Source organism: Juglans regia, chromosome 16 (genome assembly GCF_001411555.2).
Source record: "Juglans regia cultivar Chandler chromosome 16, Walnut 2.0, whole genome shotgun sequence".
NCBI classification, from domain to species: domain Eukaryota; kingdom Viridiplantae; phylum Streptophyta; class Magnoliopsida; order Fagales; family Juglandaceae; genus Juglans; species Juglans regia.
The window spans coordinates 4,501,208-4,643,230 of record NC_049916.1 but is presented as its reverse complement, the minus strand read 5'-3'; the positions used below and the strand labels follow the sequence as shown (position 1 = coordinate 4,643,230).

At 36.2% G+C, this 142,023-nt stretch overlaps 13 protein-coding genes across 21 annotated transcripts; 8 read left to right on the top strand and 5 right to left on the bottom strand.

Moving 5' to 3' along the window:
• Positions 1–14,480: 14,480 nt before the first annotated feature.
• Positions 14,481–21,790, top strand: LOC108989566 (TOM1-like protein 1). Of its 4 annotated transcripts, none has more exons than XM_018963213.2 (4): positions 14,481–14,617; positions 15,519–16,092; positions 16,602–16,847; positions 21,041–21,790. In XM_018963213.2, exons 2-4 carry the CDS (start codon positions 15,574–15,576, stop codon positions 21,449–21,451), a joined length of 1,176 nt encoding a protein of 391 aa, XP_018818758.1. In that variant the 5' UTR covers positions 14,481–14,617; positions 15,519–15,573; the 3' UTR covers positions 21,452–21,790. The 4 variants fall into 4 exon arrangements, with proteins under 4 accessions (XP_018818758.1, XP_018818760.1, XP_018818759.1 ...); XM_018963215.2 differs by having other exon boundaries at positions 14,486–14,617; positions 15,564–16,092; XM_018963214.2 differs by having other exon boundaries at positions 14,486–14,617; positions 15,555–16,092.
• Positions 21,791–31,663: 9,873 nt separating this feature from the next.
• On the top strand, positions 31,664–37,179 carry LOC108989564 (probable arabinosyltransferase ARAD1). Its single transcript, XM_018963209.2, has 9 exons — positions 31,664–32,158; positions 32,320–32,493; positions 33,502–33,659; positions 33,755–33,902; positions 34,912–35,027; positions 35,115–35,253; positions 35,658–35,768; positions 36,103–36,171; positions 36,779–37,179. Exons 1-9 carry the CDS (start codon positions 31,700–31,702, stop codon positions 36,905–36,907), a joined length of 1,503 nt encoding a protein of 500 aa, XP_018818754.2. The 5' UTR covers positions 31,664–31,699; the 3' UTR covers positions 36,908–37,179.
• Positions 37,180–38,727: 1,548 nt separating this feature from the next.
• LOC108989565 (protein SMG9-like) lies at positions 38,728–46,775 on the bottom strand. Of its 2 annotated transcripts, none has more exons than XM_018963211.2 (8): positions 46,401–46,775; positions 45,833–45,941; positions 44,430–44,560; positions 42,048–42,167; positions 41,759–41,845; positions 40,361–40,509; positions 39,786–40,053; positions 38,728–39,024 (listed from the first exon to the last, which is right to left on the bottom strand). In XM_018963211.2, the coding sequence occupies exons 1-8, from the start codon at positions 46,632–46,634 to the stop codon at positions 38,872–38,874; spliced, it is 1,251 nt and encodes a 416-aa protein (XP_018818756.1). In that variant the 5' UTR covers positions 46,635–46,775; the 3' UTR covers positions 38,728–38,871. The 2 variants fall into 2 exon arrangements, with proteins under 2 accessions (XP_018818756.1, XP_018818757.1); XM_018963212.2 differs by having other exon boundaries at positions 44,430–44,545.
• Positions 46,776–48,013: 1,238 nt separating this feature from the next.
• Positions 48,014–49,150, top strand: LOC108989563 (FAS1 domain-containing protein SELMODRAFT_448915-like). Its single transcript, XM_018963208.2, has one exon. The coding sequence runs from the start codon at positions 48,116–48,118 to the stop codon at positions 48,872–48,874; it is 759 nt and encodes a 252-aa protein (XP_018818753.2). The 5' UTR covers positions 48,014–48,115; the 3' UTR covers positions 48,875–49,150.
• Positions 49,151–50,590: 1,440 nt separating this feature from the next.
• LOC108989568 (trafficking protein particle complex subunit 11) lies at positions 50,591–56,057 on the top strand. 2 transcript variants are annotated; one of them, XM_018963217.2, is made up of 7 exons: positions 50,591–51,091; positions 51,183–51,427; positions 51,514–51,594; positions 51,691–52,032; positions 52,364–52,530; positions 52,622–53,457; positions 53,977–56,057. In XM_018963217.2, the coding sequence occupies exons 1-7, from the start codon at positions 50,593–50,595 to the stop codon at positions 55,440–55,442; spliced, it is 3,636 nt and encodes a 1,211-aa protein (XP_018818762.2). In that variant the 5' UTR covers positions 50,591–50,592; the 3' UTR covers positions 55,443–56,057. The 2 variants fall into 2 exon arrangements, with proteins under 2 accessions (XP_018818762.2, XP_018818761.2); XM_018963216.2 differs by having other exon boundaries at positions 53,956–56,057.
• Positions 56,058–56,697: 640 nt separating this feature from the next.
• On the top strand, positions 56,698–65,665 carry LOC108989569 (ATPase family AAA domain-containing protein 3-like). Its single transcript, XM_018963218.2, has 8 exons — positions 56,698–57,255; positions 57,556–57,651; positions 60,632–60,742; positions 60,818–61,127; positions 61,734–61,824; positions 62,488–62,821; positions 63,750–63,898; positions 64,815–65,665. The coding sequence occupies exons 1-8, from the start codon at positions 56,935–56,937 to the stop codon at positions 65,323–65,325; spliced, it is 1,923 nt and encodes a 640-aa protein (XP_018818763.1). The 5' UTR covers positions 56,698–56,934; the 3' UTR covers positions 65,326–65,665.
• Positions 65,666–66,668: 1,003 nt separating this feature from the next.
• LOC108989562 (NADH dehydrogenase [ubiquinone] iron-sulfur protein 6, mitochondrial) lies at positions 66,669–68,477 on the bottom strand. The gene is made up of 3 exons (XM_018963207.2): positions 68,270–68,477; positions 67,231–67,315; positions 66,669–67,062 (listed from the first exon to the last, which is right to left on the bottom strand). Exons 1-3 carry the CDS (start codon positions 68,387–68,389, stop codon positions 66,953–66,955), a joined length of 315 nt encoding a protein of 104 aa, XP_018818752.1. The 5' UTR covers positions 68,390–68,477; the 3' UTR covers positions 66,669–66,952.
• Positions 68,478–81,493: 13,016 nt separating this feature from the next.
• LOC109007304 (transcription factor-like protein DPB) lies at positions 81,494–94,840 on the top strand. 4 transcript variants are annotated; one of them, XM_035686749.1, is made up of 10 exons: positions 81,494–81,761; positions 81,934–82,164; positions 82,992–83,068; positions 83,804–83,847; positions 90,827–90,889; positions 91,031–91,177; positions 91,281–91,349; positions 91,561–91,659; positions 93,912–93,982; positions 94,151–94,840. In XM_035686749.1, exons 2-10 carry the CDS (start codon positions 81,941–81,943, stop codon positions 94,389–94,391), a joined length of 1,035 nt encoding a protein of 344 aa, XP_035542642.1. In that variant the 5' UTR covers positions 81,494–81,761; positions 81,934–81,940; the 3' UTR covers positions 94,392–94,840. The 4 variants fall into 4 exon arrangements, with proteins under 4 accessions (XP_035542642.1, XP_035542640.1, XP_035542641.1 ...); XM_035686747.1 differs by having other exon boundaries at positions 82,989–83,068; XM_035686748.1 differs by having other exon boundaries at positions 81,494–81,776; positions 82,989–83,068.
• A 10,510-nt stretch (positions 94,841–105,350) lies between these two features.
• Positions 105,351–116,447, bottom strand: LOC109007303 (nuclear pore complex protein NUP62). Its single transcript, XM_018986916.2, has 9 exons — positions 114,791–116,447; positions 114,025–114,118; positions 109,185–109,263; positions 108,198–108,320; positions 107,775–107,852; positions 106,979–107,082; positions 106,651–106,738; positions 106,472–106,570; positions 105,351–105,739 (listed from the first exon to the last, which is right to left on the bottom strand). The coding sequence occupies exons 1-9, from the start codon at positions 116,286–116,288 to the stop codon at positions 105,644–105,646; spliced, it is 2,259 nt and encodes a 752-aa protein (XP_018842461.2). The 5' UTR covers positions 116,289–116,447; the 3' UTR covers positions 105,351–105,643.
• LOC118344845 lies at positions 109,407–113,920 on the top strand. Its single transcript, XM_035686348.1, has 2 exons — positions 109,407–111,356; positions 113,065–113,920. Exons 1-2 carry the CDS (start codon positions 110,498–110,500, stop codon positions 113,079–113,081), a joined length of 876 nt encoding a protein of 291 aa, XP_035542241.1. The 5' UTR covers positions 109,407–110,497; the 3' UTR covers positions 113,082–113,920.
• A 1,933-nt stretch (positions 116,448–118,380) lies between the features above and the next one.
• On the bottom strand, positions 118,381–120,324 carry LOC108984648 (acetyltransferase At1g77540-like). Its single transcript, XM_035686692.1, has 2 exons — positions 119,990–120,324; positions 118,381–118,713 (listed from the first exon to the last, which is right to left on the bottom strand). Exons 1-2 carry the CDS (start codon positions 120,260–120,262, stop codon positions 118,624–118,626), a joined length of 363 nt encoding a protein of 120 aa, XP_035542585.1. The 5' UTR covers positions 120,263–120,324; the 3' UTR covers positions 118,381–118,623.
• Positions 120,325–123,224: 2,900 nt separating this feature from the next.
• LOC108981141 (BTB/POZ domain-containing protein At1g21780-like) lies at positions 123,225–126,197 on the top strand. Its single transcript, XM_035686691.1, has 4 exons — positions 123,225–123,423; positions 123,523–123,668; positions 124,813–124,928; positions 125,337–126,197. The coding sequence occupies exons 1-4, from the start codon at positions 123,311–123,313 to the stop codon at positions 125,940–125,942; spliced, it is 981 nt and encodes a 326-aa protein (XP_035542584.1). The 5' UTR covers positions 123,225–123,310; the 3' UTR covers positions 125,943–126,197.
• A 1,419-nt stretch (positions 126,198–127,616) lies between these two features.
• LOC108981140 (chlorophyllide a oxygenase, chloroplastic-like) lies at positions 127,617–132,233 on the bottom strand. Its single transcript, XM_018952223.2, has 9 exons — positions 132,103–132,233; positions 131,454–131,687; positions 131,186–131,290; positions 130,347–130,622; positions 129,805–129,952; positions 129,492–129,676; positions 129,228–129,340; positions 128,446–128,740; positions 127,617–128,210 (listed from the first exon to the last, which is right to left on the bottom strand). Exons 1-9 carry the CDS (start codon positions 132,178–132,180, stop codon positions 128,040–128,042), a joined length of 1,605 nt encoding a protein of 534 aa, XP_018807768.2. The 5' UTR covers positions 132,181–132,233; the 3' UTR covers positions 127,617–128,039.
• Between the last annotated feature and the right edge of the window lie 9,790 nt (positions 132,234–142,023).

The following is a 142,023-nucleotide window of genomic DNA, read 5'->3' as shown; positions in this document are numbered from 1 at the left end:
ATATTTGACAGATTGTATAGGGATAGAATTAGCATATACGTAGTTCTTTCCATGTATAGAATTCTTTGTACAGTTTATATAATAGAGAGAAATCACAAGGCCAACGATTAGGCCATTCAAACAGAATTCTAACCTATTTTGACACCTTAAACTATTCAATATTATATATTATATTGACAAGTAATTAGAATTTCATTAAAAACGCAAAGGCGTAATCAAAGTACTTAGAATTCAAACGAGAGAGATACCTATCTAGAAAGAGAAAAAGACAAGAAAATCATGGAAATTAGGCACATTAAAGTCTATAGCAGCAGTTCAAATGAGGAAAACATTGAGAAAGGAAGTATTGAGCTCCTCAATTATTCGACCATGGTCCCTCAAAACTTCTATTATTCCTTTTCCTCCAAATATACATAAAACCATGATCTTCCCATTTTTAAAAATGACCCAGTATACTGCGAATATTGTCTAAGAAATATAAAGTTGATTGATTTATATAATGCATCTTCTATTTTTTATGTGCAAACATCGAGAGAACATTTGTATATCCCCAGCCATATGATCTAGTATCTCGTTACATAGGTAATGCATTTTTTCCACCAAGAACATGAGAAGGTTTTCTCAGTTTGGAAACAATTATCTTTATAACAGTTAAAATATACATATGACATGAGCTCCATTCTTTAGTTCAGCCAGTTAATTTATTTATTTTCATCTGAGGTAGTTAGTTCACATGATCATGCTCTGGTTTCTTATTTGAGATGTCTATCTATGATAAAGCTAAATCTGTATAATTAATGCAGAAGGCAATTTTCCACCAAATAAAGGCATTACCCTACATGCGTACTAATTATGAAGAAGCCTAGAGATCTGTCTAAAGAAAGATTATGTCCAGGAAACTAAAAAAGAATAACATTGATTACCTTGTTGTGGCTTACATTTATGGGAAGGAAACTTCTTTAGCCACAAAGGGATTACACAAAATTAAACTCACAAATTGATGTGGCTTGATGTAGTACGTCAGATTTTAAAGTTACTTTTATTATAAAGTAGATCTAACGGATTCTATGAAGTCACATCAGTTTGTAGGTTTACTTTGTATAATCTCTTTGTATCTGTAGCAGTTCTCGGAAAGGAAACCCTCCACACCATCATGCTTTTCTTTCCATCTACCAGCACATGCACAACATTACAAAACGCATGATGAAACACGCAATCTATCAGATCTCAACAGATTGTCAGATGTCTTGTGTCAAGTGATTTCATATCTTCCCCTTGCATATTGCTTAAAATATAGAAATCCTTTTACATAAACCTCTGGGAAGGTGGTTGATCTTCTAGCTAGTTAGAGAACTCTTAAGGGCATCCTCCCCTCATATTGCAGTTATGTGGAAGATGGTACTTATTTGCCTACAGTGATGCATTTTGTGGGGAATTAATGAATTATCGAAACTTTGAGGATCAGGAGTTCTCTTTGGGTGAGTTTAAAAGTTTCTTCATTAAGACCTTATATATGTGGGTCATAGCTATAGATTTTAATGGTCAATTTTCATTATTTCCTTGTATTTATTTCTAGATCCTTAGTAGGTGCATTCTCTTGTATACTTGGGCTATGCTTATTTTTGTGTCAATAAAATTTTTTTTACTTATAAATATATGCATATACTATGGATTTTATAAGTACTGTTGCTGGGAAGATTGGTTGTCCAAGTGGTTAATGTATGTTACCCAAATATTCTGAGGGAGAAAAAAAAAAGTGAAAAAAAATTGAGTTAGAAATGGGATTTTAGTGCAAAGAAAAGCAAGAGCTACCTTGTTACATTTGCAATTCAGGTATAATATCCTATCAAGTTAAAGAAAATTCACCAAAAAACCTTCGCATACAAGAAATAACATTATCTACAAACATATACAAAAAAACTTTATGAACAAATTTAGAACCATTTCTGAAATGTGGACAGTGGATTCATTCTAAATTCACACAAAGCCAATTGTGGAAGATAAGTCAATGGGAAATAAGTCTCATAAACGCCGGCAACTCCTTGTTTGGCCAAACAACTAGAAACAAAAGTGATACACATGCCTGACTTGAATATGCCTCACTGATTCTTCCTGGAGTCTAAATTCCGAGGTGGTGAAGATAAGTTGCTAAAACAATTCATCACTAAAATATTTCAACAGTAACTACAAGTAAATCCACAAGAAGATAGTAAAGAAGATACTAAAATAAAACAAATCTTTCAATATAAGTATTGTAGTAATTTCCAAATGAAGTGAGAGCGAGTGACCTCAATAAGACATCACAACCATCTTGACTTGATCAATTTAGAAGAGAAAAGTACTTATCTGTGTAAAACTTTACACAACGCAGCAGAGCAAGCTACCTTAACCAAAAAGTTCCTAAAAGTTCATTGGGACTATTAATATTGGAGATTTTAAAAGTTCTAAACAACAATAGAAGCACACTGGAGATTTCATCTTTTTCTTAAGAAGCTGTTTCTTTTGCGTACATTATGCACGCTTGGTTGCACCTTTGGTGCTTTTTAATAAAATCAATTGCTTTTAAAAATAAACCAATTTAATAAAATCATATGCCACCATAGAACTCATCAGTCTTGAAAAGATGACAGTGGTACCGGGGAGTTCATCGACAGCGGTGGAGGACCAGAGAGAAGGAAATGAAGGAGCCTAGAATCGTAGTGTAACAACCCGGCCTAATAATTCTAAGGTCAGAATACTGATAATTTTTATTAGGCTTAAATTATATTTAACGAGTCATATTGGATAAGCTCATGAGCAATAATTTTTTTAGGTTGATTAGGAATTTTAATTAGATTCAATAACTAGGTTAAATTTCATTTATTATTTATTGAACAAGTTAGACTCATTTTAGAATTTAAATATCAACTATTAGAAATTTATTTCAATTTAAAATCATCATTGATTGAAGTTTCCTATACAGTCTCAGTCATTCCTAATCCTACATTAAATGAACTACTAGAGTATTTTTTATTATTATTTCAAACACATTAGGATTACAATTGTAGAATTCTCTTCACCTTAAAATTCCTAAACCCAACTCATATCATCACTCGCACACTATAACATCTTATAAATAGAATCTCATGCATTGTACGTGCACCTACCTCTTCAAGCCTAGATTTTTTTTTTGTTTTTAGCTATATTTTACCTTCAACATGCCAGAAACAACATCGGTTCTCTCTCTATCTTTCGGTTTTTTTCTCTCACTAGAATTACCATAAGGCTCTCTCTTTTTCTCTCCTATACTTTTGTAACTATACCTCATATCTAAGCCTCCTTTGCGATTTATCTTTCTTTCATTTTTCTCTCACTGAATACCACTAGGTTTCAATTATGAGAATAACTTCCCGTAGGAATACCTGGTCTATCCATAAAAACGCCCTTCAATCGAAGTCTGCCACATAGACACTCCATATGTAGGAACAAATTTTGAGAAGACTCTCTCTCTCTCTCTCTCTCCCCCGTTCAGCCCCACCCACTCCCTCCTTCCCGTCGACCCCGAGCCCCACCCACTCACTCCATCCCTTCCTCCCTTCGACCCTGAGCCCCACCCACCCACTCCCTCCCTCCTTCCCTCTCTTGCATTTTGGGTTCTTGATCTTGATCTATGGTTTTATGGTCTTATCCTCTGTTGTCCTCCTTTCTTTTTAGATGTTTTCTCTTTTGTGTCCTTTAGTAAATCTCTACGATTGGATTCGATTTCAGTTTCAATGCTACTTCATTTTCTTAGCAGATGGGTTTGACTGAATATATTGGCTACATGTGTAAGGATTTTATCAAAAACATAAGGTTGATTGAATCAGCGACATAAATTTAAATTTCTTTAACTAAAAATTTTTTTGATAGTGAGTTGGGTTTGGTATCTAACAGCAGTGCAAAGTGATTGTTAATATTGAATTTCAATTCTTAAATACCAACAGGGTTGAACACCTAGGATTCTCTAGGTGATTAGAAAATAAGAATTTCTAAAAGTTTCTTTTTAGATTTAAATACACACTCACGAGTAAGCTTGTGAATCAATAAAGTTTGTGCAAGAAGCATGATCATCATATTGATGGCTAGGATTTCAAAGAAACACAGTTTAATAAAATGGGCAGTTATACCTATAGTAACAATCTCCAGTTAGTCATGCAAGTTTTTTTACGATAACGTCGATAAGCCACCAATGGAACTACGATCATCAGTACTCTAGCCATTTCTAGTCCTTCACCAATATTTTCTGTTGAATTTCCAGAACCCAAGTATTCAAACTCAAAAGTACAAGCTAGGGAAAAGTTTTATTTTCCTACAAATAGCATTTAAAAAAATGTATATGGAAGTGCTGGGAATGGTTATGTGAGAAATCAGTCTGTGAATGAATTAGGTTGATCAACTGAAATGTAATGATTTTAGTCTGAGAGGGTAGCAGTGCACGGGCTGAAAAGGGGCTGCAACAGGCTGAACCTAGGTGATGTGCGACGGGCTGTGCGACAGGCTGAACCCAGGTGATGTGCAATGGGCCGTGCGACGGGCTGAAGGGGGTAATGGGCTGGAGAGGTGCGGTAGTGCGCAGTGGGTGCTTTTCAGAAGAAAATTCCTTACAAGGGTTATGTGTATTTGATTTTACTATCATGTATTGTGGCTCATGGAATTTGTATGTAGATTGCTGATGTGTCTGCATCTTATTCGTTATTGTTGAGTGAGTGAAAACGGCATAACTGTCCAGAAGAGGTCCTGTTCAATTATTCCCTCTGAAAAAGAAAACAAACGGTAGCCTTCCATAATTTGAACCATTTGATAAATGCTTTTGAGACTAAATTACATTATTGCCCTTTCCACTTCTCAAGTGTGTGTGGGGATCTCTGTTCCTTTTGTCGGAAATATTGGTTAGTACTATAAGGTAAGTAGTTTGATCATAAAATTAGGATAAACACATGTTAGTGAGTTATATATATTATTATTAAAGCCAGTTCTTTGGAAGTCAATATTTATGTATCACGCATGTCATGATTTCCAAACACGTCATTCATCATGTTTCATTATGCATATTATAGTTATATATGTTTTATACATCTCATGCATCTCTAAGACACAAAAGCGTTCATAAGATCAAGTATAAGATAAGTTCAGAACAGTTAATCAGACGGTCATTCATACGCATGGTACCAATACGATTTATGGGTGGATGTGCAAGCCACGGATCTAAGCGTGGTCCACCATAGTATGCTAGAATACTATTAGCAGCTCTCCTTGCGGCCACGAGATGTGGGACCTGTGCACAACCTTGCACTCAGGGTTAAATGTATGAGCCAGTATGATAAGTAAGATAAGTCAAATAAGCTATGATAAGTCGTGCATGTCTTAAGCATACGTATGAATGATCATGATTTTAAGTTCTCAACTGAAATATTTTATGAAAAACCTTATATTAAGTATGTTTACGTTATGATGGGTTTCTTACTAAATCATCGACTCATTTTAGTTTGTTTTTATGCTTTTAAACCACCCTAAGTCAGAATATTTATAAAGGTAGAGTTAAAGGACGAGATTTAGTCCAGGAAAACATGACAATGGCCTAGATCATGTACAAAGATTTTAAGTTATGATTTTTATGTCACGAATTTTGAGAAATTTTAATAAATGCTTCCACGCAATCTCATTTATGATTTTACTATTTTAGTATAAAATAACTCTATTTATTATAAGAAATCTTTGTACTTTGCGCTTCCTTTAAAAAACTAAATAAATATATTTTTAAGTCAGGTTCAGTAGTAGCACTTTGGCTCCCATGATTTTCTAAAAAAAATATCTTTCTTTACTATGGAGAGTCGAGTGTTACACGTATTTCATGCGTCAATCAACCCATCGGGATCGTGAGTGGCTGAGGAATAATTGCCAGTGGCCCAAGAGGTGAACTTGGAGTTGTTGATAAACGATCCAAAAATGGATCTCTACATTTTCTCACCAACAGAAGTGGAATATCAGTTATAGCATCCACAGACAGGGATGATGGGTAGGGGAAGAGGCTCAAGCAATTTTCTTGCTAGCGGACGTGGGTTCTCAGTCATAGAACCCACATACAGGACCGATGGGTTGTGGGGAAGAGGTTCAGGTGTTTTTCCCTCCAGCAAAGGTCTCTAGGCAGCTTCAATCAGTCTAAGGGAAGGTAGTGGGGGCAGAGAATGGCATGGGGGTCGATGAGATGAGATGATGTCAATGCCTCTTGATTTCTCATCTAAGCCAAAGGATGTGGATTACACTCTTCAATTGGTGTATAAGGAGGCTGAGGTGGACCCGGAACTGTTATGCACCATGTCTCCCTTGCTTACAATAGGAGACTCACCATTGGATTGGGTGACGTAGAAAGTGAAGGATATTCAAGAGTGTGGGAATTTCTTGTGACGGGTTTGGTGTGCAATTTAGGGCATTACTTATCATTATTGAAGAGAGTTGATTTTAATCTTCTAGATCCGCTTCTAGAAAAAAGAGGGAAATGAAGCGTCTCACTTGTTCAATCAATTATGATGGACATGAGGGGAGTACTAGCAAAGGTTGATCCAAGGGAAGGTCATTTCTACCCATGAAGCCTAGAATTCTTTCTTGGAACATTTGGGTTCTTAATGATCCCAATAAGCGATTGCAGGTGAACAATCTTTTACACCATTGAAAGTTGGATATTGTGTGTTTGCAGGAAACCAAGATGAAATTCATAGATCATAGAATCATCACTAGCATTTGGGGCTGCCCATTTGTGAGATGGGTGTACCTTTCTTCTAAGGGAGCATCCGGGGTGGGATTCGAGGGTGATTGAGTCTATCAAGGAGTGTGCTGGAAATTATATGGTGGTTTGTTCATTCAAAAATGTCGAGGGCAGTTTTTGTTGGGCCTTTGCTAGTGTGTATGGGCCAAATGTGGACACACTTAGGAAGGTTTTATGGGAGGAGCTTGCAGGTTTAGGCAACTGGTGTAATTTACCATGGTGTATCGGTGGTGACTTTAACATCACTCAGTTCCATAGTGAAAGATCGGAAAAAGTCCAGTATAGTCAAGCAATGAATGTGTTTTCTGAATTTATCTTCGATAAGGATTTGGTGGATTTGCCACTTTTAGGTGGCGGGCACACTTGTTCTAATAACAGGGCTTGGTCCCGTTTGAACAGATTTTTGGTGTCTCTTTCATGGAATGCACATTACCCTACCTTGCTACATAAGAGATCAGATAGAGTTTGCTCAAACCACTTTCTCATTGTACTAGATTGTAGAGGCATTCATGAGGGTAAACGATACTCTAAAGTTCGAAAATATGTGGATGAAAGTTGATGGTTTTGTGGAGAAAGTGAAGTTATGGTCGTCCTCGTATTCTTTAAAGGGTTCACCAAGCTTTATATTGGCTAGGAAATTGAAAACATTGATGAGGGATTTGAAGAGGTGGAATGTTGAAGTCTTCGGACACATTAATGGTAAAAAAAGGCCCTTTACAAAGAAACTAAAAGATTTGGAGGAAAGGGAGGTGAGCGCTCCTCTTTCTAAAGAGGACTCTTGCAGGAAATTAGCCATCATTTCGGAGCTGGAGAAGGTGCTTCTTATGAAGGAAATTTCGTAAAGACAAAAGTCATGAGCCCTTGGCTAAAGGAAGGGGACAGATGTACTAAATTGGCTAATTCTTATCGTTGGAATAATACGATCGAGGTGCTTAAGGTTGAGGGGCAGGTTTGCTCTGATTATGATGCTATTAAGAACCACATTCTCAATTTTTACAAAGACCTTATTGCTGAAAAATTTCCAAACTTGATGGTATGATTTCAAGACTATTGATTAGTTAAGCTCTATGTGGTTTGCGAGACCTTTTGAAGTGGAGGAGGTTCTTTAGGTGATTCGTGGGATGGCCAAGGATAAAGTTTCGGGCCTAGATGGGTTTTCGATGGCATTTTATCATGATTGTTGGGATGTGGTGGGGATGAGGTATTATGCAGGTTTTTCAAGAGCTATACACCTTTGGTAAATCTGAAAAAAGCATAATGTGTCTTTTATTGCTCTTGTCTCGAAGAAAGTTGGGGCTGTGGAGGTGAAAGACTTTTGGCCTATTATTCTCATAAATAAGGTGTATAAGATTATCTTAAAGGTGTTTGTCAATCGCATGAGTACTGCTATAAGTAATATTATTTCAAAATCTCAAAATGTGTTTGTGAAGGGGAGACAAATTTTGGATTCGATGTTGATAGCCAATGATGCCTAGATTGTAGAATCACACCTAGGCTCTTATCCAAGCTAACATGGAAAAAGCTTATGACCATGTTAATTAGGATTTTTTGTGTTATTTACTTGGGAGGTGTGGTTTTGGAGATATATGGATTTCATGGATTGGGCATTGCTTAACTACAGTTTGTTATTCAATTTTGGTAAATAGAGCACCAAAAGGATCCCTTCTCTCCTTTGCTGTTTGTCGGTATTATGGAAGCATTGAGTCGCATCTTGAGAGCGGCGGTTAACGAAGGCTTCCTTGCTAGATCTTGAATGGGAAGTGTTACTATATCTCACCTTCTCTTTGCTAATGGCATACTACTATTTTTTGAGCCAGACTATGATCATATGCAGTACTTGAAGTTTGTATTACTTTACTTTGAAGCGGTTTCGGGCCTGAAGGTAAACCTCTCAAAGTTTGAAATGGTTCCCATGGGTGGTGTGAACAATATTCAGGCTTGGCGAATATCTTGGGCTGTAAGGTTGCTTCGCTGCCTTTGAAATACCTCGGTCTTTCGTTGGGGGCTGCTTTCAAGACAAAGTTTATTTGGGATGGGGTGTTAGAAAAGATTGAAAGAAGATTGGCTGGGTGGAAACAAATATACTTGTCTAAGGGTGGTAAATTAACTCTCATCAAGAGCACATTATCTAACCTCCCTACCTATTTTCTCTCCCTTTTTTAGCTACATGCAAGTGTGGCCTCTTATATTGAGAAAATTTTTCACAACTTTCTTTAGGGAGGCATTGGGGAGGAAACTAAGTTCCATCTTGTTGGTTGGGATAAAGTTTTCTTACTGATTCCATGCGGTGGGTTGGGGGTGCATAATGTGAGAGTCTTCAATAAAGCACTTTTGAAAAAATGGTTGTGGAGATATTATAGGGAATGAAATGGCTTATGGAGAGAAGTCATAGATTCTAAGTATGGGAGTATGCGGGGGGCCTGGTGTTCTAAGGAAGTTTGGGGGGACACATGGTGTGGGATTGTGGAAAAACATTTAGAGCTGAATGGAGAAGATTATCCAAGTTTTTCAGATTCACAATTGGAAGAGGTAATAATGTTTATTTTTTGCATGATGTGAGTTGTGGTGAAAAGGCTCTAAAGTAGGTATTTTCCATGCTCTACCAGATTTCTTGTAACAAAGAGGTTGTTATGGTTGATTTAGTGGTATTATCTAATGGTGCTATCTATTGGAATGTAAGTTTCTTGAGAGCAGCTCAAAATTAGGAGTTGGATAATGTTGATTTCTTTGACTCGTTATATGCAAATTCAATGGGCAATGAGATGGAGGATAGGATGATTTGGTACCTGAGTGGAAATAAAAAAATTCTCGGTGCGCTCCTTCTATACGGCTCTCTTAGGTTTTTCTAATGATCACAGTTTTTCTTGGAAGGCTATTTGGAAGTGCAAGGTACCTTCTAAGATTTCTTTCTTTGTATGGACTGCATCTCTTGGGTGGATTCTCACTTTGGATAATTTGAGAAAAAGAGATCTCATCATCTTAGATTGTTGCTTTATGTGCAAGAGAGACAAGGAGTTAGTGGATCATCTTTTGTTACATTGCGAGGTGGCTAAATGTTTATGAAATGAGATTTTTAATAGGACGGGGTTGGCTTGGGTTATGCTTGGAAGAGTTAGGGATATTCTGAGGTGCTATACAGGAATTAGGGGAATGTCCACATAGTTGCTGTGTGGAGAATGATCCCTCATTGCATTATGTGATGCTTGTGGCTGGAAAGAAACAATAGGTGCTCTGAAGACATGGAGCATTCTTTGGATGAGCTAAAAGTGATTTTTTTACAATACTTTACTTTCTTGGGCTTCGACCATTATTTGTAATACAAACAATCTTCATGACTTGCTTGTATCTCTCACTAGTACTTAGATCTAATTAGGCATGTACGTTGTATACTACCATGTACTTAGGCGATGCCTTTTATATCCATATTAAAAAGAGGCATATTATGTGGAGATTTGTAATACAAATGCATCCATATACAACACATGAAGCATCGTTTTTATCCCTCAACACAATAATAAATATTTTGCACGTATTTCTATTGACAATATGAAAATAGCAGTTACAATTTTTCTCCTCCTTGAATGCTCTAAAAAGTTTGCTCTACTTATGCTTACACTTGAGATGGGTTCCATTTTGTCTTCCAAGATTAATATTCTAGGTGCAGAAGCAACAACGAGTCAATTCATATGGCTGCTTAGTTCGTAGGTCATGAAATCCATCCTTTTTTTCCTATGGGCTAGATCCATAGCTACCTTATAGAGGAGGGCAGACTGGCATTGCACCTGATTGGAAAGTCCTAAACTTTAAATGTTCCTTATGGCAAGACTTTGGTTAAGAAAGATAAGGAGCTTGACCTTCTTAGACTAGGTAATTCGACTTGGCTTGCTAAAAAGCTTGTCAAAGCTCTAGCCCTTCTGTGAGCTGGAGGAATTTCAAGCTTATATTGTGGGTCTGGTTGAGAAAAGATTGCAAAATCATTTAGAGACCTAGCTAAAATATATGTATATAATGCAAACTACTTAGATAATGGAAACACTATTATGAAATTGAAATAATTTTATATCATGATGTTCCAGTTATTACAAATGCTGTAGAGAATTTTCAAAATCAAACCGGTGCAACTTCATATATAGCTTAGAGAGTAAGATGAGGGCGGAGGCGGGCTACTTGCTTTCTTCGATCAGGCACAACATTACATTCTGGTTACTCACTAACTCGATGTGATATTGATATGCAAAAGATTTGAACCAAATATTTTGGAACTCTTGTTTATTTTCCTCCATCTGTGTACAATTACATTCTTCTATAAAATATAGGTAAAGAAAACCCTCAATGAGAATAAAGAAGACGAGAAAGTACTAAAGAAGAAAGTAATTCACAGAATTCCAGACAACCTCTAAAGAGAAGCTAGGGTTTCTTTTCTGTGCATACTTAATTGCTCTGAAAGGCGTACATATAGAGTTTGTAGGTGAGTGTAACCTCCCATGGTTTCTCAGCACTCAGCAGGCTATATTTCCATAATTTTCATATTTAATTTTGTATTGAATGTGAAGAAAGAGACACATAACAAATAATTGGTACAATAATTAATGCAACATTTAATATAACGTTTAAGTGGTCCAATAATTAAACTCAATTTCCATTTCCATAACAAGGACATTCAATTGATGCAATAATTAAATATCTTGTGAACCTATCATGGCATACAAAATTGTTTATTTCTTATTCCATTTTGAATTTGTTGTACAAAAAATTATAAATCTCATACCAATCTTAATAAGGTTTCATACCAAATGTGTACATCTTATCCAAAATAAATAAATATTAAATTCGCTTTCATTAATCATTACCATTATTTCTACTTGCCTTTTATAACCAAACGATATAAATGAATATATATTCTTCGTAGATTTTTTATTTAGTTATTTTAATTTCTCCTAGAAATTACAAACCTAGTGAGAATTTTGTTTTTCATATTGCATAAACTAGACTGAATATTTTCATTTGAGCTAGCCAATCATATATCATTTGGGTTTCTATCAAGACACCCTCTAGAGAGAGAAGCTAAGAATTCTTTTCATTTATAGAGTTTAAGGCGAGTGTAACTTCCTTGTTTCATTCCTACTTATTTTCTTGAAAGGGTCCTTAATCTCCTTTTCTTTTCTTTTTTTCCCTTATTACTGCATTCTATTATGTTTCTGTTTTTTTTTTTTTTACCTTCATAATTAATATCCTTCATAATTAATATATCTTATTGTAATCTTCCATGATTACAGCATTGATGGCCGTTATAAAATTTGTGTGATTTTCTATAATATTATAAAAACATGTGATCTTCTATAACATTATAAAAATAAGATCTCAGGAGCCTTTCAAGAAATTAATTAAGAATGAAACATCACTAACTTTTACTATAACAATTTCATCTATTTCCATTGGGAATACATTTATCAATAGTATTTCTTTAAAATGTCTTATAAATAAAATAAGATCTTAAAAATTTTGTCTGAACAAGTTTGTTTTCACAACACATATCATCTAATTATTATAATTTTTTCAAATTTTTACATAAAATAAAATAAACAATTCAACTTTTTCAAATCTTAAAACAATAATAATATTAAAAAAATATATTCTAGTAATATTTTATTTAATTTTTAATTTTTACCTTAACTCATCTCATTTGTAAAAACAAATGAAATTTTGTCTTCACTCGCACTTAGACGAAGAGATTTCTCATCACTGGCATCAATACAAAATAAATTAAGGGAAAGTAAGACTAATGTGCTTAATCGGAATTTTAAAGATCAAAATGTTAATAATTAATATTGACACTCTTGAAAGTTATTTTTATTGACATTATTGTATATAATGAGTCAAAGTAAAATAAGTTAGTTAAAATAATATTTTTTAAAGAAAATTAATAATATTACATACAATCGTGAAGTGCACAAACGCCGTGCAGTCGCTTTGAAAAAGAGTGGAGTTCACTGTTAAAAAATTAATTTATTTTTATGTAAGTCCTGTATTTATTCACTTTTTTCAAAACGACTGCACGATATTTAGACACTTACGACTACTGCAACTATCATTTCTCTTTTTTTAATAAGTGCGGCTCTTAAATTTGTATTTTGATAATATAATTAACAACAATTTACAAAATAATAGTATTAGGCATTATTCGTGTAATAGATATTCTTAAGTATTTTCATATATTCTGAAGTCCTTTTAGACTTAAATTTCAAATAAGAAAATTTGGTATAAACCTCTTGTACTTTTGGCAATTGAGATTCATCCCACGTTGTTTTAAGAATTAATCCTTTATGCTTTTAAATTTTTAAACGCTTTTAATTTTTTAAACCAGAACTTCCCTCAGTTCCCAGCCCGCCAGACTGCGTTGGTGGCTGAATCTAGCCATTTTGTGGTGGTCAGCCAACTCTGGCGTGGTAGAATGAGACCACACCATGGTGACCAGACTTGGCCGGCCATTAAGCGGTGGTGCTGGTGGGAGCCCTCCCCTCCCACCCACCATTCGTTATTTATTTATTTTTCTGATTTTTTTTCAATAAAATAATTATTAAAATTTTATTTTAAAAAATAATTCATACAAATATCAAATAAACGAAATGATTTGTACAAATCTCAAATAGATAAACTTCATATAAGCTATTGTAAAAAAGTGAACTTCATCTTAATAAAGTGTAAAAAAATTATTTTTTATTAGTAAAATCTATTTTTTAAACAATGGGATTGTATTAGAGTTGTCTATTTGAGACTTATTCCTAACATTACTTCAAATTTTATATATATATATATTTGTAAAAGAGCGAACTTCACATTAAAAAGGTATAAAAAAAATTATTTTTTAATTGAGTGGACTACTCTGTCCGCTCAATTTGACCGCTAGGCCAAATGTGTGTTTTTTATTTTTTTCTCATTTTTCTTTTCTTATTTTTTTAACATATTTAAATATTTTTAAAAAATAAAAAATATATAAATATACTAAAAATTACTTTATTAATTATTAAATAAAAAAATAAAAAATAAAAAATACATAAACAGTTAAAGTGAGGTGGCAAAGTGAGGGACAAACTAATATTTTTCTTTTTAATTAGATTCACTTTTTTACAAAGGACTTACAAAATTTATCTATTTATAATTTATAAGAGTTTTGCTACACAACCTCCACTACACTCCACACTCCACACTTTTTTAAATTTTTTAAATTTTTAATATTTTTTTTTAATTTTTTTTTTTGTTTATTCTTTTTAAATTATTTTAAATTTTTTATTCATTATTTATATAATAAATATTTAATAAAAGAAAAAAATAATAAAAATTAAAAATAATGTAGAGTGTGGAGGTTGTATGAATAGTAGGAGGTTGAGTAGATTTTTTGAAAAAATAATAATGGCACGAGGGCTCAATATTTTTTAAAAAAAAAAATCTGATCATCATTCTTACTTCTATATATCATACATAAATTTTTTATTTTTTTATTTTTATTTTTTATCAAATATCTGATCTATAGATGATGAATATATGAAATTAATTAGTTTGTGAAGAATAAAATTAAAAAAAAATTAAAAAACTTAGAAATAAATTAAAAATAAAATAAAAATAAGTGGATACGTGAAGAATATAAGTAAAAAAGCTAAAAAAAAAAAAAAAAAAAAAACAACAATCAGGAGGCCAGTCAAAAATAGAATATTGGAACTAAATATTCGTAGCTTCCAGGAAACGTACGAGAGAGACTGAAATCCCAAGAAAGATCAAACTTTACTGATGGTCGTTGCGCGTCTTCGTCTCAACCAAAACCACCTCTCGATCTCAAAGGTATTCTCTCTATTTTTCAGTTTCAATTTTAAAATTAAAGCCTCCGTTTGGTATCCGAGAAAAAAGAGGAAAAAGGAAAGTCGAATTGAACAAAATGTGCAATTATGATGTTTTGTGCTGTTAGTTTAAATTACTCAACCACGACTGGGAGTTGGATGCTTAATTTTCTGTTTGGCCGTTAGAAATTGATGTTATAATTTCTTTATAAACTCATTTATGAAATTCTCTTCTCCGAATCTGTTTGTTATACTGTGAAAGTTGAAAGAGGAAAAAATACTAGTCATTGATGTTCGTGGTTTAGGTGTTACTATTTTAGTATTGGTTACTATTTTAGTATTGGTTTCTGATAGCCGTAAAAATTATATGTGGTCAATGGCAGTTTGTACATGTTCAGCTGTGTTAATTGCTTCTTCCTTGCCCTTGGTCTTAACTCTCCCAATTTGTGGTAAAGGTCAGGGCTCCTAATAACAGCTGGGTTAGATGTTCAGTGTATTTTAGTTTTCATTTTCCAGAAAATCATTTCTAGAAGGAGTTGAATGTATGGAATTTTGTACTTTTTATTATTCATTTTAAATTCATGATTGTGAGTTGGGTTGCTTAAAATAAATGGTAAAGCAAATAAATTATGATTTATACGTGGCTGTTGAACTCTGTTGTTAGGAAAAAGGAGAAAAATTAAAAAAACGAAAACAAAGGGATAACTTTTATGCTGTTTTTTTGTAGTTTCAGAAATGAAAAATTTTTATTAGATTAAAAATCTCCTCTAATGGAATTATCTTACTTTCCTCCCGGTTCTCTTCTATTGGTAAAATTTTATTTTTCCTTTTCCGTCCTTTCTTTTTGTTAGCAACCAAATATAGAATTGGAGCTTTCTTTCTTCTAATATTTTTAGGGGTAGTAGATTTTCAGGAAGGCTTTTTGAACATTTTGTTATAAGATTTTGAAGGAATCCAAATATGAGTGACAACTTGATGGAGAAAGTAAGTGCTTTCGGTGAACGCCTCAAGATTGGAGGTGCCGAAGTGAGCCGAAAGATGAGTGAAGGCATGAGCTCAATGAGCTTCAAGGTGAAGGAGCTTTTCCAAGGCTCAACCCAGGCAGATAAGCTTGTTGAAGATGCCACCTCAGAGGACCTTGATGAGCCTGATTGGGCTATGAATCTTGATCTTTGTGACATGATCAATCATGAAAAAATCAACACTGTTGAATTGATCCGTGGAATCAAAAAGAGGATCATGTTGAAGAGTCCTAGGGTTCAGTACTTGGCTTTGGTGTTGCTTGAAACATGTGTTAAGAATTGTGAGAAGGCTTTCTCAGAGGTGGCAGCTGAGAGAGTTCTTGATGAGATGGTGAAGCTGATTGATGATCCTCAGACCGTAGTTAATAATCGTAACAAGGCTTTGATATTAATTGAAGCATGGGGAGAATCAGCCAGTGAGCTCCGCTATTTGCCTGTTTATGAAGAAACATATAAGGTATTGTTGAGTTTTGTTGCCAACATTTTGCTTCTGCAACTCTTCCATTCAAAATTCTCCGTGCTCTTTTTCTCTAGAACATGAAAAATTATGTAAGTTATGCTGTACACATTTCTTTTTGGCACAATCTACTGGAATTTCTTACCAGCATGTGCGATATAATAGAAACTTAGTTTCGATGGCTGATTCTCTCTGGTCAGTGTTCTCATCTCATGAGTAAAAACTTATGTAAACTCTGAAATGGAAAAGCTTAAATAAATTTTTGTATAATTATAAGTAAATGAAGTAAAAAAAAAAAGATTTAAAAGGGATCATATAAAGTATTCCAGAACAGATAAAAAAAAAAAAAGTTGTTTCCTAGCCATTTCCCCAATTAAGGAATTGTTTGCTGTGAACCAACAATTTTGGTTCTCAACTCTATAGTTTTACCATGAAAAATCAAGTTTGTACATATCTCAGTGCAAGATTCTTTTCTTTAAACATTTTCTGCTGGTGTCTTTCTACTTCAGAGTTTAAAATCAAGGGGGATTCGATTCCCTGGCCGAGACAATGAGAGTTTGGCACCTATCTTTACTCCTCCTCGTTCAGTATCAGATTCCGATTACGATGCTAGTCTTCCCCAACAGATTCAGCGTGATTTTCCTGTGCAAAGCTTTACAGCTGAACAAACAAAGGAAGCATTTGATGTTGCAAGAAACATTATTGAGCTTCTTACAACAGTCTTATCCTCTTCACCCCAACAAGATGCTTTGCAGGTGACTTTTTTTTTCTCTTTATTTTTATTTATTTTCATTAAGTGGACAAGATCCCATAAATTTTATTCAAAACCCTCACTTATGTTACATATCCAAACATGCTTATTACATGACCAAGATGCACACCTATACCATTTCCTATGTATTCCTGTATGGAGATCAAAACTCACCATTCATTTACCACGTATAATTGGCAGCCCTACCTTGTCTAGTCTCATAATAAGGTGACCTTTTTTGTCTCCTTGTTCTGGCTGTCACTTCTACATCCACTAATTTGGTTACCTCTAAGAGTGAATTTTTGATCAATATAAATTGAGCAATCATCACAATTGTTTAACTACCTTGATATCTGTTTGACTACCTTGATTGATTAGCCACATATGCCCTATAGACCAGTAGGAGTTTTAAATTCCTATATGACAATCCAATGTTGGGTTGTTACATTGGGTTGGTATTGGTTCTGATCCCATATGTAACAACCCGAGGAAGGCCCAAGCCATATCAGGGGCTATGCTCCAAAAGCACTAGTCAATGTTACAATTGGAACCCTTTGGAATCACTATACATGGTTTGAACTTCTCCCCTTCAAGCATTGCAGGATCCTGTTAACCACCTTCCTATACACAATCCAAAGTATTAAATTCGTTCTAATGTAATCTCTAACTGATTGGAGTTATGAATGAAAGCAAAGGTTATTCTTCTCATTATAATGTCTTTTAATATTAATTTTAAAATCCATAATATTGAAAATGCGCTTTTAAATTCCTACGAGATATGGTTATGGCTTTTGTACCGTATTAACCTAGCTTATTTACAAGTTTTAACTATTGTTGCTCACCCAGTTCACATATGACTTGTTAAATGATCGCAGAGGTGGGTGCATTCTAGTTATTTATTCACTGTTTATTCCTTCAACTTTATGATCCTAGTTACTGTAATAATTTTTTTTTTTTTATCGGTAAACAAATTTTTATTGATCAAAAGAGAGACAGAGAGTGTCCAAGTATACAGGACATATACATGAGCACGTTCTCAATGTCTAGCTTAGAGATACAAGGAAATCATGAAAAGACCTGCCATGAAAATCAATCACAATCGACCAATGGAGTAAAGTTTTGAAAAACAAAATTCTAAGCTCTTCCATTGATCTCTCTTGATCTTCAAAGCATCTTGTGTTCCGCTCCCTCCAAATGCACCACCATAGACAAATAGGTAGCATCTTCCATATGGATGCAATTTGAGAATTGCCCCTAATACCTCTCCAAGAGGTTAAAAAATCACATACCCTTTCCGGCATCACCCACGCTAACCCCAACCGTGCTAAGACTTCGGTCCATAAGGTCATGGCAACCTCACAATGTAGTAATAGATGGTCAGTAGACTCACTGCTCTTCTTACACATGTAACACCAATTTATAGCGATAATGCCACGTTTCCTTAGGTTCTCTACAGTAAGAATCTTCCCCAAAGAGGCTATCCATACAAAAACAACTCCCTTTAGAGGTGCCTTTGTCTTCCAAATACTCTTCCATGGGAACGGGACTGAATTGTGCAAGTTTAAGGAATGATAGAAAGAGCAGGCCGTGAACACTCCCTTTTTAGAGGGACGCCAATATATCTTGTCTTCACCTTCCCCCGACACACGAGTGGAGTACACAAAGTCAAAAAAGGCCGAAAGGTCATCCATCTCCCAATCTTGTGCATCTCTATGGAAAGTGAGGTTCCATTGGGAAGAGCCATTGGAATAGATAATCAAATCTGCGATAGATGCTTCTTTCCTTCTTGCTAAGCTATAAACTTGTGGATATACATCCTTGAGTGCCCCTTCACCACACCATAAGTCATGTCAAAATTTTACCTTAACTCTGTTGCCAACTTTGAAGCAAGTATGTGCTGCATAGATGTCCTTCCCTCTTCTAATATGTTTCCAAAGCCCAACTCCATGAGGTCCACTCACCACATTAGAACACCACCCTCCCCATGATTCCCCGTGCTTCAAAGCAATAACGGTTCACCACAAGGCCTCCCGTTCTTGGTGATATCTCCATAACCATTTGCCAAGCAAGGCTTGGTTGAAAGATCTCAAGTTCCGTATACCCGAGCCTCCTTCTTTGATGGGGGAGCAAATTGTGGCCCATTTTACCAAATGAAATTTAAACTCATCCTTGATCCCTCCCCAAAGGAAATCACATTGAATTTTCTCCATACGATAAGCCACCTTAGCGGGGAGCGAAAATAATGAGAGGAAATATGTTGGTAAGTTAGACAGAGTACTTTTTATGAGAGTCACCCGGCCCCCTTTGGATAAGTACATCCTCTTCCAACTAGCTAGTTTCCTCTCCATTTTTTCTATTACATCATCCCATATAGATTTCGATTTGAACGCCGCACCTAGTGGAAGGCCGAGATATTTCAAGGGCAACTGAGTTATCTTACCCTCCAAGATGGACGCCAGACTCTCCACATTAGGTACATGTCCCACTGGCACTACCTCTGATTTAGCCAAATTCAACTTCAAGCCTGACACAGCTTCAAAGCATAATAAAAGAGCTCTCAAAGCTCGGATTTGTTCATATCTAGCCTCACAAAAGATTAGTGTATCGTCAGCAAACAATAGGTGAGTAATGTTAAACGAACCTGAACTTGCCTCTCACACTGAGAATCTTGATAGGAACCCTCCCTCTACCGCCCCTGAAATCATCTTGCTGAAAGCTTCATCACAAAAACAAAGATAATAGGAGAAAGAGGGTCTCCTTGTCGCAATCCTCTGGAGCTCTTGAAAAAACCTTTGGATGTACCATTCACCAATACAGAGAAGCAGGCAATAGAAATACAATGAAGGATCCAGGAACACCATTTAGAGCCAAAACCGCATCTCTCCAGCATATAAATTAAGAAACTCCAATTGACGTGATCATAAGTTTTTTTCATGTCTAACTTACAAAGGAGTCCCAACTCTTCCGATTTAATACGACTCTCCAAACATTCGTTGGCTATAAGTACCGAGTCAAGGATTTGTCTACCTTGAACAAATGCATTTTGAGGCTTCGAAATCAAGCCTTCCATCACCTTACTCAATCTGTTCGCCAATACTTTGGATAAAATTTTGTATAGCCCACCCACCAAACTAATGGGACGAAAATGGTCCTTTGGATAATCATATATTTTAGAATGGTCCTTAATATATTTACCTTCCATATAATGTTCCTTAAAATCTTAGTTTGCCTCCTATCCATATTCCCTTTGTTTATGTTTTTTGACAGTGGGTTAGAAACATTGGTTTAAGGGGGAGAATGGGTGAAAATATTTGTAAACTAATGGCCTGATGGTGATAGGGACGGATTAAAAAAATGTTGAGGTGGAGCCATGCTTGATGTAACTCCAAGTATCCTAGGACTAGAAGATCGATACATAACACAAGCATTCAGACATCCAAATGCATTCAACCCGACTATTGCATGGGTTCACATGAGAATTTCATGGTTTTTTTATAAATACAACAAGGGAAGTTTCTAGACCACTTAGAATGTTTAGTTCTTTGGGTAGGATTTCAATAGATCACATCAGAAAGGAAAATCCCTTATATTGTCCCAATTGTGGTTCATAGTTTCTAGACCACTCAGATTGTTTCTGTTGTTTTTGCATTCTTCAGTAGCAAAAAAGGCTAAATCTTCTGGTTTGATTGAAAGGAGTCCATCTATATTGTAATGTTAGTTAAGGTTGAACATTTTGCCAGATGCCCACCTAGAGTTTGGGTTTCTGTGGAATTGGGATTGTATGAACTTACTTTTGTACCTAGATTTTACCGAGTAATGGAAAATTTGTCACTTTTATTTTGTATTGTATTCAACACACACAATGGGATGGATTCCTGTAAAATCAAATGTCTGTAGTATTGGACATTTTAGTTATTGGCAACTGAAGAACCTAGTACATCAAGCCATGGGGACAGCTCAGGTTACTGTTTTACTAAACCCTTGTACAATTTGTGTCTGAAAAAACAAGGAAGCTTAGCGCAATAACAACCTACTGCAATGAAGATATGTGTTATGCTTTATAAGGAACTATTTTGTCAATACTAGTTATGTTTCATATTTTCCTGACTTGAGCATTCAGTATAATTGTTTCATAGTCGGTATTGATTGCTGGTAAGAACACGTAACATGAATGGAATGTTTTCTTCCTGTTGTCAGGATGACTTGACAACTACCCTGGTACATCAGTGTCGTCACTCGCAATCTACCATCCAGAGAATCATTGAGGTGGCTGGAGATAACGAGCCCCTGCTTTTTGAAGCTTTGAATGTAAATGATGAGATCCAGAAAGTCCTCTCCAAGTATGAAGAGCTTAATGAGCCGTCAGTTGTTCGCATTGAGCAAGAGCCTGCTATGATACCCGTTGCTGTTGAGCCTGATGAGTCCCCCCGTCATGCAAAAGAAGACGCCCTGATTAGAAAACCAGCTGGTTCACGCCAGGGCGGAGGTAACGATGACATGATGGATGATCTTGATGAAATGATATTTGGTAAGAAAGGAGGTGCTACTTCTGATGGTGGGCACAATACCAAGAAGCAACCACCAAAGGACGATCTCATAACCCTTTGAGCTGCTTCGCTTGCTCAATTATTCCGATGATTTTAGGACAGAGCACACCAGGATGGTGCTGATACTGGGGTTTTTAGTTGGTGAAGAACATTTACGCTAGATGTTTAAAAGCTTATCGGCTTCATAAACATGGTTGTGGACTCTCTCTTGTGAATTTAAATTGTTTCTGCACATCATGTAAGTAATAGACGTTTATATATGGATGGGTAATTATATGGGAGACCTTGTGAACAATTACAGTTATCTGGTTGTCGTACGAGATTTTGCTAGAGAGTGCGATCGTGTGTTTGGGTAAGAAAATTATAGGAAAATTCTGGTCTTATGTTTTTATGATCAACACCTCCTCCTTCAAACTTGGAATTTACCCTCAATCAATCCATCTACGCTCGCCCAAAGATTCGATGTTCTTAGGGTTTGTTGGTTTGTTTGGAAACCAAATGTTCTGACATATTCTTATAATATTTTATTATTTACAAATTATTTGGTATCGACTCTAATTTTTAAAAAGTAAATAAATAGATACAGAAATCTATTTATATATATTTATTTGAAAGTCTTGTTTTTCAGGTTATGTTTGTATCGTATCAAATCATGTACATTCGATTATTAACATCAACTCGAATCTAACTCATTAAATTAAACGTGTCAAACTTTCAAATCTTAACTCAATCAATTTAGATAACGTGTCGTATCACCCGTTTTGACCCGTTAAATAATTAATTAGAAATATGTTAACATGACATGAGTAATTCAAACTCATTTGTTTCATGTAAATGGATTAAACTAAAACACATAATTTATTTGACTTGGTTTATATAATTTTACATAAAAGTTAAAATCTATATTTATTAATAACCACTGAAATTATACAAGTACTCCTGTGTATTTATGCAACAGAAATATCTACTAATTCACTCAATAAATTTGTTAGATCTCAATCTTGCAATTATTTAATCAAATGGTCATATAGAGCAAATAAATAAATTACATGACACAACGATTAGTATCGAAGGGAAACCCTATAAAGAACTCTTTAAATGTAAAACTCTACGGGACAACCAAATCCAAAAAAATCAATTTTATATATTTGAAAATCAATTACAAGTAAAACTCAATTACAAAACCTTTGTCAATTGATACTCTTACTTGACCAGACAAATGATACATTTGTCTTTTACCGTAATAGTAGCCAGAACCTCTAACAATTTTCAAATATTGGCTTTTCTTATGGAACTCCAGTGGCTAAAACTCGACCAATCAATTCTTCAACATGGAGCACGATTACACTATTTGAGAGAAATAATATGAAAATTCTCTAAGAAATTTTCTCACTAGAATATGCATTCGAAAGTGCTCTAGAAAATATTTGGATCTGAATTTCTATCTATCCTAACCAATGGGATCCCTTAAATAAACAATCTGAAAATCAATTCTAATTGCAGTAGGATTCTGCTGACGAAACAAATCTGATAGAAGTTTGATATGTAGTAGGGCTCTACTGACGGAATGAGTCTAGTAGGAATTTGATCTGCAGTGGGACTTTGCTGACGGGGCGAGTCTGTCGTGAAGACGTCTCTTGACGGAATGCTGACACTCGCAATAACTCTTCACTGCAGTAACAGATTTCATATCAGCCTCTTCCCTGGATAAGTTCAAATTTCTTGGGACTCGATTTTTCCACTTATAACTTATCTAAACAACCTCTAATATCTCTTAGATAAACTTAATATTATTATAGATAAAGTTAATAAATAATTTATATTCATCCAAAATTACCAACTTAATGATATGATAAACTATATCATTTTAGTCACTTAATCATATACAAACTTATCAACTTAGTCACATTGTCCTAACCAAACTTTTACATCTGCAACTCCCCTTTTGGCAGATTGGTGACAAAGTCAACTTGAGGAATGTCTTGCATCTACAATCTCTTCCTTTGGCAGATTGGTGACAAACCAACTTGATGAATGTAGAGTGCACTTGAGACAAACACAATCAGCATACCAAGATCTCGTGAAGAAAATCTTAATATAGTAATGAGAAAAAATGACATAGAACACTCTTTAAAATTAGTCTCAACAAAATCAAAAGTTAGACGTAATATAAACCTACTAAAATAGTGCTCTAGTCATCATCAATAACCATGTTCAGTACTTAGTTCTCTTCCTCAATATTTTGTTGCTCCCCCTCAAGTATATAGTTCTCTCCCTCAATATTTTGTTGCCCCCCCCCCCCCTCAAGTATATATTTCTCCCCCTTAATATTCTGTTGCTCCCCCTCAATCTCTCCCTTTTTTTTTTCAGCAATACACTTACTTCACTTACTCATTTTACTTCACTCAATTCGTTCAACTCCCCATCAACAACATATTTAAATCTCTCAATTTTTGTCACTAATCTGACAAGACTCATAAGGTAATAAATATCACTTATATGAGCCGAGATGAAGACACTAAGAAAGACATGATGAACAACTCACATCTAAATGGAGAGTATCGTGTATCTAGGTGAGTTCCCGCAAATGAAAATGAAATAATATCAAGGGTAAGTCCTGGGCATGTACTCGTGTGGGGCTAAAACACTTAAGTCACTTAAGTAACTATTGTCGTGCATGGATTACTCTATAGAGTCCCCATGGGACTTAGAAGCAAAATAGAGACCCACAACTTAGACTTATGCAGTAAATGCAAAAAGAGCTCCCAACACTGACTCATACCTCAATATATTTTATATTTTATACTTTCATATTTATTTTATTAAACCAAAATAAATAAATAATAAACAAAATTTTTATTTTTATATATATAAGCAATGAGGCAAGTGACATGCCTAGATACATCTTAATTCAAATATAGTGTCACTCACAAAAATTCAATAGAGTACACCCTCTTATTTGCAACAATCACCATGGATGTTCACACCTCATAGGATCATCAATATCAAAGTTCATGTGAGTGTGTGAGTGAGCAAACTTATATTAAAAAATAACTTTTTATTTCTTTTTCTCTTCAATATTTTTGTTAATATTATTCGTGAATATTTACTTCTTATAAATGCTCCCAAGAGTTTGTCACTTACCTCAAAAGTCAAATTTTATGCTATGGCCTAAATACATAAGTATCTCCTCCAAACACTAGTTTGCATAACCCCTTTTATGTCTATTTTTGTTGCTCATCTTTTTCCACAATTATTTGAGCCACGATTCTTTCTAAAATGACTTAAGAGATAGATTTGTGTATGGTGTTTGTCTTTTTTTGCAATGATATAACACTGATTTTTTCTATATGGATCAACTATTTGTGTTTGGCAAAGGAAGATCTATTTATTATTGTACTAGGTTCAACTAGTATTAGTCAATTCAAGACATGAACTCCCTCTATGATGAGCATCTCAATAATAAATATGGAACTTAATTATAATATGCATACACATAAGTTTCTCACAATACTTTGTAAATGAACTTTGTTAAGATGACCCAAAGGGTTAGTATGCACAAAGTGAACTGCATAAAGTAGAGAGATGCATAAGTTCAAAAATTTATTTTGTGAAAATACATGTGCTCAAAACTTTGATATATCAAGCATGCACTTCCCAAAAAATTAAAAACAAACTAGAAAAATTTTTCTATTATTTTTCTTATTTAAAAACTGAAAACAGAAACATAAATTAAAAATAAAAAAATAAAATGCATGTCTTAGACTAATAAAATGAAATGTAAGGAATGCAAGAATATGCAAGTGGTCCTATCAATTAATGTGATACAACATCTTCTTTGACCACCCACTTTGCTTTAAATTTTGGCCTATTATTCTCATCAACACTATTTTGTATAATCTTTTCTTTATTGTGAAGGTAAAATTCTACTAGTTCACCAAACTTTAGAGTTATGAATGTGATTTATTGACTCATCTCATCAACTTGATTTTCTAAAGTCTTTCCCTTCTTTTTTAACTTTCTTTCACCTCCATATTTCTCCACTTTATTCAAGTTAAAACAATATGGTCTTATATAGCCAAGAATACCACAATGATGATAAGTAGGAATAAACTTACCTTTGGACTTACCTCGGTTGGGCTTCTTTGTCATTGATCTATCGTGTGAGGCTCTTAGAACATGAGTTTTAGACACGGCTTTCAATGAAACTTCCTCATCTTGACTTCCTTTGATAAAAATGATACATTTTGATGAAGTGGTAGCGGATAATGAGGCTTTAAGTTCCATACCTTGGGAAGTCATGTACTCCAAATCCGTGCGATCAAAACTAGATTTTTGACAACTCAACATCTCATCTAATTTCTGAGTAGCAGTTTTTTGTTCTTACTCTTGAGAACTCTTCAATTCTTTGTCTAGTGCATCCTTTTGAACCTTCAATTTTGATATCTCAACTTTAGAATTTTTCAGTACCTCGGAGAGGTTATTCTTTTCATTCTCCACAGATGTGAGTTTATTGTACAGCTTCTTGTTGAGTTTTTTCAGCTCAACCACTTCTTCACATAAATCATTATAAGCTTCATGTATACTCAACCCATGCTTAGCAACAACAATAGTTATATCTGAGTCACTATCATCAAATTCACTTTCAAATTTTGTTTGTACAATATCAGAAAAATCATTAACATCAGTAGAAAAGGCCACAAAATAATTTTCATTATCAGATGATGAACTTGAAGCTTTAGATTCTGAACTATCACTAAGTGTGACATTCAGTGCTTTTCCTTTGTTTTTTCTTAAAGTTTGGACATTCAATTCCTATATGATCTGAGCATTCATAGCACTTCACATCTTTTTGCTCAAATTTTTCTTTATTTCATTTTTTAGAATATTTTTTCTTTGCAGGAAATTCCTTACCTTGTTTTTGCCTTCCCACTAGCTTTCTTGTTTGACAAGAATTTTTTGAATTTCTTTACAATGAGATCTATATCATCATCATTCAAACTTTCTTTATGAGAAAAATCATCTTGATCGTCTTTTACTGTTTTTAAAGTAATGGACTTATCTTTTCTTGCTTGAGGAATATATAACTCATATGTTTGTGGAACCTACTAGTTCTTCAACCTTGATTGCATCCAAATCCTTGTTTTCTTCTATGGATGTAACCTTTGGGCGAAATCTTTCAAGCAAGGATCTTAAAATCTTTCTCACGACCCTTGAATCCTCCATCTTTTCGCATAAATCAAACCTAGAATTAACAATATCGTTAAGTTTAGCATAAAAATCATTAAAATTCTCATCTTCTAGCATTTTAATCTCCTCAAATTTAGAGCTTAGCATTTGTAATTTTGAATTTTTACAATTCTTGTGCCTTCATGTGCAACCTCCAAAAGCTTCTTTGACAATTTCACACATTGAGATTCTTTTAAATTCATCGGGAGATATAACCATGAAAATAGCGTTAAGTCCTTTGCTATTCCAATTGCAATTGATGATCTCACCTCTTGTCCAAACATCAATAGTTGTCTCGTATTTAGTCCACTCTCGCTCAACTGTACACCACAAACGTTCATCCAAAGACTTGAGAAAAGCCATCATACGAACTTTCCAATATGCATAGTTTTCTCCATCAAAATGTGTAGGGACATATAGTGACATGGTCAATAAGGGAACGGATCACACTTGAATGAGTGAACCACGCTCTAATGCCAATTGAAATTACCCAAGTAACCCTATGTATTTACGCAGCGAAAATATCTATCAATTCACTCAACAAATTTATTAAATCTAAATCTTGCAATTATTTAATCAAATGATCATATAAAATAAATAAATAAATAAATTACATGACACAACGATTGGTATCGAATGGAAACTCTTTAAAGGTAAAACCCTACGGAGCAGCCAAATCCAGAAAAATCAATCTTATTATTTAAAAATCAATTACAAGTAAAGCTCAATTACAAAACATTTGTCAATTGATACTCTTACTTGACCAGACAAATGACCCATTTGTCTTCTACCGCAGTAGCAGTCAGAACCTTTGACAATTTTCAAACATTGGCTTTTCTCTTAGAACTCCAGTGGCTGAAACTCGACTAATCAATTATCCAACATGGAGCACGATCACACTCTTTGAGAGAAATAATATGAAAATTCTCTAAGAAATTTTCTCACTAAAATATGCACTTGAAAGTGCTCTAGAAAATATCTGGATCTGAATCTCTACCAATCCTAACCAATAGGATCCCTTAAATAAACAATCTGAAAATCAATTCTAATTGTAGTAGAATTCTGATGAAGGAAAAAATCTGATAGGAGTTTGATCTGTAGTAGGACTCTGCTGACAGAATGAGTCTGGTAGGAATTTGATCTGCAGTAGGACTTTGTTAACAGGGCGAGTCTGTCGTGAAGACGTCTCTTGACGGAATGCTAACACCTGTGATAACTCTTCACTGCAGTAACAGATTTCATATCAGCCTATTCTCTGAATAAGTGTAGATTCATTGAGACTCAATTTTTTCACTTATAACTTATCTAAACAACCTCTAATATCTCTTAGATGAACTTAATATTATTATAGATAAATTCAATAAATAATTTATATTCATCCAAAATTACAAATTTAATGATATGATAAACTCTATCATTTTAGTCACTTAATTATATACAAACTTATCAACTTAGTCATATTGTCCTTACCAAACTTTTACATCTACAACCACAATATTTTAAAAAAATATATCAATATTTTTCAAATTTTAATATATAATAAAAACCAATATTACAAACCATACAATAACAAATATAAGCATAGGTCTAAAATTACAATCTCAATAATAAAAACAGGTCAAATACAATAACTGAGAAATACCAATATTATAAATTAACAATAATAAAATTTAATTTTGAAATCAATTTTAACGGGTCAAACGGATTGATTTCGTGTTAAGCAGATTGACTCGTTTATAAATAGTGTCTTAATGGGTCAAGCTGTTTTAACACAAACACGTTTAAATCAAACTCAAATCCGTTAATTTAGTATAGTGTTCGTGTCGAATTCTAGGGGTGCTACCAGCACTATACATTGCGGGGCCACCCCCTTCCCCCCCAAAAAAAAAAGAGTCATGGACCAAGAAGTTGTTTCTAAGCCATTTTGAGCCAAACAATAAATAAACAAAAAATGTATAATAATTAAATAGCAATAAACAATACATTGAATTTACAATAAAAAATTCAAATTAAGAGAAAATGAAGTACTACTAATACTTATAAGTTCTAACTCCTAAACTATTACAATTTACAATAATACAATTTATAATAAAATTATAATAACTAAACTATTACAATAATACAAATTAAGATAAAACAATTACAAATGTAAAAAGGACATTTTATCAACATTACAAAGAACTGAATATGTAAAATCTAAATACAATTGAACATAAATGATAAAAGTGAGTTGTTTGAACTTTGACTTTAACATTTAGAGTGGGTGGCCAAGGGTGGAAATAAAATTTAGTATTGCCTGCTATGAGTCGTGAGATCAGAAAATTTGAAACATCAACAATTGAATAGGTAGATAAATTAGAATTATCAGCAAGAAACAAAAGTTAAAATTACAAAGAACCATTAGAAATGAAAAAATTACAAATTAAAATCTGACTAGCCAAGATGAAATGGAAATCAAGATGCGACATTGAAAATATATCATTTGAATTTCGGCTTGGAATTAGGATTGAGACTTGAGGTGCGCATATGATAATAAGTTTATAAAAACAATTAGATACAAAAAATTATACAAATACGAAAAAAAAAATTAAGGGACAATATAAATTGTACAAACTGATGGCAAATGGCAATACCCAATATGATGAAGTCATACTGCAGCGGAGGTAGACATCATATTATGCATGGCTACATTAATTAAATTTGAAATTAATAATGATGAAATGAATATAAATAAAATAAATCAAAATAATAAAATGAAATTAACGATTACCATATCCAGACTGGTTACCACCCTCCTTGTCTACCTCATTAAAATCAAGAATATTCGGAACATAAATTTGAGTCCATTTGATCCAATTCTGGATGCAAATCAATGCCTCTACAGTAGTAGGAGACAAAGAACTCTGGAATGAATCCAATATGTGCTCTCCGATACTAAAGGCCGACTCTAAAGCTACGGTGCTAATAAATAATATGGATGACCAAAATATTACGGGATCTCTCCAAAAAAGATAGGGATGGCCAAAATACTACGGGTCATCTCTGCAAAAAGGGGATACTTCACAGCATTGGTCTTCCACCAAGCTAATATATCAAACCCTTCCGTATATAGGAGAAGATCCCTCGCCAAATATCGATCTATCTTTGACTTCGCCTCTGTAGATTGATGGATTAGTTGGGGGTTCTGTGAGAGGCTTTGGGCCCACATCAACCTATGCATTTTTTTCGCCTTGGCTTTTGGAGGAGGCCCTGGGTAGGTGTAGGTATAGGTGTAGGTGCGTTACCACCCCTGATCACTGTAAACTCATCAAACAATCTACTGAGGGTGTCTCTAACCATGCCTCCAAAAAGCTTAGCCCGTGCGGCTCCATGCACAAGTCTCAAACCATATATCGTGCTATCGATCATGTTATAACAGCCAAATATAACAAAAGATTTTGCCTACTCAAATCTTCCAATACTTGTCATATTTGACCCTCATCATTAATGTTATCTCCTGCATCCTCGTATGGTCACTCATACACAGCTCATCCAATTATTCTTTCACCCTACATATTTGTTAAGTGAACTCATCGGATATAAGGTACAAAGAACCACATATTTTCAATGTCACCTCGTAGAAAAAGCTTTAAAAGAATTAACAAAGATATCAACCACCTCTCAATCATCATCAATAGGCTTTTCTAATCCTCATACTCATCAAAATATCTGACATATTGGATGTCTTCATCACTCAATAATTCAAAAGTTGCCTTATATTCTTAGGCTGCCTCCAACATCAAGAAGGTTAAGTTTCATCTTGTAGGAACATCAATATAAAGGCCATTCTTGGATGTTATGCCCGCATTCCTTACAACAATTTTGAATTTCTCCAATCTAGCATGAGAATATCTCACAAATCTTACATCCATTTTGACTTGTGCAATCGAGTCATTAACATCTTTCAAGCCATTAGAGACAATTAAACTTAAAATATGTACAACACATTTAACATGCAAACAATTACTACTCAAGATTGTCTTATTCACCTCTCTAAAATAGGTCTTAAGATATCACAATGTTAGACGAGGTATTATTAACTGTAGTCATTAAAACTTGTACCAACCCACACTCCTTTATTGCGGCTTTCAAGGCCTTCCCAATCATCTTACTCTTGTGATCAGAAATTTAACAAAACTTTACAATTTTTTTATGTAGTGTCCAATCACAATCAATGAAATGTACAGTTAAAGATATATAATTAAAATTTTGGAAGGATATCCAAGTATTGATAGTGAGGTAAACAATTTAACCCACCAATTGGCCCCTCAACAAATCATTATCCTTTTGGTAATGTTTTTATCATTCGCTACAGAGTGGCGTAAGTGAGTATTAAGTCTAAGTTCCAAGTAACTGGAATATTCTTGGAACTCTCTCCCCTCTACAAGCTGAAAACGTAGTTCGTTTATGATAACCATACGAATTAACTTTTATCTATATTTATCGAGGGCATATTTAGTATACTCTTTCAAAGTAGAACCTCCACTAGCATCCACTATTTTTTTTTTCCAATCTCTAGTCTAGATTGCCTTTTCTCTTGTAAGAATCTTAATATTAGACTTTTTTTACATTGTTATTCTAAGTACACATTTAACTGTAATGTACCATATTCCTTATAATGACATCCATAAAATTTATCACCATGGTTAGACTCAAAATAGTAATATAATATTATTTTTTTAATAATAATATTTTTATTATTTTTATATTTTATAATTACATTAACTATATATTAATTAATTATAATATTTCTTCTTGCACATCTTTTAAAACTAATTATATATTAATTAATAATATATTTTTAAGAGTTACTATATACATATGAGTTTACGTACTAATCTGTATATTAATATTATTATCTTTCTATTTTAAATTTAAATTAATATTATTTTTAATAAAATTTATTTTTTAATTAATTATATTAAATGAATATACATATTAGTGTGGATAATCGTTTATATTTAAATTTTTTCGATTTTTAATTAATGAAAGATGGCATACCGATCGAGCGCGAGGATCGAAATCTGAGAAAAAAAGGGTAATGGCAGGAAAGCAGAGCCCAAGATCCAGGTCCTCCCCAATCCTCCTCCTCCTCATTACCCTTTCTCTCCTTGCTCTCTACATCCTCTACTACCTCTTCTCCCTATCCCATGGAGCCGTCCCCTCCACTCTCTCTCACCAGACCCGGAAACCCGAGACCTCCTTCGTCGTTTCGCTGGAGCACTTCCTCCTTCACCGGGCACCCAAATCATCTCCTCCAGCCCGCGGTGTCATTGCGACTGACGACGTTGTTAGAGACCTCGACGAGTCGATGCATAGGATAGAGAGCGAGAGGATGTGGGTAGACCCGTACTTCCCCGCCGCAATGCCGATTAGGGTTTACGTGTACGAGATGCCGAGCAAGTTCACCTACGATCTCCTGTGGCTGTTTCGGAACACTTACAGAGACACCTCCAATCTCACCTCCAATGGCAGCCCCGTCCACCGCTTAATTGAGCAGGTTCTCTCATTTTAAAAATCAATTTTTATTACCCGTTGTTGTTGCTATTTTTTATCCTTTTTGGCTACCGAGAAAAGAAACGAGGGAAAAGGAGGGAAAAAAAAAAGAAATGGAAGGAAAATTGGAGAGGAATGATATTTTTTTTTTGTAAATACATGTAGCATTCAATTGATTACTGGCTGTGGATGGATTTAATTGAGCCGGAATCGGAGAGATTGTTGAAGAATGTGGTGAGAGTTAATAGGCAGGAGGAGGCAGACCTCTTCTACATACCATTCTTCACCACCATAAGCTTCTTCTTGATGGAGAAACAACAATGCAAAGCGCTTTACAGGGTGTGAGTGATCTTCCAAGCTTTACGTTTCTTTTTTATTGTCGCTGTTTAAAAAAAAAAATTACTCTGTTGTTTCTGTATGCCATTCTGTATCTATTTTACGTAATATCTGTATATATGTTTTGAGATGGAATTCCTAAAGTTGGAATTGGCCTGATTTAAGTTCGTAATCGCAAATACAAAGCCCTTCCGATTGTTTGTTGTCTTTGGAAGTAGTAAAGCCGTATTTTTTTTTAAGAGAAATTCTATTTACAGTTTTAAGTGGGGGATTGCATGTGCAGTCCCATTGATGAATTGGGATAAAATGGAAAAAAATCATTTTAAAAAGGATATTATTGATTTTAAGTTTTTTTAAAACATAACTGTATGGGCTTGCATAAGCAGTCTCCATTTGAGGACTGTATGTAGACTAACTCTTTTTTTAAATGGGTAGTTGTATTTTTCTGTCACAAATATCATTTCGTTAGTTCTAGTCAAGCTGCAGCCTGGTAATCAAAGGACTAGCTTGGGATGTGCTGTAGACTCTGACATCCTATGCGATTCTGTGTTAAGATTTTTCCTGGCTTAGCTGATACACGATTCTGGAGGGTCTATCCAGGATATACTCCCCAAAGGTGGATCTGAGGGGTCCTACCTTGGTGAGTTTTAACATTGTCAAAAACAAGAAAAAAAAAAGAATTTATTTGGTTAGTCATAAGTTGGGACACTTAATTTGTATTGATTTGTTGAATGGATATATGTAATTATGTCCTTGGCCAGAATTTTGCTAAAATCGTTATATCAAATCACATCTCCTCCTCCTCTTGTGAACAAGGGATGGAGCATGTAAAGGGAAAAACCTATCCACGGCCTGAGTTGTTGGAGATGAAACCTCATATATTGACCCTTTGAATAGGTTTTTGTGCCCTTTTATGTTTTTGGCATTTCAACCTTTGAGAATTCTCCTTGTAAAATTGTAAAATTCTCTTATTTTTCTTAAAGCTCTGGCATACTCTTACCTGTGGTATAGGAAGCTCTGAATTGGGTGACCAATCAGCCTGCATGGAAGCGATCTGGCGGAAGGGATCACATACTCCCAGTTCATCATCCCTGGTCTTTCAAATCTGTTCGCAAATTCATGAAGAATGCAATTTGGCTGCTACCAGATATGGACTCTACGGGCAACTGGTGACTATTTAAGTTTCCAAGGAACCTATTTTTAGAGGTCCATTATTCATTAATGCTGTGATTAACTATTAAGTGATTTTTTTTTCTTCATTCAGGTACAAGCCAGGACAGGTTTTTCTGGAGAAAGACCTAATTCTTCCTTATGTTGCCAATGTTGATTTATGTGATGCCAAATGCTTATCAGAAAGTTATTCTAAGAGAACAACTCTACTCTTTTTCCGGGGTCGTCTTAAAAGAAATGCTGTAAGAGTTATTGTTATTCTATGATTATTTTAATCGGTTCATACATGAAATTAAGAAATTCTCCACTGGTATTTAGTTATTTATTCACACCTTTGGCTGGGCACTTACCTTTTGGAACTCATATAGCATGAGGTGACTGTACTGACTTTTTGAGATTTGGTCACTGCTGCAATTCTGAACAAGGTTCCTTTTATAGAATCTTTTAGTAAAGACAGGTTTCTCAAATTAGTTATATTAAAGTATGACATGAATAACTATTTTAGGATATTTCTTGTATGGGGATGATTGGAATTTCTTTGGTTACTTGCAAACATGCTGAGGAGAATGGCTTTTCTGAGAAGGGAATAAATGATTATTGGTTGCAAATTTCTTACTTTGTGGGGGGATTGCAACTTTAATATCCATAAAACTTTTTTTAGGTGTTGCTCTTATATATGGCCTTTGTACTTGGGCTATGCCTACTTTCTCATTGATAAAGTTCTTACTGATAAAAAAAAGTATCTGTAATACTTTTCAGATGGCCCCAATTTTTTTTGTTTTTGGGATAAGTAAGATTTTGTTAAAAAAGGGTGTTGACCAAGAAGTACATGGGGAGACAGCTAAAAATATATTTGAGTTGATGGTATTATTGTAGTTGACAGCCAGGATATTATAGATCTGATGCTATTTTGGGGTGTCCAATGGGCAAACTTTAAGGGAAGAATAAGGACACAGAAAAGAGGATAAAGATCTAGGAGATATGTTTTTGTATATTTATTTATTTATCTGTTTTTATCATAATGTAGAAGTACAGAACTGCTTTAAAATGTCTAGGAACTTGATATTCATTGGTAAGAAATTTAGTTGGTCTTTTCATCTCTTCTTTTTAACTCCTGGACCATGAATTATGATGTCTTTGATTACAGATTTTTTTTATTTTATGTCCTAAAGATTACTTGTGTCTTGATATTTTATTTGCTTGTACATATTTGATATGTTTCAAGCTTATGCTGATTTTGTTCCTTTTTAGGGAGGAAAAGTACGTGCTAAACTTGTAGCTGAATTAAGTGGTGCTGAGGGTGTAGTTATAGAGGAGGGAACAGCTGGAGAGGGAGGCAAAGCAGCAGCTCAGAATGGCATGCGCAAGTAATATAAACAGATGCTTACTATTTTTCATGGGGTAACCACACTGTATACTTTGTCAAGTGGTTGAATTCTTTCATTTGTAATCAGGTCTATCTTTTGCTTAAGCCCAGCTGGTGATACCCCCTCATCTGCTAGATTGTTTGATGCTATTGTTAGTGGATGCATCCCTGTCATAGTTAGTGACGAATTGGAGCTTCCTTTTGAAGGGATGCTTGATTACAGAAAGGTATGTATGCTTTCTTAGAGATTGTTCTGTTATTGCTTCCCTTGATTCTTCTCATGACAATATCAGGGAATACAAATAAAGCATCATCCCAAATTCAAAATGTACTTTTTAAGATTTCTACAATTGGATGTTGGAAGTGGTAAATTGTGAGCAATATGCCTACATTCAATGGGTTGTCAAACAAAAGGAAATGACCGCTGTCTTAGCCTGTCAAATAAATTCTTAGTGTTGGTTTGGTTACATATACATAATATTGGTTGAATGTTGTTATGTCATACACAATGGAGATGATTTATTTCAATCCATTGTGGAAGAAGAGAAGTGAATAACTTTGATGATGTTATTTTTTAGTGTCTCAATGTTTGGGTAATAGATGGATTAGATCCTGTTATCCTCCTATGCAGATAGCTCTATTTGTTTCGTCCACTGATGCTGTACAACCAGGAAGGTTTTTAACATTTCTACGAGGTATTCACCCTGCTCGTATCAGAGAAATGCAACAAAATCTAGCGAAGGTTTGTGACTTGAATTTGAAGTCGTAATGATATCTTTATATCATATTAAATTGTTGAATTAGATGCAAGCAGTTTGGGGCTATGTTCTTTAATCATTCTGTTTCCATTGGATTGCAGAAAGAAATGTTTTACAATTTTTATTTTTTCCAAGACTGGAATGAAGGTTTTAGTGATTTGGAAATGCTGCTGCATTTTGCTTCTTAGTGCCATAGCTTTGCAATTTTATTTGTTGAATATGCCCGCATATATTTGCTGAACATGAGTCGTTTAAATAAGGATTGGTAATTGAGGTATTTCTCTGAGGGGACCCATGATATGATCTTTATTTTTGCAGTACTCTGGGCATTTTCTGTATTCCAGTCCAGCTCAGCCTTTGGGTCCAGAAGATTTGGTTTGGAGAATGGTTTGTTATTTCTCTTCCTCAATTAAGAAGTTATCCATTGGTTGTATTTTGTTTTTAGGTATATTTTGAGGGAGTAATGTTCAGAAACATTATGCGGAGTAGGAACATTTATTTTTAAACTTGACTTCAAGCTGACAAATATCGAGTCCGTCCTACATCGATGATGCCCTTTTTAGGTGTAGCACCTGAAGTTTTGGCCAAGACATCTAAAATCATTTCAAGTTTGCAGTCCTACATCGGGTGGGGAGACTGTAATGTCCCACTAACTTTCCATGTTGGATGAGAGCGGTAAATTGAATATGATAGAGGCACACTGAATGTCAAGTCCCACATAACTTTCTTACTAGTTGGAAATGCATTTTATAATGCTTTGATTGAGTTCTTTATCACACCTTCATCAGTCCTTTTAAAGTAGAAGTGCAGATGTTTCCTTTGTATACGTCCTGAGTACTTTGGCTTTGCCTATTCTGGGGAATAAAATTTCTTATTACTTATCAAAAAAAAAAAAAAAAGGTAGAAGTGCAGATGTGGCTTGGGTCGATTATAATGTTTATTAGAAACTCCAAGTTTGAAATTATGATTTACCCTTATTTTTTTCATTCAACAGATGGCTGGTAAGTTGGTGAATATCAAGCTCCACATCCGGAGATCTCAGCGCGTGGTAAAAGATTCTAGAAGCCTGTGCTCTTGTGATTGCAGGCAAGCCAACTTTACGAGCTCAGGTCTCTTATCTTAATGAATTGCTACTCTCTCCAGTGAGAATATTATTTCCTGCTGTGGCATGGTTTGATTTTTTTGGTCTCTCGTTTGTTAATTTATTCCCGATAATCTCTCTCTCTCTCTCTCATGCCCACATCTTGTGGCAACCAATCTTGGATTCAATGTTGGTGGTGGCGTTATCATGCCGTCTTAGCCTATAATGGAACTGTAAATGTTTCATTGAAATATAAAAAAAGAATACAAGCTTACAAAAAAGAAGAGAAAAGAATACAAGCTTACAAAAAAAAATACATGGTAAACATGAAGATCAAAATCCAAAATGAATACTTTGCCGCAGACCTTTGATGATGTTGTGATGTGGTGGGATTATTGTCCTTCATTTGTAAGTCAAGCTATTTGGCTTGATAAGAAATCTATTTGTAAGGATTCTATTTGATTTGAATGAATGTTTCCTGTTTATCAAAAAAAAAAAAAAAATGTGGGATAAATATGATATGAGTCTGCTAAAAAGTTAAATCAAGGACTTATCAAAAAAAGTTAAATCAAGGCTCGAAAAGTTGGAATCGGATAAGGATTGAGTGATTGAATCATTTTAATGTTGATAAAAAAAAAATATTAAAATTTATATATAATGCAATTCAAGTTCTTAATATCATGTATAAAAGAGTACAAAATATAAATTCATTGACTTGGCTCAATAAAAATATTATACGAATATAAATAATTTCAGTTCTTGCCTTATACGAAGAAGATAAAGATCATTAAAGAAAATTAATATTAAAGAAACACATGTTTTATCTTTTAAATTTTTTGTGATTCTTATTGAATACAATGATGAAAAAAATTAATATATGTCTAATTCTATCATATCTTTGTACAATAAATTAGAAGAAAAAACTAGTTTAAAAAGAAATATAGTTCTGAATTTGTTGTAATTGGTTTAAAATTGTCTAGAATCGGTCTGAATTAGCTTAAATCAATCAATTGAAGCAAACTTAGTGAATGATTAAATAAGTTCATCAGAATCAAGTCGGTTTCTAACCTTTCTGAATTGAATCTTTTTTTAAATATTACTCTATTGCGTTCAATTTGAAATACACCAGAAGAATATGTGGTGTTTGTGTTGGTGTTGTGGGCTCTCATCATACGTTACTATGAAGGTCTTCTGAAGTGATACTCCCGTGGTATGTATCAAAATGATTATTTCACCTTAATTTTGTTATGAAAAATGAAAAAAAAAAATATATGGGAAGATTGAGTAATGATCCACGCACAATTATTTCTACAACTTTTTTTTTTAATATAATAATGTTTTAAAATGGAAATATTTATGTTACATAATATTATTTTTATAAGTTATTTTATAAAAATGCCTCTCAAAATATAGTTGTATAAAAGATTATAAAAACTATAATATAATTGTTATAAATTATAGTAAAAATAGTTATAGGCCCATCATTTTCCTTTTGTTAATCCACAAACAAAAATTACTGATATGACTCTTGTCGTATAGTGATCAATGTTTTTATTTTCCCTTTTGTATCGACAAAATCATCTTCAATAGCAAACAATTTGAGATGCAAGTTATAATTTAGTCTGCAGGTTTTTGATGGACGAAATATAAATGAGGGGGCAATTTTTTCAAACAATTAAACAATTTGTAAAGGCGACGGCCTCCGTTTGGGTAGTGGAATGTTCTGAGCATACTCCACTATTATTCATTACTTTTCACATACTTTTTACTATTTTTTATTACTATTTAATATTTTATCATTATTTTTTCACTACTATTCACAGAATATCTGAAATCACCTCACTACCCATTGTTAAGCGAGGATTAGGGAGGGTAAAATTCACTTTTCTGTTATAATAAAATCGTTAAAGGAAGCTACATTGAGCCAAAAAATAAAAGATAAAAACCGCCCATTGTTTGATATAGCAAAGACTATATATATATATATATATATATATATATGGAGGTTACCTCCTAAATAGACCCGAACTTTGAAGTGTTCTGCAGTACTCTGCAATAATTGGGGAGTTTTTCACAAGTTCCCAAATCTTAGCAGAATTCTTCAACCAATCACGTTCAGATACAGTCCTTGCAAAAGAAGGGCCATTCATGGATATAACCTGTATGAGAAAAATTACTTCAATTTTATCTATATTTCATCTTGATAAATTGATTAAAAATTAAAGACAACTTTTCTACACATAAAATTACAAAATACAAAAAAGTGTTAACACGGTGAATGCAGCAATCACATGCTTCTGTGTCTGGAATCACATATCTGACACGAGTATTCACATCAGTATCAGATACTTAGTTAAATATAATATGTAATTTTTTTTTTTTTTTAAAAAAAATATTTTAAAATGTCCTTAGATATGTTTAAGATTTTTTAAAGATCTGTAAAATGCTTTATATTCATTTTATTCATCTACCACAAAAAACAAAACACAAACACAAACACAAACAAGAACAAAAAAGCCCAAGCCCATTTTTGTGAACCATTTTTTTCCTACAATATCATTCGATAACATTATTGAATCTTCTAGTTACAGAAGTTGAAAACAAAGGTTGATAAAACCATAAATGCATGCATTTTGCAAACTCAAAGACTACTAATTTAAGACTTAAATTAGTAATTTAATTCTACATTATTTTTTATTTAATTGGTTATTTAATTCTCATCTAATAATAACATAATCACAAGAACAAAGCTCCATGATTTGAAAATTATATAGTATATAGATCTTTTTTCTGGGTAAATATAATATATAAATTGATTAACATTTTAAGTTTCTAGAATTGATATATCATATTGAATATGTATCTGTATTCATATTAGGGCTTTATAGGTGTCTTTCTTTGTTGAGACAGACAGACAGACCTGGTCCCTCAATTTCCATAGCGCGGAAATGTAACTTTCATATTGATCTCTTGGGGAATCATCCTTCTTCTTACGTGGAATAACGAACAAATCCGGCCACAGGGAATCGGGATCATTACGCTGAATACCAGAAGCCGCAGATGAAAGTGGTTGATCTTTGGTAATGCCTCCAGTTTTGTCTCTTATGAATGAAGACGTGCTGAAATAGTGTGAAATGGACTTCCTCATTTGGAAAAAATTACGTGGACTGAAGTCTTCGTCATGAAATCTGCAGAAAGGGAAAGTACAAATAGATTAGTTGCTTCTATTGCTCTAACCTTGTGTATGGAAGAATTTTAAAATAATATAAGATAGCAAAACTATTGAAGTGCAAATAGTTTCATTTACTAATTTTTAGATAGTTATAGAGAAAAATGGCATTATATAGAAACAAGCAAAAACAGATACAAAGAGAATATAATGAATCGTTTCTGTGCTCTGTCATATCTTCAAATATTTCCTCTAACTTCCCATGTTATGTTATCATAAATTAAGTATTTTCTCCATTTATTTTGTGTTGAGAAAAGATCACTCACTTTGTATGGACAAAAATTGGAACAGCCATATACTCTTCACTTTTAGTAACTTTATCTTTGTTTTCCTTTTCAGGCCCCATATTTGAGCTCTGGGTATGAGAAGGAAATATTGAAGATGGGTCAGGTATGCCATGTTTCAACAAGTCAACCTGCATAGAGACTTGATGTAAAAGATCATGGGGTAAAAATTGTGGCAGAAGAAAAAATAAAAAGAGGAATTCCCACAAAAGCAACTAAAAGCAATTAATGCAGATCCAAAAGCTAAGACCAACACAAGAAATATGAATTTTCCCATCCTATTTGGTAAGACCCCTACATCCTTAATGAAACTAAGAAACTCGTGATGCTCAGTAACTTTTACTTCAATCCAAGTTTTTAGTTTCCATGTAATAATCAGTTTTGTTAGTTGTTATGAAACCCTAATACTAGTAGATTTAAACTTCAGATGGAAGCTAGGCAAGATAGATATTATTCAAGAAAAAGGGGCAGATTGTATGTTCTGTGGATCTTTGCAATTCTACAAATAACTTAGTTGTAACTGGAATTGCCACCTATTGGTGTAACAAAGCAGTATGTGCATAGGCAGTCAAACATAGGGGTGGGCAGTGGGGGCCCACACCCCGCACGCACGTGGGGCGGGGGGCGGACTGACCCCGCCCTGCTGGGACATATATTTATATAAATAAATATATATTTATAAATATTTATATAAATATAAATAAATTGTGTATATTTATATACAATTCTAACAAATTTAAAAACTAATAACTTAGTTTTTAAATTATGGTTATATTTACAAATTTTAATTTACAATTTAAATTCTGTGATAATTTGGGTCCAAAAATAGTTTTTAGGCCCAATGGGCCATGGGTACCATTGGACTAGGTGGGGGGTGGGGCGGATGAGATCTTTGACCCTGCCCCCCGGCACCAGGGCGAGAGGCCTCGCCCCCGCCTCCCAGGGGCGGGATGCAGGGGTGCAAACCCTACCCCTGGCCCATGCGGGGGGCAGGTATCACCTCTAGTGAAAGGGTAATTCATGGTGCACTATTCTTCAAGAAAGGAGCAACAGTAACAATTACAAATGGAGAAACAATAAGCACTCGATCAAAAACATACATGTAAAAAACAGAGCAAAACAGTGAGTTGGGAGGCACAAGTTATGAATGAAGATCAGATACGCTTAAGAGCCACATTTCAATGCAGGAACCACATTCAAACGTGTAAGGAACAGAAATCTGAAACATCATATCTAAACAGATGGTCTAAGCACATGATATTTAAAAATAACAGTTCATTCAATTTGCTATTCAAACAAGCAACGGCTATAGCATACTTGAACTGAGCCATCTAAAAATATATATAATATACTAAGTAATGACTAAGATGAGAGTCCTACTGTTGATATCAATCTCCACATGTTATCATGAGCTCCCTCTGATACCACAAGCAAAATGTGACATATGGATGCTAGTAGAACGCCAAGCTAGAAGAATTCCTTGCAGCATGGCAGAAAAGGACAAGATCATTAGAATTTCAACACTTGGTCAACATGTGCTTAATATCACCACGGTATAGATGAGTCCATGACAAAAGCAAAAATAAGGAAATACAAAAACATCAGAAATTTCATGGATCCTAAGCAACAGGTGTAATTAATAAACCCACTTCTAAGACTTTAAATTTACCTGAATACTCATAAGTTCATGAGCCAATTCGGCAGACAGAGACTCACCACTTAGAACTGATATCGTGGATGAGCCATCAGGTCTCATAATCTCAGCTAAAACAGAAGGACTAAATAAAGGCTGCAAGGCAAGTAGAATACATCATAATTCAATAAAGAGACAACGTAAATACTCCATTATGTACAGTAGTAAAGCGAACACTAGGAAATGTTTAAAGGAAACAACAGGAAAAAAAAAAGGGAATTCAGATCCTTCAATATAATATCAAGCATGTTATTGATACATAGGGGTGTAATATCGGTTCAGTTTGGTCCGGTTTTGGACATATTTTGGAACCGAACCAATCTAAAGTCAAATTCTAAGAACTGAAATCGACCAGCTTTTTTTTTTTTTTTTTATAAGTAACTGAAATCGACCAGTTAATCCAGGGAATGAGAATTTTCTTTCTTTCGGCTTCGGTTTGGTTCGGTTTTACATGTGTGATTCAGTTTTTGGATTTTTTGTTGGGCTGGTTGGTTTTTTGACCCAAATGAATAATTTTTTGAGTCCAAATCTGATATAACCCAAAACATTATTTTCAACTCACAACACCATGCATGTAACCAATTAACCAAATAAATGCTAAAAACAATTAGCCAAAATACACTAATTACTTCAAATTAAAACACGCATTTCATAAGCCAAAGGCATGTGACCTGGTTAGCATAACCCCCAGCCTCCAAAATGGAGGTCTGGAGTTCGAAACCCCCCTCCCCCAAATCGGGAAAAAAAAAAAACAAAAACAAAAACACGCATTTCATAATGCCTTAAAAAAAACTACTAAAAAAATGCACATAACAATATTCCTAAGGGCTAAAAGCCAAAAACATGCATATCAAAAACAATTAGCCAACATAAACAAAATCTAACAAAAAAAAAATGCTAAAACGATTGCAAATGCAACCACCAAAGTAAGAGGTCTAACTCCAAGTATATAAAAAAAAATTTTACGAAATAACTGCTTACCAACTACTTAGCTTAAAAAAATGTACTTACAAAAAATATAATATATATATATATATGTTATACCATATTATATATGTAAGTATGTAACTTAATATGTTAAATAGAAACATTTTAATAACTTAATATTAATATTCATGTTTAAGAGTAAGTTTATAACAAGGAAGTATAAATGGTAAGATTAAAATTTCATATTATATTAATTTTATAATGAGAAATGATTTGTACAAGTTCCGCGCAAACCTTTGTAAAAAAATTCACCTTGAAAAAGTGTAAAAAAAACCATTCTTTTTTAGTGAGACCCACTTTTTTACAAAGGGCCTACGCAGAGTTTGTTTATTTGGAACTTGTACCTAGCATTACTCTTTTATAATATGTACAATATATATAGCATATAATTTATATATATAATATAAAAAATTTAAAATATATATTTCGGTTTTGTTCAGTCCAATTCGGTTTCCAAATCATGAAAACTAGGAACGAACCGGTTTTCAATCGGTTTCTGTCCCCAGGAACCAAAACCGGTTCAGTCAGTTTTTCAGTTTTTTCTTACATCCCTATTGATACAGTTGTTAATACCATGACTATTGACTTAAATTCCACTGAGAAAGGAAAAAGGGAGAAATAGTTATGATAACATTCATGCCACTTCAAATGCAAAGGCGAGTGAGCTATAAAAGCTAACTTGTCAAGAACAAAACATGAGTCTGCACCACAACCCACCCCAACCAACCCTTACATTCCCAAAAGATACAGATGTGAAAAAATAAATTAGGATCAAGTTAATTAGTAGTCCCTAGTTCCTCAATTCTTAGGTCAAGAAGATTAAGATAAAAGAAGTGCTAGAAATTGCCTGTCAACATCGTATGCTTAATAGCAAAATTTTTTTTTTCTCGCCCACATGTAAATCATCAGGTGCTATCAAGCTTATTTTAGTTAATTATAGAAAGCTTTCTTTAGTTCCTCCACCCAAGTTTTGGTTTCTTTTGTTCTTATGGGTGGGGGCTATTGTTTGTAATGGGCAAAATTGTCCATGATCTTCTACTTTCGATTGTAAACTCTAACTAGGTTATTCTCATGTATACTCCATGTGTACTTGAGCTTTGCCTACTTCTATGAATAAAACTTCTTGATTACCTATAAAAAAAAAAATCTGCTTCAACTATGGAAGATCTATGACTCTCTTGTGACTTCATTTGTAAGATTCAACATATAACACAGAGGAATATAAGATATGAAATAACTTATCATTGAACATTAATATTAAAGTAGATAAAGATTATTATTTTTTATATATAAGTATACATAATATTTAATGTATTGTTTGCAACAAACAAAAAAAATGGTCAAGCGAAAACAACAATATCAGCATTGAACCTGGGTATCGAGAAGGATAATACGTTCAGCAGAAATTCTTGGTTCAATGCCCATAGTACAATGCTTTGCCATTGCTCTAATATCTTCTGACTGTATTGCGAATGGTGGTAGCATTCCTGAAAGCCAATGCACTATAGTTATCTTATATCGACGTACCTCAATTTAAACTAAAAGGGAAGAATTTAACTCAAAAGGCAATACCAAAGACAGTGATATTGCACATATTCAGTAAAATTTTATTCTACAGATGAATGAAAATTTGAATTTATTATCTAGATATGAAGGAAAACGATAGCAGCTGAATTGATACTGAACTGTTACTCTACCAGCAGAATGAAGCCTAAAAGAAGATATTTTCCTAGACAAAATGGACATTTGTATTATAGCATTTTTCAACGAAATAGTCATACCAGAACCATAGGCAGGGCCATGACACAACTCTGCAGTAACATGAAAACTTAAGGAGTCACGTCCTCCCTACAATCCAGCATAAATTAATGGCTCCTTTTTCATTAAGTAATGATCAGGCATAGCCTTAACATGGTACGGTTTTGATTTTAGCTTTCAGTATGTGCTTGTTCACTGAAACACAGGGCTGCACTTGATCTTCGTTCCTCATCATAAACCAGAACTCCAGAGTCTTTTGATTCTCAATATACAAGAGGAAAATGCGAAGAAACTAACAATCAACTTTGGATTGAATGTATTGGGGGAATGGAGTGGAAAGGGAATGTTGGGACACTATTCCCTTGTCTAGAAAAAGAAGTCAAGAATGCTTCTTCCCATACGTTAAAAGATGAAATTCCATTTTTTTTCTTTTGTACCTTAAAAGACACCAATAAAAAGACAGATGTATTTGCCAAATAAAAAATTTCATTATTTGCTTTTTCTAGATCCTAGCTTGTAATTTAGGTGTTCTTACTTCCTATATACTTGGGCTTATGCCTAATTACTTGGTTTAATAAATTTTATTTTACTTGTCAAAAAATAATTTTATTCCTTTCCGTAACTTCGTTGAGAAACTCTCAGATAAGCTAGAGAGAGAATACTTCGGTCATTTATATTCCATTTTAATAACATTTTTATTGTCCATTCCTTTCCTGAGAGAGGAAGTATCATGCTTTTCACCCGAGGAAAAATGTTGTCATGCATGGAAGAATTTATGCAGCATCTATCCACACAAGTGAATGTACCATGAGAGAAGATGAACCTTGCAATCACAAGGACAATCATAAACCTGGTCAGCTGTCAAATGACTTGGCAGTTAGAAACACAGTCTGGACTTTCTTTTCTCTCTCTTTTTTTTTTTTTTTTTTCCAAGCACATCGATTAGCTTTCAATCGGCAACTCTTAAAAGGAAAATAAACAAGAGAATTGTCAGAAAAAATGCAAACATTACTCACCAGGCGAGCTTGCATCAAACCCATAGAGTTCATTCATAATCGTAGACTTGCCCACCCCGGTTGGACCAATCACCCCCACCACCGTAAAATCTGTATTCTCGGTTAGAAACTGCGAAATTGACACAAATTCGTTCATGGTTAGTATTCACACAAACTGAAAAAACAAAAAAGATATACTATCATTTTGAGAGTTGTTCCACCTCAACTAAGCAAAACCAACCCCTTTGGCTCAATTGAGCTAATCTTTAATTGTTCTAAGAATTAGAAGACCAGAACATAAAAGTTCAAAACTTATATCTTGTTTGGTTACTCAGAAAAATGGAAGAAAACAAATGAAACATGAAATTTCACACTTTTTCGGTTTCTTTTTCAAGATTGATCTTACTTATATAAAAAAAAAAGATTGTTAACAACTTTACTGGGCCACAAAATAATTTCAAATGGCTTAATTACCAATAACGCTAAAGAGTCAGAGATTCGGAATTTATTATGCGCGCGCGCCCACACATATAGGTAGAAAGAGACTGATAAAAAAAAATGTAGGTAGAGAGAGAGAGAGAGAGAGTACAGGGAGAAAGCGGTCGATATGGAAGTCCCAGGAATCAGAGAGGAGGTTGAGGGAGCCGATTGGAGGAAGGCGGGACCGAAGCGACGCCGTTTCATCATCGGCAGAACCTCCACGTCCGAACTTACCGGCAACTGGTCCACCAGTGACGAGACCGGGCTTTGCTAACAGGATTTTAGGAGGAGGTGGAGCCGGAGAGGGATTCGATGAACCTGTGCCGCCAGTGGACCCTGCCATTGACGAACTATTGCTTCTTCTTTCCTCCCCAAACGGCAAAACCTTAGTACGCAGCAGGCTGGGTTACCACAAGTGTTACCAGTTCTGTTTTTGGGCCTTTGGCAACGATGGGTATGAAAACTTGGTAAGTGTGACCGTGTGAGGCTGGATCCGTTTGGAATTTGGAAGGCAATATTATCTCATGTGTAGTACAATAATTTATGAATAATAAAAAAATAATAATAAATAATTTATAAATAGTAATAAAATAATAATAATAAATAATTTGTAAATAATAATAAATTAATTATGAATAGTAATGAAGTAATATGATAAGATTTGAAAATAATAATGTTCTCATATTTACTTTTATTTATTTATATTATATTTGAATACTGAGTTAATTTCAGATGAGTTGTAAATGGTAGTTAAAAATTAGTGAATAGTTTATAAATAATAATGAATAATAACAGATTACTTTACTTACCAAACACAACCTTATAATTGAGTTTTAATCATATAATAATCACATGTATCATAAAAAAAAAATTAAAAAACACTAATAATACTTGAGAAATTAGGAATTGTTGATAAAATGTAACCAAAAAAAGAAGGAATTTGTTGATAAAATGAGATTCTTTGAATGATTCTTTATATAAAATCGAATGTAAAGGCAAGATACTTGTACTTTCAGTAATAGTCTTTTATGAGTTAAATAAACATATCACCCATAAATTATTAGATGTTTTATATTTCACACCTCGAATTGTCAAAAATTAAAATTGATATATATTTTTTTCATTAAAGTTGAGAATAGTAAATATTATGTGACATTGGAACTTGTTAATCTAAAATATATTAACATAATTCTTGTAATAGATCACTCTTTTTGTTTAACTTTCCGGAGGAAAAATAAGGTATACTCTTTTCCTTTTTATTTTTATTTTTATTCAAGCTCTTAGAGGATATTACCCGCAATTCGGGTTTCAAAACCGGGCCAGAACTCAGACCGGGTTAGCCCTGGTCAAATCTAGGCCGGAACCCGGATTGAAATCGGTTTTTAAAAATCCGGAATCCGGGATGCAAATAGGCTATAATTTCTATATGGCAAAATAGGATAATTGTATAAAGGTTTTGGAATTGGGTTGGCGAGAAAAGTAGGGAAGAAAATCAATGAAAGATCACACTGAGCCCACCCCTGATGCTCAACTTCAATCAAAGAACATTGGACAGGAAGTCTTCAAGCCTAACATAGTATCATACAAAATGGACTAGTTGCTAACATCAACAATAACACCTAATAGGTAAATCTTGCCCATAAAATACTCCTATGCATGCAGGAAGTGTGAAAATCAGTTGTTAGGGAAGCAAAGTTGCATGTCCAAGCTAACCCCATTACTTTATTTCTGGATGAATAGCTAACCTCACCTGTACCCCTTAATAATAAGACTACCAAATGAAATTGATAGATATTTCATCAGCCATCACCCAGAAAAGACCTCATGGCAGCCTTCATGAAATTGGCAGTTCTTCTAGGAGTACTTGTCTCCCCAGCTTCTCCCATGGAAACTCCAACTCCTCCAGGTAACCAAAACCTAGACCTTGTCGGTGCCATTGATGAGATGCAAAGAGCCAACTACTTCACCTTTGTCACACTCATCAACATGGCTTCTCTGGGCAGAAAAATCCAAGAGAATGTTACTTTCTTGATGCCTAATGACAGGATGCTATCAAGGACTGTGATGCCACAAGGCACTGTCTTCGAGTTCTTGCTCCGCCATTCCATCCCATCTCCCTTGCTTTTCGACTACTTAGAGCATATCCCAACAGGCTCCATCATACCTAGTTCATTCCCAGGTTACATGCTCAGAATCATCAACAATGGCAGGAGAAACTTCTCCATCAACAATGTGAAGATCATTAGCCCCAATATTTGCATGGAGGGGTCTTCGATCCGATGCCATGGCATTGATGGTGTTCTGCTGCCAACAAAGATGCAAGAGAACAACACAACTATTTCTCCATTCCCTTCTTGCTCTAGCAGCTCACCTCCTGCTGCAGTGGGTAGACCTTCAGCTCCATCATTTCCATCACCAACAGTTCCACTTGGTGTACTTAATCCTACTGCAGCAAGTGCCCCTAGACCTTCCCAACCAAATGCCTGTCCACAAAGATCAGGGCCTTCCCCATGGTTCTCTTATGGGGGAATGTTGAAATTCCTAGTTTCCTGTATGATGGTGCTGATAGTGGGGTCTATCTAGTTAGTGTAATATAGCTTGAAAACCTGTGCAAGTGTTATATGAGCCAGGGATGTTGGAATTTTTTGTAAATGGGCAAACTGGTTGTGTAATTTTCATGATGAAGTCCTTGTTTTCCCGGGCTTGAACTGTGAAGTCATTGCTGGAAAAAGGTCCATATATATATGTACTAGTCCTAACAAGTTACAAGTATTGTTTTGCCATTTTGATCCCCCTCCTTTCAGATTCTTATTCCAGCACCGATTTTGTATTTGAGAATAAAAATAAAAATACTATTCATAATCATTTTAACTATTTTTGTTATCATCTCTTGGCGTGATATAAAATAATTGACAGTTAAATAAAAGATAATAAATAATTTCTCATTTATTTAATACAACAATAGAGAATGATAAAGGAATAATGATTAAAAGATTATGAATAGTTGAATAATAGAAAGAGTTAAGTGCTAAAATAAAGTTATAAAGTTAGTTCTTCATTTACAAATTCATGTATTTTTCTATTATACAAACGGATTGAAGTGTCATGATAAGCAGAAATTGAGTTATTTATGATTTGGAAAATGACAAAAGCTATAATAATTTTTTACAACTCCGTTTTAAATAGGAGATATTTTTGTACAACATACTTGTAAAAATGATAATTTTATAAAAATACCCTTTATTTTTTTTAAAAAAAATAATGATAAAAAAAATAGGTATAAGTTGTCTCTTTCGTAAAAATAGTTGTATCCTGCATTACTCTTACTTCAAATGGTAATACTATGGACATTGTGTTGCTTATTTTCATATATATATATATAGATAGGCGGGTATCACTGTTTAAGGATTTTGCTTGTCATCCTATATCACATTTTTCTAAGGCGACATATTTTGATTGTTTGCCTATTTGAGTAGAGAATTTTTATGTATATGTCATTATTTACTCTCACATTTTATATTTATAGTTTTTTTTTTTTTTATTGAAAAATGCTTTAGGTCCCGAATTCGAGACCCAAAAAGTATCACAAATGAGATTTTTTTTTGTATTTTTACTGAATGATTAAGAAAATATTTTTTAATGATATTGTAATTTTTTTTATTTTGTTTAAAAATATTTATGATGATTAAAAAAATACATAAAAAAAAAGAAAAAAAGAAGGAAAAAACTTACACTATTCGGGACACTTTTTGGGTCCCGAATTCGAAACCCGTAGTAGTATTCTTTTTTTTATAAGATGTGAGGGTATTTTTTATAGAATGTGGAGTGTGAAATAGTGAATAATGACTGCATAAAATTTTTCATTTGAGTAACTCAATGGAGAAATTGATTGATACCCTTTTGAGTTTGAATTATTCTACTTACAAGGCAACTTATAACTTATGAATATTATTTACAAATATTTATTCTATCTTTTTATTATTTTTCAATTTTTAATGTATCATGTGCTCATGTGATCTATTAATATTTTACTTGATTTTATCTGTTTATAAAAAAAAATAGAATATTAGATTTTTTTTTATTTGACTAATCCAGAATATTAGATTTAAAGTGTGTATAAAATTGAGAAATTTTATTTTATTTTCTAATTAGTAGGTGTTCATTGAAATGATTTTTAAAATTATTTAAACTATATTTATATTAAGAAATTAACATTATTGTTTATTGTTTGTTTATTTTTTAAATGATAAAGAATACGATGTGGAATTTAATGGGTCAGCCTTCCGGCGTATCGGGGCCTTATGGTGGAGTCGGGGAGAAGACGACAAAATTATAGAGAGCTAAACCGATACAGATCTAAAAGCACCCCTTCCCACTCCGAAATCCCTAGCGAAGTAATGGAAGAGTACCCGGAGGAGTTAAGGACACCGCCGGTGAGTCTGGTATCGCTGGTGGGATGTCCGGAGCTTCACGCCGCCATTTCAAAGCACCTCCATTCAGAGCAGCCACCAATCAACACCCTCGCTCTCCCTGACTTCTCCAACGTCTCTCTATTCTCTAGGACCCCCAAAGGCGACGATCCTTCCCCTGCTCATGTCGTTCCAGGCATCTTGAAGCGGGATTGGCTCCTCAAGCACCGCACTAGGGTTCCCTCCGTGCTCGCCGCTCTCTTCTCTTCCGATCAGCTCTCCGGCGACCCCGCCCAGTGGCTTCAGGTCTGCTCCCTCCTTGATCAAATCAAAGCCGTCCTTCGTTCCCGAAACATTAAATTTCTTCTTTTGGTGGTGGTGCCGCATGGAGGTATGTACCGGCTTAATTGGAATTGGGCAGTGGATCCACTACACTTTCTCCTTGTGATTTAAATTGTATATTTGGTTGAGTTGTCTTGCAGACGATATTGGCGAAGATCGAATGCTTGCCCTACGCAAGCGTGCCGAACTGGATTCGAAATACGTTGTCATCCTTAAGCCGGACGAGCCCTCCGAGCTCAAACAGTCACTCAGCAGGCTTGGATCCGCCCTGGCAGAATTGGCGAATACATATTACAGAGATGAAGGAAAACGGATTAAATTGCGTATTGAAAAGAAGACCTCTAGTTCTTCTAGTATTGAGTTGCACATTCGTTATTGCTTCAAAGTAAGAGCGCCTCTTTGGGCCTTGCTCTCAAATGCATGCTGCTTTTTGTATGCGTTTAGATAATGTATGTTGCTGTGAATTGCTAGGTTGCTGTATATGCAGAGTTCCGAAGAGATTGGGCTGAAGCTTTGAGATTTTACGAAGATGCCTATCATACACTGCGAGAGGTACTTTAAAAATTCACATCCATGCTTCAGTCATTTTAATATTTTCAAAACATAAAATACTTTTTATGACCTTTCTATGAATATTTATGACTACAGATGGTTGGTACATCGAAAAGGTTGCCAGCTATTCAACGGTTAGTTGAGATAAAAACTGTGGCAGAGCAATTGCATTTCAAGATATCAACTCTGTTATTGCATGGTGGAAAGGTTGGGGAAGCAGTTACGTGGTTCCGCCAGCATAATGCTTCTTATAGAAGGCTGGTTGGAACCCCAGAAGCCGTCTTTCTTCATTGGGAGTGGATGAGTAGACAATTTTTGGTATTCGGGGAGTTGCTGGACAAAAGTTCAGCAGCCATTGCAAATATTTCATCTCTAGTTTTAGGTACAGCTGACAAACCTTTGTCCGAGTGGGAATCTCGTCCAGCGTATTACTATCAGGTGAGCGCAGCCTTTTTTACTTTTGCGTGTGCATTTCGGAGGCAAATGGAAAATACAGTTTATCTGTGCCTCTAGTTGTGTGCACGTGGAGGTAATGAGGGATCCTTTTTGCTATATGGGAAGCTCCTTGGATGATAGAATAGTAGCTACATAGCTAAAGATTGCGTGTTTATTTAAAATTTGAATTTGGAAAGGCATAACTCCAGAGATTCTGTAGATCAAACCTTTGTCACCTGAAAAAGGATTCGAGAGAGATTTGGACTATTTAGGGTTTGTTGAAACTAATTACACCTTTCACTGACTTGATTCTCGACTTTTTATCTTGAAACAGTTAGCTGCTCACTACTTAAAGGAGAAGAGAGCTTCTTTGGAACTTGCGCTCTCAATGTCAGAAACTGGCAATGAGATGGATAATAATGCTGAGTCTGTGGTACCTTCAGCTTATGTTGGTCAGTTTGCTCGATTGCTGGAGCAAGGGGATGAATTTGCTATGCAGCCGTAAGTCTTCACAGATAATGCTGAGATTGATTATTTTCAACAGTAAATTTTCCTTTTACTAACACTTGATGTTGTTTCATCCTGCTTTCAGTCTCACTGATGAAGAATATATCTGTTTTGCTGTTGCGGAAGGAAAAAGGTTTCAAGATTCATATGAAATAATTGCCTTGTTGAAAAAATCTTATGAATCATATAGTAATCTCAAAGTCCAGAGGATGGGCTCTTTCTGTGGATTCCAAATTGGCAAGGAATATTATATGGCTGGTGAATTTAATAATGCGAAACAGCTTTTTGATGATATTGCAAGTCTGTACAGACGAGAGGGGTGGGTCACTCTGCTTTGGGAAGTCTTGGGTTACCTGCGGGAATGTGCAAGGAAATATGGTACTGTGAAAGATTTTATAGAGTACTCACTTGAAATGGCTGCGCTTCCAGTATCATCTGGTACTGATACCCAGTCTTTCTATAGAGAGAATGATCCAGCTGGCCCTGCAAGTTTGGCACGGAGAGAAGAAATACACAAGGATGTTTTCGGGCTTGTCATTGAGGAATCAGGGCTATCATCAGCTGAGAGCAATAATGATCTCAAAATAACTGTAGATAATCCACTTCACCTTGAGATTGATCTTGTCAGTCCACTAAGATTGGTGCTTCTTGCTTCGGTTGCATTTCATGAACAAAAAATCAAGCCCAGTGCACCCACTTTGATTACACTCTCACTATTATCACAATTACCCCTGACTGTTGAAATTGATCAATTAGAAGTGCAATTCAATCAATCTAATTGCAACTTTATCATCATGAATGCCCAAAGACCTCCTCTTGCTGATACAGCTGATGATAAACAAGGCCGCCGAGCAGAGACTTCTTCTTCTCTGACACTTTCTACAAACAAATGGCTACGTTTGACATATGACGTCAAATCTGGTAAGTCAGTTATCTGATCTGATTTCTGTTATGTTTAGGTTGTGTGCTAGGTTCAATCTATTATAGGGGAAAAAGTGGGTGAGGTGGGGGGCACTGAACATGTTCCTGATACCCACAAGAAATAATTTACACAAGAGAAGCTTGGGGGGGGGGGGGGTGTGAGTTACCAAGTTTGTGATTGCATGAATTGTGCAAGTTCCCCATCTGGTTCTTCAAAAAATGTACGAATTGATTCACCCCATTCTATTGCCAAATTTGACTTAATGATCCAGTTTGAGGAATTGCTCCATGCTGACCTTTTTGGTTCCACTATTTTTGCGCTTAGAAAGATGCCTTAGCTATAGCTGAATTATTACGATCCAATTTAAGGAATTACTCCATGCTTGCCTTTTTTACTCGACTATTTTTTATCCTAGAAAGACACCCTGCCTATAGCAGAATCAGGTATATTATCGTTGTATAAAAAAATGTTCCGTTTGTTGTTTCGTAATTGTTCAGAATATTTTATGACTGATTCAGATCAAAGTGGAAAACTTGAATGCACATCTGTTATTGCAAAAATGGGACCGCACTTCACGATCTGTTGCAGAGCTGAAAGTCCAGCTTCAATGGAGGATTTACCACTTTTCAAGTATGAAGACCGTGTAGAGACTTCTCCAACCAAGGATCCTGCTCTAGCCTTCAGTGGTCAGAAGGCTACCCAGATTGAAGAACCGGACCCGCAAGTAGATCTTAATTTAGGTGCTTCTGGCCCTGCACTTGTTGGAGAGAGGTTCATAGTACCTGTTACTGTGAGCTCTGTGGGCCATGCAGTCTACTCTGGCGAGTTGAAGATCAATCTGGTGGATGTAAGAGGTGGCAGCTTGTTTAGTCCTAGGGAAACAGAAGCATACTCTTTGGATAGTCATCACGTTGAGCTTGTTGGCATCTCTGTTCCAGAAGGAAAGGATGAAACTCAAATGGATACGGATGAAATCAATAAAATTCAGAAGTCTTTTGGATTGTTTTCTGTTCCATTTCTGAAATGTGGAGAATCTTGGTCCTGCAAACTCGAAATCAAGTGGCATCGGCCCAAACCTGTAATGCTTTATGTATCGTTGGGCTATTCTCCGCATAGCTTTGAATCAACTGCACAAAAGGTTAATGTCCACAAGAGCTTGCAAATTGAAGGAAAGGCTGCTATTGTAATTAGCCATCGGTTTATGCTGCCATTTCGTCAGGACCCATTGTTGCTGTCTAGGATCAAGGCAGTCGCTGATTCTGATCTGCCAGCATCACTGCCTCGTAATGAAACATGTATTCTCCTTGTTAGTGCTAAGAACTCTGCAGAGGTTCCGTTGCAATTACTAGGCATGTCTCTTCAAGAAGATATTGAAGACACTGGAAGGCCATGTTCCGTGCAACACGAAGGTGAAGACCTTCTGGAACCTGCCCTTCTTGTGCCAGGAGAAGAATTCAAAAAGGTTTTTACGGTCATTTCTGAGGATGATTCTTCAAAGCTTACGTTAGGGACTGCATGTGTAACATGGATGAGGGATTCTGGTTCAAAAGCAGCTTCGGTTTTGACTAAACAAACCCTTCCTGATGTAAATGTGGAGTCACCTCCTCTGGTTGTGAGTTTGGACTGTCCCCCATATGCCATCCTTGGTGATCCCTTCACATACCTTGTCAAAATTCGGAACCACACAATACTGCTTCAAGAGTTAAAATTCTCATTGGCAGATGCACAGAGTTTTGTGTTATCTGGGTCTCATAATGACACGGCTTTTGTTCTTCCAAAATCTGAGCATATTCTCAGTTACAAGCTTGTGCCACTTGCCTCAGGCGTCCAACAGATGCCCAGATTTACCGTGACAGCAGTAAGATACTCAGTTGGGTTTCAACCCTCAATTGCTGCATCTACTATATTCGTATTTCCCTCAAAGCCTCACTTCAAGGGGGCTGATGTGGGGGACAGGAGGATAGGATCCCTTGTGGCTGAATGAATCCCGACCATCTTTTATATATATTTGAAAAACCAGTTGTAACCAAGCTGAAAGGATGCAATCACAGGATTGTTGATGGCAAATTTGGTAGACCTTGTCTCTGACTGATTGTTGGATGATTAGAATCCACTTGTTCAGAAGCTCGAGGGGAGAACAATTCATGAATGCACAAAACTGGGAGACCTCAAGGCAATATCGACTGACATGTTGCGGGGATATCATAGTTGGTACAATTAGTCAAGCAATGTTTGTGTTTGTGATTCTGGGAGATCTCGGTATTATCAGTAAGAAGGTGTTTATCCAGAAAGAACATCTAACTGATAGAAGAAAATTTGTTGTTAAATGGTTGGTTAAATGTTGCATGCATGCATACATACATGAAACTCTGGGTTTGTGAAATATATAAAAAAAAAAAAAAATAGTCTTGGTCTTTAATTTCTGCTGTGCACTATCTTGAATCTAATTTTGGCGGCTTCTATCTTTGTTACATGGAAGTGTAACTCTAGCCCTATGAGGCCTAAAGATATATATAATATTCTAGGCAATTTCTTTTTCAGTCAGAGGCAATTTGTAATGTTGGAATGAATTTTAATAAAATTAGGTTGGTTAATTTTATCTTTTATTGTAAAGAGTTGTTATTTTGTGTGTATAATAGACATCTGAAAGCAAATTATAATTGAAATTTTATTTGTTTTTAGACTCAAAGTCCTAATTATATTAGAATATAAATAATTCTTCTCATTAGACATTATTTATTATTTCACACTTTATAAGAAAAAAAAAAAAATGCTGGGAGGTGTGGGGTGTGGAGAAGGATTATTCCTAGACGGACATCCTTATAATAGAGGAAGCAAATGGCTCAAATTGTTAGTAGCTATGTTAACTCTTATCTCATTTTTTCTCCCATATTTAGGTGTCATCGGCTAATAATTTGTAAATTATTTTTTTAAAAAATATAATACCTGATCAAATGGTTGTAAATTTTGAAAACTTATTTTTTTCATCTTTTTTCAAATTTCTGAATATTATTAGAATCAAAATTCAAATGAGAAGTCATTTTATTTGAGGAAACTCAAAATAAAAATTAAAAAAATGACTTTTATTAATGATTGTAAATTTATTTAATAAAGATGCCAAACTAACAAAGAAAATGAAAAAAAAAAATAAAAGCCCAAAAAAAAAAAAAAAAAACCCCACCCCACCAACAAAAACCCGCCACAAAACCCTAAAAAAAAAAAAAAGAAAAGAAAAAGACACAAACCCTACCAAAACCCCACAACCTCTCAAACTCTCAAACACCATTTCTCTCTCTGCAACCTTCTACGATAACATGACATAAGTTACATAAGGGAGTCTCTGAGTTTGAGTTTCCACATTCTTGCTCTGCAAGCCAATCCTTCCCCACTAAACCTCTCTAAAGACTCTCCCTTCTCCCACACAAAATCTCAACTCAGAGGGTTTTTACCTGGAGGGGAAAAAAGGAGAAGCAAAAATGGCTAAATCATTTGCGCTGGGGCTCATATCAGCCCTGGCAGCCTCGTCTTCGACCTCCTTATCATCCCAATCCAACTTGGCTTATGCTGATGGGTCTTTCAAACTCTCTCCATTTTCTTCTTCTTCTTCACCTACTCCTCCTCCTGGGCAATCTCATCCGTCCAATCCGCCAGAATCTGAGGCTAATACCGAGTCTTCTTCTCCGCCGAGGATTCGGAATGATAATCCTAGGACCACATCTGCGGGGTTCGACCCGGAGGCGCTGGAGCGGGGGGCCAAGGCGTTGAAGGAGATCACCGATTCCTCTCATGCCAAGAAGGTTGGTTTGCGCTGTTATATAAATGGATTTTTATTTTTATTTATTTTTCTTTTCATTTCATTGTCATCTTTGGTTCTTCATTTTCCGATATATCGTTGATGGGTTTCGAAGTTTTTAGTTTTAGTTTTATCTTTTTAGTTTCCCCAAATGGGCTTTGTTCTGAATTAATGGGTCGCAATGGTATTTATCTTGAGGAATTGTGAAAAATAACGTTGAGGAGTGTAAATGGATTTTTAATGGGGACTGCTATATAATTAATGATTTGTGGAGGGAATGACTGGTTTCTTTTTGTTAGTATAGGTGTTTGAATTTATCAAGAAGAAAGAAGAGACAAGGCAAACAGAGATGGAATCAAAGGTTGCAGAGTTCAAGGCACTGCAAGCTCAAGCTGAAACTGTAAGATTCTTTTTTCTTACAAGAGATAACCATAGGTGTATCTCTTGTCTCCTTGTGTACTTGAGTTGTGCCTTTTAACGCTTCTTAGTAAAGATTTATTGCTTACAAAAACAATCCAATTGTATTGTTATTATCATCAAGGGAAGACATATACTAAACCCCTAGGGGTTGGCTCAAGTGGTAAAAGCCTTGGTCTTGGTGGAATGTTCCCTTTAGGTCTCAAGTTCAAATCCTCTTGGGTGCAAACAATTTCTAGGGGCTATTGGATTGGGGAAGCTTCTCTTTAAATTACCCAAGATGCACTAGCGGGAAACTTCTTGTCGAGGGCCTGTGCACCCCCGAGATTAGTCGGGACTTTTTTCTTGGACACCCAATGCCAATAAAGAAAAGGGAAGACAAACTAGATCCTCCTTTTAGTGTCAATGAGTCTGGATGTAGACTTTGATCCATGATTCCAAGGGTACTATCTGGATTTAGGGAAGGTTTGGATAGTGAGCTGAGATGAGATGAGATAAAAATTGAAAGTTGAATAAAATATTATTAGAATATTATTTTTTGATATTATTTTTGTTTTGGGATTTTAAAAAGTTGAATTGGTTATTGTATTTTGTTTGGAAGTTTGAGAAAATTGTAATGATTATATGAGATAAGATGAGATAAGTTGAAAGGCTTCTTGTATCCAAACAAGGCCTTAGAATTTCTTGCTTTACCCATATAAAAAAAAAAACTATCTGGATTTATAAAAAAGCTTACAATAATGTTCATTTGGGATTCTATGCAATTATGTAACTAATCATGGAAAGCACCATCCACACTTGTGCTATAACCTCCAAAAAGACTAGTCAATTTGAAGTTTCCCTAGAATCACTTATAAAGCCCAATTTCACCTTGTAAGTAGCCAATACGAGACTTAGCACCTGTGACTATCTTTATAACTTACCCACTTCACTTGGATCATTCTTAATTTATCATGGAGAAGTGGATTTGAAGAGATGGCATGGGTGGATTGTGCATTTCATGTCTTCAGTGCGGTTTCAGTTTTGATTAATGGATCACCCTTTGACTTCTTTAGTAGCTCGTTTGAGACAAGGGGAATCACTATCTTCCTTATTGTTAATTGTTTTCGTGGAGGCGCTGAGTAAAACGCTATTTGTTGCTGTGTGCTTGGGTAGACAACTCCTATCAGGATTTTCTGCAAGTTAGAGGAGTTCTGTTGAGTTGCTTCTGTTGCTTCTGTTGCACCTATTCGCCAATATGTTGATCTTTGATGAGCCCATTTAGACTCATTTCTGTCATTTACGCTATTGTTTCCAAACTGTTTCAGGTTTGAGGATTAATTTGGCTAAATCTGAATTATTTTTTGTTAGTCCGTGATGAATATTGATAGATTGGCTAGAGTTCTTGGATATGGGTGACAACTTTGCCTTTAAGTGCTCATAATTCCTCTGGGGGTGTTATTCAAGGCCAAAGGATGGAAGGAACTCCATTTTTCGAAGGAGGCACAATAAGTTTGATTAAAAAGACCCATGTACTTGGGCTTTTGCCTATTCTTACGATCAATAAGATCTTATTTACCGATAAAAAAAAAAGTTTGATTAAAGAAACACCATCCAATTTTCCCACCTACCATATCTCTTTTCTCTAAATCAATTGGTGTGGCCAATCATATGAAAAGGCTTTGGAGGGAATACTTGAGGGTGGAATTGGGGATAAGTCCAAGTTTCATCTAGTCAATGGGCCCAAGATATGTGTTTCTTTTGGGGTGTTGGGGGTTAGAAATTTACCGGTATTAATCATGCTTTGTTGTGCTAATGGCTGTGGCACTTGGCTACTAAAGCAAGGCATTATGGCAATCAATGACAGAAGTCAAGTACGGTAGTACGTGGAGAGAGTGGTGCTCTAATGAATTCAGTGGGCCTGAATGGGTTGGCATGTGGAAAAAAATAAGGGTAGGTTAGGGGATTTTCTAGAGCTTTATCATATTCATTGTGGGAGATGGTCAAAGAGAAGATTTTGGCATGATGTTTGATGCATCGATCAGGCATTGAAAGCTGTTTTCTGGAGTTCTTAAGACGTCCCCATGATGACGAGGCAATGGGTGGCAGTATGCACTCAGTGTGCTTCGGTTGCACTCCGTTGCAATTTTTAATAAAGTTGTCTTCTTATTGTTTTTAGGGAGCATTGAAGGACCTGCATGAGACTGTGGTTCCATTCTCCTCTTATCATATTCATTGTGGGAGATGGTCAAAGAGAAGATTTTGGCATGATGTTTGATGCATCGATCAGGCATTGAAAGCTGTTTTCTGGAGTTCTTAAGACCTCTCCATGATGACGAGGCAATGGGTGGCAGTATGCACTCAGTGTGCTTCGGTTGCACTCCGTTGCGATTTTTAATAAATTTGTCTTCTAAAAAACTTATTGTTTTTAGGGAGCATTGAAGGACCTGCATGAGACTGTGGTTCCATTCTCCTCACAAACCAATAGTTTCAATGAGAATCATATGAGTTGGATTGCTATAAGCTCATTAGAAATTTAAAGAAAGGGCCCAATGTATACTTCTTGTGTACTTGGGCTTTGCCTATTTCTATGAATAAAACTTCTTGATTACCTATAAAAAAAAATTAAAGAAGGGGCTGGGGTGGGTGCTGAAAACTTCCATTTGATAGGCCCCTTTCTTTTAGAGCTGCATCAGCCGGCAGCTTGTTCTGTAATCTTTGCATGTTTTTGGCAAATAATGATTTTGGCAGCTTGTATACTTCATTCAGAGCTAGTGATATGCGTATATATACAACTGCTTAGTGAACTGTCAGCTTTAGCCACACAAATAAGAAGGCTGTCTAGCTCTCTCTTGAGTGTTATTTGGTCCATGCACCCATATTTATGCTCAAGAATTTCTGGTAGTTATGAGAGTATGATACCAAGCCCTTTTTTCGCTGGTATACTCTTTGGTTTGTGAATTCTATGTTGTGTTGCTTGGTAGGAGAGACAAAGGGTAATATATGATGAACAGAGGAAGCTAGCTCAGCATCAAGCACAAACAAAATCCCAAATGGCTCGCTATGAGGATGAATTGGCAAGGAAGAGGATGCAGGCAAGTACTTTATTCTGGGTTCTTACAAATTTATTTTGTGATGGATAATTAAATCTGCTTTATTTTTCATGGCAGGCAGAAAATGAGCACCAGAGAGCGAGGAATCAAGAGCTTGTAAAGCTACAAGAAGAATCATCAATTAGGCAGGAGCAAGCTCGACGGGCAACAGAAGAGCAGATTCAAGCACAACGTCGGCAAACAGAGAGGGAGAAGGCTGAGATAGAACGTGAAACCATCAGAGTGAGAGCTATGGCAGAAGCAGAAGGGAGAGCCCACGAAGCAAAGTTAGCTGAAGAGGTTAACAGACGGATTCTTGTTGATCGTGCAAATGCAGAGAGAGAGAAATGGGTAGCTGCGATAAATACTACTTTTGAACATATTGGAGGTATGAACTCAATTATATTGTTTAATATGACCCAAGAAAGGCTTGCTATCACTATTAAGTATTCCACTCTTTTGCCCACCATAGATAATTATTCATCATAGAAAAACATACATTTTTTACTTTAGCTCAAGTAATATTGTATATTGTTTTTTGCTAGTACTTGCAGGACTTGGATCCTCTTGCTCCTTTTTGGTTTTCCAAGTAGTCTTCTTTGATTTTTGAAAACAGCATAAAGAAAAAAAAAATATAGCCACATACAAACACATTTTCATATATCATTTTACATTGAATTGTATCTTAATTAAATGTTCAGTTTTTTTCATCATTTGCTGGCATGGATATCACAAAACTCACAATATCTTGTATAAATGTAGTGGACTAGGGTGACTAATTTGTTCGGATTCTCCTCATATCTTGGATTCAGTTTACTGAGGGAGACAAGGCAGGCGATTGAGATAGCTAATCTTCTTTTGTCACATCGTTTATTCCTAATATGTATGGGTATACCAAAACCTAGGACATGGCATAATTGTAGTTTTTTTTTTGCATATTGTTTTGTTTCTTGAGAAGTTGTGGCTTAGTGTGGAGTCATCTATTCTTCTGCAGGTGGTTTGAGAGCCATTCTAACCGATCAAAATAAGTTGGTTGTATTTGTTGGGGGAGTGACAGCTCTAGCTGCAGGGGTTTACACCACAAGGTATTTGTTTAAATCATACTAGAGGATAGGAATATGCTGTCCTCTTTATATTTGTATGTGCATGTTTGCCTTCAAAAGCTTATAAAAAAAAATATCTATCAGTGAGCTGCATAGTCTTGACTTTTCTTGTTTTAGTTATAACGTTGGTATTTGTTATTGGCTGTTCCTCTATCTTTCTTTTTCTATTTTCTTTTTTACCAAAAACCAAAAAAGAAAACTTATAAAAAAATCTTTCTTTTTCTTTTTTTCCCTGCTCTACTACTCACCTTATAGCGAGAACTTTCCAAGGAGTTAATGCTTGCTCTGGGTCTTAATTTTCCCAAGTGGAAAGAAAATGCCTTCTAGCCTGTCATTTTTCTCTATATTGTTGCTTTCAGTTCGGGTTGGTTTTAAGGTGTTGTAAAAGTTATTTGTATCAAGAAGGCTATAGCAAGATGTATAACTTCATTTGCTGAAATTTATTATTATTCTCCATGTGCACCGATTCTTTGGACATAGTGACCATTGTCACTTGGGTAGTTATTTTTCCCCGGTAAAGCTCTTTAATTTTGACGTCTTATTGGTAAGAACTTTTTTGATTGGATGTATTGGTTGTATTATTTTGTTTGTTTATCTTCTTTCTGCATAGTTATAGCTTATGTAGGTTGCTTTTCTTCATTGCAGGGAAGGTGCAAAGGTGATATGGAGCTATGTTGATAGAATATTAGGACAACCATCACTGATTAGAGAGTCCTCCAGAGGGAAATATCCGTGGTCGGGCTTGTTTTCTCGTGCCATGAGCACAGTTTCCCGTGGTGGTGAGAAGGGATCTTCATTGAAGAATGGGAATGGTTTTGGTGATGTAATTTTACATTCTTCTCTTCAAAAAAGGATTGAACAGCTGGCTGGTGCAACTGCCAATACGAAATCCCATCAGGCACCATTCCGGAACATGCTCTTCTATGGTCCTCCAGGAACGGGAAAAACAATGGCTGCTAGAGAGCTGGCTCGTAAATCTGTATGAGATCTTGCTTACCACTGTAGTAATTCATGTTCTTGTTCATTTAATTTAGTTTACACAATTAGATAAAAATGTTTTTTCTGTGTAAAAACGTTGATACATACACATAGGCATGTAAAAATGCTTTCTTCTTCTATGTGGTAGCATTTATATGGTAAGATGGTTGAGTGATAAACAAAGTGATTGTACATCTTGGTTGCTTTCATAAGTTGATAGCAGTAGGTTCCATTATTTACATTCATTTTTTACATTTGGGATTGTTATATTTTACCCCCTTTCCACCTGAACTATCATTCCTTTACAATGTGACCTCTAAAGACTAAAGTGGCCACTTAAGATCAAATGTGAAGATTGTGCAGTGTTGAATAATTTGTCCTTCCTAATGGCTAGATGGTGATAGTGTTATGCAACTTCTGTTTTGAATTGGGGTGCCGTGTGACAAGTATGGTTGTTTGGGGGTTAAATTACAAAAAGGAATGCTAGTTTGGAGAGTTAAAAGTTTGATTTCCCTACACATTTTGAATTTTAGATAAATTTGATGTTAATAGAGCTCTTAGGTGCATGAATAGGCGATGCTTTTGTATGTCCTGTATACTCAGGCCTTTATCTTTTGCCGAATAAAAAAAATAGAGCTCCTAGGCATTTTAGGAATGAAAATGATATCTTATATGTGGACACTGAGAAAGCAAATAGGACTTTTATTTTCTCTGTTACTGGCAGTTGAATAACATGTCTTGCCAAGATTTTGGATACTATTGAAATTGTTAGTGAATGTATATGGACAGTGGTACCATACTTTAAGGGTTTTTACGTGTGTTTTCATTATATAGTCATATTTGCATGAAAATATGCCTTTGGTTCCTCCTCGCCACCATTTTCATCGTCATCATCTTTATTTGCATCTTACTAATTCTAATGCATATAGGGATTGGATTATGCATTGATGACTGGAGGAGATGTTGCTCCATTGGGACCTCAGGCTGTCACCAAGATACACCAGTTGTTTGATTGGGCCAAGAAGTCAAGGAAAGGTTTATTGCTTTTCATTGATGAAGCTGATGCATTTCTGTGCGAGTAAGTTGCCAATAGAGTTTCTCCTAATTAGGAAGAATCTAATAATTTATACCTACCACATACTCCAGTCCATACCACCCCATCTGAACCATGGCATTGGCTATGCTTGCCAGTATTGATGTTCAGCCACTTCAGTATGAATTACAATTTGTCAATCGTAATACTCTTTGGCATCAACAAGATGAATAAGGCTCATTGCTTTTTACATCATCTGAATAATTCAATGAACATGAACATGAAACTATCCTCAACATATCTTAGACTTGTGAACAAAATGTGGTATTAGTGGTTTTCAATACTAATGGTAGTTTGGGCCGCAGCTATTGATTATTAATTGGCTAAGTACATTCTAGTGTGTCCTTACCGTTTGTATGTCTTTGCACTAGATAGTATGTTATGACTTCTCATTTTTGTTCTTGGCAGTTGAAGTTCTGATTTATTTCACTACCATTGGATCTTTGGAAATAAAAACAGTCACAACAATGATGATGAGATATTGAGCTAAGCCCAGATTTGTGAAATTTCCTTGTTCATGGAGAAAACTAACTTCATCAAAAGCCTTACAAATTCATTATCAAATGGAAGAGGGTGAATGATTTATAGCTATGGTCGTTGGGCATAATGGCTCACCGTCTGACTATACCTATTATTGGTTCCTCTTTTACTTTCCCCATGGTCTTATAAGAGTGCTCTTTTCATTTTTATATCCGTAGCAGTTGAGTAATGGCTAATGTATATTGTGTTACTCAAATATAGAGGAGAATCTTCCCTCTCTGTGTACTTGGACTTTGCCTATTCTTATGAATAAAACTTCTTGATTACGGATAAAAAAGAAAAAAAAAATGAGAATCTTCCATCCATCTATTGATAGAAAACTCTAGCTGAGGACCTTTATGTGTTGACTAAATTTTTGCAGGCGGAACAAAACCTACATGAGTGAAGCTCAAAGAAGTGCACTCAATGCCCTCCTTTTCCGCACGGGTGACCAGTCGAAGGACATAGTACTTGCTCTCGCTACAAATCGCCCTGGTGATCTTGATTCAGCTGTGGCAGACCGTATTGATGAAGCTTTGGAATTTCCATTGCCTGGGGAACAGGAACGCTTCAAGCTTCTAAAACTGTACCTGGACAAGTATATAGCTCATGCTGGACCGAAGAAATCTAGTTGGATCCAAAATTTGTTCAAAAGGGAACAGCAGAAGATAGAGATTAAGGGGTTGACTGATGATATATTAAGGGAAGCGGCAGCTAAAACTGAGGGATTCTCTGGAAGAGAAATAGCGAAATTGATGGCGAGTGTTCAAGCAGCTGTCTATGGGAGTGAGAACTGTGTGCTTGATCCAAGCCTGTTCCGAGAGGTGGTAGATTATAAAGTCGCAGAGCATCAACAGAGAAGCAAACTGGCAGCTGATAAAGGTAGTGCATGATGCTTTGTGTAACAGGGGCAATTCATGTATTAACGTGGTCATTATTGGCAGGTTTTTTTTTCCGCTTAGCTGTTAGGAACGGCCCATTTTTTTTAGTTCTGGGCATCATGATCTTATCATTATTTGGCCCCTGTTCATTTGGGGATTTTGGTCTTATGAGGCATATCTTAAGGTTATTCGAGATTATTATTGCTCATGATAATTAATATCTGTTAAAATAGTTTCTTGCTATCCTTATAGTTGGGTTTTGTGCCAATTGGATTTTGTTAATAAAAGTCAAATGCTGGTGATGGTGATAACTGAATTCACTCGTAGTTTATGTACTTGTTACAATTGTTTTCTGGCTGCCATTGTAGTTAGTTCTCTGTCCTTGTAGGGTCCAGGGTTGGCCCTTCAACAGTTTTGTGACTTTGACTGCTCTACAGAATATACAGGGAATTAGGGACACTTCTATCCTTTATTTGATTGTAGTTTTGGTTAATCATCATCATGGCCAAAACCTTCCGTGCTAGCTCAAAATGTTCATGTTTGATGTGGAAGCAGTGCAGTGCAGTGCAGTGCAGTGCTATGTTGGAGAAATGCTGATCTATCTAGTTTACTAAGCATATTTTCTTTTCCAGAAGAGTTCTATGGTACACAAAACCGAACTCATTTTTTTTTTGTTGCATGTTCTATGGGATCAACATAAGAGCACTGGCATGTTGTAATATAGATCAATTTCAAATGAAACCAATTCTTCTTTGTTAAGGTTTTCATTTTCCAAGGTATGGCTAATAATTAAAGCAAATATAGGGGCATAATCTGCCTATTTGCATCAACCTAAGAACTCAGATTTCTTTCGCCTATATTCAAACACAAGTTACACGATAAAGAGTTGGAAACGAAATCTTGCCTCATTTTTTTTTTTTTTTTACAAAATCACAATAAATCTTTCTTTAATTCAATACACTATACCTTTAATTAATGCATGATAACATGTCATCTCATCTAAAACCATTAAGGTACCTCTACTGCTCACATGGTCGTTAGGAACGGCCAAATTGACTCCAGATGTTCTGTAATTCCAACTTTCAAGCAGGAGACCCAACCTGACTCACTGAAACCCCAACAATAATCAAGATATCGTATAAGCTGATCCCAATTTGCAGGGAAAACAACGAGCCATAATTGAATATTTAAGATTGACAGAGAATAGTTTTCAAAACCTCATGAATAAAGAAGTGATTACTCAGTTCTCAAGGGAAAAGAACCCCAAATGAGTAAGCTTAATGCAATTAAATGATTCCCAATTGGAAGAGAACCGAACATTATAAAAAAAAAAAAAAAAGTCATAGAAGTAGTTCTGCAATAATGGAACTCACAACAACGTTTCATGAAACAGTTAGTAGACAAAGTGAATGCAATTCAAATTTTCATATAGATGGGCCTCACAGAAACGCATGAAGGGGCATGTCAAATGCTTATTTTCACTAAATATTAATCACATTAAAGTAAATCATTACACCACGATTTTGTCTGGGAAAAAAGAAGATGCCGCTACAAATATGCACCCTGCCAATTTCACAATTATCCCTTGGGCACTCATCAATGCAGAATGCAATGCAGCATAATAATCACCATAAGACTCCTAATGGTGGTGCTCCTGAACATAGCGAAGGCCACAATACTTGCAGACTGCCGGCTCAGGCAGGTCAAGGCATATGAACTCAATTGGATGCCCAAGTGCAGGATTGCTATCTGCAACCAGAAACAAGAGAACCCAATCATATCCATTGGGAAGGCATTGACTTGGTCATGAACATAGAAGCCACATCTAGCTTCTTTGGTGAAAGTAACATAAACAAGTAAATCAATCAGTTGGTGAAAGTAACATAAACAAGTAAATCAATCAGTGTACAAACTAACCTCCTTCACAAGCAACAATCCTGCCCTCAACCTTAATAGGTGGAACTTCATTGATCAACTCCATTGGGGACTTCTTGCTTCTATCCTATAAAAAAATGAAAATAGGAATGTTCATATACTCCTGCATTAAAACATTTTTAAGCCTTCCAGAAAGTTTTCCTTGTGGGAATAACCATAAATTACAGGGAATAACTATAACTTTCTAACATTCGAAAAGACTCAAGACAAGGCAAGCATATCCATACATAAGAGTCACAGTAACAAAGAGAGAACAGGGTGAAAGGAAAGGAAAGGAAAACTACCTAAATTGCATTACACCTTCAGACTTTGTGCCTTTTGGGAGGGGAGTTTTGCTTCTTCCTCCTTTTAGGGATTTGTTTAGATCTTAGTTTTTCTTTTTCTTTCTTTCTTTTGTATGTATCTTGTACTTGTGTTGTGTACTAGCTATGCCCTTTTATCTTTTCAACAAAATATTAGTGTTTATGCAAAAAAAAAAAAAAAAAGGGCCTAATCATCCTCCCAAATTGGTACAAAACTCAAACTTTTTTTTCTGAAGAAAAACCTAAACACTATATAGTATAGATTCAACAACTAGTACCACCTGAAAGTAAATAACCAAAAAAATAGATAAAACCCGGGCAGATCCTACTGACTGTAAACAAGTTTTCTTTTCCTTCTCCTACATTATCACAGCAACCAAGCAGACTTTTGCGTCAACCTCAAACTCCTTTTTTTAAGAAAAACTTATACCTGTCAATCCATACAATTTTCACGACAAGACACCAATTAGGTATTATAACAAATAAAAGTACCTCCCAAAAATTAAGCTCATCCAATTCAGATTTTATATAATTACTATAGTACAAGATTTTCAGTTCTAAGAAATTCCATTTACAAGCAAAGAAAAACCTCAGAAATCCCGTTAAAGAGAGAAGAAAATAAAGAAAATGGGATCTGATATATGGTAATAAAACACGAATTAGAGTTTTATGCACAGAAATTATAGTGAGCTGTTGGCAATGGGGAAATCAAAAGGCACCTGCATCCATTTGGCGGTGTGGTTGCTGACTTGGGCGCTCACGAGGCAGAAGTTTCTGGCCGCCGATGGAGAATTGGACGATGACGATCTGATTAGGGTTTTGAACAAACTCGACGCCATCCCTCCAGAAACCAAAGTGGTATCTATGATTCTATGATCCGTAGGTACAAGAGGAGAGGAGGAAAATTAGAAGGTAAGAGTTGAAAGCTGGGTGGTCTTGGGCTCAGTGGACGGCCCAATGAAAAAACCCAAGGCCCGAATTTCTCTCAAGTTTTGGACTACTCGTAATCTCATATAGTTGATTGTCACGTTTTATTAACCGCGAGGAAAATTCTACTCACAACACTTTAAAGAGACCTGATTTAGCTTTAGCTGAAGATATTTTATAAAAATAAATTTATAAATAGATGTATAATAAATTATATTATAAAATTAATTTTATTATAAAATAGATCTAATATATCATATAAAATCATATGATTTTATAAATTTATTTTTGTGAGATTTTTTTGAGGCCGTAAAGGTTCTCCACTTTAAATATAAAAAAATGATATTTATAATCAAGTTCCACGCACTCCTTTTAGAAAAAATGGTTAAATTTGGTATCTATATGAAAAATTATTTTTTAATAGTAAATTATTTTTTAAAAGAGTGCTTGACTTTGCACACCTTATAACTATATCTAACATTACTTTTAAATATAATATGTATATAATATTTTTTACTTGACAAACAATCAAATAAATCATTTTTTCTAATTGATATGACAAATATTGATATGTCTGTCACATCAATAATGTTAAGTGAATGTTTATATTTAAAGAGTTACGGATAGAAAATGTCTATAAAATAAAAAATTAGGAAAATGTCAGTATGCCACTTGAATTTATGTTTTCATTTTGATCATTCAATAAAATATTTAATAATATAATATAAAAATTAAAAATTAAATAAAATATTATTTGAATATTATTTTTTAATATTATTATTATTTTAAGATTTAAAAAAAGTTGAATTGTTTATTATATTTTGTTTGAGAATTTGAAAAAATTGTAATTATGAGATAAAATGAAATATTTTCATTATTCAATCAGGGCTAAGTGTCATATCACTTACGTAGAGTCATGGTTCAAATTTAATATCTCTGGTTTGATATCACATTAAATCGCTATTTGTTTAAAAAATTTAAATTGATAGGAGAAAGTGGTAAGTTTAATTACTAAATTATATTCTAGCAATGTTGTTACGAGGTTTTAAGTTTTGATCCAACTTCAAGGTCATTGAAGATACTGTTTGTGGAATTTAACACACCTTCAGCTTTGAGATCTTTGCCTGAAGACTTGTAAAATAGCACTACTGCACTCTTAGCCCTATTTAGATAGTGAAAATATTTCATCTTATCATTATAATTTTTTTAAATTTTCATACAAAGTATAATACACAATTCAAAATTTTCAAATATCAAAATAATAATAATATTAAAAAGTAATATTCTAACAATATTTTATTTAACTTTTAACTTTCATTTAAAATCATCTCATCTCATCTCACTATCCAAACCGCTGGTTTAGTAAACTTGTCTAGCTACTTCCACAAACTCCAAAAATTTGCTTGAAAAACTTTATATCTTCATCTCCAAATCCATTGTCTGTGTAACCACTCAGCATGGTCTGGTTGCAATATGCAATTTCAGGATATAAACCAGCATTGAGAAGCTTTTGATGGATCCTTTTGACCACCCTGATTAGACCTGCTTTTGCAAAAGCCAGAGAATAGGAGGTTCAAATGTGCACAAGAAGGGGGAATGCCTCTTTTTCTGCATAGAATCAATGGTTTCCTCGGCTAGCTTCTAAGTATTTCAAACTCTCAGGGTAAAAACCCAACAAGGAAAAGGTATGTGAATTTGAAGGAGTCAGGTGAGCAACCATCTAGATCTTTGCATACATATATATATATATATGGCTTGAAAAAGTTCATCCATCTAGTACTTCTGCTTCATTATAAAATCCTGCAGTGGCTTACAACATTATTTTATGTCTAATCTTCTAACAAATTTTATGAGATGGCAACGGTTAATTACTGCACAATTCAAAATAGAAAGACAACGCTGAACTGATGATCATTTACATACAATTAGATCGAGTTTTAGACATTGGTTTCTTTTAGTTTTGTATAGATTTCTGGTTTGGTTGTATTTTGTCTTTCAGTTTTATAGGTTGCTCTTTGTTTCTTTTTGGGGTTGGTTTGAGATTTTTGTACATGCATGGGGTTCTTCGGCCGAAAGTGAAGGTATACACTGCTCAACCGTAAGCTATAACCCCATTAATGGACATTCAAGAGCTCTTTCAAATACAAAACGATGTATTTGTAAGTACACACCAAACACTAGTGATATGAAAGCCTATCATTACAAAAAAAATTAAGAAAAGAAAATCAGAAAAGATCAATTGCCATCATGGCTGGTTTTCCTCACAAAATAAAAAGAGGGTGTAATAATTTGAGTCCCACTTTTACAAGACAGATTTGAATTGGAATCATGCATGTTCTTGAGATAATGGGTGAAATGCAAATTTGGTTTGTACCCTTTTTAATTTGTAAGTGATGATATGGTCTGCATTAATGAATCCCATGCACCTCGATCCCCCTAACATTGATCGATGTGGTAAAAGGTGAAGAGCAGTTTCCTATGGTCATAATTGAGATCTATCCCTCAATGTCTCACTTTTGCATTATGATGGTCTGTCCTTTGGATAATGTACAAACTTTTGGAACCAGAAGCCCATCTTTTTCCTGAAAGCTTTTCTTCACAGGGAAGCTTCCACTGAAATGAAAGCCAAAACTCTTCACACTATTCTATCTTTATATCACTATCTTGAAACCTCTCAGAAAAAGAAAAAGAATGAAAGAAGAAGAAGAAGATAAAAGGCAATTACATGGGCATCTTATCATATATAACTCGACCCACAAAGGAAAAGTGATAAAGCCTCTTTATCTTCTTTCTCAATACTTCATCTGGTTTTGCTATTATCCTACAATATTCCAGATTTAAGGGGATATATGTGTACCAAAATGAAGTCAATCAAATTTATTTATTTGCTTATCCATGAATTATTATGTAATTCAATACAAATTGAAAGGGAAAAGAGCATAGGAGAGACTGTCTGTATTGTTTGAACTCAATGTTTTCTGACTTGTTGCTCCCATTTTCATAAGATTAATGAATAATAATTTGAAGATGAAGATAATATCAAATCTCAATCTAAGAGATTATGATTTAATTCGTTCTTAAATAGGAAAAGGATATTAATAAATCCTAAAATTTGAAAATATTCAATTCCCTCGCATTCCAATTATGGACACAAAAATCTATTTATAAGCCTTTTATTGATACACCCAACGCATTATTCGTGTGGAAACATTTTACATCAAATAGAACAAAAGAATTATTGGTATTTATAAATTTTTAAAGTTTTAATGGATTTACACATGACTGGACTGTATTTAACAAACTCTTTAATAGTGGATTGGAACTTGCAGTCTCACTTCATTTGGATGCATTAATGGGTCTTTGTTGCCCCCACAAACCTGTGGCCTCCATACAAAAACATCTTGTTGCATGAACCTAAACTTACATAAAATGTTTATTTGCAATAGGTCACAAAATTGAACTATCAACAAGAAGAGCAAAGTATATAAGAGGCGTGCTGACGTGGCATCCAAAAAACTTTTCTCTCGACTCTGGTAGGCGATTAGGGTTGCGATGGCCCCAACCACAGGCCTCACGACTTCATGGGATGGGCAAGATGGTGGTCTAGTGGGTTCTGATCAGCAGACGACAACGAATGTGGATAGGCGAGAGGGTGGATCATCGGGTGTTGGTGCTGGAAGGGGTTTTGTAGAGGTTGTGATGGACTGACCTCAAGTTCTTCTTAAGGTTGATATCCCTTTCAGAAATCCAAAATTTTCAGATGGAGAAATGTTTTTCCTTTTTTCTAGAGTTGAGATCAATAAATCGGCTGAGCCTTTTCGTTTCTCTGTGGTGTTGAAATTCTTGCCAAGGCGGCCTTCTCTGGATCATGTACGCGACTTCACCAAATCACGTTGGGGATTGAGAGTCATGCCTGTCATTGGGCAATTGAAGAACCCTCATAATATTTTTGTTCGTTTATCAAATAAGGATGACTTTATTTCTGTCATGACTTGAGGAAACTCTGAGATTGTAGGGGCTCCGTATTGAGTTTTTCATTGGTCTCCGGAGTTTGTTGAGGAAGAAGACTCTCCTTTGGTTCTACTCTAGTTATCTCTTCCAGGATTGCCACCAAAAGTTTTCCATGAGTCTATGTTGAGAACGATTGGTGGAGGTTTTGAGCAGTATTTGAAGCGGGATAATGCAACAACGTATGTGACTTGGCCTGAGGCGGCTCGCATTTGCGTTGAATTAGACGTATCGAAACCTCTGAAAAATGCATTCTGGTTGGGGGTTCTGGGATTGCCGTCTAGCCATCATCAGGAGGTCTTATATGAAACTGTTCCTACGTTTTGTTGTTTGTGTAAGAAACAGGGGCATGATGAGAGTAGGTGTGGACATCGACATCACTCGGATAAAATTGGGAATGTGAAGGACGCTTAAAATGAGGGTGGGCGTGAGAAGGCTAAGAAGGTGTGGAAGGTAGTGAGGAATAAAAACACAAAAGAAGTGAGGCCAGAAGTAAGGCCAAAGGTAATGGAGAATAAAAATATAGAAGAAGAAGTGAGGTCGGAAATGGAATGTTTTTTTGCAAGGCGTTGGGAGGATATTCTGAATGGTGTGTTAATCAACGTTGACGGGCGGTGCAGATGGCTGCATTGGAAGTTCTTTATGTGGACTCAAAGGAGGGAGCTCAGACTCAGAGACAATTTGAGGAAGAAAATGGAGATGGAAGTTTGAAGGGTGTTGTTACTAACTTATCTGAGGACGAAATGTGGACGTGGCCTCGAATAACAAAGGGTCAGCTAGTTGGTTTGAAATTTCTGAGGAGGTTTCAGATACAGAGGTTGCTATTGAAAGGTTGGATGATATGGTAGTGTCACTACGGAGCTCGCTAAGTGGTGGATAAAGTACTTGAATTTGAATTGTCTCGTTTGGCTAATGTGAGGGTAGTTCGAGATGATGGTGGTATTAACAAATGATGTTCTTTGTCTGAGGGAGAGCCGGATGAAGAATTGAAGGAGGCTGCAAGCAAATGTTTTGATTTCGTCTCGGAGTTGAATGTTCCGTTGAAGCGATTAAGGGGGTGAAGAAAAAAGAACCGTTGGTTGTTATGGATAGGAGGACTCGATCCAATTTTTTTTTTTTTAATTATTATGAAGATTCTTATATGGAATATTAGGGGAATTATTATGAAGATTCTTATATGGAATATTAGGGGAATTCTTTAGTCGAATAGTAGGTTTCAGCATATTACGAATAAAAGGCCGTTGTTGGTGGCCCTTTTAGAATTTTTTCTCTTTCCTAATAAATGTCGGCGATGGGCTAGGTGGTTGCAGCTACCAAATTTTTCGAATAACGCTGAAGTTGGGGGTAAAGTTTGGTTGTTTTGGGATGATAGTTTGGAGTTTAAGCTCATATCCATGTCAGATCAAGCCTTGTTTGGATGGTTTTATGAGTGGTAATATGAGGGTTTTGGTTTCCATAGTGTATGCAAGTTGTTTTCAGAGGAAGTATAGGGAGTTGTAGGAGTATTTGTGTGCCCTAGATGCGGGTGTTTGGCCGTGTTTTGTGGGTCGTGATTTTAATATTGTTCGCTATGATGAGGAGAAGGTAAATGGATTGTTGAGAGTCTCTCGAGCAAGAGAGGAGTTTAATTTATGCATCCAAGATTGTGAATTTATTGAGCTACCTTCGAGGGGGGGAGGGGGGGATTTTCTTGATGTAATGGTAGACTCTGGGGGAGGAGGATTTGGGCTAAGTTGGATAGGGTCTTGGTGAATTCTTTGTTCCTAAATTTTTTTGAAGATGCGCGTATGGAATATCTTCTGCGAACTTCTTCGGATCATTGTTCTATGATAATTTATTTGGAGAAAGAAAGGAGGAGTGGGGTTAAATATTTTCAGTTTTAACATATGTGGGGGTCTCATGAAGGCTTTTTACCGTTGGTTCGGGAGTGTTGGAATCAAGGGGTTGAGGATTGTGCTATGGTGAGGGTGAGTCATAAGCTGAAATGCTTGAAGCAGGTCTTGAGAAAGTGGAATATAGAAACATTTGGGAGAGTTGAACTGGAGATTGAAGTTGAGTCAAGAATAATGGAACTAGAAGAAGTGTTATGTTCTGAATTTTCACAGAAGTAGAAGAGAGAGCTGTTGTTGTGCAAGTAGCGGCACTTGCTATGGCTTCACCGAGAGGAGATATTGGCTTGCCAAAAATCACGCATCAAGTGGTTATCTGATTGGGATTCGAATTCAGCATTTTTTCATGCTTCCTTACGAATGAAAAAAAAAAAAGAATAAATTGATTGATTGCATGAAGCTTAGTGTTGGGACTCAGTTACAATCATCCGAAGAACAACATGATGCGATAGTTTTGTTTTTCCAGGACTTTCTCTTGGAAACACCAGTGGACGTGAATGAAGATTGCTTCCGTTTGTTAGAACCTATTGTTACTGAAAGAGAAAATGCTCTGTTATGTGCACCTCCATCCATTGAAGAAGTAAAAGCAGCCTTGTGATCTATTCCTCAGGATAGTAGTCCTGGGCCAGATGGATTCTCAACAAGTTTTTTTATCCTTGCATGGGAGGTTGTGAAACAAGATTTGTTTGATACGGCAAAGGAATTTTTTGAAGGTATTCCTTTGACTAATTTTTTTGGTGCGACTAACATTGTTTTGATCCCGAAGGTTGACGTGCTAGAGTGCTTTGGTCATTTGTGGTCTATTAATTTGTGTTCAGTAGTTTATAAAATCATGGCTAAAATCATGGTTTTTAGATTGGCACCAATTATTGGGGGCATTGTTTCGTCGGAGCAGGCTACATTTACTCGGGGTCGAAGTATTTTTGAAAATATAGCTATTGCTCAAGAACTTGTTCATGGAATGAATTGGAAGACTAGAAGGGGCAATGTTATGATGAAAATTGATATGACTAAAGCTTATGACCGAGTGAATTGAAGGTTCTTGTTGGAAGGTTTATGGTGTTTGGGATTTTCAGAAAGGTGGCAGTCATTGATCTTTAATTCCATTTCCTCTCCAGTTTTTTCTATCATGTTGAATGGTAGTAGTAAGGGTTTCTTTAAGCCATCTCGTGGTCTTCGTCAGGGGACCCTCTTTCGTCATATTTGTTTATATTGTCGGAAGAATTGCTCTCTCATATGCTTCATCAGGAATTTTAGTTGGAGAAAGTGAAGGCTTTTAATTCTAATGGGGGAGTTCAGGTCTCTCATTTGCTTTACTTATCATACTTAGTTCGCATGTTAATTGCCATTTCTCGCAGCCTAGTTTGGTCACTCTCACACATTTCATCCAATTTTTCTTTCACATGACATACTTGCTGACAAAATTCATTGGATATTTAAAAAAAAAAAAAAAAGGAAAAAAATGGTGGTTACCTAAAAATTTTACAAAAATCCCAACAACCCAATCATTATCATTAGGCTTGCCCAATCCCCCTTCATCATCAAAATAGTTAACATATTGTATGTCCTCACCCAAAATTTAAAGGCCTTCTTAAACTCCTGAGTCATCTCTAACATCAAGAAAGTTGAATTCCATCTTGTAGGAATATCAATGCACAACCCCTTCTTTTATTCAATACATGCAACTCTTACAGGACCTCACTGCAATTCTAACCCTTGCAATCGAATCATGCACATCTTTCAAATAATCGGTCACAATAAGATTTAGCATGTGTGCAATATATCTCACATGCAAACACTCACCATCCATAATTGTCTTATTATCTTCTCGAAACTTATTATTAAGATGCCCCAAAGAGGTATCATTAGAAGAAGTATTGTCAATCGTTACTGTCACAACCCGCTTTAACCCCTACTCATATATTTTGGCCTCTAAGGCTTTCTCAATAGTCTCACACTTGAGAATGACAATTTGAGAAAATTTGAGAATTTTTTTGTTTATTTGCCAATCACAATGTACAAAATGTGTCATCAAAGTTATATAATTAAAATTTTAGACCAATGTCCATGTATCTATCGTGAGGCAAACTCTTTGACCCCTCAATTGGTTTCTCAACAGTTCTCTATGTACACCGTATAGTTTCATAATATCATTTGTCATCGTGTAGCGATAAGAAATGTCAAACCTAGGATCCAAGTACTTTGAGTATGCTTGAAACCCTTCACTCTCCACAAATAGAAATTGTAGCTCGTCTATTATCACCATACGAGTTAGGTATCTCCTACACTCTTCCGAATCATACTTCGTATACCCCTTCAATGTTCCCCCTATTACTCTCATCTGTCATTTTCTTAAGTCCAATATCAAGTCTAGATTAATTCTTTTATTGTAAAGAACACCTAATTGAACTCGTTTTGCATTGTTCTATTAAGTGAAACTTCAATTGGAATGTACCATATCTGCTATAGTGACATTCATACACTTTACCATAATAGTTATACTTAGCTTGAGGGTTATTGGGTCACCATCCTCTATTTCAGTGAGGTGAGACCACACAATTGAAATTGGTTTCTTACTTGGTGAGCCCATGGGTGTAGGGGTATGAGTAAGGGTAGTGGTAGGGGGGTTGGTAAGGTCAAGAGAGCTAGCACTAATGCTAGTGATTAAATCTGACTCACTATCCATTGTCGTTGATTGATAAAACTTGACATGATACAAAAATCATACAACAATTAAAATGATATAATCATGAACATCAATGAGTTTCAATATTGAAACCCCAATCTATTAGGGGTTTCAATATGAGTTTCAATTTTGAAATCCCTAATTTAATTTAGGGTTTCGGATTGAAACCCTAAGTAGTGAGTCAGATCTGAAACCCTAAATTAAATTTGGAGTTTCAATATTGAAACCCAAAAAAATTTATATTGAAACCCCCACCATAATTTAGAGGTTTGGATTGATCCCGTAGATACTCAAGCACAATCACACAAATCACCCAAATCTCCAGAGCACATAAATCACAATCACATCCTCCAAATCAATCCAAACATCAAGACACAATCTGAAATAAATCTAAAAAAAAAAAAAGACTAGGAATTAGGGATACCAATAGAATGTAGGAGAGGATGCTCGGCGATGGCGAGGGTGCAAGAGTGAGGGTCTAAGAAAGAGAGGTGAGATTCAAAGAGAGAGGGGTTTGGGAGAGTGAGAGTGGGAAGGGGGTAGTTTTGGTCTTTTAGTAAACAACGCCGATTTACTATCAGTATAATTTTTTTAAAAATACATATATATATATATATATATATATATGTATATGGAGTGGGGCGGGCAAAAGGCAGATGGGGGACCAGCCCGTACTACCCCTGCACCTGCAAAGGTACCCAGATGTGGGCGGAATACCCCACCCCACCCTTGCATTCGATGGACGGGGCCACTGGCCCACCTAGGCAGGGGCAGGGCCATGCTACTCTCCCCTAGTTTTGAGAAATAAGAGAAAAAAAATTGAATGAAAAAATTATAAAATTATAAAATTGTTTGAACATGAATTTTGAATATTATTTTTGTTTTGAAGTTTATAATACTTGCATTGATATTTATGTTTGAATAATGATTATATAATGATTAGATGAAAACTGTTAAAATATGAAATTAAAAAATGTTTTGTGTTTGAGTAATGCTTGAGAATAGAATTATAAGAAATTTTAAGAATTATGAGAATTCTCATAATGTCCAAATATGCTCTTAATTCTAATAAAAAAACATGTCTCTTGCATATTCAAAGAATTATACATGATAATTTAATAAACTCCAACTCCAACTCCAACTCTAACTCTAACTCCAACTCTAACTCCATTTGAAGGAAAGAATGCAATCTAACAATTGAAGTATTTCCCTAATTCTGATTTTATGAATGCCAAACTGGGTTATAATCCATCTTATATTTGGAGGAGCTTGTTAACAGCTAGACCTCTACTTAAAGAAGGAACAATCTGGAGGATTGGCATTGGCAAATCAGTTAGAATCTGGTAGGATAAGTGGCTGCCAAATCCCACATCTTTCAAACCACAATCTAGTTTTAATCCATTGTTTTCAGAAACTATGGTTGAAGATCTCATTAATCAAGAAACAAGGGAGTGGAACATGAACCTGCTCAATATTATTTTCTCACCAGAAGAAGCTGAAATTATAAGGAAGATATCACTTACTCAGAATGACAGACCTGATAAACTGATATGGATAGGCACACAAAATGGGATTTTCAATGTCAAAAGTGTATGCTATCTACAAGGTGAATTACAAGAAAGAAAAAGAGGGCAAAGTTCTAAAAGGTCAAAAAAATGAAGATTGTACTTGCATATGGAACCTACACATCCCTCCTGCTACAAAAAATATCCTGTGGAGAGCTTGCCTTGATATCCTACCTACCAAGGCAAATTTGTGTAAGAAGAAGATATTAACTGATGATACTTTCCCTTGTGCTTAAGTGAACCAGAAACCACAGAACACATTTTATGAGAGTGCATTGCTGCAAATACCATTTTGGGAAAAAGCTCCAAACAAATTCAGAAGAGCAAGACATCAAGTCAAAGTTTGAAAAACTTGCTGGCAGAAATGGTTAACAAGCTTGGAAAAAAGGAAATGAAAGAATTGGCTTTAATTTTGTGGAACATATGGTGAAGAAGAAAGCAACATGTTTTTAATAACTTTCTTATTGATCCTAAGACAGTCCTACAAAAAGTACATGATATGCATCAAGATATGGAAGGGATATAGATTACACCCAATACTAACACTAGAAGCAACACACAGAGATTTGCAACTTGGAATCTTCCACCTCCTAATTTCTGTAAAATAAATTGGAATGTAACAGTGGATAGAAACAACAATAAGATTGGTATTGAGATAGCCATCAGAGATGAGGAATGACACTTCTTGGCTACTCTGAGGAAGAACAAACCTATCTGTCCTAATCCATTGATAGCTGAAGCTGTAGGAGCACTAACAACAACCAACTTTGGAATAGAACTAGGAATGAGAAGAGTAATTATAGAAGGGGATTCCAAAAAGGTAGTTATGGATGTTCAAACACACAAAGAAGATGACAGTTACTACAAATTGATCATCTCAGACATAAGAGAAAGGGTCAAGTGTTTTGATAATTATGTTGTTAGACATGTTTTTAGAGAGGCCAATGTAATAGCTCATAAATCGGGAAAAAAATGCAATGCTTATAGCAGACTGCATTGTGGAATTGGAGTAAACTCATCAATGTTTAAACAATCTGTAATTGTTTCAGTTAAATGAAATGAGTTCTTTAAAAAAAAAAAAGTGAAATTCTAAGTATGATTTCAATTTTAACCATTTTGATTAATTCATCTATTTTTAATTGGAGGACTACTATATCCACAAAAGAATTACACAAAAACAATCCTACAAACTGATGTGGCTTTATCTTATCCATTAGATCTACTTTATAATAAAAGTAAATTTACAATATGACCAATCACATTAAGTCATGTCAATTTGTAGAATTACTTTGTGTAATCACTTTTTAGCTAAAATATTTCCCTATTCTAAAACCAAATACAAGAGACATATATATTATGAAAAAATATGTGCATCAGCCGGCAGCCTCAGCACACTCAACTAGGGGTGATATTCGGTCGGTCCGGACCGAAAAAACTGACCGGACCGACCAATTCGGTCCGGACCGGACCGGACCGAGAATGGTACCGGTCGGTCTCGGTCCGAATTTTATAGGACCGACTTAATTCGGTCCGATCCACGGTTTATGGGTTTTTCGGACCGGACCGGACCGGACCGAACCGAATTAAAATTGAAAAAAAATATATATATTAATTATATAATTCTCATTTAACATATCACTAACTCACCATTAAATAATTATTAACTAATAGTCTAATACTAATATATATAATTTTATACTAATATTAATATTTATACTAATAGTCTAGACTTTACTTCTAGTCTTCTATACTCTAATATGGTATATAAAAAAAAAATACTAATAGTCTAATATAGAGTAAGAGTCTATGACTATAGTTATAGTTATACTAATATTATAATATAGTTATAACTTATACTAATTACTAAATCACTATAACTAATATTAGTATATTACTATTTACTAATAGTCTAATACTAATAATATTATATAGTTATAACTTGTACTAATCAAGTAATCATGGATTCATGATTCATAATAACTAATCACTGTAAGTCTATAGTATTAATGTATTATTATATAATATATAGTATTAGTATCACTATATCATTATAATATATATTACTATTACTATTAGTAATTTAGTATTGATATAGTCAATAGTTATTTAGTATAATATAAGTATTATATAATATATTATACTAAGTAGTAAGTACCAACTATATAACTATTATAAGTTATAATAACTTTACTCATATAAGAGTTATAGTATAATAGTATTAATAATTTAATAGCATATTATAAAAGTTATAGTATTATAGCATAATATTTGTATAATAGTATAGTATTAATATCACTAAAAGTTATAAGTTATAACTATATATACCTACAAGGCTAATAGCATAATATTTGGATTTTTTTAGTTTTTTATATAGAATAGTTTTTTTTTTTTTATCATTGTATTTTTCAAGATCAAGCTTTTTTTAGTAGTTTTAGCTAAAAAAAATGTACAAAATTTAAAGTGGGCCGAAAAAAATTGAAATTGAGCAAAAAAAAAAATCAGATTTAGATGGGCTGAATGACCCATTTTAGACATGTCCAGACCGACTGGACCGACCCTAGACCGGACCAGACCGAAATGGACCAGACCGGATCGGTCCTATATGTGACTCGGTCCGGTCTAGGGTGGACAATTCTTAGACCGAATAGGTCCGGTCCGGTCCATAAAATGGCCCAAGACCGGACCGGACCGGACCGAACTCACCTCTACACTCAACGCATTGAGTGAAAAAAAAAAAAAAAAAAATTTCTAGAGATGTGCTGCGGCTTCCGGCCGATGCGCAGCAAACCTCATACATTATACACACATGTATTTCAGTATATGTACGTATGTGTACGTATATATATGTGTTTGCATGTAAAAATTTTCCCTCTTTAGCGTGCGCTTGAACCCTGGCATTTTCTTAACCTCTTCTTCCCAGTTGCCTTCATCTCCTTCAACCTTTGACCTCCGTTCGATCGCCACTTTAAACTCCCCAATAACCCCCTACCTCCACCCCTTTGCTAAATCCTTCACCCAAAAACCCACTTCACAAATCCACAGTTTCTGTCCTCGGAAACTCTAAGACAGAGACCTCGCTTCTTCCTTTCACTGGTGCTTATCCCCCTTACTTCTTCGATACCCACTTCGCCACAAGGTCGGCTCTCTTATGGTTTGAACACTTCACAATTTGACTGTATTTTTATTTTTGATATTTTGCTTGAATGTTGGGGTTAAGCTCAGTTCTCCTCTGGGTTTTCCTCCAACCCGTAATTTCTGACGTTTTTGGCTAATCTTTTTCTTTTTTTGGGAATTTTGTTACCGGAAAGAATCGCCATGGGGACGAGGAGGCAGCAATTGAATCGAGAGGAGGAGGAGGAGCCACCAAGTCGTGGTGCCGCCACAATTTCGAGCCAATCCGTGTCGACCAGCCGGAGCATAGGGTCGCCGTCAAGCCGGAGCGAGCAGACGATGGCTACACCTGCCAGTGACAGCACTTTGTTTCGGCTAAACCATCTGGACATCCAAGGCGATGATGCCGGATCGCAGGGCGCTGTTGGGTGAGTTCCGTTGGAATTAATATTCTCTCGAGTGAGTTTCTAGAAATGTGGTGAAAGTTCATATAATGCTGCTGAATTTGATTGTGTTCGGGGGTTTTGTGCCCGAGGGTCTAAGGCTAACTATTTTTTTTAATATAGGTAAAATAAATTGTGTTAATAGAAATGAAACTAGGGGTGGCCCAAGTGCAGAGAAAATATCTAGTCAAGAAGTAGAAATAGATACAAGAAAATCATGAAAATTGAGCCCATTTAGATCTACAGCAACTGCCCATGACATTAGTGTATCAAAGAAGAAAAGTCTAAGTTCATCCAGTGAGCATTCATGGTCTACAAAGTTCCGATCGTTGCTTTCCCTCCAGATGCACCACAGTTCACATATGGGAACCATCTTCCATATTGCAACAATTTGTGGATGCTGTATAGGCCTTTCCAGCTAGCAAAGAGATGGGTCTAAGGTTTACTTTATTTTATTTTTGAAATGTGAAGTTTTTATATTGGAATTGGGTAATTTTTTAATCGGAACTGTGCCAATTAACATGTCACTTGTTTAACATTATTATCTAGAGCGTCCACGTAACTTATGCCCATAGTTTTTATTATCTTAGTTGTGAACATTTTGTTGAAGTGGATAATGTATTTGACCTCATTATACTTGAGTGAGCTTGGGAAAGTCAAAAATGTGTATTAAACCTTTTCATTTTGATTTCTATGGATGATTAGTTGCTTGTTGTTTCTTCAAAGTTGTAGTTTAATTTTTCAATTACGGTAAACATGTAGCTTTGCTTTTTTCAGTATGTTCTTACTGGGTATCACTTTCTACGCAGTAGCAAGAAGAAAAAAAGGGGGCAACGGGCAGTTGGAGGTGATAAGAGTGGAAGAGGACTTCGCCAGTTTAGCATGAAAGGTGTTAGTTTTCCCTTTCCATTGCGTTTTTCTTTCCTGATAAGTTGTTATAATCTTTGCAAGTTGTGAACTGTAGTTAACAAACATTGCATTGCGCATACTTAATCTTGAGAGGTTATATTGCACACCATGCTTGGGAGTTTGGGAGGGAAAAAGTGGAGATGATAAGATCTGTTCTTAGGTAGAGGAAAGGATAGAGACTTCTTCTCCACTTGTCTGGATGTTTAGAAGGGAAAGGAGATCTAACTAGTTATCTTTTGGTTTTAGACAATTGAAATAAAGCAACACACTCTCCTTTTTTCTTTTTCCCATTTTATTCTCTCTTTCACCTGTTTCCTTTTATCTGCTGCTGGTATTTTGGAGGTTTTGGAAAAATAACAGTTGAAACTTGTGCATTTGACCCAAATGTGACCACTTTTGGAAAAGAGTGAAATGGATAAAATTTGCCTAAGTTGGAGTGGGGTTTTCCTTGCGAGAAACGTTGAAAGGATGCTACGACGGATACCTTTCCTGCATCCTCTTGTTTCCCTCCAAATCTACCAATCCAGCATTTTGTTAAGTCTCTCATGTGACATTGTTCTTGTTCGCTTGCTCTCCCTAGGATGGGCTTTGTTTTAGATGAGCTAGTGGCAATATTTTTGTTTTTGTTTCCCCCCCCTAAAAAAAAATATGTATATATATATATATTTTGTTTCCTCCACTGATGTTGTGTATAATTTTCATTGGTACTACTCAGTGTGCGAGAAAGTGGAAAGCAAGGGGAGAACTACTTACAATGAGGTTAGATGATTTGTTTGTCATTCTTATATATTTGCTTATCTTGTTTGGTGGAAGTGCTTATCTTATATTTTTGCAAGAGTGCTTATTCCTATTAATAAATTACCTCTGTAATTTATCTGATGCCAATTTTATGCTTGCAAGTAATAATAGGGTTGGTTGTGCGTGTTGATGCCCAATTATGAAGATGGAGTTTCTTTTTTTCATTGGCAATCTTGTTATACTCTGGTGGAAAAATAAGTCAATATTTTTTTATGGTTCCACAACCTTGAAGGCGTTATGATTCGTTATTCCATGGTTCCACAACATGGAATAACGAATTCTTATATAAAAAAAGAATAATGAATTGTATTTGCCTATCGAAGTTTTGGTTGTACAATTAGGAAAAAAATGGTCATACTGTTCTATTTATGGCCCTTCTAATAGCCATGGAAGCTGGTAGATCCACAATAACGAAGTCAGCTGTTAAAAAAGAGAGAGAGCTGAAACGGTTGCAATGCTCCATTAACTATGATAATAAGGAGGGCGCTTCGGGCAGAGATAGAACAAAAGGGAGGGATGTTTCTTCTGTTAATGAAGCCTAAAATAATGTCTTGGAATGTGAGAGGGATCGATGAAGTGAATAAAAGGCTATATATTAGATCCCTCCTCCGAAGTTGGAAAGTAGACATTGTTTGCCTATAAGAAACTAAGTTGGAAGTTATTTCTCTTCGCATCATTAGGAGCTTGTGGAGCTGTTTGCAAGTGGGATGGCATTACTTACCGTCCATTGGAGCATCCGGGGGTATATTAGTCATGTGGGACAAAAGAGTGGTGGAAAATAAGGAAAATTTCATGGGGGATTATGTGGTGGCATGTTCGTTTATGAATGTCATCGATGGCTATCAGTGGGCTTTTGCAGGCGTTTATGGGCCTAATCTTGATCGGTCTCGAAGCTTACTTTGGGATGAGTTGGCCGGTATTAGCAGTTTTTGGGACTTACCTTGGTGTATTGGAGGTGATTTTAATGTAACCCGTTTTCCGAGTGAGAGATCGGGTGGAGTGGGCTACAACCAACCCATGTAGATTTTTCTAACTTCATTTCTGAGCAGAATTTACAAGATATACCTCTTGCAGGCGGTTCCTTCACTTGGTCTAACAACCGAGATCTTCCATCTTGGTCAAGGATAGACAGATTTTTAATTTCAACGGATTGGGAGGCACACTATCCGGAGCTTATTCAGAAGAGACTACCCAGGTTGTGTTCAGATCATTTTCCTATTCTATTGAATTGTGGGGGCATTAGAAGTGGCCCAAGGCACTTCAAATTTGAGAACATGTGGTTGAAGTCAGAGGGGTTTTTGGACAGAATAAGACAATGGTGGTCTTCCTACCACTTCCATGGAACTGCTAGTTACAAGATGGCTTGCAAATTAAAGTTGTTGAAAAAGGACTTAAAGGAGTGGAATACACAAGAGTTCGGTAATGTGGAAAGCCAGAAATCGGTTCTAATGGAGGAGCTTAAGGCTTTGGAAGGTGTGGAAGATGTGAGGATTTTTTCTGAAATCGAGCGGGCCCGCAAATCCCAAGTGGTTGCGGACATTGAACGGCTATCTCTATTGGAAGAAATATCATGGCGTCAGAAATCACGGGTGTTATGGTTGAAGGAAGGGGATAGAAGCACCAAGTTCTTTCACCAAGTGGCCAATTCACATAGGCGGAACAATGCGATAGATACCTTATTGATAGACGGGGTGGTCTCATCCAACCATTCCGAGATCTCAAACCACATTGTTCAGTTTTATGATACATTGCTTTCGGAACAATTTGAGTGGAGGCCGAGACTTGACGGGATGGCCTTTGATGTTCTTGACCCACAAGTTGCGGAACGACTCGAAAGGCCTTTTGAAGAGGTAGAGATCCGGTCGGTGATCAAGGGTATGGCGGGTGATAAAGCTCCAGGTCCGGATGGTTTTTCCATGGCTTTTTTCCAGACGTGTTGGGATGTGCTTAAAGATGATATCATGGGGGTTTTTCAGGAATTTCTTGGAAGCGGGCGGTTCGAGAAAAGTCTTAATGCTACTCTCTTAGTTCTCATTCCCAAAAAGCCAGGCGTGGAAGAAGTGAAAGATTTCCGCCCAATTAGTTTGGTAAGTGGTATGTACAAAATTCTATCTAAAGTATTGGCAAACAGACTGAGTAAGGTGATGGAAAGATTGATTTCGAAGCCTCAAAATGCATTTGTTCAAGTTAGGCAAATCCTTGATTCGGTACTGATAGCCAATGAATGTTTGGATAGTCGAGTTAAATCCGGAGAGCCTGGACTCCTTTGTAAGTTAGACATGGAGAAAGCTTATGATCACATCAATTGGAGTTTCTTAATTTATATGTTGGAGAGATGTGGCTTTGGTTCTAAATGGTGTTCTTGGATCTTTCATTGTATTTCCATAGCATGTTTTTCTGTATTGGTGAATGGGATGTCCAAAGGTTTTTTTAAAAGCTCCCGAGGTTTGCGACAAGGAGACTCCCTTTCTCCTCTTCTATTTGTTTTTGTGATGAAAGCGTTCAGCAAGATGATTGGAGGGGCAGTAGAGGGAGGGTTCATATCAGGATTCTCAGTAGGAGAGACAAGTTCAGGTTCACTTAACATTTCCCACCTATTGTTTGCTAACGATACTCTGATCTTTTGTGAAGCCAGACATGAGCAAATTCGAGCTGTAAGAGCTCTTCTATTATGCTTTGAAGCTGTGTCAGGTTTGAATGTGAATTTGGCTAAATCAGAGATAGTGCCAGTGGGACATGTACCCAATGTGGAGAGTCTGGCATCCATCCTGGAGTGCAAGATATCTCAGTTGCCTATGAAATATCTCGGTCTTCCGTTGGGGGCAGCATTCAAATCGAAAGCTATTTGGGATGAAATAATAGAAAAAATGGAAAGGAAACTAGCTGGTTGGAAGAGGATGTACTTATCTAAAGGGGGCCGGTTAACTCTCATAAAAAGTACTCTTTCTAACTTACCAACATACTTCCTTTCACTATTTCCACTTCCCGCCAAGGTGGCTCATCGCATGGAGAAAATTCAACGTGATTTCCTGTGGGGAGGGATCAAGGAAGAGTTTAAATATCACTTAGTGAAATGAGCTACAATTTGCTCCCCTATTAAGGAAGGAGGTTTAGGCATACGGAATTTGAGAGCATTTAACCAAGCCTTGCTTGGCAAATGGTTATGGAGATACCACCATGAACGGGAGGCCTTGTGGCGAACCGTCATTGCCTTGAAGCACGGGGAATCATGGGGAGGGTGGTGTTCCAATGAGGTGAGTGGTCCCCACGGAGTAGGGCTTTGGAAACATATCAGAAGAGGATGGGACATCTATGCAGCACACACTTGCTTCAAAGTCGGCAACGGTGTTAAGGTAAAATTTTGGCATGACTTATGGTGTGGTGATCGGGCACTCAAGGATGTTTATCCAGGAGTTTACAGCTTAGCAAGACGGAAAGATGCATCCATTGCCGATCTACTTAGCTTTACAAATGGCTCCTTCCAATGGAACCTTACTTTCAATAGAAATGCACAAGATTGGGAGATGGATGACATTTCGGCCTTTTTTGACCTTGTGTACTCCACTCGGATGTCGGGGGAAGGAGAAGACAAGTTATATTGGCGTCCCTCTAAGAAAGGAGTTTTCACGGCCTGCTCGTTTTATCATTCCTTACATGTGCACAACTCAGTCTCGTTCCCATGGAAGAGCATCTGGAATACGAAGGCACCTCTAAAGGCAGCCTTTTTTGTTTGGACTGCCACTTGGGGAAAGATTCTTACCATAGATAACTTGAGGAAACGCGGCATCATAGTTATGAATTGGTGTTATATGTGTAAGAAGAGTGGTGAGTCTGTAGACCATCTCTTACTACATTGTGAGATTGTCAGGTCCTTATGGTCCGAAGTCCTAGCACGGGTGGGGTTAGCATGGGTGATGCCAGAAAAGGTAAGTGAGTTTTTAGCCTCTTGGAGAGGTATTAGGGGCAACTCTCAAATTGCTTCCATATGGAAGATGCTACCTATTTGTCTATGGTGGTGCATTTGGGGGGAGCGGAACGCAAGATGCTTTGAAGATCAAGAGAGATCAATAGAAGAGCTTAGAACTTTGTTTTTTAATACTTTACTCCATTGGTGAATTGTAATTGATTTTCAGGGCAGGTCTTTTCACGATTTCCTTGTATCCCTAAGCTAGACTTAAATTTGCTCATGTATATGTCCCGTATACTTGGGCATCCTTTGTATCACTTTTGATCAATAAAATTTTGTTTACCGATCAAAAAAAAAAAAATGGTAAGCCCTTTGATTTTTTGAGTTCTCACAGATTGTGTGAAAAGGACCCTCTAAGGACCCTCTATTTCCTTATCTCTTTGTAGTATGGAAGCTTCGAGTAGAATGTTAAGTGCCATGGTGGACCCGGGACTCCTATCAGGTTTCTTGGTAGGGCAAAGGAATATAGATGAGCTATTGATGTCTAAATTTACACTTTGTGGATGTCATGCTTGTATTTTGTTGAGAGAACCTAGAACATTTTATCCTCTGTTGCTTACTCCTATGCTTTGAAGCTATATCAAGGCAGGCTGAATGTTATCTTGGCGAAGTCAGTATTACTCCTGATGGCGCTGTGGAAGACTTTGGGCGAGTGTCTTCTTTACTATTGAAGCATCTAGGTCTCCCCTTGGGGTGTCCTATAAGGCTAAATCCATATAAGATGGTATATTGAGAAAATTAACCGGCGATTGGCGGGTCGGAAATGACTATTTGTCTAATGGGGAATGAATTACGTTGATTAAAAGTACGCTTTTGTACTTGCCCATTTAATTTTTGTCTTTATTTCCCATGCCGGTAGATGTGGCCAAGTGTATAAGGGACTTCTTGTAGAGCAGGGTAGATGGAGCTCAAAATTTCACTCAGTATCCCTAGGTGGCTTTGGTATAAAACATTTGGTTGCATTCAATAAGTCACTATTGGGCAAATGGTTGTGGCCCTATTCAATAGAAAGGGAGGCACTAGGGCATTGTGTTGGAAAATAGGTATAGTATTATGTGGGTTGGGTGGTGTTCCAATGTAGTCAATGGGCGGGCCATACGGAGTCATGGGGAAAAAATATTTGCCAAGGATGGGGTGAATCCTCCAGGTCCACTAGACTTATGGATGTGGTGGTAGGCGAGGCCAAGATCAGATAATGGCATGATATATGGTGTGGAGATTTGGCACTAAAGGAAGTATGACCAAAATTGTTCAGAATCTCATGTTGCAGATTAACAATGGCTGATCTTTATCAGGCTGACAGTGGCCATCCACAGTGGATTATCACTTTTATCAGACTTATCTTTTTTTTTTTATAAGTAAGAAGAAATATATTAAGACATGAAAAAAGACCAGGCCCGAGTACACATGGAGTATACAAAAGAACCTAGATACAAGCTAAGAGCTGCGAAAAGTAGCATAGAGATCATTGAAAGAAATGCCATTCAATACAATAGAAGAAGCCCAAAGTAATAAGGTATGATAGAAAAAGTCCCTAAACCCTTCCGGTGAACGCTTCTTCTCCTCAAAACAATGACTATTCCTTTCGTTCCAAGTGCACCACATCAGACAAAGAGGCACCATCTTCCAAATATCCGCAATCTGCCCCTTACCCCGGATTCCTCTCCAACATGCCAATAACTCTATCACCCTTCTAGGCATTGCCCATGCCATACCGAGCCTTGTGAAGATGTCATCCCATAAAACCTTAACTACTTCTCAATGAAGGAGTAGATGATCCGCTGACTCATCATGTTTGCACATGAAGCACCAGTCTGTTAAGTAGAGGCCCGCGCCTTCTCAACTTATATTGATAGTCAGAATTTTCCCGTGGGATGCTAGCCGAACAAAAAAATCCACTTGTAAGGGAGCCTTAGTCCTCCATATGCACTTCCAAGGGAATGCATTTGGTGGGGGGGGGGGTGTGCCAATAATACCTTGTAAAAGGAACGGACTGAGAAGCTCTTGTTCCCTAAGGATGACCAAAGCAAACGATCCTCTCCAACAGCATGGAGACTCGGTGCGTGTAACACGCTGTAAAAATCAGCAATATCTCCCAATTCCCAATCTTGTGCCGCTCTAGTGAATTTCACTGACCATTGGGTGGAGTTGGAGGAGAGGGCCATATTGTCTGCAACTGTAGCGTCCTTGTCGAACGCAATCCTAAAAAGGAAAGGAAAAGCAATCTTCAAAGCAACCTCGCCACACCAAGTGTCGTGCCAAAAACTGACTTGTGTGCCCCTACCCACCGCAAACCTGCAATTAGCAAGAAAATCTGCCCAGCCATTGTGTATAAGTTTCCACATACCCACGCCGTAGGACCCTCTTACTTTATTGGAACGCCAACCTCCCCGCATGCTTTCATATTTAACGTCGATAATTTCCCTCCAAAGGGCGTCTCTTTCCCTGTGTGAAAGAACAAATAGATAGTGAAAGAACATTATTAGAGTTAAAAAACCTTGATGCTTAAATTTCTGTGTGAACAAATAACTGCCCACAACAATACTTGCTTCTCACCTTTTGTAGATTTTGAGTTCTTGTTCTCCTCCCTTGCCTTAACTAGGTGTCCTCCTTTGTTTACTTTCGGTATACTTGGGTTGTTCTTGCTCCCTACTTGCTTCCCTAATGCTATTTTAATAGAATTCTTTTATCTATACTTTTAAAAGTAAAGTCATACAATAATTAATAACCTACTATTTTTGAAATTATATAATTTTTTAATATTATTTTTGTTTTGGGATTTGAAAAAGTTAAATTGTTTTTTGTGTTTTGTTTAGAAGTTTGGAAAAGTTGTAATGATTAGATGAAAATTTTGAAAATTTGAAATTAAAAAGTGTTTATGTTTGAATGGTGTTTGGATGCTAAGATGAGATGAGATGGGCTGAGTCCATCTGTGAAACCAAATGGGGCCTAAGAGTTTTAATTAATGTCCAGGTGGCAGATGAACTCGTGACGGAGTTTACTGATCCTGGTAATAGTGTCACATCCCCAGATCAGGTTTGCTATTCTTTACCATGCAGATAAATATGTTTCCTATCTGTGCAAATATATCTGCAATCTCAAGGTGAAAGTAGAACTTAATGATGTAACTCTTCTATTTATTTATTTAGTTTTGCTGTTTGAACTTCTATTTGACAGCAACAATATGATGAGAAAAACATCCGTCGAAGGGTCTATGACGCTCTGAATGTTCTCATGGCGATGGATATTATATCTAAGGATAAGAAAGAGATACAATGGAGAGGTCTGCCTCGTACAAGCCTAAACGATATTGAAGAATTGAAGGTCTGGCTGCAGTTTCTATTTTCATGTAATGTGTTTCAGTGGATTTCTCTGTAATCTAGATCTAATGTGAGCTTAGAAATCTCCTTAAATTTAATGGATGCAGACGGAGCGTTTAGGACTCAGGAACAGGACTGAAAAGAAAGCTGCATATTTGCAAGAATTGGAGGAACAAGTATGACTACCAATATATACTGTTATGTATATCATTACCTAGGCTTGAATTTGTTCTTTGCATATGCTTAGCTTAAATTTTATTTTCTTGTTTCCTTTTTAGTGAACTATGTCTAGTTCAGGGAATTGACTAAAAAAAAGAAAGAAAGTGAGAACATGGTACTTGCCACTGATCATGTCTGCTTACTGAGTTATTATCTCCGTCCATCAAGTTCACAGGCCTTCAGAATCTGATACAACGAAATGAGCAATTATACAGCTCTGGGAATGCTCCAAGTGGAGGTGTGGCTTTACCTTTTATTCTGGTTGAGGTAGATTTCTTCTCACTATTTACCTTGTATGATAATTTTATATGCATTATTTTTTGAAGTTTGTCCATGAGTATCTTCACCAAATAAATTTGTATAAGAAATCCTACTTAAGTTCTAGGTGTGGTTAGGCCAATTAGCTCATGGCTAAACCAATTTCCATCACACAGACACCTTACTCCGTTCCATTAAAAGAGTTGTTGTGTTATACTTGAACCAATGTATTTCTGAGTTTTATTTGAACCTAATATTTTCATTTGTAAAATATATAACAGAATTATAGAAGATATGAATGCCATTCGGCCAATTAGTTTGTATATCTTGTTTCTACCAACTTTACTTGATTTAGAATGTTACAAAGCATGTATAGAATATAGAAATGTACATGGGCCAATTGATGCAATTCAATTATTTTTAGCCCAGTTGTACGAGTCATCCAATCATGCATAGAGTTAGAAATACATAAATTAAATATGCACTACGCTTTGGTCAATTGATTTAAATCAGATGTAAAACTTCGAAATGCATCAATCTGTAGGCTTTGTAGTTGCTCTCCAATCTGTGTGTGTGTGTGCGCGACACAAGAGTACCTGCTCTCCAATCTCATTTGTTAATGATGCATGTAAGATGATTGTATTATGCTATGCAGCTCTAATATGTGGATAATTATTATGTGTAGCTCTTATAGCATCACATTTCGAAAAGTTACAAGTGCTTTTTGTGAAAAAGTTATAACTAGTCATCTTGCTCCAATGACATCTAACACATGAATGAAGTAATGGTACACCTCTTTGACCTCTTCTTGGAGTTACTCTTGGTCCCAAATGATTTAACAACTGGATCATTGAAGTTATAGACTTATAGCATTATTGGTTTGGGCTTTATGTTTTTAACTGAAAGTATTATTTCGGGAGTAGTATGGGCAAATTGAGGATGGGGCTCATATTGGAATTGGAATGCAAAGGAATCTTGGGAATTTATTAGGTGGACCATATTGGCGATTTATTATGTATTCAAACAAAGTATGGGTTTTGTCTTAATCGAATCTTGGATATGCTGAGTTTAACCTAAAATAAGCCAAACTCTGTAGATAATGACAACAACGCAGTTCTAACCTATTTTGTAATGAAACTAAGAATATTGGATGAGTGGATGTGGTGAATAGTTGATGATTCAAAAAGATGAAAGAAGTGATTATCTACTGTATAACTTCGGCTCTATCAATTTTGTTACACAATGTCCTATGTTGGGAGATCAATTTGATACTAATAATGTAACCACAATATTCCTCCGCCACAAGTGAGGGCCCGTTAATAAAATTATGGGATGCCGTCCTCTTTGTAAAAAAGAAAAAAAAGAGATCAATTCGATCCGGGGAATCTTCCTATTTATTATGTATAACTTTGGCTCAATTTATTTGTTTTTATGCAAGATCTTGTGTGGGGAGATCAATTTGATACGATCCCATCTTCCTATTTTCCACCTTTATGGAATTCAAGTTTGCTTAAATTGAATTTTGAACACAAAATTTGACCTTTGCTAGATAGATTTTTGTAAGGGAAAGAATGATATGAAGATGGCAAGATGGATGGGTCACGAGTGTAAAGAGTTGACCCTCCTAGTCCAAGTGAGGTCTTGTGTCCAAAAATGGCAACCAAAGGTTAATGCATAAGAAATTCTGAGATGATACAGACTGAAGGTGCTGGATGTTGCTTATATTACTGGGACTGTGATGGTCATCAATATATCTTGTCTCATGATAGCTCTTTAGTTCATCAATTTTTTTCTTAGGGGCCATCCAGCTTTTTGTGCATTTAGTCAATCTAGAGATGAATCCATCTAGACTTTCCTTGGTCTCTCCCCATATCTTCTTATGTAGAGACTTGAACAATTTTTGTCCTGTGAATTTCAATCTAATTCCATGCTAGGAGATATATGATTGTTATTACTGCACTTTTTCTCTCTCTTCTTTCACATGGCTCTTGTGCATTCATCACCATAATAAGACAAGCAGTGATGGCAGTTTGGGGTTTTCAGAAAGATTAAATACCAAGGATAGTTCAGAAAGATTAAATACCAAAGCTATCCTTTTGAAATATACATGTTCACTTGATTATATTTGCCATTTTATACATTCCTGGCATTTATGTTCGTCGAAAGTGCCTTATCATTTTGAGATGTAACCTTTTCTTAGACATTTTAGTTGCTTTCTCATGCCTTTAATTTTATTTGTTCCTGATATTTGAGAAATGTAGACCCGCCCTCATGCGACTGTCGAGGTGGAAATATCGGAGGATATGCAACTGGTGCATTTTGACTTCAACAGGTAAATGAGCCCATTGAGTGTGCTATATTTTTGCAATTTTAGCTCCCATTGATGGATAGGTGCTACACGAATCCTTCATCCATAGCACTAGCTTTGTGCCTGGCTCCCTCACAAATTATTGGATTTATTGGTTACTAACTATTTTATCATTTTTGGTTTTCTCTGCAGCACCCCATTTGAGCTCCATGATGACAACTACGTTCTAAAGGCAATGAAATTTTGTGAAAAACCACAGATTGATGATGATAGGGCGCACAATCTCTCTGCAGATGGAGGTGAAGGTTCTAGCATGTCAGGCATGTATCAACCACAGATCCCGGTTCCTTCAATGTCAAACACAGCGGTCAGGCCTCCCACCTCACCGCCTCTTCCTGGAATACTAAAAGCACGTGTCAAGCATGAGCATTAATCAGCAGGATTGGCTCAAACATCCCAACATGAGCAATACTCTGCATATCTGTATATTTTGCAATGTAATATGCCGGAAGTGCATCGCCCCTAATGATTATGCTCATCTCATTAGATCGCCCTCGTTCTGCAAATATCTAAATCTACAAGCAGATCGTGCACTTCTTCAGAGAAACTTTAGGAGGTCTTGTTTCTGACAAATTCGTTGCTTTACATAAGCTGCCAATGTAATTTTTGTTGTCATATTCTTTTCCTGCTTTTATAGCCTTTAATGTAGTAGAAATGGTAGTGTTGGAGTGTAGATTTTCCAGCTCCGTAGAAAATTATAGAATCAATTTAGCAATTGAAGTTCCTTTCCTGTACCGCGTATTGCATTTATGTATACTGTTGTTCTATTGCCATCATATGTCAACAAGGAAAAAGCTGAAAAGAGAAGATATTCTGTAGGAATCCTCCATTTCAGCTGTAGCTCAATATCAGACAGAACATCTTAAAAATACATGTACATTTTATAAGGCTCGAATCTCGGAACTACTCTGTTTTGGAGAAGTTAAAGCCTGCAGTTTGAGGACACCTGCTCGTACTCGTCATGCAGCATTATTGATTCTTGGATCACTTCTTATTATTACAGGTACCAAAAGCGCAAAATTTTTGCTGAAAATAAGAATAGTTATCCCTTGATTTCTGCGAAATGTAGGTGTTCTAAAACATATGGTTTATGTAAGTTGAGAAACAAATAGCATCATTTTCTCTGGCTAATTTGGAATGGCTATAATTCTTAGCAAAAACTCAAAGAAATAGAACGATGGTTGGCTCATCTTCAAACATCGGAGGTATGTGTTTGTTTTCTTGAGTTAGTCTATATACAGTCTCCATTTCATACAAGCTCATATAATTAATTATGTTTAAAAAAATTTAAAATTACAATAATATCATTTTTAAAATAATTTTTTTTTCTTTTTTTACCCTCATTCATCAATAGGATTGTACACGCAGTCTCCCACTCAGGACTGTAAATATAATTTCTCTTATTTTCTTATATATAGTTGGTTTACACATGCTGTGAAATTAGAGCATATGTGATTGTTATGTATAATTTCTAACGCAGAATTTATCTGATTATAATGTAACTCACGGATACCGTATAGAAGGTAATGCATAGCAAAGAAGATGATTTAGTTGTTGATGGAAACGTCATGACTTGCATGCCCATGTCGAGAAATAAATATTACTACAAGAATATATGGTTCTTACACAAGATACGAATTATTATTGGAGATAAGTAGCAGCTCTGGAACTGGAAGGACTTCAATCTGGATCATGCCTTTCATTGCTTTCACAGCTGAATTGAGTTCTTAGAGTATTGTTCACAAATTGAGTGAACAGATCAAACAAAATGATTTCTTCTCCACGAGCTATCCTCTTCACATTTATATATGTTATGACCATATATACCAGCATGCCAATATTAGACAGTTAGCACCCTATTTTGAAGCTTATAACAGTCTACTACCCCTTTTGCTCTGCTTCAATATATACTTCAGCTTCTCTCAAGCATTCCACAAATAAGCTGGCTTTTGCAGATTCTGCAACTATTATGCGCTCGCGTTTCTCTTTGAATGCCTCAACATCTCTGTCGAGTTGATGACGAGTTTTGTCGACTAGCTTTCTTGACATAACCACCGAAGTGAGCATGTGCGACTCTCTTCAAACGATCAAAGGCAAATTCAACTCTAAATCCTGCAGACTGCAAGATTCTCAAGCTTCCCCACCACTTGAGAAACATATCATGGGTCACATCCACAACATTTGTAATATCTCCATATATGCACTTACATAGTACGTGAAAGAAACACATTTTCAGTTTTGAACTTGAGGTACTGGACCCAACACTAATATCTCCATGCTTAGAAAGCAAGCTCCTGGTGATAGAGGCATACTTCCGAGTAAACCAACTATATATAAAATGCTCATTCATTTCCTACCATTACCAAATAAACTGATCAAATAACAGTATAATTAACATGTTACTATAAAAGAAAAAAGAAAACACTTCATTCATATACATAGATATGATCATAAAATCAATGTTTCACATGCATGCGCATGTGTCATGCGTACGGAAACCAACCTTAGCCTAATTTTAATCAATATATAACTGAATTCATTGCTCACTTTCAACTAATTTTATGATACTTTGAACAAATTATAATAAGTAGAATAACACTACCATTTTTTAAAACATTTTAATGACATTACTAACTAGATAACTGAATCATTTTCCAAATACATCCATTTTAGCCTAAACCTTAATTTATTGATCAAGAAACCATTGTCAGTTCGAGAAAATATTTGAGAATTCTATAGTTTTTGGAAAATATATGATATAGTGACAACTATATTATCACCCAATTACACCTATATATATATGTGATATTCTAAGCATTCAAATGAGCTAGCTCTTAGAATATCTCAGAATTCTGTGAATAGTAGTTAAATGATTTGTAAATAGTAGTGAAATAGTTTAGATTATAAAATGTTTTATTGAGTTTTGGGAAATGAAAGAGAAAACTTGAATAAAAATATCTTAAAATTAAAAAATTGTTTAAATATAATTTATATTTTTAAATTTGAAAAATCTTTATTGTCTTTCGTGTTTTGTGTTTAAATTATGTTTGGAAAATAAATTATAAGAAGTTTTGAGAATATCTTAGAATAATTCATTACCCAAACAAGTCCTAAGTGGCTTGCTTGTTTTAAGTTAGTTGGTATCATGATGATGTGCTAAAAAAAAAAAAAAAATCTTTACACAAGATCATCATGACTTCTGTTTCATTTTAATCCTAGTCGAAAGAGATCTAGTAAAGCAATACAACTTGGGATCAACTTAGAATGATTGGATTTATAAAATTTAAGGATGATATCAACGTCTTACCTCAGAAATGACGCATGTTAACTCAGCGACATATTGACATTCTTGGCACTGGTAAGTAGGCAATCGTGGATCTCTTATGTTCTCACAAGCATCACAGTAGAATCCATCATCTGTCTCATCTTCATGTTCACCAAGAGAGTTCGTGAGAGTGAGTTCGTGAGAGTGAGAGAATCTATGTGACATTTATCTTTAATTCTATATAGTAATGGACCGCGCGCATTCAAGATGAAGATTGAAATCATCACAAGAGAGACAACTGATGACATGTGATTTGCAGGTGGAACTGAAAGCCCTGTACTTAAGACTACAGTCTACATTCTCCCGGAATTGTAGAAGGTGATTGTGACCCTCGTATTCTATGGCAGCCTTTATCACAATTTCCCTGTGCAAGTTGAAGTTGCACATGGCGCAATGATAGATATGAAAGAACGGGTTAATAAACCCGCGACAGGAATTGCATCGTAACATTCCAACATGCTGATCAAGGAGGGTGAGAGGGTGTCGAGGGTGATGGATATTGTACTTCTTTTGCTGCAATTCATCAAGGCATGATTCGTGGAAGTAAACATCCTTACAGCTCCTTTTGATACAACCATAGGTAGTACCATTGCAGGGTTTCTTACACAAGTAACAATCAATTTGGATACTTTCCTCGATCTTGGAGAGTGACCATATTGGATTTCCATGGAGGAAATGACCAATCTGTTCTTGATTACCTGCATATTCGGTGGAGGCCAAAAAAAGTGCAACCAACATCCATAAAAAAATTGCACCGTTTGCAGCCATGCGTAAGAGTCGGCCCCTCGAGACAAGCTAGGGTCGTCTACAAGCTCGATCTGCAAGGAATCCTCGGCCTACCATCTTTTATCCCCGAATAAAGGGTGATAAGACAGGGATGATAGAAATGTTGTATCTCCTTCGGCAAGCTCCGTTCAAAGCACGATCGATGGATTAAAAAAAAAAAAAGACAATGGAGATAAGTACCATTGTCGAGATCAAGCACCAATGGATGATGGTGGCCAAAATGTGTCCTAAATTGTTCCACCGTCTCTTCTATTGTAGGCTTTAGAAAATTAGCACATTTAACATCAAGCCCGAATTAAGTCCATCATCACTCGGTCGAACCAGCACTTGCATGCGGCAAGCGTACTTCAAGCTCTTGGAATAATGGCCACAAGCAGCACAGGCAATCTTTGAACCATTCTGTAGGATGAGAGTCTGATCGAAAAAATGACAAATCACATATATGTTGGTATGTTGTGAAGGGGATAATAAGTAGTATTTTTCTATTTTACATCATTACTTGCAAGAAATTTCTTAGGAGCATTGCTATTCATAAGCCCCACACACCACAAATTTTTTTTTTAATTTTTTTTTAAATTCTTTTTAGTTTTATTCTTCTTAAAACAATTGAATTATTTTACTCATTATCCATATAACATACATTTGATAAGAGAAAAAAATTAAAAAAATCACAAAAATGATGGTGTGTGGCATATGAGGCTTAAGAATAGAATTTTTTAAATTATTAAGGTCGTGAGGGAGATCAGGGGGTGATTAATTGGCGAATGACTAAGAAACGAAAAAATTCTATTTTTAAGCCTCATACACCACACACCATCCTTTTTGTGATTTTTTTAATTTTTTTCTCTTACCAAATGTATGTTATATGGATGATGAGTAAAAGAATTCAATTGTTTTAAGAAGAATAAAACCAAAAAGAATTTTAAAAAAATAAATAAATAAATAAATTGTGGTGTGTGGTGTGTGGTGTGTGAGGCTTATGAATAGCAATACTCGAATTATTTTGGAGCATAGGGTTGATGTACAGTTTTACATTATGATCAGTACTTATAGAATTATAACACTTATTTCACGAATTAATACTTAACAATAGATATTACCTCTCTCTTTCAAACAATTAGCGTTTAAGAATGAGAAATACTTTAACCACAAATTGATTATACAAAAGTAATTTAAAAAATTGACATAATAATCTGATGTGGCTTGTTAGATTATAAATTTATTTTTATTGCGAAAGTAGATATAACAGATAAGGTGAAACCATATCATTTTGTGAGATTACTTTTGTGTAATCTCTCCCTTCCAAACAAATTGAAATTGTTGAAGGTTTTGCTATATATTTTGAACTGTCATGTGTGGGCTCAATACACGAAATATTTAATTAAATAGGATAAAATGTAGAGTTACATTTCGAACTTGGAGTTAAGGCTTAGGTCAGGATATTCATTACTCGTGGGCTCAAGAACCTGCCTCCAGGCAACACAACAACCCATCAATATCCTCCAAGCATTGGGCACCAACTTGGCAGGGGCAAGCCCTAGGAAGTTAAGCACATCTCAAACTGGGTGGAAAAAGGGCAAGCAAAGCCCTATGAGAAACATCACAAAGTAAAGGGCCAAGAAAACGGCCAGACCCCTAACATTAATTGCTCCCCTGTGTGGCTCAGGTAGGTTTAGCACCACCGAATCCAAGATCCCATAGAGATCCCTCAAGGATTCTAGGTTAGAACGAGTGGTTGTCGCACCCACTGGTGGCCTCAAAGACTGGTCGCCAATTGGCTTCATTTTCCTCAGCACGCCTTCAAGAGAAGCAGGTGAACGAGAAGACTTGTGCAAAGCCATTGGAGTGTGGTAAGAAGTAGCAAAGGTTGAGACATGAGAGAAGGAAAGAGATGAATGAGAGAGTAATGAAGGTTGGAAGTGAGGTAGGAGAATGTAACGCCCCAATGGAATGCCCAAACCACATGGCCTATACTCCAAAAAGACTAGTCAATGACACAATTGGAGCTCCATTGGAACCTTATAGAGAGCAAGAACTTCTCATTCCCAAGCAATATGGGATCTCATACACCACCTAGCCTTATCCATATCATATGGGGGTATCACAATCTACCCCTCTTAAATTCCCGACATCCTTGTCGGGCCTGTCCATTATAGGTGACACGGCTCAAGTCCCACATTTCTAATTAGGATAGTCTTTGATACCATTTGTAACACCCCAATGGAAGGCCCAAACCACATAGCCTATACTCTGAAAGGACTAGTCAATGATACAATTGAAGCCCCTTTAGAATCTTATAAAGAGAAAGAATTTCGCCTTCCCAAGCAATGTGGAATCCCATACACCACCTATCATTATCCATATCTTATGAGGGTATCATAGAGAAAGAAGGGCTCTGAAGATGAAAAAGGCCATAGGTAGAGTTGGAGAGGGAGATGAACTATGCAATATGAAACGACAACAGTAATAGGAAAGGAAGCGTATGGAGTACAAAAAAGGAGGAAAGGGGGCATGGGAAATGGAACAGTGCCTCCACTAACTGACACATTAAGCTCGAAAGGACAAAGCCAAATCACGAAATGACACCCTGAGTACAAGTCCCTTCACGATGCGTGTGAAGAGACTTTTCAGGGTAATTAGAGGAGACACATTTCCTATTCTATCTTCTGGGCCCATCACGATCTTAGGGCTGAGCCTAGATAACTAGGCCTCAACTAAACATACCACACATGCCATAAATCATGGTCAACGGCTCACTACTGAGGAAGTGAGAAACTAACAAACTCCCAATGGCCAAGGTGTTATGATAGCCCTCTACTGACTAGATAAATTACAGGCAATATGAGGGAAATTCAAATAATAGGTCCCAATCTAGTTTCAAATAGGAGATAAGGTAGTTATGAGTTCTTGAAGGATGCCCATGGCCACTCTATATATATCCAATGACTAATACCCAAAAAGGTATGAAACATTTCCATTCTCATCTACAATCAATACCATAACAATTCTCATGATTTAGGCATTTGAGGGGTCACTACACCTTTGAGCCTTTTCCTCTATTCTTGTTGCAGGTTGTGAGTGGTGGGAAGCGCGAAACACGTCCATAAAACGCTTCATTTTCTGAAATTAATATAATTCGCAATACCCAACTATGCTTGCATAAGAATTACCTATGATCCAGAAAGATAAATGGATTGGGGAAAGATAATGATATGATTGTATCATGCTTATGGTTTCTGTCACAAATCCATGGTACAAAGGTAGGTTTTGCCTACACTGAGTGTTAAAATTGGAAGCATTGTATAATAGATAAATAGAAGTCTAGAGTTTGGATAATGCCACCTGTATCGTGTTCTCCCCTTGTATTTGTTTCTAGTAGATGTCTTCTTCTTCTTTTAGTTTAGTTTATATTTGCTTTGGCATTTTTAGCACAGGTAAAATCATTGCACCCACAAGATAAGGTATGTATTCTTTTCCTTTAATTATGCAATTAGCTTTGGATGATTTTTGAAATAACAATATTCCTTCTTCTTTTCAAATTTATGTATAGAGAGATGGAGAAGGCTTCATTCACGATGAAGCATTGTTGTGTCTTTTGAGACACCAACCCAAATGGCAGCAACATATGATGACATTGAATACGAGGATAAGCCACACAATAAACATCTAGCCATTGAGCACTCAAGTCAAATTGTTGGTGAGTCTGTGGAGGAGAATGTGGAGGTTCTTTGTGAGAGACCTCTAGGCAAAAAAGCTGAGAAAGAAAGGGAGATGAAGCGGAAGTCTTGAGAATCTACTGATGCTGAGTTCAACATGGCCTTAACTCAAATGACCCAGGATAGACACTTGTGCATGGCAGAAAGGAGAGCATCAATGATGAAGGTAGATCGCAATAGAAGTCAACAATTTGAATTTGAGAAGAAAAAGTTTGAGGCGAAGATTATGAGAATGGATCTTGTAGGCATGAATGCCATGCAGCAAGAATACTTCTTTAATATTCAGAGTAAAGTCTTTTAGGCATCGAGAAATAATTCCAGAGGTAAATCTATATCTTCATCCACACCTAATGGAGGTTTGTAACTATTGGGCTTGGTAACATGTTATGATTTTAGTGGTTACTCAGCCACTTGTTATGGAAAAACATATGGCTCGGCAACAACTATGATTTTTTATTTTTGGGTAAACATTGCTAGTATGTGCATGTGGTATGTATGGCAGTTGGAATTTGATAGTTTTTTTTATTTGATACTACAACTGGACAGTTTTGTATTAGATGGAACAACTAGACATATTTGATAGACTATTTTTTTGGTTAGATACTACAGCTGGGTAGATTTTGTTTTTGCAATATGTTAACCAAAGTGACATCTTTTGTATTCTAATATTAAGTTTGGAAATGGCATGTATAGTGGGTTGGATTTATGTTCTCTATTGTTTTATATTTGCACTGAGTTTGGAAATGACATGTATAAATTTGGTATGTTTTTTTTTATACTGAACTAGGCATATATTTGCACTGAGTTAAGTTTGCACTAGTTTGGTTTGAAAATGAAATATATTTGCACTGAGTTAGGTTTGGCTTTTTTATACTAAACATGGCTTGGATTTTTTTTGCTAGCAAAAAGATGATGAATGGCAGATATTTTTTTTTTTTTATGATGGAGCTCATGATAAATTAAGATAATTTTTTAAGATGGGGATGTGTATGTATAGTACAGGAATGTGTACGCATTCACATAATTGGACATTATGAACGTATATGAATTACCATTAGAAGACAGACATTCCCCACAAGAATTGTAGATGTGATCTGTGTTGGATAATTAGGTTGAAAAATAACAAGTAGTTGAGAAATAATAAGTTAATTAAAATTTATATTATTAATTAACATATGGTTAGTATAATTGTAAAATATGAAGAAAAAATTTAAAAATATTATTATTAAAAAAATAATCTAATATTATTATTTTAACTTATAGTTTAGGAGTTATACTTGAATGGCTTTGACTTTTAAGCAAAACATCTAGTTTTTGCCAAATTTGACTTTGAATTTGGCTAGGTCAATGCCTATGCTCTAGGCAGATCTAACTAAGACTATTCATTTAGGCCGGATTTTTTCCAGGCCCGGTCTGAAACCTGGATAACCAGATTTCGGCTCGGATCAAATCCGAGCTGAAACCCGCATTACAAAACCCAAATTGATCCGGGTTGGATCTGGTTATGAAACCCGAGTTCCAGATTTAACATCCGGTACCCGGGGTATATATATATATATATATATATATATAAATAAAAATTAAAAAAAAAACCCCTCATCCAAGCGATGTCCTCTCTCTCTCTCTCTCTCGCTCAAAGTCCAGCTCCAAGCCTCCAAACTCTCATCCCTGACTCCCTGGCTCTTAACTCTCTCTCTCGCCCGAAGTGTCAAATGAAAACCCTAGCTCTCGATCTCTCTTCTCTTGCCCAAAGTCCAAACCGAAACCATAGTTCTCTCTCTTGCCTATAATAAAGGGAAGAAGCCTTCTCTCTTCTCTTCCCTTCTCTGTCTAACTTCTCTCTCTCTCTCTCTCTCTATCTGCCAAAACCACAACCATCGCCGCTAGTGCTATCAAAGGCCACCGTCCACAGAAGACAGAAGCCTTTTCACTACTCTCAGTATGTTTCTCTCTCTCTCTCTCTCTCTCTCTCTCTCTCTCTCTCTCTCTCTCTCTCTCTCTCTCTCTCTCTCTCTCTCTCTCTCTCTCTCTCTCTCTGTTTTGAGCGTTTAGATCTCCTCTTAGGGGAGGTTTCTTTCGTATCTAGAATATGTTGGGGAAGCTGAAACCCTAGCCATCGTCGCCAGTGACTAGCAGAGCTGCCGTTTGGCGATATCTGCTCTTTTCTTTTTGGGTTTTTATTTCTTCACCCAGATCTATAACCTTTTATGTTGTGGTAGTGCGTGAGTAGTGTTTTGGTTGACCAAATTGTCTCATCTCTTTGTTTTTTAGTTTGTGTATTGACTAATGAAAGTTATGTGATGATTTTGTGATTTGCAAAAACAAAATGCATTTTAATTTTGCTTACCCAAACAAGCATATCTGAATTAATAGGATTTTTGCTATCCGAACTATTTTCTGCCATTATACTCTATCTAGAATTGTTCACTCCAGAAATGCTAGCCATAATAGCTCAATGTTATGTTAAAATTCAAATATGTTACAAAAAGTTCACTTTTGTGTATTCCACCAAGTCACTAATTCCATTATAGTTGTAGATCCTTTCAGATTTACCCATATACCTTATTTTTATCATTTAGTACTTACTGTATTCATACTTTTATTTCTTAAATCTGGTTACATACTTTTATTCATTGAAAACTATTGAGTTCAACTCATATAAATCTGGTTACATACTTTAGCTAGCTAGGACTGTTTGGATGCATTTCTTGACATTATTTTGATGTATCATCATTAATTTCAAAACCATTTTGAGGTGTTGTAATCTTTATACATAAAACCATCAATTTCCATACGAATAATATTCATGTTTCCATGATAACTGTAATGCATATATTTTCCTACTAGAATCTATGCTTAGCATTGTCACAATTTTCTTTTACATCTATTTATCTATCAGATAAAGAGATAAAAGATAATTCAACTAGGATGAAGTAATTTGTGTTAGGCAAGCTTGGAAAAGTTCCTGATGAAATGTCAACAAAGGCTTCTTTGGGGAGCTTCTTTGATGTCAAATTAAATCACTTATGGGAAACTGCTGATTTTATAACTCATTTCTTGTAATTTTGTATTTGGTAATGTAATTTATAAATACCAATAGTGTAATATGTAGTAGATTGCATTGTGATGCATGCATAGATGAATATTGGATTTTTTTTTTTTTTTTACATGCATTTAGTATTTTAGAACACAAATATCATGCATTTCATGAACTTGACTTCTTAGAAAAAAAAATTTAATAAAATAAAAGCCTTAAATTGAAAAAAAAATTAAAAAGAGGTACACTGGAACCTGGATCGACCCAGGTTTCGACCCAGGCCAACCCGGTCCGAGTTCTTACCCAGGTTTGAAACCCGGGTTCCGGTCCAGGTATACCCAGGTTCTCAAGTCGGAACCCAGATGAATACCCCTAGATCTAACCAAGAATACAAACGTAAAAATAAACGAAACATAATTCATATACATTTATGCTAGGCACGTAACATCCATTACATGGGGGCCTATAGACACCAAAAAAATCATCCTGTCAGAATGATGGGTTCATGTTAGCATAGCTGTGCATCTTTAATACCCACGGATTCGAACAAGAAAATATTTCAAAAATTGGCTGCAGTTAGTTAATATCCATCACCATTTTACTACAGAATCTTAAATCTAATAATTCCAAAAAAGAAAAATGTCATTGTAGAGACTGAATATCTAACTTATAAAACAATTAAGGATGAAACCTTTTTCCTTTGCATGGTAGATGCTAGTTTTTGAAACATTCAAAGATAGTTCATAACGATCCAATATATATCATGTTTTCCAGAACTTTGGATCCATCAATTCACGATGATCTGCGGCAGAACCTTGGCTGGCAAGTTTCTGAATGCGTGAAGAAAATTCTTCAGCCTGATAACAATTGATCCATCAGTGTTCTCATAAAGAATCAAAGTAGCACTCATATATTCAATAGACTCTATAGCCTAACAAAACGGAACCAGACAAGCAAAGACTTGGGGAGCTCCTTGGGCATAACATCTTGGAACAATAATAAATTCATGTGAACTGGATGCATCCATCAATTCCATTTACTTTTGATTTCCACATTTTTTTTTCTTTCCATTTTTCCTATGGGCACTGAGGGTGAGGGGATGAGAATGGCCTTGACCATCAGTTTAGTGGGGGTTATAGAATGTTCAATGTACCTACTTTATGCGGACCTTTTTTATTAGAGCAGAACAACAGTCCCTCCTACACAAGGACTGTATCTTGGGAATAGATACTAAACTACCACTAACGAATTTTTCTCTTTGAAAAAGGTAGAGTTGTTTTTATTCCTTGCAACTGCAGTTAAGCCTAAAGCCTCGTCCACAATGATGGAATTGTTTACCGAGTTTCATTAGATTTATGTATGTAATGATTACTTGTGGAACTACAAGATATAGAAGAGCTCTAGCCTTTTCTTTTTTAATTTGTTGAGAAGAGCTCTGGCTCAATGGTATTTCCTTCCCTTACCAGAACAAGGTGGAGGGTGAAATCAAAAGTTAAAAACTGTTTGGCTGTGTTTATGCTAGAAACAATAAAGTGCACATTGCTACAGATAAAGAAATGATGAAAAGTGATCTGACATAAGTTACTAACCTTCTCATCAACCCACATTAAAGAACTGAGTTGATTGTTTAAAATTCGGACTACAACATCTAGTGGGGTCATCCCATCAACCGCATCAAGTTCTCCTCCCTAAAGGAAACGATTTATTATATCTCAACTGTTGGAAAACCCTTATTGAGGAGTGGAAACATTGAACTTCAACCATTTACCTGGTTGGCATTTAGGGTCTGAATAATTGATTTGATCTGCTCTGTCATCTGTTCTAATTCCCTCTCTATAAATTCAGACTGCTCATACCTGTTTCCGCACCCAAACAAAAAAAAGCATGACATCAACAAAAGGGAGGGGGGAGAGACACAGCAATATGTATGCGCACACACATACACGAGTGAAATCCAAACATTTTTCCTGGAAAAGTTAGCTTCTCAATAAATGTATAAATTGGGCATCCAGCTGAGCTATATGTGGGACAGTCTACTAACGTATTTGGTTCATCAGATTAAACCAAAACTAAAACAAAGAACTAGGAGTACTGACATTGCATCTCTTGTGGAAGCTGCTTCATCATCATGAAGCAACGCACGCTCATCCTTGTAAATTCGCTCAGCTTCTTCTTCCATACTTTGCAAAGCCTTGTCAACCTGATAAAAGAACAAAAAAATATATTCACTTGCAGTATCAAAATATTATATAGACATACAAGATATAATTTGGGGCAGTAAAACACCATAGGGATAAGTGCACAAGGACTAATCACTGCATTTCTAAAAAGTTACTGATCAGATTTTATACATTACTAATATGTAGATTGTGTTTGGGTAGTGCGGTGATCTCAAATATTCTGTAAATAGTAGTGAAAAAGTGATAATAGAATATTGAATAATAGTAAATAGTAGTGAAAAGTAATAATAAAATAATGAATATTAGAATATTAGAATACTCTACTACCCAAACTAGCCCGTAGTCTCCATGACTTGAAAAACTAATTAGCAGGTTATAAACAAGATATTTTGCTTTACACATTCCTGAAAACCCGAACAATCACTTATGGAGAAGTTTTTACTAGACCACTTAATGCTCACTAGTCAAGAAAAGAGGCAATAAGAATAAGAATATTGGCCATGCTTCAAAAAAGAAAAATGTGGGGATGACATGGACAGCTCAAACACAAAAAGAATCTTCCCATGTGATTGCAAATGCACTCTTCATGTGCTACCAAATACTCTTCCAATTAAAACATGATTATCAAAATTATATCTAAACTAATCCTAACAATGATTTAAAACGAATATGGTGACTAGACCAACATCGACAATAGATCTTACTAAAATACCTCTTGTTGATGAGTCTCAACTAACTCCAGTTGCCGCTCCAAGTTATCTTGGGTCTCAACCACTTTTGCCACTTCAATCTAAATTAAAAATTATTCACAAAACAAAACACGTAGCTTTCAGTGATGTGAATTGAAAAAACCATATTTTCTTTTCTTTTTTTAGTTGGGGGTGGGCAAGAGACAGAGAGAGGGAGAGAGGGAGAGTAATGGGTAGGAAAATAGAGGAATAGTCCTTGGACTGTGGTTTTCTCCTGAATTTCACATATTTTGACAATATTTACTGATATTAATCATGAGTGCTTATGGCCCCGTAAATCGGCAAGAAAAAAACTGATTGCATGTTAGAATAAATGGCCTCCTTAAGCTCATGTGTTTCATACTAATTTACCCTACACTCTTTTTTTATATTGAAAAATTGATTACCTCGAGCCTAAGGAGGACATCACGATTGTGCAAAATTCTCCTGTCCCACTCAGCTATCGCATTAGCCTGCTTTCGGAACTTTCCAGTACGTTCTTGCAGTTCAGCATTCCACTCCTTGATGATCTTCAATAAAAACGAAAAAACAAATACAACTTTACTAGGAATAGAAACTGAAGAACAGGCAAAAAAAAAAATTCAGTAAACATTTAATTGATCAATAAATATAGGCAAAAGCCTCAAGTATACGGGACATATACAAGAGCTACACCTAAGCATGCTAGTTTAGTGATACAAGGAATTCATGAAAATCAATTACAATAAACCAATGGAGTAAAGTATTGAAGAAGAAATTTCTAAGCTCATCCATTACTAGAGAACAGGCAAAATGAGAAACAAGCCAAAAGAAAATGGTGACCCAGGTTTGATGAAAAAGATCTCCCACCTCTCTTCTTATATAACATAACATGATTTTAAGAAAAGATAGGATACCTTTTTTTTTTTTTTTTTAATAAGTAGAGAAGATGAATTTTGAACTTGGTTAGTATTTCATCCCTTCTGGTCATAACATTCTCCTAGAAAAGATAGGAGAATGTTATGACCAGTTATGACCAGAAGGGATAAAATACTTAACCAAATTCAAAATTAATTTACATATTATTCAAGATTAAATCTTCCTCTTTTCCTTTTATTTTTCCACTTCTAGATCATTGATTTAAGGAACCAGTTTCATCATTCTCTCAGTACAAAGAAGCAAAAAAGAAATGAAGAAAGGAAGAAATATTTTTTTTTCTGATAGGTAAAGAAAGGAAGAAATATATAGTTCGACATCTCCACTTTTCCTTTCGCAACGTTACTGCCCACCCAAAATATAATTCAGAAGTAAAATTGTCCATGATTCTTCTTTCACAAAAACCAAATTTTGATATAATTGGTATTTCACTCATAAAAGTAAAATGTATAAAAGACAAGATGTGAAAAGAAATTTACCTCTTCAACGGTCTTCCCAGTGATCTCTGACGGTAATTTTGGAGCCGTAGATACTATAGTGCTGACACTTGTAGTTGTTCTAATGGACAAACAGGATGAAAGAGGAGGATACATCATCAAATACATATTTCTTAACATGGAAAAACCTTGATATATAACCAACTACTATCATTGATTTTTGCAATTAGATATAGATTTGAGAAAGTTTCAGAAAATATACTTTGCTCTCTCATATTGTTTGTCCACCTAGGGAAATCCAACTGGGACATCATCTACTATGTTGTCGTTCAAATAAGAAGGTACAAGTTTCTATGATGCGCCCTCCTCAACAAGTAATAAACATGTCATTAGAAAACATGACAACTCCTCCTAAAATGCTCAACCAATCCCATAAACATAATTTAAACCACTGACTTTTCAATAAAGCAAATGAATTTTCGTACTCCTTGACTTTTCAAAATAGAACATTTGATAGACAATATAGAATGGAGGGAGTAAAATGGTAAAGCAGTATGATCTTCTAACTTCTCTAGAAGTAATGACCCAGTTATATCATGTGGCTTCAATTTCTGCCTTTGGAGTGAGTTTGGACAGTTTAAATGCTATTTCAGATGTGGGATCATCATGCAATGACCAACAAAGCAAGAGCCCAATGCTTTCAATGCTTATAATATAAATATATAGAGAGAGATAACCCTAAACACACAGACCCGCCGCCACCCAGACCCCTCCCTAGTCGGCATGTGGCATCTCACCACGGCAACAGACTTGGTCGACAGGCCCCGGCACTGCCGTTGAGGACTGGCCGGTGTCGATCCTCCCTCCAGTGACCGGATTTTGCAGCTTCTGTCTCGGTTTCCGTCGTCTGTGTAGTACTTTTGTGATGTCTGTCCCTGTCTCTGCTTCTGTCTTCGTCTCTCCGTCGTCTGCCTCTGTTGTCAAAACCAGATTTGTCTCTGTCTCCCTACATAAACGCCACCACCCTCTCCTACTCTAGAACGGCGAGTGATCACGCGAGCACAAATAAGGTCAACGGGCCCCAACAACTCCGCCGAGGGACGTCAGGAGTTAACCCCCTCTCCGGTGACCAGGTTTTTTCGCAAAAACCGACCTAGATGAAGTTCTTTTGTTTTACTTTAAGAAGATGAAGTTGGAGCAGTAGGGAGTAGTGGACACAGAGGGACTTGACCATGACGACACGCGATGTGGACTCATCTCAGTTGGAAGGCAAGAAGTGGTTGAAAGTGGAATAAAAAACTTTCGTTTTTACGAAAGAGGGAAGAAATAATTTTCATATTTCTGAACGTAGCAAAATGATAGCTAAGTTCATGTGTCTAGGGGGGATGGCAGCTTCGTGGGTGGCTAAGGGGATTGAGGATTGTTTAGAACTTATCCGTCATGAAGGTTTCTTCAGAGAGTTAAGGATGGGTAGTAGAGTTTTTATCATTCAACATCATGCTAACACAAGGGGCAGCTTTCTGCAACTCTCAAAATTATGGAATGGAAGGAGGAAAATATTGTTAGTGATTCTGGAGGGCGCTAATGGCATTGGATGGAAAGGCTTTCTGCAGTCCATTCGAAGTGTTATTGGGGAGTTTGGAAAAACAGTGGGAAGGCCGTCTTCAGTCAAAGGTGCTTCGTACGCTGCGGTGTTGAGGTCATTGGCGGGTAGTCCAATCGAGAACAACTCAGCGGCAGAAGGAAAGAGTAAGGCACTTGTAACAGACAAAGGCCGTCAGGTGACATTAGGAGAGGTGGAGGGGGTCTTGTGGGATGTCAAAGCTCAATTGAAGGGAGTTATAGAGTATGTGAGAGATCTAATGATTAAAGTGGATAAGAGGCTAGACTTAGTCATGGGTTTTGGCAGTGGGCCGAGCATGGATGAGGGAGGGCGGAGGGTTGATCCTTCGAGTTTGAAGGCCACAAGTGTGCAGGCAAAAGACGTTTCAACGCCGTCACAAATAGGGTCATTGGACGCTAGCATCTTTGTCCATGCCAGTGTCACTATGCCTCTTGAGGGAGCTGTAGGACCTCAATCACCATATGCAGATGAGATTGGTACTTCTGTCCAAGGTTCATCCTTAGTTGAAGACGGGGGACCCTCCAAGATCTTGAATATTTTGGAAGAAACAGTCAAACCTCTTTTGGAAGATGCAAACGGAGTTACAGAAGGTGATGCTTCCCCTTCCTATGCTACGGAGGGAACAGTAGGGCCAAACAAAGCGACATGACAAGGATCGTTGGGGGGTGGTGCAAAGTCCAGCAATGTTGGTGGAGGGGAGAAACTTGTAATGGTGACAGAAACAATGGACACTAGCAGTTTGTCGTTAGTGCCTCATGGGGGAAGGTTTGGAATCGGGAGTGCAGTTGGGTACGGTGGCTGGGGATAATGTCGTTCCCTTGGTTTTTATCCCTCCGTCAAACGATATAGCGGGTTCACCATCGGATTGGGCTCTGAATAAAGTTAACGGACTTCAGCAAATCTTGAGACGTTCATATGGAGAACAAGGAGAATATGAAGCTCAATTTAAAGCTCTACTCACTGCGATTGAGGCGAGTCACGCACTTGAAACCCAATCTCATTTTAAAAAAAACAGGGAGTTAAAGCGTCTTCTATGTTCAATCAACCACGATGCTACAGGAGGTAGCTCAAGTTGAGGGAAGAACAAAGGGAGGGCATTATGAAGACGATCTCGTTGTGGGATGTTTGGGTAGAGGATTAGTTTTATGGAAACAAGGGGATGGGGTTGGGGAGGTGTTACATTCCAATTCAGGCTTGGTATATTTTGGGTAGGTTTCATGGGATTTTTGGGTCATTAGGGGCTCTCTTGTATGGGCTAGGTGTTTTCTTGTATATGTCCAGTGTACTTGGTTACTCCTATTGATTTATATATATAATATTTTTACTTATCAAAAAAAATAATATAAGGAAAAAACTACAGGCCGGTCGGGTGTCTTTACCTTTTTTACACTGGTCAATAACATCTTAACAAATGTGAGACTTATGTAATTTACAATGTGAACTAGTGTATTGAATAACTCCTCCTCATTTCTCTCCTCTCCCCCATGCACTCTCCCCTCTCATTTCTCCTCTCCCCTCTTTCCCCTTCTCTCTCTCGCCAGCACCATCTACTGATTTCCTCTCCCCAGCCCCAAAACAAAAACATTCTGATAATCTCTTGTTTGCTAGTGTTTTTCCTTCTCATCATTCCAAAACAAAAACATCCTAATCTTGTGCATTCAAATCTTAAACAAATCTTCAACAATACAACAAATCTTCTGCAAACACCCAATAAAAGCAAATCTTCAACAATCAATACAGCATTGAAATCCTCATGGTTTATGTTCAAATCTCCTAATAACACCCACCCACCCACCCACATAGTATACTGGTACTACTCAAATAACCATGGAAATTGTCTATTTCTTCTCTGTAAAATGGTGACGACAAGCGATGTGTTGTCCTGAAAGTTACTATATTACTATGCCCATGAATTACAAGTGCAGGTATCAAAAGCTAAAATCCCAATTTCAGGTGCAAGCATCAATTTCAGGGTGTCTTGGGTTTTACCATTGCATTATTAGTTAGTACAAAATCATACTATATGACATATTAACCCATGCATTTTTCACATTTTCTCAGCAGCCAAACAGAAATCAAAATCCCTCATTTTCTCAGCAGTCAAACAAAAATTAAAATACAACAAAATCAAGATCTGATCTAAGTCTGGTTGAGGGGCAAAAAATTGGAGGAGAGGGAGGGAGAGGGGGGTTTCGAATGAGAGAGAGAGAGAGAGAGTATTTTACAGAGAGAGATCAGAGAGACAAGGGAGAGCAGGAGACGGGTGTGGGGGTGGAGAGAGGGGGGGAAGAGATCAGGCAAAGAGAATAAAATAACGTGATCACATGCATGCGACTTATTCTCTAATTTGCTGCAACCCATACCTAGCAATGTCTTATTGGTGGGTGTAAAAGAGGGATTGTCACCCGACCGGTTGGTAGCTACTCTCATAATATAAATATATCAGGGTTCAAACAAATCTTAAATTGAGTCATTAGCTTAAAAGTTATGGGTATTTCTGTGCGCAGGATTGGATCTGGAATTTCATAAAAGCTCTGTGCATCATTTCATTCTAGAGTTCCTGATAGTATAAAAAACCTCCTATTGAGTTTTACTAAAAATTTATTTACGAGGGCATATAAAAATGTATTTATGTAGTAGTTAAATTAGGAATCCTAGTCCTGATAGCTTAATTCAGTCCATCTAAATAGGCTGCACTGCATTTAAAGAATGCAAACTTCACTTAATAGTATGTCAAATGTTTTGAGTATTAATGTGACTTTAGTGCAAGTTTTCATCCATTCTTCTTCTTCTTTCTTCAGAGCATAATCATTGTTGATTTTTCAGATTAGAGTCAACATAGGCCCAATAAAAAAAGTCCCTCTTTTCTTCTCTCTTTCAACCCCAAATGAAAGCATTTCCTAAAACCTAAAAGCTCTGCATTTTTGCTGATTCTTAGTCACCAACTGAGCCCTTTGAGTAAACCTACAATTAGAGTTGCATTGCTGCCCAGATTCCCAGCAAGCAGATTCCTCAATTCCCAGCCTCTTGCAGCCTCTAAACTTTAAAGACTCTAATTCTATCACGAAATAGTAGCATCTTAGCATCAATTAATAAATAGCAGATCTAAAAAATAAAGCAGTCATCTACAAAAATGATTCAAAAATGACAGTAATAAAATGTAATATAGAATAACTATTAAGAATACCAAAATTTTTTTAAAAAAAAAAAAAAAAAAAGAGGTTAACAAGTTAGCTATCAAGATTAAGCAACACACACCCACTACTCGAGGAGGCCACAATAAGAGATGACGTCTGAGTTACAGTAGTACTGGCACTGGAAGTTGTGTCAGCTGCAGAAGTTGAAGAGACACCTACAGAATTAATTTCCACAATTAAACGATATTGGAAAATCAGGCACAAAGTATCTTCTACCTGATCTATACAACCTAGCATGTACAGGAGGAAATAGATGGCTACTAAAAGAAGATTTTATATGTAAAGAGCTTAAGAATCTAGTATCCACATCTAACGTAAGGCCACTACGTGTAGAGAACATTTGTCACAGAAGAGCTATCATTTTTGTTCCCAGCTAGGCGACTTTTGAGCCTAAGACCTATCCCAACTCCATCCACCTCTATACCACCTGAACCAAAGGGAAGGCCAGGGAATAATGACGGCAAAAAAGCTACGAAGGAAATCATAAAACAACCATGGGCATGGCATTTCGGGTCTTCATCTCCACTCGAGCAACAAATTGAAGCGAGCCTATTCGTTGATACAATAACCATGAACAAAGTACTTATATTGCATCACGACATATTCATATACAGATTCAAGCACCTAGCGGCAAGCACCTATAACTCCAAATATTTTAAAGTAAAATTGGAAGTTAATATCGCAAACAATAACCTATTTTCAAATTCACTAATAGTCCCAGAAGCATAAGCAAAGATGGCTGTTAACATAAACGATAAAACCATATTCTACTACAGAAAAACCATAATAATCAAACATCTCAAAGAAATTAACAAAGATTAATGCACCAAAAGGAGGCACGACAGTTGTCGAATGTGCTTGTGAGGACGAAGCAGGCGTTGATTGTTTACTAAACGAAAAACCAGGAAGCCCCGATGAAGCAGCAGTTGCGCTCGTAACGCCAAAACCTGTGAAAGATCCCACACCGCTGGAAGAAGCAGCAGAGCTGGCAAGAGCTGTTGTTGAAGCACTGCCCGCAGTCGAAGAAGAACTTACTCCAAAACCAGGCACAGAGAAGGAACTTTGTGTAGTAGTAGTACTACTGCTAGTAGCGGCCGGAGTCGAAGCACTTGTGGTAGTGACGGTCGAAAACAACGGCGATGGAGATGTTCCGAGAGATAGAGAAGTAGGCTTTGCTGTAGGTGTGGTAGAAACTGCGGCGGCCGATGAGGCAGCAGCAGTGCCGAAAAGAAAAGAAGACTGAGAAGCTGAAGAAGAGGCCGGGACGAATGAGAAGGCAGAAGATGTCGTTGTTGAAGAGGAAGGTAAAGTAGCGGGGGGGGTAGGAGCTGGAATAGGTTTTGAAAAAGCTGAAGCAGTTGATAATGAAAATCCCGAAGAAGACGAGAAAGGCGAAGCTGTAGTTGAATTTGAACCTGAGCTCGAAGCAAATGAGAATGCAGGAGTCGTTGGAGCCGAAGACGAAGACGAAGAAGAAGCAAACAAGGCGGAGGTTAAAAATGGAGAAGCGGCAGCAGATGATGATGATGATGATGAGAATGCTGTTGTTCCGAATATGGATGGGGTGGAACTCGGTGCGGATATAGATGATCCGAAGGGGGATAAACCTGGACTCGCTGATGGAACTGTTGTTCCGAAAAGTGTTGAACCAGAAGCGGAGGTCGCTCCCGCAGACGGCGTCGCTCCGAACAGAGGTGAAGCAGAAGTGGGCGTTGCGGACGCCGACGTTCCGAACGGGATAGAACTGGAACTGGACTTGGGAGCCGACGCAGCTGTTCCAAATAAGGAAGAACCAATAGTTGAAGCCGACAGAGATGCCCCGAATAAGGATGAACCGGAGCCCGTCGCGGATGAGCCGGAAGTACCAGCAGATGAAGCGGTCCCAAAGGGCGAGCCCAAAGTAGCCGAACCAAACAAGGGAGAGGCTGAGCTCGCCGCAGAGGAGATTGTTCCAAACATGGATGAAGAAGGGGTTGCAGTGGACGAAGAAGTTAGCGTGCCAAACGAGGAGGCGGCGGAACTCGAAGCGGCCAGGGCGGAATTAAAGGATAACGACAAGGATGGAGCTGGGGAAGAGGTAGAAGAAGATGAAATGGAGGATCCGAAGCCGAATAAGGCGGGCGGAGCGGAGCTAGGGTTTGAGGTAGAGAACGCGGAAGAAGCGGAGGTGGAGGGGAAAGAGAAGACGCCGCCACCGCCACCGCCGGTGGATCCGAATGATGGAGCGGAAGACGAACCGAAAACGGTAGAAGAGGTTCCGAAAGAGAATGGCGCGGCTTGTGAGGAAGAAGAGGAGGATGAAGAACCGAATGAGAAGCCCGACATGGTGGTTTCTATCCCTCTCTACTACTGGGGTTAGTGTTTGAAATGCGAGGGTTTGGAAGATGGGGCATTTTCTGAGTTCGAAGCGTAAAGAGTAACCAAACCGTGAAATACCGGTTGAGCCGGCCACCGGTTTTTTAGCTGGATGATGATTAATTGCATGTTTGAGATTCCGGTAGGAATATAATTTATAATTTACGACTTATAATTTAAATAATAAATTTTATTATTAAAAAGTTATTTATTATTTTATAATAATATATTTAAAGAGATTTGTTAGAAACAAGCAGTTTGGTACATCAAATCATGTATCAACATTCATATAATTCTTTTTATTATAAAAATAAATAAGTAAATGTCTTATATTTAATATTGGTGTTCAGTTTGGTGCACGAAATCACTTGCAAAAAAATTTTTTCATATTTAAAATATTTTTAAATATGTTACATTTATTTAAAAAATAAATTAAAAAAAAATTCTAAGGTAATCATTTAATTTTTTAAAAATTATGACAATATCCTTAAAAATGTGAAAGTTATAATTATCTGAAAATTGTATAGATATTTTCACTCATAGACAGTCTTTTTAAAATTTAAACTACATTCTGGATTATCCAAAAAAACACAACATCAAAATAATATTTTTCTTCAAACGTACTTTTTAATTTATTTGCGATTAAAATGTATTTTAATATGTAATACTCAAATAACATAATTTTTCCATTAAAGAGTTTTTAAGGTTATTTGAGCACTTTTTAATATTTCTAACACAATCCCAAATAGGTCCTAAGTAGGGGAAATACTAAATAGGGTTTATTTGGGTAATAAGATGATATGAGAAATTCAATTTTTTACAATTTTTTTTATAAATATTATTTAAATACAAAACACTTTTAAATTTTAAAATTTTCACCTAATCATTACTATTGCATTTGGATGCTGAGTTGATCTATCAATAGTAATATTTTGTGGGTCTCATTGAAATGTTTTTTAATATAAATAGATTAAGATATGTATGAAGTAGGTTAAGATGAATTTAACTTTTTTATGAGAAGTTGAAAAAGTAATAGGTCTCATTAATGATTAAGATGAGACGAGTTCAACAACCAAACACAGTCTAATCATTACAATTTTTACAAATTTTAAAATAATATACAAAAATCAATACAACTTTATTAAATTTCAAAACAGAAATAATATTAAAAAATTATATTTAAACAATTTTTTAATTTTATAATATTTTTATTCAATTTTATTTCTCATTTTCCAAACTCTAAAATATAATTAAAAATATAATTATTTCACTTCTATTCACAGAATTTTAAAATACTCCAATTATCCAAACAAGCCAAGTCAATCTCTTTTCCAACAGCCATTTGGACTTCTCTCTTAATAATGTATATTAAACGAATGATCTTGGCTTGATATTTCATTGAAACTAGCAGTGGAGATTTCATGGTTTTAGTCATGAGAATTGCTTGAAATTTCTCCAAAAGAAAAACTGCTGCAAAGCGCTTCCCAAATCTGGAATAGGTGATCAAGGTATCGTCTTTGAGCAAGATTTATTACCATCACATATCGTCTTCGGCCAAGATTTGTTCATGTTTAGCTCATCCAACAGGAAAGAGGGCCCAAAATAAAAATCTGAGGCATTAGCTGTAAAATATGGAAGAACATGAATTCATCAAGCGTTTTCATGTCACTTCTCTTCTCAATTATCTTGTTGCGATAATAGAAGTTATCAGCTGCAAGTCAAATTTGAAAGCAGATCTTATGTCCAATTTGAAAAATCACAAACTTATTGTAGGTGACATGTCTTTTATAATAAATGAGAGATGCTACTCTTCATCTTGAATTTTGTCATCCTCAATCACACGGTGATCGGTCACATTTCATGTGGCTTCTTCTATAAACCGCGTAATTGACACCTACATGAACTGTGTCAAATCACCAAGTGCAACTAGGTGTGACAATGATTAGGATGAAGAAGAACATTACTCTAATTAAATAGAATTTTGTCGAGAAATGAATCAGTCTGTGTAGTAGCTATATGCATCTTACAATCATATCACTCTTTAATAATCACTGACCAAATATAAACAAAATGAAACTGTGTTTTTTTTTTTTTTTTTTGGGGTAAAATTAAAACAGGAAAGCTAAGTAGCAACTTTCAGCTGGTTACCTGCTTAGAACAGCTTCAAATGTTATTATTATTGAAATGTAAAGCAGAGAAACACTTCTGCCTTACCCCCTTTACGTTAAGAAATATGGAAGCACAAGAATATGAACATGCGCTTAGGTCAGTTTACAAAGTACAGAACACTTTCCTCAACTACTCATCAAAGAGTAGAACTTGTTCCCTTATCAGCTTTGACACCATGCGAGTACAAAACAGAATTCCATGAGGGGTTCCGCGGAAGAAAAGTGTCCTGTCATGGGATAAAAAAAAATCAACAAAAATAAAGAAGAAGCATGCATTAATTCAAGGTACTGCCTAGGCAATTCCAGTAAACATTATCATATATAGAGTGATGATATTTGAATAAAAATGAGTCCTTTATACAATCTCACTCTATTCGTTGAGAGAGAGGTCTGTTTATATTTATATATTAGTGTATTGATTACAAGAGAAATCTTAGGAGATGTGCAGATTATACATGAGAAAAAAAAATAGGAAAAATACAAGTATCATGTCCCTTGATTTATGCAGCCAGCTCTATTTCTTGATTTCAATTCACTCTATAATGTTTCCATCAGTATATCTTGTTTGTCAATCCTAATATGACAAAGTTACTGAGCATCGTGTATATAAATTGAAAGGAATGTTTTTCTAGAGATGATGTTCACAGTGGCAAATACTAACGAAACAAAGATCAATCAGCTACACATTCTACCAGAATCAACTGGATCAAACAAGTAAACAATGTAATCAACCAAAACATATTCTCTTGAACTAAGCTTCTTTACCCATGCCTGTTCATTATCGATCCACTTTTAACTATATCCGGGCATTGATGCAGTGTGCCACTAAGAGGAAAGAGAGGTCTTGCTAACCTTTGCCCACTTCTCATTACATTTGGAGTAAGTGACTTAAGCTTTGACTTATCAAAAAAGTGACTTCAGCTTTATCCTGGCCATCAAACAACGGCAACCCTCTTCTTTCTGAATAGAATACAAAGACCATCTTTTACATTTCCATGATTAATTCGTTCTAACAGCATCAATATCAATGCGAAAATTATTAGGCATCTAACTTCCCAGAATGCTTTGGGTGGACAGTAGTGATAGTACCCAAACTAGTTCTGTTCTTAGGGCTCTTAACTATATATACTATTTTCCGGAGATTTATCCAAATTCCAAAGAAAAAAAATATCCACAAAACTTCCATTCACTTTTCTTCGGGGGCCAAAGGTAGAACCTATGATTATCAAAATACGCATAACAATACACAAGCCTAAAGTACACAGAGATAGCCCAAATAAGACAAAAGCAATTACAAAACAAAGAAGAATTCATTACCAGAAATGTCCAACAAATATTAAAGAAACCTGCCATTAGACCCAGGAACCCCAAAAACAAAGAGGTGCAACCAAACAATTTTCTCCAGTGAAAGAAAGAGAAATCAAATTCAAAGCCAGGAACGAAGACCGGCAAAAGAGAAAAACTGAGACAAACCCAGGAAGGGAGAGAAAGAGATGAACTAACCGAGACGTAAGAACAGGTAGGTATGATGGATATGGAGTGGGATTTGGCGTGGTTGAAGGCAGCCAAGCAGAGTTGGGAAGCCAAACCTAACCCTCTCTTGGAAGATGGTACGAAGGTGTGGACCAAGTCCATGACTTTGCTATCGTCTCTGAGCACGTACTCTATGTACGCCTTCTTATCCTCAGTCTCGAACCTGCGATTGGCCTCGTTCCACACGATTTTTGGAGCCTCAGAGCCAGCCCCTCCCGCTCCGGTCATGGTTGTGGTTGCCATCTCTCTTGCGTGAACAGTGACACGTACTGTTTTTTACTTTTTAACAGAAAAGAAACGGGACAGACGGGCTATTACAATTTACAGGTACAGGTGCGTATGGATGTTTTTTAATATTGAATTGAGTTAAATTGAGATGATAAAATATTATTATAATATTATTATTTATTTTTATTATTTTGAGATTTAAAAAAGTTTAATTATTTATTATATTTTATATTGAGATTTGAAAAAGTTGTAACGATGAGTTGAGATAAATTGAGATGAATTTAAGTTCCAAATAAAGCCAGTAAAAAAGCAGTCATCCATTGAGACGGTGATATGTAGGAAAAAACATAATAGATTAATTAGAACTCACCACACAGAATCACAACACACAAGACCAAGCTCTTCCTCATTTCATCTCTCCAAGCATCTTCCTCATTTCGTCTCCGTTTGGATTGCCTTGTAGCCCCTTCCAGAGCCTGTCACAAATTCTGAGTCATCTCTTTTACAAACTTGCAGCCCCTCTTACCTCCAGAGTCCGTCGCACAGCCCCTCTCATCTCTGGCCGACATGATGCCAACACAAATCTAAAATACTTTATATCTGAAAAAGCAGCACCCCACTTTTATCAATGTCTTTAAAATATGATGCATAAACTAGGACATAATACATGCGGATGCCCCAGAGCCACCCAAAACACAAAAACTTTAATTTAGAGAATTTTTTATTTTTTTGGATCAGAGGGATAATCTTTGTAATAGGTACGAATTGAGATTTTTTTCCTTTTCTTTTTACCTTTTCGACTGTTCATATGCATCACAATAATTTTTGTGGAGGATTTTAATAGAGGAGAAATAGGTCTTAAGCCATGGAGTATATATAAGGGGAATTAAGAAAATTAGAGAGTACTATTGGCGAGAGAGAGGGGCACACAAGAGGCATTTGGGAGGAGGAAGAAGAAGATAAGAGAGAGAGAGGACATATCCAGATGAAGATAGATAGAGAGAGAGAGAGAGAGAGAGAGAGAGAGACAAGAGGGCTGTATGGGTTTCTGATCATGTGTATACAAGTGTAAACTAAACACTACGAGAAAAGTTGGGGAATGGTCCGGCTGCACTTGTATACACATGATCAGAGACCCATACAGCCCCAAACGCATGCACGCACTCACTCACTCACTCTCTCTCTCTCTCTCATCTTCTTCTCCCTCCTCCTGAATGCCTCCCGCGTGCCCCCTCTCTCTCTCGAATAATCCTCTTTTATTTTCTTAATTTTCCTTTATATACTCTATGGCTCAAGACCCATTTTTCCACCATTAAGATCCTTAACCAAAATTGTTGTGATGCATATGAACGGTCGAAAAGGTAAAAAGAAAAGGAAAAAATCCCTATAGATAACTATCACAAAGGCTATCCCTCTACTCCAAAAAAAATAAAAAATAAAAAAGGTTCTCTAAATTAAAGTTTTTTGTGTTTTGGGTGGCGGCAGGGGTGTCTGCCTATATTATGCACTAGTTTATGCAGCATATTTTAAAAATAGTGATAAAAGTGGGGTGCTACTCTTCCAGATATAAAACACTTTAGATTTGTGTTGGCATCATGTTGGCTGGAGATGAGAGGGGCTGCGATGAGCTCTGGAGATGAGAGGGCCCCGGACCGGACCGAGACTGAGGCCAACTGTTTGGTCTGATCGAATGGACCGACCGTTTCGGTCCGGATCGAACCGGATCGAGATTGAGACCAGTCGGTCTCGATCCACATTTTAGAGGATCAAAAAGTTTCGGTCCGGTCCACAGTCTAGGGTTTTTTTGGACTGGACTAAACCGGACCAGACCGAATGAAAAATAAAAAAAATAAAATTTTATATATAATAACTGTACAATTACAAATATAAAATTTAAATATGTTATTAATATTTGTTAATATTCTATAAATTAACAATATTTTATATTTATCTTCATCTAACCTATTACTATTAACAATATAAAATTTTAAATATGTTATTAACACTTGTTAATATTTTATGAATTAACTAATATATAATATTAATTAGTTAATTATATAGTAATTATATAAATTACTAATATAATTTTTATCTAATTTATTATCATTGACCATATAAAATATTTTTTTATTGAGTTTGTTACATAATCCACATTAATAAGTCACTTCATTTAATTTAGTATTTAAAATAATTTTTTTATTAATTATTTAAAAAAATAAAAAGCGAAAATATTCGATCCATCGTCGGACCAGACCATCTGTACCCCTATCCCTTACAACTCATTTACTACTTATAGTGTATTCTAAGTTTTTTATTTTATTATTATTTTATTTTAAGTATTTTTTTAATATTCTTAATCATTAAAAAAAATTAAAAAAAATAGAATTTTACTAATATTCATTTCATTAATCATTAAGTAAAATAAAAAAAATTAAAAAAATCAAATACAAAAAAGTAATAAATAGGTAGTAAGATGGTAGTAATTTTATCATTATCAATAAATGAACGGTGGCAATATCAACGTTTAGTTACGCAGTTCAAATGAGATGATATGTGATGTCTTGTTGAAAATTAAATAAAATAATATTAGAATATTATTTTTTAATATTATTTTTATTTTAAAATTTGGAAAAGTTTAATTATTTATTATATTTTATGTGAAAATTTAAAAAATTTGTAATGATGAGATGAGATGATTTTGTGTATCTAAATCAGGTTTTAAAATTTACTTTTTTAAGTGTAGTGAGTTGAAATAAAAATTAAAAATTAAATAAAATATTGATAAAATATTATTTTTTAATAATATTATTATTTTAAAATTTAAAAAAGTTGAATTATTTATGATATTATATGCGATAATATAAAAAAGTTATAATAATAAAGTAAGAAGGATGGTTTTGACATCTAAACGCGTTGGTTGTTTCGAATTGAGGAAGGTTTACTTTTTTTTATTTACGCCAAAAATTTTAATTCCGCAGAGATTTCAATTCAATTCAAATCGTCCAACAAAGCTGCACGAGCTCAGAGAGAGAGAGAGAGAGAGAGAGAGAAGAGAGAGTTAAGATGGCCGATACCAAAGTGGAGACAATCTCAAGACTAGCGCAATGGAAAATCGAGAACTTCTGCCCCTGCTCTTTCAAAAAATCCGATCCTTTCAAAATCGGAATCTGGAACTGGTAACCTCTCCCCCTCTTTCTCTGTTGCGTGTATATTTGGGTATATTTCATTTGAATCTTGGAACGCCGTTTCTTTATCTTTTCGTGATGGTTTCGCAGGCAATTATCCATAGAGAAGAATCGACAACTCTACGTTCGACTATTTCCAGAGCCCTCACGGCTCTCCAAGGAGCAGCCTCCGCTTGCTCGCTTTGTCCTCCGAGTCTCTAACACCGGCGCTAACCGCAAGCTGTACATCTCCCCCAGTATGCGTTGCTCTCTGTTGCTTGTTATATCGTATATGCTTTTTGGGTATCTATTTGGAGTCTTATGAGGTTGAATTGTTCGTCTATAAGAATTTTTTTTAAGCAATTTTCCCTGAGAAGCAAGGTGAACGCTTATATGGGCTACTGATTGCGACGACGAAGATGTTTTGTTCTTAGTAGTATGTAACGGTTTTGCATTGCAATATGACGGGGATACTTGTTAGGGAGAGAAACACATGGTGCGTCTCCAAGTGGGACAAGGACCTTCTCCAAGTGAGACCCGAATATAACACGTTGAGATCCGAGAATGTTATGTTCACTCACTCTTGTTATTATTATGGACGACATATTCCATTACTAGTGAAAATTCAGCACAACTCCATCCTTGTTTTTCCAACATATCGAGAAACCAATCCTTATTTTCAAGAAATGATTAGTTGCGTGACCTTTTTGTGTATGTATGCCTGCGTGGTTATAGCTTGGAAAAACTACTTCCATGGGGATGGGGTTTAGATTTGATGGTGAGATGTAAGAATCTGCTTGTTTTTTATGGAAAACAACAAATTTAAGGAGATATGTGCCTGATTAATATATTCTCCAGAAATACATGTAATGGCATCCCTATTTAAGTTTTGCCATTCTGGTGGAACAGTTTTCCAAGAGAGTAAGTTTTTCTCACATAAAAATGTAATATCTGTTTGATTCTTGTGGCCAACTACATAAATTTTTAACTCTCAAACCCAACTCTGTCTGGCTAGGAAGCACTGCGACACTAAAAATTTGCATGAATAATGTGAAACAGTGAGACTTTTATGTGGCAAGGCATCAATGTATGTGCCTTAATCCAACCAGGAAAAATAAGAAAAACACATTGTAAGAGGTGGCTTCTTGTGGCTGATTGACCCATCTTCTTGCAAAGAGGGCTGTACTAGATATGGCTATGATTTAAGATACAAAAATATGCCAACCAGAATTATTTGTCCTTACAAAAGTGGGTTGAATGCCTTGTAATCATTTGAATTTCTTATGCAAAAATCACATTATATTCATGTATCTCAATTGAAGCACCAACACGGTGATATGTTTTCCATATGAGCAGCTGACTGTTTTAAACTACATAACTCTGTAATGCATTATACTGCAGTTCATGAGAGACTGCTTCGGACATATGAAGACTTTGTTTGGTCTGTTGATTCCCCCTTCCATGGTCGCTTCATCATTGATGTTGAGTTTCTGGACTTGAAGATCTGCCCTTTGGACGTAAGTACCTTTCCATAGTCTTATCTGAGGTGCTGCGATGTTGGTTTGTGGAATGTAATTTTAGAGACAAATCATTTTATACGTCATCTTTTGGAAACTTCGTTTTTAATATGAATGCATTCAAATGTATGTAGTAGCATTCAGTGGGGAAAAAGTCTGTAGCAGTGGAAGGTTGAAATTGGGAGAAAGCCGAATTTACTCATTTGCAGTGTGGATCTGGTTCCTCTATGAGCAATTGACTTTTAGAAAGAAAAATATGTTTTAACTGAAAACTCTCTTGAAAACACACACACATCAAGGAATTCAAGCATCCAACACAAATTCCAAGTGTTGGTTTTAGAGTCTCTTCAGAAAACGTTGCTATGCCTTCACTTCATTAATTATTGGTCTTTGCACTCTGAAACTCAGGGTGGAGAAGCCTGTTCTGTATGGCCCAGTGATCAGATGATGCAGTCTTCGTCGGCCCAAAATACACTTCAGTGTCTTTCTCGTATGCTTGACGAGGCCATCCATTCTGATCTCACCATTAACACTGTTGACGGCACTCTAAGAGCTCACAAGGCAATTTTGTCTGCAAGTTCTCCTGTGTTTCAAAGCATGTTTCATCACAACCTCAAGGAAAAAGAATCCTCTACTATCTACATTGAAGACATGTCACGAGAATCTTGCATGGCCCTTCTCAGTTACTTGTATGGAACCATAAAACAAGAAGATTTCTGGAAGCACAGGCTGACATTACTAGGGGCAGCCAACAAATATGGCGTTGCTCACCTTAAAGAGGCCTGCGAGGAAAGCCTCTTGGAAGACATTAACTCAGGGAATGTGCTTGAGAGGCTGCAAGAGGCTTGGCTTTACCAGTTGAACAAGTTGAAGAAAGGATGTTTGATGTACTTGTTTGATTTTGGCAAGATATATGATGTTAGAGATGAAGTTGATAACTTTTTCAGGCATGCAGATAGGGAACTGATGCTAGAGATGTTCCAAGAGGTGCTTACAGTCTGGAAGCCGGTATGAATCAACATTGGAATGTCTTCGGATATAGGTAAATGATAGATTGTTGTACATAGTACTAAGTATATGAGCATACCCAGGTTTAAACATGGCAGGAACTAGTAGTTTCAGTCGTGAAGAAAACATGCTTTCTGATCTGGGTGTAAAAAATCCTGCAAGTTTGAACCAAATGAGACAAGGCTTTTATCTGTTATATATTACCGGTATATTAAACTCATATACACCATTTGGGCAAAAATATGAGTGTAGCTTCTCCTACGTTTGAGTTTTCAATCTTCAGTGTTAACAAGAAAAATTGTTCAAAGGATTCAAGGAAGAATGAAGCAAAGTCATGTATAGAGAAAAAAATTAGAAAATAATAGGGTTAAATACAAAATTAGATCTTGTGGTTTGTCTCAAAATTAAATTATCTTGGTGTTTTTAATTAAACGTTTTACCCCATGTTCTTAAGAGCGATCGAATTAGGAATGCTTGGAGAATAAGATAAAATGATAAATCTATGAATAATAGTGAAATGGTTTGTGAATAATAGTGAATTGTTTGAGTTAAAATGTTTTATAAGGTTTTGGAAAAAGAAAGAAAAAGTTTAAATAAAAATATTATAAAGTTAAAATATTTTTAGAATATTTTTGTTTTGGGATTTAAAAAAATTTAATTGTTTTTTGTGTTGTGTTTGGAAATTTGGAAAAATTGTAATGATTAGGTGAAAAAATTGAATATTCGAAATTGAAAAGTGTTTGTGTTTGAGTGATGTTTAAGAAGAAATTAGAATAAGAAATTTTGAGATGAGATGAGATAAAACTATCTCTATTCCCAAACAAGCTTGGGAAACTTATCTCAAAATTTATCATAATTATTTGTGTACTTCTTGTGCACTCAAGCTCTGCCTATTTACGTGGATTAATAATATCTTTTTTGACTTATAAAAAAAATTATCATAATTTTCTTTCTAAATATCATTTAGATACAAATACTTTTCAATTTTAAATCTTTAACTTTTTCATTTAATCTTTATCTAATCATTACAACTTTTCCAAACTTCCAAACAAAATACAAAAAATAATACTACTTGTTCAAATCTCAAAACAAAAATAATATTATAACAATATTTTAATTCTATAACATTTTTATTCAACTTTTTCCATCATTTCACAAAATGTAATAAAATATATTAATTCAAACATTTTACTACTATTTATAAATTATTTTATTATTATTAATAAAATTTTCATCGCATCTCATCTCAATCCCCAAACATCACCTTACTGGCCAAGAAGGTTCCCAAGCTCTTGTTCGTCTTGGGAAAGAATCCCTCGAGTTATCCAAAAATTGCATCCTCTTCTTTCCTCCACACTCTGTGTCGCCTCCACCACCACATCCCGGTTCTGTGACCGGCCGGTTGAGTTCGATTTCAGCTTTTGCCCCATGCGTGGCTCTGCTCTGCGAGCAATTTTTTTTTCTCTCTCTTGGGTGGCGTGTTCAATGGCTTGGGGTAAACGGTTGAGGTGAAGATAAAGGTTTAAGCCGTGCAACCTTGGAATTTTAGTATGGGATGTAATTTTGTAAAATGGATAAAAATATGATCATTTTTTTGTTTAAGTTCAAATTCAATGAAATTCTTTTCCTTTTAATCTCTTTAACAAATAGTCGATCGAAAATTTATATAACAAACCTATGGAGATGTTGAATTTTCATTGGGACAAAGCAATGTACTATCAAAACACTAATATTCCAGATTACTGGTTAAGAGGCTTATCGCAGACTTGAGGCCAGAAGAAAGCAATCTTCATCACTCCAACAAGTGGTGATGAAGAAGAAAAAAATATGGATGGCTGTACACACGTAAGGGGAAAAAAACAGTTTCTGGTAGTTTACAAGGGTTTCTAAGTGTAAACGGTTTATTCTCTGCCTCTGATCATTAACAATTTCCGCAATGGGGATGGATTTTTGAGAGAGCAAAGGCATGTGAAACTGCAACAAAACCGTCAGCTATTCAATGCTCATCTTGCAACTCTCTGCACTGAGATTTCTGTGGAACCAGCAGATCGAGTTCCATAGCAGCATCAACACAAGCCATAAGATCCATCAACAAATCTGATTCTACATTTGTTTTTCGAATGGTAGTTGCTTAGCTCCTTGTTCCACAGCATTTCTCCATAGCCTGTACCTGACCCCGAGCTTGTCATAGGACACCGGCCAATTCCAGACATTTGCGCCGTTGATCATGCGCTCTTGCTGGCCAAGAACAAGCCGCAGATCCTCATTCAAGACCTGTCACAATGGAACATCCAGAACGTTTGGACATAAATGTCAGAAAGTAGTAGCAGCTGGCAAGATATTGTAATTTGTTACTAACTCCAAAGGCTATACTAGCAGAGCTGAAATTTGATATTGTAATTTGTTACTAACTCCAAAGGCTATACTAGCAGAGCTGAAATTTATACTCTTTGGATTCCCACCACACTTCCTCACGCACCCATATAGGAAAATCTGATTTTTATTCTACCTGTTCCGCGAAATGCCTCCACAGGTACTGCATGAAAGGAATGTGCTTAAGCAGGGGAGCAAAATCAAGTGACATTCTGTATAATAGCCTTGTTTTCTGCCTGGATGAAGGTAAGCACACATGAAGTTGGTGAAGGTGTGTTGGACACTGGTCGGTACTCCGGCCTCCAAGTTTTCCAGGCTTTGATATCCCTATGGTTGATAGCACCATACAAGGTGGCCGAAATTCCATATCTATTGGATAGGGGTCCCAATATCCTTGGAGGCCAGATGCAGGTGTCAAAAATTTCACCAAGCTGAAATCATGAAGAAAGTTTTGCCAAGAGTAAGTTTTAACAGGAATCTTTCATTCAGATATAAATTGAAGACTATGTCAACATTGGTTCCACTTAATTTTGATACTAGTAATAAATAGGGCTTATGGATTATATGAAAACCACATTGAAGTGAAGTCATTACATCTAATGTTCTCTACTTTCTGGCCAGAATAGACCCTCAATGGCAAGAAAAAGAAAAATTGTATACAATCTAAAAATTGAAAGGTGAAAAAGCACTTCAATTATATTTTTCTCCATAAGTTAAATTCTCAATTCATTAGGTTACCAATATACATCCTGACTTCTACAGGGGGGAAAAGAAGGATAATATTCAGTTATAATCCTATGTAAAAAGAGGTAATCTCAAACATGAGAACATGAACCGTTCTCTTCAGATTCGCTCGTTCATCTCTCATAACCTCAGCAAAAGCGATTGTATTGAATACAAGTAATAAGAGGAACAAACCTGGGAACACTCCATCCCTTTGCAAAGGTAGAAGTGTGAGTAAAAGGGGCATGCGCAAGATCCAAAAGATTATCTAGAAGTAGCCCATGTTCCACTGGAAGCTCCATGACAATCTGTCATAGGAAAGGATATATAAGCAATGAGATGACCCATGTTCTTTTATTAAATCCTGTAACCAAGAAGCCTGTATGCAATCATGTAAGCTTAATTCAGATGCTTCTTGCCTCCACAAGTACTTGAAGGACATGAATGTCAGTATCATACCTCAGCATGGACTTGGAATCCTGGGGGAGGTTGTAAAGAAGGAAGGGTGGCTGTTGGAGGGTCATTGCCTGGCCAAATCCAGATCATCCCCTCTTGCTCAAAACATGGCAATGACTTTATCTTCACATCAAGTAATCGTGTAGATGGCATTTTCTCACATTTTCCATCAGTTGAGTACTCCCATCCTGACATTCATCCATCACAAACTTCAAAGATTAGTTTTCTACACGTTCTCAATGTTATTAGAATTTTACATAAAACGTTTATCATCAGCCCGTGTAAACTCTAATTATTTCTTCTGATTCTTACTAACCATGGTAGGGACATTGGATGCGACCCTCATTTACTGAACCCAGGTGAAGAGGGCATGCTCTATGTGCACAGGTGTTTCGGACACATCCTGGTTTCCCATCTTTTCCACGGAAGATAACCCATTGTTCCTCAAAACAATCAATTGGAACCTGAAACAGAGAAGTGATAAGGTGTTCACAGATGCCACGCAATTAGTGATTGGGAAAAGGCAAAGATGGTTCATTTGGGTGACTCTTCCCCAAAAAAAAACAGCAAAACAAAAAAACACCGAAAAAGAGAAAGGTAGCACAATCAAAAAGAAAAAAAAACTCAAATCATATTATCTAAGCATGCCACATATGGCAGTGACGATATTACTGCCACAGTGACAAAGATTGCAATGCCAATTTTGTGATCTTATTTGCTTGCTCTTCTATTCAATGGAAGACAACCCTTCTGTGCTGTAACTGGCGTCCGGCTGATGCTTTTTTATTATCTTTTCCATTTTTTTTTTCTGTTAATGCTCATAAAAGTAGAATGAATCAAAATTTTTGAAGTTCTTACCATGGTATCATCCTTCAGATCAGCGGAGAAAGCAACAGGATACCAGAAATTCATCAAGCGGGGATGGTAAGGTTGAACTGGACCTGACACGTTCAAGCTTTTACGTGGCAACCGCCTCTGCATGACATTGGTGGCTTGTGTAGATGTACTCGGAGATGGGGATGTTTGTTCTAATGCTGTCGCATTTCTGTCTTGTAACAGCCTATCATTCACCAATTCTTCCATGTAAGCTAGTTTATCTAAAGCAGTTGCAACTCTTGCTTCAGATATGTGAACCTGTTGTTATTCGTGGGTTAGATACCTGTTAAGATATAAAATACAGTCTACCTCTTCCCATTAGCTTAAGCTTCTGGGATAAGCCGTAATTTCACATAATATCAGAGCAGAGGTCCTGAGTTCAAACCCTGACTCTACACTTTATTTCATTTAATTAAATATTCCACATGTTTGGCCCACTCATTGAGGGAAATTTGGCCCACATGTGGGGGGGAGTGTTAAGATATAAAATAAAATCTATATCTTCCCATCAGCTTAAGCTTCTAGGATAAGTGGTGATTTCACAATACCAGGTTCTTACAATATTAGATTTGGAGAGCAACTATCTACCGACAGGTTAGACAGTCCAGATTTAAGGGTTTGTATGGAATAGAAATGGAAAATCCTTCAACATCTAATAATCAGTCTGACGTCTAGAATGAAGGGTATGTTTCCATGAAAATGTGGAATGCTTTGCAAGCTAATGAGTAGTGTCTCAATAATGGAACGTGTCCTGACACGCGAGAAAAGCACGAAATTATCTAGTCACAAGTTACTATCTCATTTAGTGATAATCTCAGCACCTGTCTGTGAGCTTGTGTTAATTCATCCTGCAACTCCGCAAGATCCTTCTTCATCGTGCCAATGGACTTAAAATCCCGGGCTAGAGGATTTAGAACTTCTACAACCTACAGCCAATGATTAAGGATGAGAATTGCCTAAATTATTAAAAAATAAAAAAGAAGATTTATCAATTCAGCTCCAAAGTATCAATTCAGCAAATCCCACAGAAAGGAATGATGAATGGATTTTAAGCCAGTGAGATTGAGAAAATGGAGAGCTGTCAGAAACCTTTTCGTGAAGGAGCATGATTGTGAGCACATCTTGTCGAGCCCTCCAATCACAGTATTGAATATCGAGTCTAGCCACCTCCAGGGCTTGGTTCACATCCAAGAACTTCCCTTCGCACTGCGGCAACTTCGACCTCGGATCTTCCACATCAAACAGCGGTCCCCAAGAACTTCTCTTCTCTATCCCTCCTTCTTCACCAAACACAGCAAACACCCTTAAACCTCCTTTGACACCCTGAGATTCAACAAGCCCACAACAATCTGAGTTAACTGTAATCTATCTAATCCAAGAATTAGCTCTTAACTAAATCAAGTTTTATTGCAGATTTTAGCAGTTCCCATATATATTTAGCAGATAAACCTGTCAAAAACCCTATCTTTTTTGTTATTGGGGCATTAGAACTTAATTCACATCCGAAGTAACTAATCAACCAGTCAAACCGAAACCTCTTCTATGTTCAGCCCAGGCACATTTCTTTTTAAGCAAGTGGGTGCCTCATTGTTATGTTTTCACCAAAACAAGTGAAAGATCATACTCCTCACACCTTATGACCACTCTTAAAAGCTTAAATTCAACCAACAAAAGCTGTTCATCTTTTTCACCACATACCCAGAAAAACTTGGCAAAGCATAAGATGAAAAATGTGTACCTTCTTGGTGTTAAGCTTGGATGGTCTACAAAGAGAGATTGGCAATGAGAGAGCAAGAGCAGTAGCTACGGTGGTCATGCTTTGGCGTCTGAAGCTGACCAGCTCTCTGAGAAAGAGAGAGATGAAGGCGAACTATTAATGAGAGACTTTTATTTGAAGATTTTGTTGATAAGAGGTTGGTGTTTCACGCGATCTAGGTTGTCCTTCCAAGGGTTGACACGTGGACAAGCGTGGACTCCTCGGTCTCAAACGTGGCATCCCCTGCCTCCACATGCTTATCTTTTGGTCTGAGAAAGTATCTTTCGACTGCGGGCCCCGATGCATTGCCAGCTCGGATGTTGAAGATAGAGAGTCTACGTACAATTCGTTGAGAGTCTATACAATTATGCATAAAAAATAAAAAAATTAAAATTACAATACTATTTTTTTTTAAATAATTTCTTTTTATTCGTTCATCAATATAACTGCATATGTAATTCCCACTCAAGATTATTTTATTTTGGATACAAAAAAAAGTGATACTGATTATGTGATATGAGGTGGGTAATGATTATAAATTATACTCATTATTTTTATATCATATATTATTATTTTTTTAATAAATATATAATGTATAAATAATGAGTAGAAAATTTTTTTTAATATAATAAAATTAAAAAATTAAAAAATCAAATGTAATGTATTGTTAAGAGATGATACGTAAAAGGGCTGGAATCTAATTATAGCCTATGTGATAGGAAGATAAACAAAATCCTATCCCCCAATCACATTTTGTTATCAGAATCTTGTAATTTGCGGTAAGCTGATTGCTCGATTGGATGTTTGGTGTTTGCGTTCAATGAATGATGGATGAGGAAACCTGGGATATGCTCTCAAAGCATCAGATTCTGTTCCTTTCGAAATCTGTATTAGAAATATGATAATTAAGACACTTATATTTTTAATAATTCTTTTATAACCCTATTTTTAATGAATAATTTTTTATTTAAAATAATTATATTCTTATAGTTATATTTTACTCTTTATTGGAAGATGACTATATCCCATTTTTATTCAACTTGGTGAAGAAAATACCTGTAGGCTGTCACCGGAAAAAAAAAAAAAATTTTTGGGGACTTCTCAAAACTAAGCTCTAAGGAATAAAAAAACGAAACAGATCCTATACTAGATCGGTCAAAAACCAAGTGCCGGTGTGTCACACTTCTATGCTATAGGGGTGAAACAAGAGTGGAGATAGCCAAGAAAAATCTCAATTTGTGGTTCGGTGCCTCCATATATATATATATAGAGAGAGAGAGAGAGAGAGAGTAATATTTTGACAAATATCCAAAAAACCTCCCAATTACATGGCTAGGCACCTATATAGTCAGTGTAGTGAATAACTAACATAACAAACCTCTTGACAATGTTTCTAGAACAAACTAATAGATAATGAAAATGGAAAAGGAATATTAGATCTAACATATTAATGTGCCTGAACATTATTATCATACTAATGGGCCAAGAGAGAGGCCCTTGATCCATGTGGTAACTGCAGGCTTGTAAGCTTGCTCTGTCCCGCTCAAAGCCCACGGTCTTCAAGTTCCTGTAGGGCCCAACCCACAGTCCTCCAAAAGGGATCCTCAAATCACATTTGCCCTAATACATTTTCTCAAACATTCTCCTACCTCTCTCCCCTCTGTCCTCGCCACACCTCTTCCCTAGTAAAAGTCGACGTGTGATTGATTAACTGAGACTTGGGTCTTTTTTATAATGGTAGGGTTTAGGAAACTGTGGGTGCTCTCTGTGTCTACTAATATAGCTATCCAATGTGGCCCAATCTTCCCTTTGACCCTTATACTATTTGGGTTGAGAGATCCTGTAATCGCATTTAAGGAGATGTTAGGGTGCTATACTAAGGAAATGCTCTCAGTATTTTCTCCTAGCGCCCTGCTTCCTTCTCAGGTATTTCTTCTACCCCTATTTCCTCACTGGTTTGTATGCCTACTTCCTCAATTATAAACAATCATGGGTTTTGCACTTGTGTCTCGAGTTCCGATGAGCATCACAGTAATAACACAACCCTATCACTCTATGATCCTTCATCAAATTTTGGTTAATTCTTTGTGCAGATATCACTCCCTTTGGGGGCATCTTACTCATTGTTCTTGTATGTGAAGGGGGTTTCTTAAGGATCCCAAGTTTCATAGGATATGGCACTGACTTTACATTTTTCTTACTAATTCCAATGTTTTCTTCCTGTAGCTTAGCTAAGCTGGAGGCTTTGATTAAGTTGGAAGAGTTGAACATACGCACATGAGTCCTAATGTCATCTTGGAGATTGCTTAAGAAACAACCCAGTTTGTAAGTATTCAATAAGCCCCTTAGCCTATTAGACTGTATTTCAAAATTAGATTTGTATTCCTCAACTGATCCCATTTGTATTAATCTTGTGAGGGCCTCCATAGGATCATATGCATTAGGGCCAAACCTCACCAACAATGCTCTCATAAAAGCATCCGAATCAATCAAGGATTCAGACTCTTCCAGATCTTGGGACCCTACTAACGCATTTTCCTCTATATGGAAGGAAGTCAACCTTAGCTTTTGTTGTGGTAATGTATTGTAATAGGAGAACAAAATGATTTACCTTATACAACCATCCCTAGGGTCCTCTCCATGGAAAGTTGGGAGGTCCAACCTCATGGATCTGTCCCGCTCAGCTCCATCACCATGCACAATGTTGTTTCTAGAGGTTGATTCCCCATACTAATTATGTTGATTTTGCTTCTGCATTTCCAACTTGAAAGCTGATAGCTGGTGCACCACTCCATCCGACTAGCGCTTGAGCCATCATCTCGGTCTCTAAGGACTTAAAATGTGACTCAGTTTCTTGCTTGAAAGAGTTAAGTCCTTCTTGAAGTTGGTTTAGGTGAGTGCCTTCCACTATTAAGTCCAAAAGTTTTCATAGAGATGACCTTTTTTATGTCAAACTTGTCACATTTCTCTGCTATAAGGGTGAAATAAGGGTGAAGATAGCCAAGGAAAATCCCAATTCTAGATTGGGTGCCTCCAGAGAGAGAGAGAGAGAGGATAACCTCCCAATTACATGGCTAGGAACATATATACTTGGTGCAATGAATAACAAACATTTGACATTCTTATAGAACAAACTGATAGAGAATAACGAAAAGGGAAAATGAATATTAGATACAACATATTAATGGGCCTAAACATTATTATCATACTAATGGGCTAATAGAGAGGCCCTTGATCCATGTGGTAACTAAAGACTTGTAAGCTTGCCCTGTCTTGCCCAAAGCCCACAATCTTCAAGTTCCTATCGGGCCCAACCCAACATCCTCTAGCCAAAAGGGATCTTCAAATCAAATTTGCCCCAATACCTCTTCTCATATCTTCACCTACCTCTCTCCCCTTTACTGCCACCACACTTCTTCCCTGGTAAGGGCCGGCTTGTGACACGGTGAAAGAGAAAAAAAGCTCTATAGGTACTACTTGATACTATTGTTGAAGATTAGATTTTCGCTTTATCTTTAGTGAAAATGCCCATTAAGTGTCTAGGAAGTAGGCCTGTACCCCTCACCCACATGGGTGAGGGACCAAGTTTGGTCCTCGGGCCCCGGCCTTGTCCGATAGGGGCAGGTGACCTTGTCCGAATATCGGGCATGTGGATTGGCTTATAGGCCGTCTGCCCACCTGTGGTCACTAGTATCGCATGCCAAGATTAAGAGAGTCTGAGATACCAAGCGAAGACAATGAGAGACCAAGTTATGACAATGACGAGAGAGGATACTGTGAGGCAAAAGAAAGAGTCAAGACAAATATGTGTGTGGTGGCAGGGGGAATCGTTTTTATTTTACTCTAAAACAAGATGACGTCATTTTATTTAATTTTAAAAAAATAAATGTAATATATATATATATATATATATATATATATATATAACAGGGCGGGCTGGTGAAGCCTAGGCAGGGCAATGCCCCAGACGGCTAGGGGTGTAAAATTTAACTGAAAATTTGAAAAATCGGACTGGACCGGCCCAAACCGATGGAATGGGTCCAATTTTGAACCTGTTCCCTTAGGTCAAAAACTGGCCGGTATCAGTCCGGTTCTAGTTCCGGTTCTGGTTCTATGCTTTTTAGAACCAGACCGGGTTCGCTATTTTATATATTTTAAATTAATTTTTTTTATATTATATATAATATATATAATAATATAAATTATAATTATATATAAGATAATGTTATTATAATTTATAACATAAAAATTTAATCTTAAACATAAAAATTTATTTGATCATATGCTTTAAACATAAAATATATATTAATAACATTTTATAGCCTAACAAATTTGCAATTTATTAAAACTAAAAAATCAGACCGAACCGAACCGAAATCGGTAAAACCGGAGGTACCTGTTTAAGAGGTTAACTGGTGTATAATTGGTTTTCGAAAATGCAAAAACGGTGTATACCGGTTCGATCTTAAATTTTGTCCAAAATTGGACCGGTTACACCTCTACATACGACACCCGCCCCCCACTTTCCCAAGATGTTGGTGTTTGCGCTGAACCTAGACTAAAAGTTACAATTTTAGTGGATTGAGTTCCAAATAGAGCAATAGCAGGTAAGAAAATATTAATTTTCTCTCAAAAGGTGCCAAGTTGATTTAGTGTAGAATGGGCCTTTTTTTGTGCGTTTCCACACTCTTTTATAGGTACCAGGTCTATGCATTATATGGAATTGACATGCTTCTTGAGTAAGGGCTTTATTGCCAATTTCATTTAGCTTTTTGGTGTAGTAAGTGCGGGGAGATGATGGTAAAACCCATTAGGTCCATTAGGTCTAAAGAGTCATTGCTTGCCCAATTTTCAAATCAGAAATTCATAGAAGCATCTTTAATAGTCCATTAGGTCTCTTGTTGAATAATCAGTAGGAAAGAACTCAGAAGTTTTCATGTGGCTGAGTGATAATTCTTGAATGTTGGTTCGTCTAAAAGAGTGAAGTCCCTCATGTATTCTTGATGAAATGATCTAGACCAAGGAGATGTACTAGTAGGTAACCTCCAAGCCAATTTGCTATAAACTGACTAAATAACATAATGTAGATTTCAAACTCCTAGTCCCCTTTCTTTAGTTGCCAGTAAATATTTTTCCATGAGATCCATTTTTTCTTAGCAGTCCTTGTTGCTTCATCCCAAAATTTGGAATACTTTATGCATAGAGTCAGTCACCATTTTGGGAGATCCAAAACTTGGAGTATATGGATCGGGTTGGAGGAAAGAACTGACTTCAGCAATGTGAGCTTGAAAGTAGTCAACCTTACACCCTACTACTTGTTTTCATGACTTGCGTAAAACATGGTCAAAGGAGCGGGCAGGTTTGTCAAGCGAGATGAGACACAACATTCTCATATCATTTCATTTAATTATTATAACTTTTTCAAATTCTCACACACAATATCAACATAGAGCATTCAGCCACCTCATCAAAGGAGGAAATGGACACATCATCAAAGAATATAGCAGCGAAACCTTAGCTTAATTGTACATAATGTTGCCTTGTAACAATAGGAAAAATTGTTATACTTTCTCTCCAGTTATTGTAACTGTTTTATTCCTTACATTCATGTATAAATTCAACCATCAATGAAATGAAAAACATGCTTTAGAATTCAGCCAAATATGAAGTTTTGTTATGGTATCAAGAGCCTCTAGACTCATCGTCCCTGATCTATGGCCTTATCCCCTTCCCTTTCCTCTCCCAATACCTCTGCCATGACGTCCTTTTCCCACCTCATCACCACCAAGCTCACTACCGATAATTTCTCTCTTCGGAAGGTTCAGATTATAGCATATCTTCAAGGTTAGGACCTATATCAATATGTCGATGGTACTATTTCCACTCCACCAGAAACCATTACCACTGATAATTCATCTGCCTCCCCTAATCCTGCCTTTGCCTCTTGGAAGAAAACAGACAAAATCGTCCTTAGTATACTTTTTTCATCCATCTCTGAAGCAGTCAATGGCCATGTGTTGTCTTCCAAAACTTCTTGTGCATTTTGGCGAGCTCTTCACTCTTTGTTCTCATCTCAATCGCAGGCAAAGTAGTTCCAAGTAAAATTTTTAGCTAGCCAACCTCTCCCATGATGAGCAAACTATCACCGATTACTTTGGTAAGGTTAGAGCTCTTGCTGATATACTTGCTTCCACCGGTATTCCTCTTCCTGACTCAGATTTTGTGACTTACCTTCTCACTGGACTTGGTCTTGCATATGATACATGTGTCACATCCATTACCACACGGGCAAAAGCCATCTCTTCTAATGAACTTTATCAATTATTGCTTATACATGAAAGTCGCCTCTCTCATTCCTCATGGAGTATACTCTCCAGTGAGCCCTCTGCTAATTTTACTCAATCTGGTGGTCGAACAAGAGGTAACTACAGATGAGGTCGTAATGGTAGAAATGGTCATGGAAGACCACCGTATTTGAACCGTGGTGGTCGTAATGGGTCCCCTGCTTCATCACCAAATGGATCCTTCAATCAGCGCCCTTCCTATCAGGTTTGCAAAAAATATGGACATGAAGCCCTACAATGACGATACCGGTTTGATCACAGCTACCAGTATGCTACTCCTCCCACATTTTCCACAAACTTCACCAGCTCCAACAATGGCTCAAATTCCACTTGAGATTCAGGCGCAACACACCACATCACCAATAATTTCTCAAACCTCAATCTATCCTTTGAACCATACAGTGGTGCTGAACAGATTCATGTTGGAGATGGTTCAAGACTGTCTATTCAACACACGGGTGATTAATCTCTTTCTACTTCTTTTTCTTCATTTTTACTCCGTAATCTCTTTCATGTTCCAAGCATAAAAAAATCTCATTTTTGTCTCTCAATTTTGCTGTGATAATCTATGCTTCTTTGAATTTCACTCTAACTTATTTACTGTAAAGGACACCAAGACGAGGATCTCCCTCCTCATAGGGCCGGTCAATAGCAGATTGTACGTTTTCCCCACCACCATTCCTGCATTTCCATCTCCATCCCCTTCTTCTCCATCTGTCAATATTGGTGAACATACCTCCATAGCTTAGTGGCAATTTCGCCTCGATCATCCTCACCAGTCTTTTGTCTCCAGTCTCATGCGCACTAACTATTTGAAGCTACTCTCCACTAACTCCACATTCTCCTTTGTTGATTGTCCCCTAGCCAAACTTCATCAACTGGGCTTCTTATCTTCTCAGGTTGAGACTACTAAGCCCTTAAAACTTGTGTGCGCAGACATTTGGGGTCCAGCTCCATTTCCTTCTAGATTAGGTTTTAAATATTACCTTTCATTTGTAGACAAATTTACCAGGTTCACCTGGTTCTATCCCTTAAAATACAAGTCTGATGTTGCTCAAATTTTTCCTACTTTTTTGTCTTTAATTGAGCTTTATTTAATACAAAACTTCTTACCTTGCAAACGGACGGTGGTGGAGAATTTAAACCCTTAACTCCCATATGTCAAAAACTTGGTATTAATCACAGATTCTCTTGTCCACATACCCATAAACAAAATGGGCTTGTGGAACTAAAACATAGACACATTGTTGAAACTGGGCTTGCCCTTTGGCCCATGCCAATCTTCCATCTCATTTTTGTGCTAATGCGTTTAAAACAGCGGTTAACTTATTAATCAGGTACCATAAAAAATCACTCAAAATACATTTCCATTTTTTTCATTTTTATAAACGGCAACCTAATTAGGAATTTCTCAAAGTTTTTGGTTGCCTACGCTTTCCAAACCTTCGTCCATATAATCAGCATAAATTCAATTACCGTTCCACTCATTGTCTCTTTATTGGGTATAGCAGTGCTCATAAGTAGGGGTGGCAATATGTGACACGATCCGTTAACCCAATACGAACACGACACGATAAAAGCGGGTTAGGGTTTAGTCTTAACAGGTTCGGGTCAAAACGAGTTGACTCGTTAAGACACGATTGCTTAACGGGTCACTAACGGGTCAACCCGTTATAACCCGTTAAGAAAATTAAATTTACCTTTATACCCTTAAACCTAAAGGGCAAGGAGGATGCTTCACTTCATTATTCAAGTTCTAAATTTGTTTAAATCTGTATTTTTAATTTTTTATTATATTTGAGATTGTAACATTAATATATTTACATTGTATATTTTGTTTATTATATTTGAAATGTAATTTTAATAATGAATATTATTATAAATTGCGTGGATCATATTTGTTTGGATTGTAATTTTAGACTTCTAGTTAGTTTTTCATTTTTTATAGATATTATTTATATTTAAATATTTATATAAAGTCAATTAAGTCAAACGGGGTCGTGTCGTATCGTGTCTGTTCAACCCATTAACATAAACGGGTTAAAACGGAACGGGTCGTGTCGTGTCGCGTCTTGTCAATTTATTTCTTATTCATTAACGGGTCATAACAGGTCGTGTCGTGTTCGGGTTTGGAATTTTGACACGAAATCCTTAACGGGTCGTGTTCATGTCGACCCATTAAATGTAATGTACATACCTTGATACGACCCGTTAAAACGATTTGACACCCCGACTCATAAGGGATATAAATGTTTGGACTTAAAAACTCATAGAATTTACATTTCCCGTGATGTCCTGTTTCATGAGACTTCATTCCCTTTTTCACGGCCTACTAACACACCCATTACTCAGTCCGGTTCTTAGCTCACCTCATCTCTTCCTTCACAAGCGCATCTTCCACTCTTCCCTCAGTCCATTCTCGGCCTAGGCCCAGGCCCACCCATATCTCCCTCCCCTTATCACCCTTCGATAGTTTCTTCATCCCCCAATACCTCTCAAATCCCTAACTCTGTCAATCTTCCCAATTCCTCTGGCATTCCCACTCTCTTACCTCATCGTTCTCCAATAATGACCCGCTCACACACTAACTCCTTATGCCCTCGTGTTCGCATGGACAGTACCGTCCCATATTCCTCTCGCACCTGTTTTAGCACCACTGTCCCCGTCCCTGAAAACCCTAGCTCTTACTCCATGGCTCGCAAACATCTAGAATTGCAACATGCCATGCAGCAGGAATACGATGCTCTTGTTCATAATGAAACTTGGTCCCTTTTTAAGAACCTTCTCCCGAATGAAATGAACATCCACCTCCACATGTTTAGTACAGGCATGAAACACGGGGTTGGAGGCAAGTGCAATATCACCCAAATTGTCGCACCAAATAGTAGGGACTCGTGGAAGAGGAACATGTAAATCTTTGAGAATCATCCGAATCCAATAGAGTTCGGCAACAGTCATTGCCAAGGCCCTATATTCGGCCTCAGTACTTGAGCGAGCAACGACCGATTGCTTTTTAGCACACCATGAAATTAAACAAGGGCCTAAGAAAGTTGGAATACGATGCTCTGGTTCATAATGAAACTTGGTCCCCAGTTCCCTTTAATGTCTCTCTTAATGTGCTTGGTTGCAGATGGGTCTATAAGACCAAATTACATGCGGATGGACTTATTGAACGACAGAAAGCGCGCCTTGTAGCTAAGGGCTACCACCAACAACATGGCCTGGATTTCGAAGAAACCTTTAGTCCTGTGGTCAAGGCTCTTACGATTCGCCTCATACTCTCAATTGATGCTGCTCAAGGGTGGCCACTTCGGCAAGTTGACATTCAAAACGTGTTCCTTCATGGAACTCTTCATGACCAGGTATACATGCAATAGCCTCAAGGGTTTATCAACCCTCTGTTTCCTACGCATGTGTGTAAATTGCATAAAGCAATTTATGGCCTAAAGCAGGCCCCTAGGGCATGGTTTGTCCAGCTCAGTTCATGGTTGTTTTCTTATGGATTTATTGCTTCAAAAGTTGATGCATCCTTATTTGTTCTTAACTCTGGTGATTTGCA

Coding starts and splice junctions, on each gene's coding strand:
- LOC108989566 (XM_018963213.2), top strand. CDS start 15,574: ATGAGTGACAACTTGATGGAGAAAGTAAGTGCTTTCGGTGAACGCCTC. Junction 16,093..16,601: donor TTTATGAAGAAACATATAAG/GTATTGTTGAGT, acceptor TTTCTACTTCAG/AGTTTAAAATCAAGGGGGAT. Junction 16,848..21,040: donor CCCAACAAGATGCTTTGCAG/GTGACTTTTTTT, acceptor TCCTGTTGTCAG/GATGACTTGACAACTACCCT.
- LOC108989564 (XM_018963209.2), top strand. CDS start 31,700: ATGGCAGGAAAGCAGAGCCCAAGATCCAGGTCCTCCCCAATCCTCCTC. Junction 33,660..33,754: donor ATGGACTCTACGGGCAACTG/GTGACTATTTAA, acceptor TTCTTCATTCAG/GTACAAGCCAGGACAGGTTT. Junction 36,172..36,778: donor AAGATTTGGTTTGGAGAATG/GTTTGTTATTTC, acceptor TTCATTCAACAG/ATGGCTGGTAAGTTGGTGAA.
- LOC108989565 (XM_018963211.2), bottom strand. CDS start 46,634: ATGGCAGGGTCCACTGGCGGCACAGGTTCATCGAATCCCTCTCCGGCT. Junction 41,846..42,047: donor ATGAACTTATGAGTATTCAG/GTAAATTTAAAG, acceptor GAATTCTTCTAG/CTTGGCGTTCTACTAGCATC. Junction 40,054..40,360: donor CCAATTTTTGTCCATACAAA/GTGAGTGATCTT, acceptor CCCTTTCTGCAG/ATTTCATGACGAAGACTTCA.
- LOC108989563 (XM_018963208.2), top strand. CDS start 48,116: ATGGCAGCCTTCATGAAATTGGCAGTTCTTCTAGGAGTACTTGTCTCC.
- LOC108989568 (XM_018963216.2), top strand. CDS start 50,593: ATGGTGGAGTCGGGGAGAAGACGACAAAATTATAGAGAGCTAAACCGA. Junction 51,092..51,182: donor GGTGGTGGTGCCGCATGGAG/GTATGTACCGGC, acceptor GTTGTCTTGCAG/ACGATATTGGCGAAGATCGA. Junction 52,033..52,363: donor GTCCAGCGTATTACTATCAG/GTGAGCGCAGCC, acceptor ATCTTGAAACAG/TTAGCTGCTCACTACTTAAA.
- LOC108989569 (XM_018963218.2), top strand. CDS start 56,935: ATGGCTAAATCATTTGCGCTGGGGCTCATATCAGCCCTGGCAGCCTCG. Junction 57,256..57,555: donor ATTCCTCTCATGCCAAGAAG/GTTGGTTTGCGC, acceptor TTGTTAGTATAG/GTGTTTGAATTTATCAAGAA. Junction 62,822..63,749: donor GAGAGCTGGCTCGTAAATCT/GTATGAGATCTT, acceptor TAATGCATATAG/GGATTGGATTATGCATTGAT.
- LOC108989562 (XM_018963207.2), bottom strand. CDS start 68,389: ATGGCGTCGAGTTTGTTCAAAACCCTAATCAGATCGTCATCGTCCAAT. Junction 67,316..68,269: donor ACACCGCCAAATGGATGCAG/GTGCCTTTTGAT, acceptor ATTTTTTTATAG/GATAGAAGCAAGAAGTCCCC. Junction 67,063..67,230: donor GATTGTTGCTTGTGAAGGAG/GTTAGTTTGTAC, acceptor TTCTGGTTGCAG/ATAGCAATCCTGCACTTGGG.
- LOC109007304 (XM_035686747.1), top strand. CDS start 81,941: ATGGGGACGAGGAGGCAGCAATTGAATCGAGAGGAGGAGGAGGAGCCA. Junction 91,178..91,280: donor ACGATATTGAAGAATTGAAG/GTCTGGCTGCAG, acceptor TAATGGATGCAG/ACGGAGCGTTTAGGACTCAG. Junction 91,350..91,560: donor TGCAAGAATTGGAGGAACAA/GTATGACTACCA, acceptor CCGTCCATCAAG/TTCACAGGCCTTCAGAATCT.
- LOC118344845 (XM_035686348.1), top strand. CDS start 110,498: ATGATAGCTAAGTTCATGTGTCTAGGGGGGATGGCAGCTTCGTGGGTG.
- LOC109007303 (XM_018986916.2), bottom strand. CDS start 116,288: ATGTCGGGCTTCTCATTCGGTTCTTCATCCTCCTCTTCTTCCTCACAA. Junction 106,739..106,978: donor GCTTCCACAAGAGATGCAAT/GTCAGTACTCCT, acceptor GTGCGGAAACAG/GTATGAGCAGTCTGAATTTA. Junction 105,740..106,471: donor TAATGTGGGTTGATGAGAAG/GTTAGTAACTTA, acceptor AATTGTTATCAG/GCTGAAGAATTTTCTTCACG.
- LOC108984648 (XM_035686692.1), bottom strand. CDS start 120,262: ATGGCAACCACAACCATGACCGGAGCGGGAGGGGCTGGCTCTGAGGCT. Junction 118,714..119,989: donor CTACCTGTTCTTACGTCTCG/GTTAGTTCATCT, acceptor ATCCCATGACAG/GACACTTTTCTTCCGCGGAA.
- LOC108981141 (XM_035686691.1), top strand. CDS start 123,311: ATGGCCGATACCAAAGTGGAGACAATCTCAAGACTAGCGCAATGGAAA. Junction 123,424..123,522: donor AAAATCGGAATCTGGAACTG/GTAACCTCTCCC, acceptor ATGGTTTCGCAG/GCAATTATCCATAGAGAAGA. Junction 124,929..125,336: donor TGAAGATCTGCCCTTTGGAC/GTAAGTACCTTT, acceptor TCTGAAACTCAG/GGTGGAGAAGCCTGTTCTGT.
- LOC108981140 (XM_018952223.2), bottom strand. CDS start 132,180: ATGACCACCGTAGCTACTGCTCTTGCTCTCTCATTGCCAATCTCTCTT. Junction 130,623..131,185: donor TAACACAAGCTCACAGACAG/GTGCTGAGATTA, acceptor GAATAACAACAG/GTTCACATATCTGAAGCAAG. Junction 129,677..129,804: donor CATCCAATGTCCCTACCATG/GTTAGTAAGAAT, acceptor GATGAATGTCAG/GATGGGAGTACTCAACTGAT.